This window comes from Pongo abelii, chromosome X (assembly GCF_028885655.2).
Source record: "Pongo abelii isolate AG06213 chromosome X, NHGRI_mPonAbe1-v2.0_pri, whole genome shotgun sequence".
Taxonomy (NCBI): domain Eukaryota; kingdom Metazoa; phylum Chordata; class Mammalia; order Primates; family Hominidae; genus Pongo; species Pongo abelii.
In genome coordinates, this window is record NC_072008.2 from 31,019,126 (window position 1) to 31,163,304 (window position 144,179).

General features: G+C 40.0%; 1 protein-coding gene across 9 annotated transcripts; it reads right to left on the reverse strand.

The window, feature by feature from the left end:
* Positions 1-38,094: 38,094 nt before the first annotated feature.
* On the reverse strand, positions 38,095-99,513 carry TAB3 (TGF-beta activated kinase 1 (MAP3K7) binding protein 3). Of its 9 annotated transcripts, none has more exons than XM_063721037.1 (11): positions 99,103-99,512; positions 81,979-82,081; positions 78,039-78,123; positions 77,695-77,798; positions 70,063-70,254; positions 64,664-66,107; positions 63,332-63,492; positions 57,105-57,198; positions 53,541-53,624; positions 44,601-44,702; positions 38,095-42,423 (listed from the first exon to the last, which is right to left on the reverse strand). In XM_063721037.1, exons 5-11 carry the CDS (start codon positions 70,162-70,164, stop codon positions 42,275-42,277), a joined length of 2,136 nt encoding a protein of 711 aa, XP_063577107.1. In that variant the 5' UTR covers positions 70,165-70,254; positions 77,695-77,798; positions 78,039-78,123; positions 81,979-82,081; positions 99,103-99,512; the 3' UTR covers positions 38,095-42,274. The 9 variants fall into 9 exon arrangements, 4 of the variants coding, with proteins under 4 accessions (XP_063577107.1, XP_063577108.1, XP_054400413.1 ...); XR_008518042.2 differs by lacking the exons at positions 38,095-42,423; positions 99,103-99,512 and adding exons at positions 56,489-56,627; positions 92,956-99,094 and having other exon boundaries at positions 44,669-44,702; XR_008518043.2 differs by lacking the exons at positions 38,095-42,423; positions 99,103-99,512 and adding exons at positions 56,489-56,647; positions 92,956-99,094 and having other exon boundaries at positions 44,669-44,702.
* Positions 99,514-144,179: the final 44,666 nt, after the last annotated feature.

Here is a 144,179-nt window from a genome sequence, read left to right on the forward strand (position 1 = left end):
TTGCCATGCTTTGTCCTGCCTTCCCTTGCCTTGCCTTGCCTTGCTTTGCCTTGCACTTTGCATTGCCTTGCCTTGCCTTGCTTCCTGCCTTGCTTTGTCTTATGCCTTACCTTGCTTTGTGCCTTGCCTTTCCTTCTGCCTTGCCTTGTGCCTTGCCTTGCTGTGCCTCGCTTTCTGCGTTGCCTTGACTTGCCTTGCCTTGCCTTGCTTTTTGCTTTGCCTTGCCATTCCCTTGTGCTTTGCCTTGACTTGCACCTTGCCTTGCCTTTTGCCTTCACTTGCCTTGCTTTGTGCCTTGCCTTACCTTGTGTTGCCTGGTGCCTTAACTTGCTCTGTGCTTTGTCTTCCTTTCATTTGTCTTTTGCTTGCCTTGCCTTTCCTTTTGCCTAGCCTTGCCTTTTGCCTAGCCTTGCCTTGCCTGGCTTTGCCTAGCCTTTTGCCTTGCCTTGACTTGACTTGTGTCTTGCCTTGTCTTGCCTTGCGCCTTGCATTGCCTTGCCTTGTGCCTTGCATTGACTTGCCTTGCCTTGCGCCTTGCATTGCCTTGCCTTATGCCTTGCCTTGCTTCCTGCCTTGCTTTGCCTTGTGCTTTACCTTACTTTGTGCCTTGCCTTGCTTCCTGCCTTGCTTTGCCTTGTGCCTTACCTTGCTTTGTGCCTCGCCTTTCCTTCTGCCTTGCCTTGTGCCTTGCCTTGCCTTGCTGTGCCTCACTTTCTGCTCTGCCTTGACTTGTGCCTTGCCTTGCCATTCCCTTGTGCCTTGACTTGACTAGACTTGCACCTTGCCTTGCCTTGACTTGCGCCTTGCCTTGCCTTTTGCCTTCGCTTGCCTTGCCTTGCCTTGCCTTGCATTGCCTGGTGCCTTCACTTGCCTTGTGCCTTGCCTTCCCTTCACTTGTCTTTTGCTTGCCTTGCCTTTCCTTGTGCCTAGCCTTGCCTTGGCCTTGCCTTGCTTGGCTTTGCCTTGCCTTGACTTGTGCCTTGCCTTGTCTTGCCTTGCCTTATGTCTTGCATTGCCTTGCCTTGTGCCTTGCCTTCTGCTTTTCCTTGCCTTGCCCTGTGCCTTCATTTGCCTTGTCTTGTTCCCTGCCTTGGCTTGTGCCTTGCCTTGCCTTATGCCTTGCCTTGTTTTCTGTCTTGGTTTGCCTTGTGCCTTGCCTTGCCTTGCTTTGCCTTGTGTCTTGCCTTGTTTTGCCTTGTGCTTTGCCTTGCCTTGTCTTACCTTGTCTTGCCTTGCCTTGGCTTGCCTTGCTTATGCATTGCCTTGCCTTGCTTATGCGTTGCCTTGCCTTGTGCCTTGCCTTGCCTTTCTTGTGCCTTGCCTTCCCTTGTGCCTTGCCTTGCCTTGTTCCTTGCTTTGTTCTGTGCCTTACCTTGCCGTGCCTTGTGCCTTGCTTTGGCTTGCCTTGATTTGGGCCTTGCCTTGGTATGCCTTGCTTTCTGCCTTGTCTTGACTTACCTTGCCTTGTGCCTTGCCTTGCCTTAATTTTTGCTTTGCCTTGCCATTTCCTTGTGCCTTGCCTTGACTTGCCTTGTGCCTTGCCTTAACTTGCCTTTTGCCTTCACTTGCCTTGCTTTGTGCCTTGCCTTGCCTTGCCTGGTGCCTTGACTTGCCTTGTGCCTTGCCTGGTGCCTTGACTTGCCTTGTGCCTTGCCTTGCCTTCGCTTGCCTTGCCTTGCCTGTGCCTTGCTTTGCCATGGTCTTGCCTTGCCTTGTGGCTTGACTTGCTTTGCCTTGACTTGTGCCTTGCCCTGTCTTGCCTTGCCTTGTGCCTTGCATTGTCTTGCCTTGTGCCTTTCCTTGCCTTGCCTTGTGCCTTGATTGCCTTGCCTCGTGCCTTGCGCTATCTTGGCTTGTGCCTTGCCTTGCCATGCCTTGTCTTGCCTTCCTTAGTCTTGCCTTGTGCCATACCTTGCCTTGCGCCATGCCTTGCTTTGTGGCCTCCCTTGTGCCTTGGCTTGCCTTGCACTTTGCATTGCCTTGTGCCTTGCCTTGCCTTGCCTTTTGCCTTGCCTTGCCTTGTGCCTAGACTTGTATTGCCTGTGGTTTGCCTTGCCTTGCCTTGTCTTGCTTTGAGCTTTGCCTTGCCTTGTGCCTTGCCTTGCCTTGACTTGTGCCTTGCCTTGCCTTGACTTGTGCCTTGCCTTGCCTTGCCTTGTGCCTTGCCTTGCTTTGCCTTGTCATGCCTTGTGCCTTGCTTTGCTTTGTGCCTTGCCTTACCTTGTGCGTTGCTTTGCCTTGCCTTGTGCTTTGTCTTGTGCCTTGCCTTGACTTGACTTGTGTGTTGATTTTCCTTACCCTACTTGCCTTCCCTTGCCTTGTGCCTTGCCTTGGCTTCTGCTTTGCCTTGCCTTGTGCCTTGCTTGTGCCTTGGTTTGCTTTGCCTTGTGCCTTGCCTTGGCTTTGACCTTATCATGTCTGGCTTTAACTTGCTTTGTGCCTTGCCTTGCTTGTGCCTTGCTTTGTTCCTTGCCTTGTCTTGCCTTCTGTTGTGCCTTGCCTTGTGTCTTCTCTTGCCTTGTTTTGTGCCTTGATTTGCCTTGCCTTGTGTCTTGCCTTGCTTGTGCCTTGCTTTGTTCCTTGCCTTGTCTTGCCTTCTGTTGTGCCTTGCATTGCCTTGCCTTGTGCCTTCTCTTGACTTGTTTTGTTCCTTGATTTGCCTTGCCTTGCCTTGTGCCTTGCCTCATTATGCCTTGTCTCTCCTTGCCTTTCCTGGCCTTGTTTTGCCTTGTGCCTTGTCTTGACTTGCCTTTTGCCTTGTCTTGCCCTGCCTTGTTGCTTGCATTGCATTGTTCCTTGCCTTGTTCTGTGCCTTACCTTGCCTTGTCTCTTGCCTTGCTTTGGCTTGCCTTGACTTGGGCCTTGCCTGGCTGTGCCTTGCTTTCTGCCTTGCCTTGACTTGGCTTGCCTTGTGCCTTGTGTTGCCTTGCCTTGCTTTTTGCTTTGCCTTGCCTTTCCCTTGTGCCTTGCCTTGACTTGCCTTGCACCTTGCCTTACCATTTGCCTTCACTTGTTTTGCTTTTTCCTTGCCTTGCTTTGCTGGTGCCTTGACTTGCCTTGTGCCTTGCTTTCCCATCGTTCCCCTTTTACTTGCCTTGCCTTGCCTTGGGCCTTCCCTTGCCTTGCCTTGGCCTTGCCTTGTGCCTTGCCTTGTGCCTTGGTTTGTTCCTTCCTGTTCCTTGCCTTGTGCCGTGATTTGCCTTGTCTTGCTTTGTGACTTGCCTTGCCTTGGCTTGTCCCTTGCCTTGCCGTGTAACTTGCCTTGTTATGCCTTGTCTTGCCTTCCTTTGCCTTGTGCCTTGCCTTGTGCCTTGCCTTGTGCTTTGCCTTGCCTTGCCTTGCGCCTTGTGTTGACTTGCCTTGCTTCCTGCCTTGCTTTGCCTTGTGCCTTGCCTTGCTTTGTGCCTTGCCTTTCCTTCCTTGTGCATTGCCTTGCCTTGTGCCTTGCCTTGGTTTGTGCCTTGCCTTGCCTTACCTTGGTTTGTGCCTTGGCTTGCCTTGCCTTGCCTTGCCTTGTGCTTTGCATTGCCTTGCCTTGCCTTGCTTTTTGCCTCATCTTGTGCCTTGCCTTGCTTTCTGCCTTGCTTTGCCTTGTGCCTTGTCTTGTGTTGTTCCTTGCCTTGTTCTGTGCCTTACCATGCCTTGCTTTGTCTTGCCTTGACTTGGGCCTTGCTTTGCTGTGCCTCGCTTTCTGCCTTGCCTTGCCTTGCCTTGCCTTGCCTTGTGCCTTGCCTTGCCTTGTGCCTTGCCTTGCTTTTTGCTTTGCCTTGCCATTGCCTTGTGCCTTGCCTTGACTTGCACCTTGCCTTGCCTTTTGCCTTCACTTGCCTTGCCTTATGCCTTTTCTTGCCTTGCCTTGTACCTTGCCTTGTCTTGCTTTGTGTCTTGCCTTGCCTTGTCTTGCCTTGCCTTTTCCCTTGCCTATCCTTGCTTTGCCTTGCCTTGTGTCTTGCTTTTCCTTGCCTCATGCCTTGCCTTCTTTTGCCTTGCCTTGCCTTGTACCTTGGCTTGCTGTGCCTTTCTTTCCCGTGTGGCTTGCCTTGCCTGCCTTACCTGACCTTCCTTTGTGCCTTGCCTTGCCTTGCTTTGTGCCTTGACTTTCCTTGGATTGTGCCTTGCCTTGACTTGGCTTGTGCCTTTTCATACATTGCCTTATGCCTTGTCTTGCCCTGAGCCTTGCTTTGTCTTGCCTTGTGCCTTGTCTTGCCTTGCCATGTTTTACACATTGCCTTGCCTTGTCCCTTGCCTTCCCTTGCCTTGTGCCTAGCCTTGCCTTGCCTTGCCTTGTGACTTGCCTTGCCATGGCCTTGCCTTGCCATGGCCTTGCCTTGCCTGGCCTTTCCTTGCCTTATGCCTTGCCTTGCTTCAACTTGCTTTGTGCCTCACCTTGCCTTGTCTTGTGCCTTGTCTTTTCTTGTGACTTCCTTCTCTTGTCTTGTGCCTTGCCTTGCCTTGTGCCTTCCCTTGTTTTGCCTTGTGCTTTTCCTTCTCCTGCCTTGCCTTGCCTTGTGTATTGCCTTGTCTTGGCCTTGCCTTGCCTTACCTTGCCTTGCCTTGTGCCTTGCCTTGTTTTGTTCCTTTCCATGCCTTTCCTTGTCTTATGCCTTGGCTTGTCTTGTGCCTTGCCTTGCCATTTCTTGTGTTTTGTTTCGCTTTGTGTCTTGCCTTGCCTTGCCATGCCTTGTGCCTTGTCTTGCCTTGAGCATTGCCCTGCCTTTCCTTGCTTTGTGCCTTGCCTTGCCTAGCCTTTCTTTGTGCCTTTCCTTGTCTTGTACCTTGTTTTGCCTTGCTGTGCCTTGCCCCTTGCCATGACTTGCCTTTGCTTTGCATTACCTTGTCTTGCGCCTTGCCTTGCCATGCCTTGCCCCTTGCCATGACTTGCCTTTGCTTTGCATTACCTTGTCTTGCGCCTTGCCTTGCCTTTGCTTTACATTACCTTGTCTTGCGCCTTGCCTTGCCTTGCCTTGCCTTGTGCCCAACCTTGCTTTACCTTTCGCTTTGCCTTGCTTTGTGTTTTGCCTTGCCTTGTGACTTTCCTTGCCTTGCCTTGCTTGTGCCTTGCTTTGCCTTGGCTTGCCGTGCCTTATCTTGTGCTTTGCCTCGCCTTATCTTGTGCTTTGCCTTACCTTGCCTTGCCTTGCCTACCCTCGTGCCTTGCTTTGCCTTGCCTTGTGCTTTGCCTGGACTTGTCCTATGCCTTGCCTTGCCTTGTGCCTTGACTTTCCTTGGCTTGTTCCTTGCATTAAATTGCCTTGTGCCATGTGTCTTGTCATACCTTGCCTGTGCCTTGCCTAGTGCCTTGCCTTGCCTTGTGCCTTGCCTTCATTTGCCTCGTGCCTTGCCTTGACTTCCCTTGCCTTGGTTTGTGCTTTCCTTTGCCTTGCCTTGCACCTTGCCTTGCCTTGCCTTGTGCCTTATCTTGCCTTGTGCCCTGCCTTGCTTTGCCTTGGCTTGTGCCTTGCCTTGCCTTGTGCCTTGCCTTGTCCTGTGCCTTCCCTTGTCCTGTGCCTTCCCTTCCCTTCCCTTGCCTTGCCTTTTGCCTTGCCCTGCCTTGCCTTGTGCCTGGCCTTGCCTTGTGCGTTTGTGTTGCCTTGTGCCTTGCTTTGCTTTGTTTTGCCTCTTGCCTTGCCTTGCCTTGCCTTGTACCTTGACTTGTCTTGCCTTGGTTTTTGCTTTTCCATGCCTTCCTTTGCCTTGTGGCTTGCCTTGCACCTTGCCTTGCCTTGTGCCTTGCCACGGCTTGACTTGTTTTCCTCCTTGCCTTACCTTGCCTTGTGCCTTACCTTGCCTTGTGCCTTGCCTTGCCTTGTGCCTTGCCTTGCCTTACCTTGCCTTGTGCCTTGCCTTGCCTTGTTTTGTGTTTTCCTTACCTTGCCTTTTTTATGCCTTTGCTACATTTGCCTTGTGCCTTGGCTTGACTTGCCTTCACTTCCCTTGTGCCTTACCTTGACTTGCCTTCACTTCCCTTGTGCCTTACCTTACTTTGCCCTGCTTGTGCCTTGTCATAGCTGGCCTTGTGCTTTGCCTTGCCTTGCCTGTGCTTTGCCTTGCCTTGCCTTCCTTTGTGCCTAGCCTTGCCTTGCCTTGTGCCTTGCCTTGCCTTGCCTAGCCTTGCCTTGCTCCTTGTGTTGCCTTGCATGGAGCCTCACCTTGCCTTGCCTTGTGCCTTACCTTGTGCCTTGCCTTGTTCCTTGCCTTGTCTCGCCTCGGCTTGTCCTTGCCTTGCCTTGCCTTGTGGCTTGCCTTGCCTTGGCTTGTTCCTTGTCTTGACTTGCCTTCTGAATTGTAATGCCTTGTGCCTTGCCTTGCCTTGTGCTTTGCCTTACCTTGCTTTGTGCCTTACCTTACCTTGCCTTGCCTTGTTCCTTGCCTTGCCTTGTCTTGAGCCTTGCCTTGCCTTGTCCTTTCCCTTGCCTTGTGCTATGCATTGCCTTGCCTGGCCTTGGCTTGTGCTTTGCCTTGTCTTATAGTGCTTTGCCTTGTCTTGCCTTGCCTTGTGCCTTGCCTCGTCTGCGCTTGTTTCTTGCCTTGCCTTGCCTTCTGAATTGTGATGCCTTCCTTTGTGCCTTGCCTTGCCTTGTCTTGTACCTTGTCTTGCCTTGCATTGCCTCCTGCCTTGCCTTGTCTTGTTTGTTGCCTTGCCTTGCTTTCTCTCTTGCCTTGACTTGCCTTGTCTTGTGCCTTGCCTTGTTTTTCCTTGTGTTGTATATTACTTTGCATTGGCTTTGCCTTGCCTTTTGCATTGCCTTGCCTTGCCTTGCCTTCCCTTTTGCCTTGCCTCCCCTTGCCTTGCCCTGCCTCGCCTTGCCTTGCATTTCCTTGCCTTGTGTCTGGTGCCTTGTTTGCCTGGCTTTGTGCCTTGCCTTCCCTTGTGTCTTGCCTTCCCTTGTGTCTTGCCTTGACTTGCCTTGTTTTGCTTTGCCTGGCTTTGTCTTGCCTTGCCTTGTGCCTTGTTTTGCCTTGCTTTGTGCCTTGTTTTGCCTTGTGCCTTGCCTTGGCCTGACTTTCCTTGTGCCCTGCCTTGACTTGCCTTGCTTTGTTGCTTTGCCTTGCCGTGTTCTGTGCCTGGCCTTGCCCTTTGGCTTGCTTTCCCTTGCCTTGCCGTGCCTTGTACCTTGCCTTTCCTTGCAATGCCTTGTCTTACCTTGACCTGCCTTATGCCTTGTCTTGCCGTGCCTTTTTTTTTTCTTTTTTTTTTTTTTTTTTTTTTTTGAGGCAGAGTCTCACTCTGTCGCCCAGGCTGGAGTGCAGTGGCATGATCTTGGCTCACTGCAAACTCTGCCTCCCGGGTTCATACCATTCTCCTGCCTCAGCCTCCCAAGTAGCTGGGACTACAGGTGCCTGCCACCACGCCCGGCTAATTTTTTTTTGCATTTTTTAGTAGAGATGGGGTTTCACCGTGTTAGCCAGGATGGCCATGCCTTTTTAGTGTCTTGCCTTTCTTGCCTTGCTTTCTCTTGCCTTATGCCTTGAATTGACTTGCCTTGCCTTGCCTTATGCCTAGCCTTTTCTTACCCTGTGACTTGCCTTGCCTTGTCTTGCATTGTGCCTTGCTGTGCCTTGCCATGCCTTGTGCCTAGACCTGCCTTGCCTTGTGCCTTTCCTTGCCTTGTGTCTTCCCTTGCCTTGCCTTGTGTCTTCCCTGGCCTTGCACCTTGCCTTGCCATGCCTTGTGCCTTGTTTTGCCTTGTGCCTTGTCTTCTGCCTTGCCTTACCTTGCCTTTTGCCTTCCTTGCAATGCCTTCTGCCTTGTCTTGCCTTGAGTGTTGCCTTGCCTTTCCTTGCCTTGTGCCTTCCCTAGAAGGCCTTGCCTTGTACCTTGTTTCTTTGTGCCTTGACTTGTACCTTGTTTTTCATTGCAATGCCTTGCCGTGCCTTGCCTTGTGCCTTGCCATGACTTGCCTTGTGCCTTGCCATGACTTGTCTTGCCTTTGCTTTGCATTGCCTTGCCTTTGCTTTGCATTGTCTTGCCTTTGCTTTGCATTGCCTTGCCTTGTGCCTTGCGTTGCTCCTTGCCTTGCTTTTCTTTGTGCCCATTCTTGCCTTGCCTTCCGCCTTACCTTGTGTTTTGCCTTGCCTTGTGCCTTGCCTTGCTTGTGCCTTACCTTGCTTTGTGCCTAACCTTGTCTTCCCTTTCCTAGTGTCTTGCCTTGTCCCTTGCCTTGCCTCATCTTGCCTTGCCGTGCCTCATCTTGCCTTGCCTTCTTCCTTGCCTTGCCTTGCATTACCTTGCTTGGGCGTTGCCTTGCTTTGCCTTTTGCCTTGCCTTTCATTGCCTTATTTTGTGCTTTGCCTTGCCTTGCCTTTTGTCTTGTCTCACCTTGCCTGGTGCCTTGCCTGGACTTGCCTTTTGCCTTGCCTTGCCTTGTGCCTTGCCTTGCCTTGGTCTTGCCTTGGCCTTGCCTTGCCTTGCCTTGTGCCTTACCTTTCCTTTCCTTGCCTTGTTTGTGCCTTGCCTTGCCTTGTGTGTTTTCCTTGCCTTGTCTTGTGCCTTGCCTTGCTTTGTTTTGCCTTTTGCCTTGCCTTGACTTGCCTTGCACCTTGACTTGCCCTGCCTTGGTTTGTGCTTTTCCTTGCCTTGCCTTGTGCCTTGCCTTGCCTTGCAGCTTGCCTCGCCTTGCCTTGTGCCTTGCCTCGCCTTGCCTTGTGCCTTTCCATGCCTTGCCTTGTTTCCCTCCTTGCTTTGCCTTGCCTTATACCTTGCCTAGCCTTCTGCCTTGCCTTGCCTTATTTTCTGCCTTCCTTGCCTTGCCTTATGCCTTTCCTACATTTGCCTTGTGTCTTGGCTTGACTTGCCTTCCCTTCCCTAGTGCCTTGCCTTACCTTGCCTCGCCTTGTGCCTTTTCATACCTTGCCTTGTGCCTTGCCTTTCCTTGTGCCTTGCCTTGCCTTGTGCCTAGCCTTGCCTTACCTTGCATTGTATTGTTCCTTGCATTGCCTTGCCTTGAGCCTTGCCTTGCTCTGCCTTGCCTGACCTTGGCTTGTGCCTTGCCTGACCTTGGCTTGTGCCTTGCCTGGCCTTAGCTTGTGCCTTGCCTTGCCTTGGCTTGTGCCATGCCTTGCTTTGTCTTGTTCCTTGCCTTGCTTTGTCTTGTTCCTTGATTTGACTTGCCTTCTGAATTATAATGCTTTGCCTCGTGCCTTGCCTTGCCTTGTGCCTTGCCTTGCCTTGTGCCTTGCTTTGCCTTGTGCCTTGCCTTGCCGTGTTTCTTGCCTTTCCTTGTCTTGAGCCTTGCATTGCCTTGTCTTGGCTTGTGCCTTGCCTTTACTTGCCTTCTGAATTATCATGCCTTGCCTTGTGCCTTGTCTTGCATTGCATTGCTTCCTGCCTTGCCTTGCCTTGCATTGCCTTAAGTTTTGCCTTGCCTTGCCTTGCCTTCTGTATTGCCTTGAATTGGCTTTGCCTTGTCTTGTGCCTTTTCTTGTCTTTTGCCTTGCCTCAGCACGCCTTACCTTGCCTCACCTTGTGTTTTGCCCTACATTGCCTTGTGCCTTGCTTTGTGCCCAGCCTTGCCTTGCCTTTTGCCTTGCCTTGCCTTATGTTTTGCTTTGCCTTGCCTTGCGTTTTGCCTTGCCTTGCCTTGTGCTTTGCCTTGCGTTGCCTTGCTTGGGCATTGCCTTGCTTTGCCTTTTGCCTTGCTTTTCATTCCCTTATTTTGTGCTTTGCCTTGCCTTGCCTTTTATCTTGTCTTGCCTTACCTTGTGCCTTGCCTTGACTTGCATTGTGCCTTGCTTTGCGTTGCCTTGCATTGTGCCTTGCCTTGATTTGCCTTGTGCCTTTTCTGACCTTGCCTTGTGCCTTTCCTTGCCTTGTGCCTTGCCTCACCTTGACTTATGCCTTGGTTTGCCTTGCCTTGCCTTTCGTTCGCTTGTGATTTGCGTTTCCTTCACTTATGCTTTCCTGGTCTTACCTTGTGCCTTGCCTTGCTTTGCCATGCCTTACTCCTTGCCTTGGCTTGTGCCTTGCCATACCTTATGCCTTGCCTTGCCTTGTGATTTGCCTTGTGCCTTCCTTGCCTTGCCTTCTGCCTGGCCTTGCCTTGCCTTCTGCCTTCCCTTGTTTTGCCTTGTGCCTTTCCTCACTTTGCCTTGTACCTTTCGTTTCCCAGCCTTCTGCCTTGCCAGGCCTTACCTTGAATTATGCTTTGCCTTGCCTTGCCTTGTGCCTTTCCTTGCCATGACCTTGCCTTGCATGGCCTTGCCTCGTGCCTTGCCTTGTCTTGGCTTGCCTTGTGCCTTGCCTTGCCTTGCCTACCCTTGTGACTTCCTTGCCTTGCCTTGTGTTTCCTTGTCTGTGTCTTGCCTTGTGTTGGCCTTGCTTTGCCTGACTTTGCCTTGCCTTGTGCCTTCCCTTGCATTGCCTTGTTTTGTGCCTTTCCTTGCCTTGCCTTATGCCTTGGCTTGCCTTGTTTGGCCTTGCCTCTTAACTTGGTTTGTCTTGCCTAGTGCCTTGCCTTGTGCTTTGCCTTGCCTTGTTTTGCCTTGTGACTAGCCTGACCTTGCCTTGTACTTTACCTTGCCTTGCCTTGCCTTGTGACTTGCCTGGCCTTGCGTGTGCCTTGCTGTGTGTTGTCTTGCCTTGTGCCTGACCTTGCCTTGTGCCTTGCCTTGCCTTTTCTTGCCTTGTGTCTTGCCTTGTGCCTTGCCTTGCCTTTTCTTGCCTTGTGTTTTGCCTTGTGCCTTGCCTTGCCTTTTCTTGCCTTGTGTTTTGCCTTGCCTTTTCATGTCTTGTGCCTTGTCTTGCCTTCCCTCGTGACTTTCTTGCCTTGCCTTGCCTTCCCTCGTGACTTTTTTGCCTTGCCTTGTGCCTTCCCTGCGATACCTTGCTTTGTGTCATCCTTGTGTTCACTTTGCCTCGCTTTGCCTTGCTTTGTGTTTTGCCTTTCCTCGACTTTCCTTTTGCCTTTCCTGGCCTTGACTTGTGCCTTGCCTTTCCATGTCTTGTGCCTTGCCTTGCTTTCGCTTGTGCCTTGCCTTGCTTTTGCTTGTGCCTTGCCTTGACTTGCTTTGTGCCTTCTTATGACTTGCCTTGTGCCTTGCCTTGCCTTGCCTTGCCTTGCGCCTTGCCTTGTGCCTTACCTAGCTTTGTCTTGTGCCTTACCTAGCTTTGTCTTGTGCCTTACCTAGCCTTGCCTTGTGCCTTACCTAGCCTTGCCTTGTGCCTTGCCTTGCCTTGCTTTGTTGTTTGCCTTGTCTTGCCATGTGTCCTGCCTTGGCTTGATTTTTGCCCTGCCTTGCCTCGCCTTTCCTTGTGCCTAGCCTTGCCTTGCCTTCTGTTTTGCCGTGCCTTTTTTGCCTTGCCTTGTGCCTTGACATGCCTTGCCTTGTGTCTTACTTGTCTTGCTTTGAGCCTTGCCTTGCCTTGTGTGTTTCCTTCCCTTGGCTTGCCTTTCATTTTGCCTTGCCTTGCCTTGTGCCTTGCCTTGCCTTGCCTTACCTTGTGCCTTGACATGCCTTGTCTTTTCTTGCCTTTCATTTTGCCTTGCTTTGCATTGCCTTGTGCCCTGCCTTGCCTTCCATTGCCTTGTGCCTCTCCTTGCCTTGGCCTTGTGTTGCCTGGCTTTGCCTTGCCTTGTGCCTTGCCTTGCCTATTTCCTTTTTTTGCTTTGCCTTGCCTTGCCTTGCCTTGTGCATTGCCTTACCTTGACTTGTGCCTTGTCTGGCCTTGTCTTGCCCTGTGCCTTGCCTTTGTGTTGCCTTTTGCCTTGCCTTACATTGTGCCTTTCCTTGCCTTGTGCCTTCTCTTGCCTTGGTTGTTGTCCCTTGTGCCTTGACTTGCTTTGCCTTGCCTCTTGCCTTGCCTCAACTTGCCTTGTGCCTTGCCTTGTGCATGGCCCCGCCTTGCCTTGTGACTTTCCTTTATTTACCTTGCTTTGTTCTTTGCCTTGCCTTTTCTTGCCTTGTGCCATTTTTTTTTTTTTTTTTTTTTTTTTTGCCTTGTGCCTTTCCTTGCATTGCATTGCATTGCTTCGTGCCTTGCCTTGCCTTGCCTTGCCTTGCCTTGTGATTTGCCTTGCCTTTCTGTGCCTTGTGCCTTGCCTTTCCTGACCTTGTTCCTTGCTTTGCCTCACCTTTTGCCTTGGTTTGCATTGCCTTGCCTTGCACCTTGTCTAGCCTTGCCTTGTGCCATGCCTTGTTTTGCCTTGTGCCTTGCCTTGCTTTTCCTTGCCTTATGCCTTACCTTGCTTTGTGCCTTGTTTTGCCTTGCTTTGTGCCTTGTTTTGTCTTGCTTTGTACCTTGTTTTTTCTTGTGCCTTGCCTTGCCTTGACTTGGCTTGCCTTTCCTTGCCTCTCCTTGTGCCTTGCCATGCCTTGCTTTGCCTTGCCTTGTGCCATGCCTGGCTTTGCCTTTTCCCTTGCCTTTCCTTGCCTTGCTTTATGCTTTGCATTGCCTTGCACCTTGCCTTTCCTTGCGATGCCTTGCCTTACCTTGACCTGCCTTGTACCTTGCCATGTGCCTTGCTTTGCCGTGCCTTTCCTTGTGTCTTGCCTTTCTTGCCTTGCCTTCCCTTGTCTTATGCCTTGACTAGCCTTACCTTATGCCTTGCCTTTCTTTGCCCTGTGACTTGCCTTTTGCCTTGCCTTGCCTTGTGCCTTGCCATGCCCTGTGCTTAGACTTGCCTTGCCTTGCCTTGTGACTTGCCTTGCCTTGCCTTGCGCCTTGGCTTGCCTTGCCTTTCCTTGCCTTGTGCCTTGCCTTGCCATGCCTTGTGCCTTGCCTTCTGCCTTGCCTTTTTCCTTGCCTTGCCTTGTGGCTTGTCTTGCCTTGAGTGTTGCCTTGCCTTTCCTTGCCTTGTGCCTTGCCTCACATAGCATTTCTTTGTGCCTTGCCTTGCCTTGCCTTGTGCCTTGTTGTGCTTTGCCGTGCCTTGCCTTGAGCCTTGCCTTGCCATGCTGTGTGCCTTGCCTTTTATTGCCTTGCCTTGTGCCTTGCCTTGCCTCGTGCCTTGGCTTGCCTTGCCATACCTTGCCTTGCCTCGTGCCTTGGCTTGCCTTCCCATACCTTGCCTTGTGCCTTGTCTTGCATTGCCTTGCCTTCTCTTGCTTTGTGTCTTGCCTTGCCTTGCTTTGTGCCTTGCCTTGCTTTGTACCTTGTCTTTTGCCTTGCCTTTTTTTTTTTTTTTTTTTTTTTTGCCTTGCTTTGCCTTGCCTTTTTTCTTGCTTTGTGCCTTATCTTGCCTTTTGAAGCCTTACCTTGCTTTGCCTTGTCTTGTGCTTTGCCCTGACTTGCCTTGCCTTGTGCCTTGCCTTGCCTTCTGCCTTGCTTTGGGCCCTGCCTTGTCTCTCCTTGTGCCTTGCCTTGCCTTGCCCTGTGTCCTGGTTTTCCTTCGCTTCCATTCCTTTGTGCCTTGCTTTGCCTTGCACCTTGACTGGCCTTGCCTTGTGCCTTGACTTGTCTTGCGCCCAGTCTCGTGCCTTGCCTTGCGCCTAGTCTCGTGCCTTGCCTTGCCTTGCCTTGCCTTTGCTTGTGCCTTGCCTAGACTTGCCTTGTGCCTTGTCATACCTTGCCCTGTGCCTTGCCTTGCCTTGTTTTTGCCTTGCCTTGTGCCTAGCCTTGCTTTGCCTTGCCTTGTGTCTTGCCTTGCCTTTTTTTTTTTTCCTATTTGTGCCTTGCCTTGCTTTGCACCTTCCCTTCACTTGCCTTGCCTTGTGCCTTGTTTTGACATTTTTTTGCCTTGTACTTTGCCTTGCCATGCCTTTCCTTGCTTTGTGCTTTGCTTTACCTTGCCTTGTGCCTTGCCATACCTTGACATTCTTTGCGGCTTGCCTTGTGCCTTGCCTTGCTTTGTTTCCTGCCTTGCCTTGCGCCTTGCCTTGCGCCTTGCCATACCTTGACATTCTTTGTGCTTTGCCTTGCACCTTGCCTTGCTTTGTCTCCTGCCTTGCCTTCCCTTGCCTTGTGCCTTGCCTTGCTATGCCTTGTGCCTTGCCTTGCCTTGGGCCTTGTCTTGCTTTGCCTTCTGCCTTGCCTTACCTTCTGCCTTGCCTTGCCTTCTGCCTTGCCTTACATTGCCTTGTACCTTGCCCTGCCTTGCCTTTTGCATTGCCTTGCCTTGCCTTGCCTTGCTTTGCCCTGTGTTTTGCCTTGTGCCTTGGCTTGCCTTTCCTTGTTTCTTGCCTTGCCTTGCCTTGCATTTTGCTTTCCATTGCCTTGCCCTGTGTTTAGCCTTTCTTAGCCTTGTGACTTGCCTTGCCTTGCCTCCTACCTTGCCTTGCCTCGCCTCCTGCCTTGCCTTGCCTCGCCTCCTGCCTTGCCTTGCCTCCTGCCTTGCCTTGCCTCCTGCCTTGCCTCCTGCCTTGCCTTGCCTTGCCTCCTGCCTTGTGCCTTGCCTTGCCTTGCCTTTCCTTGCCTTATGCCTTGCGTTGTGCCTTGCCTTGCCTTGCCTTCTGCCTTGCCTTGCTTTCTGCCTTGCCTTGCCTTGCCTTGTGCCTTGGCTTGTCTTGCCTTGACTTGTGTTTTGCCTTTCCTTGCCATGCTTTGTTCATTGCCTGTACTTGCTTTGCCTTTTGCCTTGCTTTGCCTTCTGCCTTGCCTTGCCTTCTGTGTTGCCTTGCCTTTTGCTCTGGCTTGTTTTGCCTTGTGACTTGCCTTGCCTTACATTGCCTTGTGTCTCGCCTTGTCTTGCCTTTTGCATTGCCTTACCGTGCCTTGTGCCTTACCTTTACTTGCCTTGTGCCTTGACATGCCTAGCCTTGTGCCTTGCCTTACCCTGCCTCGCCTTGTGTTTTGCCTTGCCTTGTGCCTTGCCTTGCCTTGTGCCTTGTGTTGTCTCTACTTGTGCCTTCCTTTGCCTTGCCATTTTCCTTGCCTTCTGCCTTACTTTGCCTTGCCTTGTGCCTTGCGTTGCCTTGCCTGGCCTTGCTTTGTGCCTTGTCTTGCCTTGTGCCTTTCATTGCCTTGCCTTGCCTTGTGTTTTGCCTTCCCTTGACTTGCCTTGTGCCTTGAATGTGTTTTGCCTTGCCTTGCCTTGCCTTGTGCCTTGCCTTCTGCCTTGCCTTGCGTCACGCCTTGTTCTTTGCCTTGCCCTGCCTTCTGCCTTTCCTTGCATTGATCCTTGCCTTGCCTTGTCTTGTACTTTGCCTGCAGGTACATTGCCCTGTGCCTTATATTGCCTTGCCTTGTGCCTTTATTTGTCTTGCCTTGCCTGGTGCCTTGCCTTGCCTTGCCGTGTCCCTTGCCTTGCCGTGTGCCTTGCCTTGCCTTGCCTTGCCTTGTGCCTTGCCTTGCCTTGTGCTTTGACTTGCCCGTCTTGCCTTTTCTTGCCTTTTGCCTTGCCTTGCCTTGCCTTGCCTTGTGTCTTGCCTTGCCTTGCCTTGCGTCATGCCTTGCCTTGCCTTGCATCATGCCTTGCTTTTTGCTTTTCCCTGCCTTGTGCCTGGCCTTGCCTTGCCTTGCCTTGTGCTTTGACTTGCCTTACCTTGTGTATTGCGTTGCATTGCTTTGCCTTGTGGCTTGCCTTGACTTCTGCCTTGCCTTGCCTTGCCTTGCCTTGCGCCTTGCCTTGCCTTGTCTTGCACGTTTCCTGGAGTTACCCTGCCTTGTGCCTTACATTGTCTTGCCTTGTGCCTTGCCTTTCCTTGCCTTACCTTGTGTCTTGCCTTTGTCTTGTGCCTTGACTTGCTTTTTCTTGCCTTGTGCCTTGCCTTGCTTGTGCCTTTTCTTAGGTCACATTGCCTTGTGCCTTGGCTTGCCTTACCTTGTCACTTTCCTTGCCTTTTTTTGCTTGTGCTTTGCATTGCCTTGCCTTGCGCCTTGCCTTGTGTTGCCTTGCATTGTGCCTTGCCTTGCCTTGTGCCTTGCTTTGCCTTGCTTTGTGCCTTGCCTCGTCTTGTACTTTACTTTGCCTTGCCTTCCCTTGAGTTTTGCCTTGGCTTGCCTTTGCTTGTGCCTTGCCTTGACTTCCCTTGCTTCATTTTGTCGTGTGCCTTGCCTTGTTTTTTCCCTTGCCTCACCCTGCCTGGACTTGCCTTTATTGCCTTGCCTTGTTCCTTGTTTTGCCTTGTTCCTTGCCTTGCTTTTTGCCTTGCCTTCCTTTGTACCTTGCCTTGCCTTGCACCTTGCCTTGCGATGCCTTGCCTTGTGATGCCTTGCCATGTGTTTTGCCTTGCCTTGTTTTGTTCCTTGATTTGCCTGGCCTGCCTTCTGCCTTGACTTGCGTTGCCTTGGCCTTGCCTTGCGTTGACTTTCCTTCTGCCTTGCCTTTCTTTGCCTTGCCTACCTTGTCCCATTCCTTGCCTTGCCTTGCGCCTTGCCGTCTCTCGCCTTGCTTCGTGCCTTGCCTTGCCTTGCCTTGCCTGGCCTTGGTGCTTGCCTTGCCTTGCCTTGGTGCTTGCCTTGCCTTGCCTCGCTCTGTGTCTTGCCTCACCTTGCCTGGTGTCTTGCCTTGCATTGCCTTGCCTTGTGCTTTGCCTTGCCTTGCCTTGTGTCATGGTTTGCCTGGCCTCGCCTTGTTTTTTGCTTTTCCTTGCGTTGCCTTTGGACTTGCCTTGCCTTGCCTTTTCTTGTGCTTTGCCTTCTGCCTTGCCTTGCCTTGCCTTTCCTTGTGCCTTGCATTGCCTTGCCTAGTTTTTCTTTATGCCTTGCCTTGCATTGTACCTTGCCTTGGCTTGCCTAACCTTGCACTGTGCCTCGCGTTGAGACATGCCTTGCGTTGCCTTCCCTTGCCTAACCTTGCGTTGTGCCTCGCGTTGGGACGTGCCTTGCATTGCCTTCCCTTGTGCCTTGCCTTGCCTTGCCTGGTCTTGCCTTGCCTTGTGCCTTGCCTTGCCTTGCCTGGTCTGGTCTTGCCTTGCCTTGTGCCTTGCCTTGGCTTGCTGTGCCTTGTGCCTTGCATTGCCTTACCTAGCCTTCCTTTGTGCCTTGCCTTGCCTTGCCTTGTACCTTGCCTTGACTTGCCTTGCCATGTACCTTGCCTTGCCTAGGCTTCCATTGTGCCTTGCCTTGCCTTGCATTGTGCATTGCCTTGCCTTCTGCCTTGTCTTGTCATAGCCTTGCCTTGCCTTGCATTGCCTTGCCTTGTACCTTGCCTTGCCTTGTGCCTTGCCTTGCCTTGTCCCTTGGCTTGCCTTGACATCCCTTGTCCCTTGTCTCGCCTTGACTTGTGCCTTGCATTGCATTGCCTTGCTTTGTGCCTTGCCTTGACTTGTGCCTTGCCTTGCCTCGTGCCTTGCCTTATGCCTTGCCTCGCCTCGTGTCTTGCCCTGCCTTGCCTTGCCTCGTGCCTTGCCCTGCCTTGCCTTGCCTTGTGCCTTGCATTGCCTGGTTCTGCCTTTGCCCTTGCCCTTGCCTTTGCCCTTGCCCTTGCCTTTGCCCTTACCCTTGCCTTTGCCTTGCCCTTGCCTTGCATCTCATTCTGTCACCCAGGCTGGAGTGCCTGGGTGGTGTCATCATGGCTCACTGCGGCTGAGCCTCCGGAACCCAAGCAATTCCCCCACCTCAGCCTCTTAAGTAGCCGGGGCTACAGTTGCATGCCACCACACCCAGCGAATTTTAAAATTTTTTGTAGAGACAGGGTCCCACTATGTTTCCAAGGCTGGTCTCAAACTCCTAGACTCAAGTGATTCTTGTGCCTTGGCCACCCAAAGTTCTGAGAGTACATGTGTAAGCCACCGCATTTGGCTTCCCTGTTGTTAATTAATTCATGCCTGATAAGAATTTATCTGGTGCTGCTCAGAGAACAAAAAATTGTAGAACAATTCTATTTTTTATCTAAGATACTTGCATGTTGAGATGCCGTCCACATTTAGCCATTTAATACATAATATTGGTTTAACATGTTATCGAGGAAAGCCTGCCCTAGCACCAATAGAAAAAAATGAAACAACAAATGGATGGGCTGTTAGATCTTTCAAAACTGTTTATGGGCCAGGTGCGGTGGTTCAGGCCTGTAATCCCAGCACTTTGGGAGGCTGAGGCAGGAGGATTGCTTGAGCCGGGAGTTCCAGACCAGCCTGGGCAACATAGCGAGATCTGTCTCTGCAAAAATAAAAAATTAAAAACAGAAAACACTAGCTGGTCATGGTGGTGTGCACCTATAATTCTACCTGCTTGGGAGGCTGAGGTGGGAGGATTGTTTGAGTCTAGGAGTTTGAGGCTGCAGTGAGCTATGATCGCACAGCTGCATTCCAGCCTGGGCAACAGAGCCAGACCCAGACCCTGTCTCAAAAAAAAAAAAAAAAAAAAAAAAATGCTTGGGGAATAGTGCTCATATTGTTTTATCATTATTTGCTTGAGAGAGAATTAAAACTGGGATATTTTTGAAGAGAAATATTGAAGGTTCACAAAAACAAGTACTATTATTCTTCAATTTATTACTACTTTCTGGGTGGTAGAAAAATAATCTGATAAATATTTCAGAAATTTTCCTTCAAACTTATTCATTATTCATTTAATTCAACATTCTTTCAGTAGATGTTTATTGAATGCTTAGAATATGCCAAGCACTGTTTTAAACTCTTGGGACTCATCAGTGCAGGGTGGACATCCTGATTGTAAAAGGCTCTCAGCCTCCCCTCACACACCGCAGCAACTGTCTTTTAATTACTCTAGATTTTATTGTTCCTTTTGCCTCTGCATAAAGATCCATGTGACACTGAAATGGTAAACATCTACTGTCCCTAATGAGACTCCAATATCCAAGACTAAATCCTTCTTTTTAAAAAAGCAGAGTGTTTTCCTTTAGCTGCTGTGAGAAGGATTTTATAGCTCACCCTGGCGTTTTTGGTAGGAAGAGAGCACTTCTAGAATGATTATGACTTGGAATGCATCTTCCTTATACTCTATGATTTTTTTTTTTTCCTGAATCCCACCATCAAATATTCTCTGAGCTACGGCAATCTTAGTTAAAATTTTTCCTCTTCACCAAAAAACACAAACTGTATATCAAGTTCAAAGTGAGCAAAACTGATTGGTGATAAAGCAGTGGTTACCCTTTCTGGAGAACTAACTCAGATGGGTAACAAAAGAGCCTTCTGAGATGCCTGAAATATTCCGTATCTTGATCTGGTTGAGTGTATGGGTGTCTATATATGTAAAAATTTTCAGGCTGTACATTGAAGATGTGTGTACTTTTATATATCAGTAACTTAAATAAGAAAATAGATTCTTATCCTCTCTCATTAAAATAACTCATCTGTTGCTCTCTCCCCAGTTTTTGCATTTAATTTTTTCATTTTAATTTCCATGTTTATTTTCAAATATTTCTTGAATATTAAACTTGTTTTGCGCATAAATTATTAGTAATGAAAGTCCTCGGCATGAGAAAATGGTAGGGATTTTGGTCTAAGTTGTAATTATGTGGAGAATAAAATAACAGAAACTCACATATAGATCACAAACAGAAGCCATACTCTTATGTTCCATAAACTAGAACTCAGAGGTTTCTAGTACTAAAAGGAAGATATGGAAAATGAATCCTGAAGGACAATTAAGGGCTATACTAGACCAAGTATTTCTGGGAATTCTCAAGATCCTTTACCTGTGTCCACAGTTCTGGTGGATAAAGGGCTACCATGGCCAGATAAGCTGGGATCCCACTGCTGAACCTCTCTGTCCCCCAAGCTGAAGTTCGCAGCTGTGCCTTTATGTCCATCTGCGATGATTTCAAAGTTTCTTCACCATTTACACACACCCCTTTAAAAATAAGAGAGTACTAGGCACTCCCTCTGTCTTTCTCAGTAGCATTAATAGAATGATCCTAGAATGGGGTACTTGGGCCTGGGAACACTGCAGAATGGGGTTCCTGCATGCAGGCTTCACCCTGAGGGCATAGCACACTTCCTTAGTGGCCCGGGCCAGGGCTGCTCTGGCACTGTTGGACAACCTGTGTTGTCCCCATACTGGGGTCAGAACCATCACTGCCTCTCAATCTTCCACTGAGACTGGCTGGCTGTATTAAGCTTCTCTTTCCTTTGTGACAAAATATCTCAGTGGCACTACCATTCATTCATGAAATATGACTATTGTCAGTTCCCCATCCCCACCCCCAACAATCTTCTTGACTTATTGACCCAAGTATACCAGACATTCATTCAATCGAGTCTTTTTTTTTTTTTTTTTTTTTTTTCGAGACAAGGTCTGGCCCTGTCACCCAGGCTGGAATGCAGTGGCACAATCTCGGTTAACTGCAACATCTGCCTCCTGGGCTCAAGCCATCCTCTCACCTCAGCCTCCCACGTAGCTGAGACCACAGGTGTATACCACCATGCCCTGGCTAAATTTTGTAGACATAGGGTTTCGCTATGTTGCCCAGGCTGGTCTCAAATTCGTGAGCTCAAGTTATCTACCTGCCTCGTCCTCCCAAACTGCTGGGATTACAGGTGTGAGCCACTGCACCCAGCCTCAATCAAGTTTTTATGAAGCTCCCATTATTTGCCAGGCAGTATGTATGACTGTATATGTGTATAGAAAAAACCTCATTTGGAGACATGAGTTTTTCTTTTGTCTTAAATTGCTCCTCAGCAGTGTGTAAAACAAGGGCTAGCATTAGGTAGAAAGATGTGGCTTAAATCTACTTACCAGAATATTCAAGTCCCAGCTCCATGTCAGCAAAATAAACGCTCAACCACTTTTTTTTTTTTTTTTTGAGATGGAGTCTCGCTCTTGTCGCCCAGGCTGGAGTGCAATGGCGCAATCTCAGCTCACTGCAACCTCAGCCTCCTGCGTTCAAGCTCAGCCACTTAATTTTTATGAGAAATAAACCTAGAATGTGCCAAGTGGAAAGCCTATCCGTTGACCAAAAGTAATGTGTTTATACTAGTCCAAATAACTGGTTATGAAAAAGCCAGAGTTCTAAAGTTAAGATGGAAAAGTGAGCCTGTGTATGTGAATTTTTTTTTTTTTTTTTTTTTTTTTTGAGACGGAGTCTCGCTGTCGCCCAGGCTGGAGTGCAGTGGCGCGATCTCGGCTCACTGCAGGCTCCACCTCCTGGGTTCACGCCATTCTCCTGCCTCAGCCTCCCGAGTAGCTGGGACTACAGGCGCCCGCCACCTCGCCCGGCTAATTTTTTGCATTTTTAGTAGAGATGGGGTTTCACTGTGTTAGCCAGGATGGTCTCGATCTCCTGACCTCGTGATCCGCCCGCCTCAGCCTCCCAAAGTGCTGGGATTACAGGCGTGAGCCACCGCGCCCGGCTGTGAATTTTTTTCATTTGATCTCTTGTGTCAAAAGCACAAACAGCACAAAAGCTATCAAAATTTAAAGGGTTAATGATGTAAGAGTACTTTAAGCCAAATATATTTTGATGACCATGTGACTCAACCAAATCTACGACTCACTTTCAATGCAGATACACTTGAGAATCTCAAAAAGAGCCCCACTTTAGTGAAATCAAATTTTCATGACAATTGCTTCACATCCATAGGATCTCAGGTATTTCACCAAAGTAGATGGTGTATGGCTGGTCATGGTGGCTCATGCCTGTAATCCCAGCACTTTGGAAGGCCGAGGCAGAGGGATCTTTTGAGCCCAGGAGTTTGAGACCAGCCTGGGCAACATGGCGAAACCCTGTCTCTACCAAAAATACAAAAAATTAGTTAGGTCTCGTGGTGCGTGCCTGTGGTCCCAGCTACTCGGGAGGCTGAGATGGGAGGATCCCTTGAGCCCGGGAGGCGGAGGTTTCAGTGAGCCGAGATTGCACCACTGCACTCCAGCCTGGGTGACAGAGTGAGACCCCCCCATCATAAATAAATAAATAAATAAATAAATAATAAAGTAGGTGGTGTTATCAGGAGGTCAAAATCCTAGTCCTCAGACATTTTAAAGTAAAAACTTTTGCTACTCTAGTCCAGTGGTTCTAATTCCTGGCTGAAGATCAGAATTATTAGGGAGTTTTTAAAACATTGATTCCTGGGTCCCAACAGCTATTAACTTCTGAGTTAGGTGACCTAGGGTGAGGTCTGAACAAGATCTAGTCATGTAAAGCGTGACTGTACCTTAGATTGGGGAATAAAAATCTGCAGCTCACATTGGTTTAAAGATAATACAGGACATGAAACAAAAATCCATCCATCAACTGAAATTGTATAACTCTAGCAATCTTAGGGGACCCAATCATCAGGCAAACATCCTTCAAGATCAAACTAAAGATAAAGGGCATCTGCTCAAAATGGGTATAAAATCTCAAGTTTCTGTGGCAGAGATAGGCATCTTCCATTCCATTGCTGGAGATATGTGGGGCTCCCTCAGAGAAGACTTAGAGACCAGAAATGAAATCAGTAGGTCCTTTTGTCAAAATACCCATTTGTAAGAGTTGCGTAGAGCTCAGGAGCATAAAAAAGCACTACAGGGTGGGCCCAGTGGCTCACACCTGTAATCCCAGCCCCTTGGGAGGCCGAGGCAGGCGGATCACTTGAGCTCAGGAGTTCAAAACCAGCCTGGGCAACATAGTGAGACCTTGTCCTTACAAAAAATTTAAAAATTAGCTGAATGTGATAGCATGCGCCTATAGTCCCAGCTACTCAGGAGGCTGAGGTGCCTGACTTCATAGAGTTATGAAACTCACCTGCTGCCAAAACCTGCCTGATCCTTCTTTTGTAAACAATCATAATCGTTTTTAGTGTGGTTTTAAAACCATGGATTTCTCCCATAGTTTAAAATTCTAAACCTATGTTTTTGGTGAAACAGCTCAAAAGACCCTAAAAATCTGACACATTTTAATTAGTATTTCATTACTTCCTTCTGAATCATAAGAGTTTTTCAAAACTATGGCATTAAAACCGGGGTGTGGTGGCTTCTGCTTATAATCCCAGCTACTCAGGAGGCTGGGGTAGGAAGATTGCTTGAACCCAGGAAGTTGAAGTTGCAGTGAGCTGAGATGGCACCACTGCACTCCAGCCTGAAGGATAGAGACCCCATCTCTTAAAAGAAAAAACTAAAAACAAAATGATGGAGTTCAAGTTTATGGTTAAACTTCACCAGCATGGCCAACATGGTGAAACCCCGTCTCTACTAAAAATACAAGAATTAGCTGGGCATGGTAGCAGGCAGGCGCCTGTAATCCCAGCTACTTGTGAGGCTGAGGCACAAGAATCTCTTGAACCTGGGAGGCAGAGGTTGTAATGAGCCGAGACCACACCGCTGTACTACAGCCTGCACAACAGAGTAAGATTCCATCTCAAAAAAAAAAAAAAAAATCTGCCCTGTTAACAAATGTTAAGTATATAATACAGCATTGTTAGCACTATGCTCTATAGACCTCCAAAACTTAGTTTGCATAACTGAAACTTTGTACCCTTTAACCATCACTTCCCCATTTCCTTGTTCCCCTAGCCCCTGGCAACTGCTATTCTACTCTGTGCTCTATGAGTTGACTCTTAGATTCCGCATGTAAATGAAATCATATAGTATTTGTCTTTCTGTGCCTGACTTATTGCTCTTAACCTAATATCCTCCAGGTTCATCTATATTGTTGCAAAGGGCAGGATTTCCTTTGTTTTTAAAGTAGAATAATATTCTGTTGCATGTACTTGCCATAATTTCTTTGTAACATTAGAAAGCTATATTTCTTAATAGCATTTGCTATATGTGTGTCTATACACACAGTTTTACATCTTCAGTATACATTGCTTCATTCATTTGAGCTCCCTGGGAGAGGGTATGTAGAAGAATTAATTTCCAACTGGGGAAGTGAGGCATTGTCTATAAGAATTTTTATCAGGGCACACATAATTCTGGGAAAAGTGGAAATCTTAGCAGACAGGGTCCATCTGCCTTGTGCTCTGTTTCTCTAAGAATGAGTAAAGATTCATATTCCTAACAGCACAAATACATGCAAACTTGAACTCCATCGTTTTATTTTTAGTTTTTTTTTTTTTTTAGAGATGGGGTCTCACTCTGTCGCTCAGGCTGGAGTGCAGTGGTGCAATCTCAGCTCACTGCAGGTTCAACTTCCTGGGCTCAAGCAATCCTCCCACCTCAGCCTCCCACGTAGCTGGGATTCTAGGCAGAAGCCACCACACCCAGGTTTTAATGCCATAGTTTTTAAAAACTCCTATGATTCAGAAAGGAGTAAGGAAGGAGTTACTTTTGGTATGATGTTGAGGAAATCTCTATAATTGGGTTTAGAAATCAAAGTGGAAATTAGATTATGATTCCATTGTATTAACATAAGTTTCACTTAGGTCTAATTTAGATTGTTGAGAGTCAGCATTACAGAGCGTACATATATATATATATATATATATATATATATATATATATATATATATATATATATATATATATATAAAGGTTTGTAGCAGCAACATTGTGAAAACTAGAAGGCCTAGTCTGGATGCAACATTCAACATATCACTTCTGAGAACGGGGTTAATGGTTTGGGTTGCCTGAGATAACTTGATGTCCTTACAAACTTTGGATATTTAAACTTTTATCCTTTAAAATAATCGTAGATTCACAGAATTAGCAAACATAGTACATAGAGTCCCATGAACCCTTCTCCCAGTGGTAACATCTTTTATGACTTTAGCATAACACCATGATACTTGATATTAAAAATGATTTCAGTTCATTCAACGTTTGTAGCAAAGGAAACAAATGGGCCAAGTCATTTCATCTGAGATGTAATTTTATCTAGCCTCCACTGTGGAAGATTGCATAGAAAAAGCATAGTGGTATATGCTCTTTTGAGATAAATAACCCTTAGTCATGTAAAAGATGGTAATTCGTGTATGCAAGAGAACTGTTCATTAGTTAGAATATGGTTTAAGGCTCATCTGCCTGACATTTAACAAAGTGCATAATGGTTAGCTGATCAATCTGGAGTCCCCACAACTTCATATATCCTCAATTTTAATTGAAAGTCTTCTATATTCAGTTGCCTATAATTAATGTGACAATCCTTAAGTCACATAATATATTCAATTCTCTAGAATAAATTGCACTATTCTAAGAGATTTTGTGGCAGTTTAAAATCTAATGAGATTCTCACACATTAATATTTCAATATAAATAATCATTAGATTCACTATTTGATATCTGCTTAATTGAAATGTATATGAATATTTTGACAAAGCAGCTTATCCATATGGATGGATTTAAAAGAGCTAAGATTTCCAGTATCTTTTTTTTTTTGACCACTTTATAAAGGTATGATTGACATCTAAAAAGCTACACATATTTAATTTTGATGAGTTTGGGGATAAATATATACCCGTGAAAGCATCACTGTCAAGGTCATCAATATATCCAAAAGTTTCTTCGTGTGTGTGTGTGTGTGTGTGTGTGTGTGTGTGTGTATGTGTATGTATGTTTTATGAGATGCTACGTAGGCTGGAGTGCAGTAGCGCAAACCATAGTCCACTGCAACCTCAAACTCCCTGGGCCCAAGCAATTCTCCTCCCTCACCCTTCTGAGTCCCTGGGACTACAGGCACACACTACCACACCTAGCTAGTTTAAATTTTTTTTTGTAGAGACAGGATCTTATGTTGCCCAGGCTGGTCTTGAACTTCTAGCCTCAAGCTATTCTCCTGCCTCAGCCTCCCAAAGTGCTGGGATTACAGGTGTGAGCCACCATTTCTGGTTGTTTGTTTTGTGGTAAGAACAAAACATAAGATCTGCCTTACAGATCACTTGAAGTCAGGAGTTTGAGACCAGCCTGGCCAAGATGGTGAAACCCCGTCTCTACTAAAAATACAAAAATTAGCTGGGCATGGTGGCAGGCGCCTGTAATCCCAGCTACTTGGGAGGCTGAGGCATGAGAATCTCTTGAACCTGGGAGGCAGAAGTTGTAATGAGCTGAGATCGTGCCACTGTACTCCAGCCTGCGGGACACAGTGAGACTCCATCTCAAAAAGAAAAAAAATTTTAAACTGCTGTTAACAAATGTTAAATATGCAATACAGTAGCACTATGCTCTATAGATTTCCAAAACTTGGTTTTGTATAAGTGAAACTTTGTACCCTTTAACCATCACTTCCCTATTTCCTTTTTCCCCTAGCCCCTGGCAACTACTAATCTACTCTCTGTTTCTATGAGCTTGACTCTTTTAGATGCCACATATAAATGAAATCATATAGTATTTGTCTTTCTGTATCTGGCTTATTTCTCTTAACGTAATACCCTCCACGTCCATCTACATTGTTGCAAAGAGCAGGGTTTTTGTTTTTGTTTATTTTTATTTTTTGTTTTTTGAGACAGAGTTTCACTCTTGTCACCCAGGCTAGAGCAATATGGCAGGATCTCGGCTCACTGCAACCTCCGCCTCCCAGGTTCAAGTTATCCTCATGCCTCAGCCTCCTGAGTAGCTGGGATTACAGGCACCCACCACCATGCCTAATTTTTGTATTTTTAGTAGAGACAGGGTTTCACCATGTTGGCCAGGCGGGTCTCAAAGTCCTGACCTCAAGTGATCCTCCCACCTTGGCCTCCCAAAGTGCTGGGATTACAGGCATGAGCCACTGCGCCTGGCCCCAGATGTGGATATGCTAGTTTCCAATAGTAAACATGAATTGCTTTCAGGATTCACATTTAGATACAAAGAAAAAATATTTACCTTCTGAATGGGCACAATGAATGAAACACCATATTAACTCCTCCATTTGTGTTAAGCTTATTTTTTAAAAATACCCATATCTCTGCAAGGATAAGCATACACATATGCTACATCTTTTTATGCCATATGAATTCCTATGATGGTGTTTTATTTTTGTTTTAGGGTATAGCCTGGACTATTAATGGTTAAGGATTCTATCTATGAAATCCTTGTTCCACCTACCACCTACTTGCTTTGTCATCTTCTACAAATTGCTTTATTTCTCTCAAATTCAGGCACCTCATTTTAAAAATATAAATGATAATAGCACTCTGCCTCATTGAGCTGTTGTGAAAATTAAATGAGTTATTACAGTCAAGGCACAAAGAATAGTGCCTAGCATATTCTAACTGCTAAAAAGCTGTTAGCTATTATTATCATTATGCTATAATTACTGTTTTAAAACTATCATTATTACAAACATATGATGCAAACTGACAGAATTGATGGGCGAAATAGACAGTTATGCAATAATAGTTGGAAGCTTCAGTACAACACTTTAAATCTTGGATAAAACATCTAGACAAAAGACCAATAAAGAAATAGAGGCCTGAAACATTAAACCATCTAAGCCTAACAGACATATATAGAACATTCCATTCAACAACAGCAGAAGGCACATTCTTATCCACTGCACGTGGAACATTCTTCAGGATAGACCATATATTAGGCTTTACAAGTCTCAGTAGATTTAAAAAGAGTGAAATCATACAAAGTATCTTCTCTGACCATAATAGAATAAAATTAGAAATCAATAAAAGAAGGAAAACTGGAAAATTCCCAAATATGTGGAAATCAAACAACAAGAACAACCAATGGGTCAAAAAAGAAATCAAAAGAAAAATTAGAAAATACTTAGAGATGAATGAAAAGTAAATCACAACATATCAAAACTTATGGGATGCAGTGAAGGCACCCTCAGAGGGAAATTTATAGCTGTAAATGACACTACTTGGCCCGGTGTAGTTGCTCATGCCTGTAATCTCAGCACTTTGGGAGGCCAAGGTGGGTGGATCACTTGAGGTCGGGAGTTCAAGACCAGCCTGGCCAACATGATGAAACCCCATCTCTACTAAAAATACAAAACTTAGCCAGATGTGGTGGTGCATGCCTGTAATCCCAGCTGCTCAAGAGGCGGAGGCATGAGAATCGCTTGAACCCAGGAGGCAGAGGTTGCAGTGAGAGCCAACATGGTGCCACTGCACTCCAGCCCAGGAGACAGTGAGATTCTGTCTCAAGAAACAATAGCAAAAACAAAAACAACAACAACAAAAAACACATAACTAAAATCTTAATAGCCTAACTTTACACCTTGAGGAACTAGAAAAAATAGTGAATTAAACCAAAAGCTGGCAGAAGGAAGGAAATAATAATGGTTAGAGCAGAGATAACTAAAATAGAGTATAGAAAAACAAGAGAGAGACAATGAAAACAAAAGTTGGTTCTTTGAAAAGGAAAAGAAAATGGACAAACCTTAAGCTAGACTGACAACAAAAAGAGATAATATCTAAAATCAGAAATGAAGTTGGAGACATTATTACTAATATTACAGAAATAAAAAGGATTGTGAGAGAATACTATGGACAATTGCACACCAAGAAATTAGATAACCTAAATGAAATGGACAAATTCCTAGAAACACACAGGTTACCTAAGGGACTCAAGAAGAAATGTAATTTCTTAGACTTACAACAGATTGAATGAGTAATCAAAAACCTTCCAAAAAGGAAACATCCAGGACTACATGGCTTTAGTGGTCAATTCTACCAAACATTTAAAGACGAATTAACACCAACTCTTCTCAAATTCTTCCAAAAAATAGAAGTGAAGGGAACACTTCCTTTCTTATTCTGTTAGGCTAGCGTTACCTTGATACCAAGCCAGACAAAGACATCACGAGGAAATTACTGACCAGTATCCTTATGAATATAGATGCAAGAATCCTCAACAAAATACTAGCAAATTGAGTCCAAGAGTATATTTAAAATATTGTACACCATGACCAAGTGGGATTCATTGCAGGAGTGTAAGGGTGGTTCGACATAAGAAAAGTCAACAATGTAATACATCACATTGACAGAACAAAAGAAAAAAATCATCTCAATTGATGCAGAAATAACATTTGAGAAAATCTAATACCCTTTCGTGATTAAAAAAAAAAACACTCAAAACTATGCATAGAAGGAAACTTCCTCAACATGGTAAAGGGCATTTATAAAAATTTCACAGCTAACATCACATCCAAATCTCATGCTCAGTTGTAATCCCCAATGTTGTGGGTGGGTTGGGGGGATGGTGGGAGATAATTTGATCATGGGGGCAGGTTTCCCCCTTGGTACTTTGGTACTGTTGTCATTATAGTGAGTGAGTGTGTTATCGTGAGATGTGGTTGTTTACAAGTACGTAGCACCACCTCCCCCTCTCTCTAACTCCTGTTCCAGCCATGTGAAGTGCTGGCTTCCCCTTTGCCTTCCACCATGAGTGAAAGCTTCCTGAGGCATCCCCAGAAATGGATGCTGCCATGCCTGTACAGCCTACCGAACTGTGAGCCAATTAAACATCTTTTCTTTATGAATTACCCAGTCTCAGGTATTTCTTTTTTTTTTCTTTTCCTAAGTTGGGGGACTTATTCACTAGAATCTCTCTCTCTCTCTCTCTCTCTCTGTGTGTTTTAAATTTTTATTTCAATAGGTTTTGGGGGAATAGATAGTATTTAGTTACATATTAAGTTCTTTAGTGGTGATTTCTGAGATTTTGGTGCACCCATCATGCGAGCAGTGTACACTGTACCCAGTGTGTCGTCACCCCTCACAGCCTTTCCCCTGAGTCCCCAAAGTCCATTGTTTCATTCTTATGCCTTTGCATCCTCATAGCTTAGCTCCCACTTATGAGTAAGAACATACGGAGTTTGGTTTTCCATTCTTGAGTTACTTCATTTAGGATAATGGTCTCCAATTCCATCCAGGTTGCTGTGAATACCATTATTTTGTTCCTTTTTTTGGCAGAGTAGTATTCCATGGTATGTATGTATGTGTGTGTGTGTGTGTGTGTGTGTGTGTGTGTGTATCACCGTTTCTTTATCCACTCATTCATTGATGGGCATTTGGGCTGGTTCCATATTTTTGCAATTGCAAATTGTGCTCCTATAAACATGCGTGTGCAAGTATCTTTTTCATATAATGACTTCTTTTCCTCTGGGTAGATACCCACTAGTGGGATTGCTGAGTCAAATGGTAGATCTATTTTTAGTTATTTAAGGAATCTACACATTGTTTTCCATCATGGTTATACTAGTTTACACTCCCACCAGCAGTGTAAAAGTGTTCCCTTTTCACCACATCCACGCTTGCATCTATTATTTGATTTTTAAAATTATGGTCATTCTTGCAGGAGTAGAGTGGTATTGCATTGTGGTTTTGATTTGCATTTCCCTGTTAGTGATGTTGAACATTTTTTCATGTTTGTTGGCCATTTGCATATCTTCTTTTGAGAACTATTCATGTCCTTATCCTACTTTTTGATGTGATTGTTTTTTTCTTGCTGTTTTGTTTCAGTTCCTTGTAGGTTCTGGATATTCGTCCTTTGTTGGGTGCATAGTTTGCGAAGATTTTCTCCCACTATGTGAGTTGTCTGTTTACTCTGCTGATTATTTCTTCTGCTGTGCAGAAGCTTTTTAGTTTAAGTCCCATCTATTTTTCTTTGTTTTGTTGCATTTGCTTTTGGGTTTTTGGTCATGAAATCTTTACCTAGGCCAATGTATAGAAGGGTCTTTCTGATGTTATCTTCTAGAATTTTTATGGTTTCAGGTCTTAGATTTAAGTATTTGATCCATCTTGGGTTGATTTTTGTATAAGGTGAGAGATGATGATCCAGTTTCATTCCACTACATGTGACTTGCCAATTATCCCAGCACCATTTGTTGAATAGTATGTCCTTTCTCAGGTATTTCTTTATAGCAATGTGAGAACGGGCTAACACTAGGCCAGTTGAACAAAGAGCCCAGAAATAAATCCTCATATTTACAGTCAATTGCTTTTTGACAAAGGTGCCAAGGACATATGGGGAAAGGGCAGTTTCTTCAATAAATGGTGGCGGGAAAACTGAATATCCACATACAGAAGAATGAAATTAGATCATTATCTCACTCTATATAAAAATCAACTCAATGAATTAAAGATTTAAACATAAAATCTGAAAAAGTGAAACTACCAGAAGAAAATATAGGGAAAAAGCTCCATGACATTGGTCGGGGCAATGATTTGTTTTGAATATCTTCCCCCAAACACAGGCAACAAAAGTGAAAATAGACCAAGGGATTATATCTAATTAAAAACCTTCTGCATAGCCCAGGAGACAATCAGAATGAAGAGACAACCTGTGGATGGGAGAAAATATTTTCAAACCATACATCTGATCAGGGGTTAATATTCAAAATACATAAGGAATTCAGGCAACTCAATAGCAAGAAAACAACCCACTTAAAAATGGGCAAAGGAACCGAATAGACTTTTCTTTCTCTTTTTTTTTTCTTTTGAGACAGAGTCTTACTCTGTTGCCCAGGCTGGAGTTGGAGTGCAGTGGCGTGATCTCAGCTCACTGCAACCTCTACCTCCCAGGTTCAAGCGATTCTCCTGCCTCAGCCTCCCAAGTATTTGGGATTACATGCACGTGCCACCACACCCGGCTAATTTTTGTAGTTTTTAGTAGAGACAGGGTTTTGCCACGTTGTCCAGGCTGGTCTCGAGCTCCTGGGCTCAAGTGATCCACCTGCCTCGGCCTCCCAAAGTGCTGGGATTACAGGCATGAGCCACCGCACTCGTCCTCAAAAAGATGAAAGATAAATGTTGGTAAAGATGTGGAGAAAAGGGAACCCTTGTACACCATTTGTGGAAATGTAAATTGGTACAGCCACTATGGAAAACAGCATGAAGGTTCCTTAAAGAATCAAATATAGAACTACCTTGTGATCCAGCAATACTACTATTGGTTATATCTGAAAATATGAAATCAGTATGTCAAAGAGATATCTGCACTCCCATGTTAATTGCAGCACTATTTACAGTAGCCAAGATATGGAATCAGCCTAAGTCTCCATCAACGGATAAATGAATAAAGAAAATGTGCTATATATACACAATGGAAGACTATTTAGCCTTAAAAAATAAGGAAATCCTGTCATTTGTGACGTGGATGAACCTGGAGGATATTATGTTAGGTGAAATAAGCCAGGCACAGAAAGACAAATACCACATAATCTCCGTCATATGTAGCAGCTAAAAAGGCAAATTCACAGAAGCAAAGAGAAGAACGTTGGTTACCAGAGGCTGGGGAGTGAGAAGATTGGGGAGATGTTGGTCAAAGGATGCAAAATTTCAGTTAGGAGAAATAAGTTCAAGAGATGTATTGCACCACCTGGTGACCATAGTTAACAATATATTGTATTCTTGGCCAGTCCCAGTGGCTCATGGCTGTAATCCCAGCACTTTGGGAGGATCACTTGAGGCCAGGAGTTCAAGACCAGCCTGGTCAGCATAGTGAGACCCCCCCCCATCTCAAAACAAAACAAAGCAATGTATTATGTTCTTGAAAAATGCTGGGACAGTGGATGTAAAGTGTTCTCACCATAAAAATGGTAACTATGTGAGGTAATGCATATGTTAATTAGCTCAATTTAGCCATTCCACAATGTATACATATTTCCAGGCATCATGTACATAAGACAATTTTTATCAATTTAATAATAAATTAAGGGAAATAGGGTGTGGTATGAGGTGCTTTTACTTCAGTGAATGAAATTTTTACAAGAGATATTTATGTCTACTAACAGATATTTTAGTCATTTCATACTCCTCACAAAGTCAGTATAAGTTGTTGCAAAAAAGAAAAAAAAAATCATCTCTAGTTCCCAGCTAGCCACAAGAAGGATCTGTTGTAAAAGCCTGATTATTGATAACAGGTCCTTAGTCCCAAGAGGAGAAGTCAGTGTTAAAGCCATTTCAGAAACTTTCAAATCCATAGTTTCTGATTCAGGACTTTTCTGTATGGAATCTTATTCACTCCAAGCATGGTATGATCCTCTGTACTGAAGTCTAGAGTTTTGTCTGTTCCAGAATGAATTTTTGTTTTGTTCTTTACATTTTTTAATATCTTTGTAAGAATTTTTGCATCATCAATGGTCTGTCTTATTGATGGGATTCAAAGTGTTTGACTTCTGAAGAAATAGAAGTTTTCCCACAAATACTTTGTATAGTTTTTCACCTGTTTGTTTCAAGTATGCGTGATAAGAGAATTAGGGGCAGTAAATGCCATCTTCTGGGTATGACACACGTAAGGCTTCCTTTAATACGCATGCAAACCTGACAGGTCAGTTTGCTGCTGGGTTAGGCAAATCTCTGTCCACTCCTCTTTCTTAGACATATGGCTTCTCTCCACTAGGTGTCTGTATTAGTCTGTTTTCACACTGCTATAAAGAACTACCTGAGACTGGGTAATTTATGAAGGAAAGGGGTTTAATTGACTCACAGTTCCACAGGCTTAACAGGAAGCATGGCTGGGAGGCCTCAGGAAACTTACAATCATGGCGGAAGGCAAAGGGAAAGCAAGCACCTTCTTGGTGGCAGGAGAGAGAAGAGAGTAAATGGGGAAGTGCTACACACTTTTAAAACTCACATCAGATCTCTAAGAACTCACTGTCATGAGAACAGCAAGGGGGAAATCCGCCCTCATGATCTAATCACGTCCCACCAGGCCCCTCCTTCAACACATGGGGATTACAGTTTGACATGAGATTTGGGTGGGGATATAGAGGCAAACCATATCAGTGTGCTCGCGTGAGTATTGAGACTGCTAGAAGTTGCAAATTGTAAATCACATATATCACATTTACAGGTCTTTTTTCCTTACCGTGATATATGTGACTGTGGGTGATTACCCGGCGTGTTTGAGCTAAGCCTTTATCACATAATTCACATTTGTAAGACTCCTCGCCCGTATGAGTTCTTACATGAGTTTTCAGCTGGTTACAATGGGTACATACCTTTCCACAGACGTGGCCGATACAGAGTTTGACTCCTTTATCTATACTCACATGCATTCTTAAGCTGCTGGCTTCTAAGAACACTTTCTCACACATGTTACACATCAGCTTGGCCTTGGAATACTTCTGATCCAACTCTTTCCCCAGAGCTCTCCAGCTCATAAGGATTCCTGACACTGGCCATATTAGACAGAGTGTTCTCTCAGACTATAGCTGGGCTACAAATTTTGACATTTCCATTTCACTGTTAGAGTTTGCATAGAGACATCTTGTGTTGGAAACGTATTTCCCACAAGTGACATCAACTACAGTTCTGAATTATTTCTTTGTGCAACAACTTCTATTATGAGTGTGGACGATTCATTTACATCTAGAAATAATTCAACATTTGCACAGTATAAAACATTACTGGGATATGGCACTATTTTCTCCTGTTCTTTGGGAGCTGAAAATCTTTTTAGTTTGCGATAATGTCTTTGCCACAGGCTCTTGTTGAGGAGTCACCTGAACTAAATCTGACATTGTTTTTTATTCCATTTTTTAATTATTTAGAAGAGCTTTTTCTTTTAATTTTCAGGTGGCTTGATTTTAGTTATTTTTTAGATTTGATGCCTTACAGTCAGAAAAGTGTGGCCTGTTTAATTCTGTTTTAGAAATTGAGGTTTTCTCGATTTTTTGGGGGGTAAATGTTTGGACATTTGAAAGAACAGTTGGTTATTGGGAGGTATAAAGTTTTATTATAGCAGATTTAACCAAACTGATAATATTCACTATTTGTCTATTTTGCATGTGAAAATCAGACAGTTGTGTTCCTTTATTTGACCTTCATAGGTAAGATTTTTTCAGTCCTCCTGTCCCATGTTTCTTATATCTTCGTTGCTCCTCTCCTATCTGCTGTGTTTGTTTTTTCTGGTATTCCTTATTGCATCTCCTGAGTCTAGATTCACATTCATTTCTTCTATATGTCAGTTCTTCATCTCAGTATCCCTTTCCTCTGAATTCTAGAATCTCCGTTGACTCAGTTCTCTGAACTTTACTACCTGTATTTGTATTTTAGAGTTTTAGTAAAAATTAGTTTTCCTTTGAAGGAAACCTTTTTTGATCTGATTGTTCCTTTTTGAGAGATACAACATTGTTGTAAATTTTGTTTGGAATTCAATTTAGAAATTAAGGTTTTCTCTTTCCCTTCTGTAGAATGAGATTCTTTTTTCAGAATGCTACATCTTCATGTACATTTGATTTTTAAACAATTTTAAATACCATGTGGGTCACATTGTTTAAATCTTTTAATATCTTAAGAAAAAATTGTTCTACTTCTGTAGTCTTATTTTTCTTGGTTGGAAATCACTAAAAGTATTAGAAAGATCAGGAAGTTCAGTGCTTTGCTAAGCATTTCTTTTCAGCCAGTCAGTAACAGGCATCAATGGGTGCTGTTTTAAATATTTATTGTGGGGTTGAAAACTGCTCCCTGGAATCCTCAGCTGGGCCAAACAAGCTTTTCCTCTATGTTCATTGTGGCAGCTTGAAGTTACTTGGTGCCTTATGCCGCTTAACTAGGTGGCCAAACCACTCCCATTAAATGCTTTCTGTAGTGAACTCTGGTGCCAAGTGAGCCAGAAAGCAAATGCTGTAATCTACATGCTTCCTGTCCGGCACATATATCCCTTCCCATTTGCCCACAGCTCACTGTTTGGGGGTCTTCATGGGTTCTTTTGAGGAGTCCCATAGACTTGGTTTGCAGGTTGACTTTCACTGATGGCTGGAATTGTGTGCTGGCTGATACTGGTTGCTACTGCCCTCCATACATCCCCATCTGCTTCCTGTAATTTCTGACCCTGAGAGCCTATTCTCCAGTCCTTAAAAATGCTTTTGTTAGTTACACCCAGTGGAATTTGGGAAGAGAAACTCAGATCGTAATCTTAAAATCAGAGTCTTCCTGCCACATGTGACCATTTGATTCACTGTCAAAGTGTATAGAGAACGCAAGCTATTTCCATATGCTAACCCAATTTCTCCTCCCCTAACCCCAAATACCTTCCATATATCTTTTTTTGAATCTTGCACACCCAAATCAGACCAAATGATTTAAAACAGAATTGGGGGACAGCATTTAGAAATGGCTGTAAATGTTAGCAGTTCTTGATCAAGGGAATGGAATTGCCTGAAAACTACCTCAGTCCCCAGGAATAAATGCACAAATAAGTCAAAAGAAAACTAATTAATATAGAATGTAGTAACTGGCATTTTGTTCCCACCACAGTGCAAAACTCTAGAAAGCTAGGTGGCACCACTTTTCTTGCACGATATATTATCACTGTGATGTCATGAAAGGGTGCTCAAAAGCACACCCACCAATGTTCAAGAGGCAGGACAAGTGAGATGGTTTGACTGCTCTGAGAATAAGGAACTTGCAAAACAAAATCTCACTCACATATTCTATTAATATCTTTGAACTCTCCATCATAAAACATTACCTGGTCAACAGTCTAGAAAAAAGGCCAAGAGGACAAAGTCAAGTCAGGAAGTCTTTGGAGGAATGCAGGTGGGAGACACACTGTGCATCTCCTACACAACAGTCCTCCAGTCTTCTGTGTGGAAAACTGAGCTGGGTAATACCTGAAATCATTATACTGATAGTGGGATTAAAGACTAATTATGGGCCAGGTGCAGTGACCTATAATCCCAGCACTTTGGGAGGCTGAGGCGAGCAGATGGCTTGAGCTCATGAGTTCGAGACCAGCCTGGACAATATGGCAAACCCCTCTGTCTACTAAAAATACAAAAGTTAACCGGGCATGGTGCCACACGTGTGTAATCCCACCTACTTGGGAGGCTGAGGTGGGAGGATCATTTGAGCTTTGGAGTTTGAGGCTGCAGTGAGCCAAGATCATGCCACTCACTGCACTCTAGCCTAGGTGACAGAGTAAAACCCTGTCTCAAAAAAAAAAAAAAAAAGAAAAAGAAAAAAAATTCAGATATGTCTCTGAAAATGAGCACTAAAGTGAACCATTATTGTGGTAACCAGATTTTAAAAGGGACAACCCAGGATGTGGGAAACAAGGGGAAGGGAAAAAAATACTGCACATACTATTTAAAAAGTTATCTTAAAAATTATCTTTGACATTCTATGCATAATTGAACTATAAGATATGGTGGAGGATAACTCAATAGTAGATGAGGGAATTCGCCTATAAAAATATTCAGAGACTGGGCAACATAGCAAGGCCCCATCTCTACAAAAAAAAAAAATAAGCTGGGCATGGTGGTATGTGCCTGTGGTCCCAGCTACTGAGGAGGCTGAGGCAGGAGGATCACGTGAGCCCAGGAGTTGAGGCTGCAGTGAGCTGTGATCGTGCCACTGCACTCCAGCCTGGGTGACACAGTGAGATCTTGTCTCAAAAAATCCAGTTAACACATGACTGGGTTTCTGACAGAGACTATGAGAATGCATATGAAGACTTAAGAGACATAATCAATTTCACGTACTCTATTTAGACCCTAATTTGGATAAGCTTGTTAAAAAAATCCATGAAACTATTAGAGAAACTTACCACTGGATATTCAATGTTTAAATTATTAATTTTGATAAGTGTACTTTGCTTATAATGAATTGATATGATGTCTGGGATTTGTTTCAACATAATCTAGGGGGAGGTGGGATGAAAATATAGATGAAGTTAAGAATGCTTATACATAGATAATTTTGGAAGCTGGGTAATAAATGGGGGATCATTATATCTCTACTTGCATATGCTTGCAATTTTTCATGTATTAAAACAATGTAGTGGAAATGACTTTTTTTTTTTTTTTTTTTTTTTTGAGACAGTTTCACTCTGTTGCCCAGGCTGAAGTGCAGTGGCACAACCATGGCTTACTGTGACCTTGACCTCCTGGGCTCAAGGAATCCTCCCACCTCAGCCTCCCGAGTAGCTGGGACTATAGGCCTACGCCACCATGACCAGCTAATTTGTGTATTTTTGAATAGACAAGTCTCACTATGTTGCCCAGACTGGTCTTGAACTCTGGGCTTCAGCCTTCCTCCCACCTCGACCTCCCAAAGTGTTGGGATTACAAGCATAAGCCACCATGCCCAGCCTGGAAATGATTTTGAATTTAAATGTGCTTAATCACTGAAAATGTTACCTACTATAATTCATTTGTGGTAATTTCTGTGTAAAAGCTGTAAAGGTTTACTACAAAGTATCAGAACATTATTTGCCTCTGAAATGACAAAGATTTTTTAAAAAAGAAAACTATGTATTCTTTTGTAAATAACATTCTAAAGTGGAATGAAAAGTTCCTAACATATTCCAACTTTTATGTAAAACCTGCTTATGTATAATTTTACCAAATTTTCCAATTGGAGTAATGTGCACTTAATACCCCAAATCTAACATTACATGTTCTAATAAAGGAAGACAAATGTGATTACGTTTGAGACAGCATATTTCAGTCCAGAAATATGAGTGCTGACACTAGAACTAATTTGATACTGTAAATTTCTACGCAGAAAAGATGCAGAATGTAGTGTTTGCTTTTAGTTTATTTATTTTGCAGGAATCTTTGACTTTCCGAATATGTACTGTTTGGAGGTACGATGCATGCAGAGCCTTTTAAAATGCCTTTGTACAATTTCATCTCAAAATGATTTCATTCACAGCATACACAGAAATCTAAAAGAGACATGGTATTTACAAGATTTAATAAGTTTTTGCTCCTTTAATGAAGAAACTGATCAATTCTTTTACAGTAGGGAAAGAAACATGGACATTGGGTATCATAAATAATTCAGAATTGTTCAGTCTCAAAGTAACTTTTCATGGCTTTAGAATTAAAATTGAGTCATCATTCTATTAATCTCTGAATGCCCAAGCCATGCAGAATCTACTTGTATTAAATATTTGGGGATGCAAATAATACAGGAAAAAAAAGTCTGGTGAATGTGAAAACGTCATCAGAATTAACTTTTACAATAGGCAAATACTGTTAATTCTTTCGAAAAGATACAGTAGTGGTGCAACACAGACAGTGCCCAATTTATTCTGATTTTTAAAAGTAACATTTCAGTTGTCATTTTTCTTTCTCTACAGATAGATATACAGACACACACGGTAACATGGACTCATTCAAGGTCTAACAATGGTACAATATTAAAATAATTCAATTTTTAACTATAAAGGGACATCTTCACATTCCAGGATACATCATTGATATTTTTAGAGGACAATTCTTCTATGCCTTAATATTCTTTTTGTTTATGCTGTCTGTCAGAAATACATTACAATTACCTCTTAAAAGACTATATAAAATTGAATTGCCACAGAAGGTTGGATATGAACCCTAGACAACTGTGACAAAGCAATGACAAAATTTAAGGAAACATTGATTTATTTGCATAATTAAAAAGTACTAAAATTGAGACCAGCTCCTTAAAAATTAAACTGCTTATCACACTTCCCATTTCTTCCAGGGAAATAAACAAATTAGCAACACTTTCCCCACCATCATTATTAATTTGCTCTAAAACTACATTTTTACAATGCATTTCTTTGTTTCTTTAAAGCCCCCTGCCTCTACTCTCTTCCAAACAAAGTCAATATCAATTCAAAACAAACACTTTACAATGCTTAAAAAGTTTCTGGCTCCTCTATTACCATTTTAAACTTTTAAAAACTACTCCAAAATTTAAGGGGCAATGTACTTTAACAAAATGGCAAACGTGCTTTCTAAAATCCCAGTTTACAAAATAGCGAAATAATGTAAAATGTATAGTCAGGCCTATATGTTACCAGATACATCAAACTAGTCATTTGAAAGATACCTCTTACAAGAAACAAGAAGGGCAACAGCTGATCCAGCTGGCACCTCAGCAGCCAGGCATCATCCGATTTATACCCTACCACTTCCATGCCAGTTGTCTGTGCATACCAACTGACTACGAGATCCTTTTGAAAAGGCACCTTGAAAGTTGGGTGAATTCTTGTTCAAGCTGGTCATAGGCAAAAAGCAGTCTACATATGAGACACAGTTAAACATACCAGATTTATCAGTGTCAAGTCATTTTGCCTATTTTAAAACTGAATACAGCCTATGTTGGCATATGAAACTTGTGCACAATTAAAAATTAACATGTACGAAACTTCCTTAAAATCAATCTGATACCGCATACCCCACCCTTTACACCTATCCACTAGACTGTTTTCTCTCTTTTCCTGGCAGGTGAAAACAATGATTGACTAGATATATCACCAAAGGATTGAAACCATGCATCTACTGTGTAACAGCTTATTAACCTTGATGTATTTTCATGCAATAGTTTTAAAGTCATCTACATGGTTTTATAAAGCATCAGACTGTTTTCAGACATGCTACTTTCATTCTCAACTGACAACTGCCAAGTTAATTGCCTCCACTTCAGCATATCACTATGAATACTGGTAAACCTTTTAGCTAGGACACCAAGCAGTATATATATATATTTTCCCCTAAATTGTAACTTAAAACCAAGTGGGGTTGACCATCACTAAAGAGATATGAAACCATACAAAGGCAAAGGCATATTACAGAACAGTAGTACGGCTAGACTGTTATTGGAGACAGAGACCAGTGTTACAAAAACCTTTAAAGAACGTTGTTTTGGGGACCATGCTTTTAAGCCCATCTGCTTTCTCACCGTTATTTTCACAGTTTTGCCACAGTTGTTGTATGAGAGATGTTTTTATCAGTGTTAATTACCACGCTTCCTTTGGGAGACTAGTGGATATATTTTGGGGAATTTTTCACATATGAAAAAATGTTTTCAAAGCTGTAGGCAGAGTGTGAAATGATTCTGATGGAAAACTATGATGAGTTATTACGCCTTTGGTTTCATTATGCTATTAAGAGCAGCTTGTTTTTCCAGGTCTGCCAGAGATTACTGCTAAATTAGAAGCGGGGCGGGTGTGTGTGTGTGTGTGTGTGTGTGTGGCGGGTGTGTGTGTGTGTGTGTGTGTGTGTGTGTGTGTGTGTGTGTGTGTGTGTGTGTGTGTGTGTGTGTGTGTGTGTGGCGGGTGTGTGTGTGTGTGTGTGTGTGTGTGTGTGTGTGTGTGTGTGTGTGTGTGTGTGTGTGTGTGTGTGTGTGTGTGTGTGGTCTGGGGGAGAAACCTGATGGGAGCGTCTATGGATATGCCTAAGACGATATCCTCAGGTAACATCCTTTAGGATGGGAGAACCTACTAACTTTATTGCTGTTTATACTCACCAAAATGAGGGGAAGATTCCAAAACTCCAATTCTGAGCTAAGAAGGAACTCCAACAATGGCAGAGACCTTAATGAAATGTGCTATTAAGTTTCCAGTGATGTACCCTAGTGAGTCACATGACTTTATATCTCTTCACTTATCCACACCCTGAAGTTCTATTTCATAAATAAGGAGTGCTTTAAAATGACCTGAACTGCCTGTAGAAACTCAATTGACCTCTAGATACAGTTATGTTAAATTTTAAAAGTTCTGTTTCAAAATTCTCTATATTCACCTTTCTCTTAATAATTTTTGACAATCCCTCTTATTTCCTAAATAATGCAGTGTGCAACTTTGTCACTGGCCAACTGTAATTCCCCTCACACTGGTTTATTAACATATGCAAGTAAGTTTTTATTGAACAGTTAATATTGATTTCAGCTAAATTAGGATTATGGCACAAAGTTTTATCTGTGCTGTAAACATCATGAATTTATCACAATTGGAAGGAGGAAAAAAAAAAAGGCCCTGTGGACTGCAAAAGTTTAAGAACCACAGCTGAGCTCAAGATTTCCAAATGGATTTTGGAATGGACTTGCATTTGGCATACATTCACTGTGCTACTGGCAAAGCGCAGTTTTACGAGAATATCATTTATAAAATCATACTTTGTAAGGACTTGTTATTTTGAAAACCAATGGCCTTAATAAAAACATGCAGTAACTTAAAAAATGCATCTCTTATGTGGCATAAGTAGGTCTTAGTTACCAGTGTTGATAGAGCTTGATGAATCACTGTACAAGCCAAAGGCATCTTACCACCTCTGATTGTACTTTCAAACAAAGGCATGATATGCCTAGTTCCTGACTGCTACAAATCACATTTTAAAACATTTTGTTTGTGTGCATGTATGTGTGTTGGAAATTACCCCTGAAAAAAGCAGCAATTACAAATACCCTTAATTAATTTGCCCCCCCCCTCCCCCAAAATATTCTAGGTGCTTTTTCCTGTTGTCCTCTTTAGTAGGAAGCAACGGGAAGGAGCACGGGGAGCCTTGGTTTTCCAGAGAGCGGTGACCAGGTAAGTCTGCTCTGGGAATTCACAGTTTGCATAAACTGTTAACATTTCATACTAAGATTCAAAGTACTAGTTTAAAAAATAAGGGCCACTCAGCAGTAACTTTAACAATTGGGATTCTACCACAGAAGAGCTCTTGACTTCTGTGTGTACATTCTTTCACAGAGTGAATCCTTTCCCAGTTTCAAGTATCCCTTTCTATCTCTCACTCTGTAGTGAGTTAAGAAAGGAGAAAAAAAGACCTCCCCATTTTTCCTTTCGTGAGCACAACGACCACAGAGGCATTCCTCCTCCCCGCTGTGCAATCGAAAATGAAAAGGCTGGGTGGATGAATAGAGTCCCGAGGTTTCCTTTTCTTCTGGTGGTACTCAAAGTTTCACTTTCAACCTGGCGCAGACTTTTCTGAATTCAGGTGTACCGTGGCATCTCGCACTGCTCACAGCGATTTAGTGCTGGGTGGTTAAGAAAGGTGCAGCTATCACAATTCCATGGAGCCCCTTCGTAGTCTTCATCTCGAGGTTGTGTCCGAGGACTTTGTGTGGAGCCAGTTCGATGCTCTGAGGGAGGTTAGGATTAAGGGGGAGGGGGAAGGTAAATAGATTAACCTTTTTCCAAGTATAATCCAAACTGAAGAGAAAAATACCACAAAAATCAAGGGAGGTAATTGCCTACTTTAATATGTAAGCCGATTAGTAAATATATCTACTGGAAATGCATAGTTGAACAGAAAGTTGATCTTTTACTTTGTTCTAATTACTTTTTTTTTGCTATAAGAAGATGAATATATGTCCAGAATAGATTGCCTTCCTAGGTCATTACCTGTAAATAGCAGAGAGTTATGCTTTATTCCAGCCAAATGAAAAAAAAGAGAAATGTTTTATAGCATGTTAAATTCTGTCGCCTCTGTAAGTTTTCCCTGACTTCAGCCCACCTTGACTTTTCCTCTCTATAGTATAATACTACCCACACTATATTAAACATCTGACTAAATGTGTGCTTCTTCCATGACAACTTAAGCTCTACAATATGCATATATTTATTTTATATTAATGGTTCATAAATAGCAGTGGCAGTTCATACCAAAGTTTTCCTCAGAACAGTGAAAAGAGAAAGATTCTACAGTTCCTTTTTCATAAAGCTAAATTCATTCAGTATAAAAGACTTTTATTCTCATATTCTTTCCTACATTTTTGGCATTAAAAATCCTTCATATATCAGTTTTTAAAAATGCCCATACCTGGCAACCTTATGTTGGTCCCCAGGATTTGAAAAAGATATCCAAACTTACATTCCTCTTAGGTCCTCATTCCCTCTGGCTTTGTGCTCAAAAAAGCTCTTTGCAGCTAGAGTTAACCTGTAATTTCTGTCTTTTAGGTCCCTATTGAGACTGAGGTCAATGAATAGGAGGCTAAAGATCTCCAGATGGAATTCACCCTGGAATCTGGGGTAACTGGAAATGAGATTAAGATCTAAGGTAAGCAACACCTTTTTAAATAGGTAACAAAATAAACAGATCTAGGGAAGCTTTGTCAGTTACTATTTTGGGCTAGGCATATCTTCCACTGGAAATTAACAAGCTGACTTCTAGTTTATCAATTTGCCTTATATGACAAATGTTATAACATTCCCCAAGAGGTAAAGAGAACTGAATTTTAGACCCTGAACCTTACCCCAAGGTATGACAATGCTCAGCCTCAAACAGGAAGGTGATCTTAGCCTTAGGATATAACAGAAAATTACTGGGTTCTTCAGCTGCTTCCTATGACTATAAATAGGAGATGGGCTTGTTTCTCTTGCTTCAACTATTGCTTTTTAACTGCCATTATCACCCACCTTGTGTCTTTTGGCTCATGACTCCAAAACATGTAGATTTAATACAGTTTTCTTTTTTGTCTCATATGGAGGAATAAAGCCTTCGGTTGGAGGAAAAATGTTTACTATATGTTTACTATGCCATTTTTTGTTTTGTTTTTGTTTTTGAGACGGAGTCTCGCTCTGTCGCCCAGGCTGGAGTGCAGTGGCGCGATCTCGGCTCACTGCAAGCTCTGCCTCCTGGGTTCAAGCAATTCTCCTGCCTCAGCCTCCCGGGTAACTGGGACTACAGGCGCCTGCCACCACGCCTGGCTAATTTTTTGTATTTTTAGTAGAGACAGGGTTTTGCCATGTTAGCCAGGATGGTCTCGATCTCCTGACCTCATGATCCGCCCGCCTCGGCCTCCCAAAGTGCTGGGATTACAGGTGTGCGCCACTGCGCCCAGCCTACTATGCCATTTTCAGAAAAGGACCTCTTTTGTCTTTACCTTTTAAAAGAACAATATGCCCCAAAACGTAACACTTAAAAAAAAATTCGTATCTTACTGTTGCTGGTTTTTAATAGACATGCTCTAAAAACTCAGTGTTGCTATAAGTGTAAAATATACACCAGATTTCAAAGACTTAGTATAAAAAGGATGTAAAACATCTCACTGATAATTTTATATTGATTTCATATTGAAATAATATTTTGTATGTACTGAATTATATAAAATATATTAAAATTAATTTCATCTTTGCTACTAGAAAATTTTAAATTATATATGTGGCTTGCATTATATTTCTATTGGACAGCACAGCCTTAGAAACTCGGTAATGTTTTTAAAGCAAAAAACAAAGGTATGGTTTTACTTATAATTCTACATGGATTAACATGTGTCTTTGGACATTCTGCACAAACTCTGGACACACAAGTACAAACCATCTGCAGCTGCTGCCTGGGTGTCATGGATGTCTGCCTGTACTTTGGAGGTCACGCTAATTCTTCGGGCTTTTCTCTCAATTGTGCAGGGGTCTGAGGAGTCTGCATAAGAATAAACAACGCCAGAAAGAAGTGATCCAGTCTTTCAACTGCAAGAGTGAACAGGCTCACAAGATCTTTCAAGCAACCCACACAGCTGAGTGCATTTACCCTACCTATTACTTCATGTTACCTTTAGCAAGGGCAGGCACCATATTTAATACTGCTTTTACAACCTATACAGAGCAGTGGTTCTTACAACTTTTTCCATCTTCTCCAATTACATCTTCTCCCATTACTTAGAACAAATGCCCTATTTCACTGTTTTCTACTTTTTAATGGATTAGGGGTACAAACTCAGTGATAGCAAATAAATGTCAATGTGAAAGCAAAATTTGGGAAATTATACTTCAGCAATTATCTGATTAAGCAATAATTATTTATAAATTATTTTAAAATTATGGGCACTATCCAGTAAGGCTATTATAATGATGAAATGTGATGAAAATGACAGGTGTTTTTTTTTTTTTTTTTTTTTTTTGAGACAGGGTCTTGTTCTGCTGTCCAGGCTGGAGTACAGTGGCACAATAATGGCTCACTGCAGCCTTGATCTCCTGGGCTCAAGTGATCCTCCTGCCTCAGCCTCCCAAGTATCCAAGACTACAGGTGCATGCCACTACCACGCCCAGCTAATTTGTTAAATTTTATTTTTTGTAGAGACAGGGTCTCACTATGTTGCCCAGGCTGGTTTCAAACTCCTGGCCTCAAGTGATCCTCCCACCTCAGCCTCCCAAAGTGTTGGTATTACAGGCAGGAGCCACTGTGTCTGGTAGATTTTTTAAAAATAGCAGTACTTGAAAAATCAGAACCAACTCGATATAATATTATATACTGACAACCACGTGCTCCCAAATCATTTCCTGAATTCCAATTACCTATGTGTGCAGAAGCCCAGCAGACACTTTGCAACACAGACAAGAACTGTAGGCATCCTAATACCTTGCTAGAAAATTGTTTCTATAAATTTATAGTTTATTAGTAAGCAACCCTTTGGATTAAAAATGAAAAATGGCAGCCTTTATATTATTTGCTCTTCGGAACCAAAGAAAGATCTTGCATTTTCTAATCAATTCTGAGCCCACAGTACAACTCATCTTTGGAAATCACTGCTCCAGAATCCAAAGCATGGTGCTCAGGTACTTAAACACCCCATTGTCTGAGTAAACAAAAGCAGAGTGAATGTCTCCTTAGGCTCCAAAGAATAAGGTAAAGTTCTGTTTCTTAGATTTGCGAAGTACTTCTATCGAGTCACATACCTTATCTCACTAACTCTTACAACCTTTGGAGTATTTGGCTGGATTGTCCCTCTATGGTGCTCAGATTGAGTCTGAACAAGGTCAGGTGGCCAAGATGACCAGGACCAGTGCTCAGATCGTGGGACACCAAGGTCAGTGTGCTTGCTTGCTTACTGATGAAGGTTGGGGAAACTTTCTAAGCCCACTGAAGAGCACACATACACACTGTATTGTTTAACTACAAAGTCCAATCTACCACTGTTATGAGTTACTAGTAAGGGTTGGCAGACATTCTAAGCCCGCTGAAGAGCACGTACACACTATTGCTTAACTACAAAGTCCAATCCAAAGAGGCTTGTTCCTCTGTCTCCCTCACATTCTTTAATTATCACACTTACAATTCAGATAAACTATATTACACTTGGATTTCTGGTATATATCTGTAATAACTCCAAGACATTTATTCGAACCAATAAACCTATTCTACCAGTAATTTGTGTTTTACTGGTTTATCTTTTTTCTTTTTGTATTTGAGTGGTATTGCAGGCCAATCTGTGCTAAACTGTATGTACTTTTAGAAAAGGCTGATTTAGTTTCAAATACAAAATGAGAATCTGCAAGTGCTTAATGGAAAACAAACTTGATTTTATGGAGAAAACTGAATAGCTTTTATAAATCTGTGATGAAAGGCTTACCAAAAAATTATAGAATTTAATCACGTTCTACTGTTTCTAAGTAAGTTTTAACAGAAGAAGATAAAAAGACAATTTGGCATATAATAGAACCATTTATACTTTCACCAATAATATATATTATTATAGAATTACAACTACTAAATTTCTAAAATAGAAATTCATTTATAGTGAAGATGACTGTTTGAGATGGCTTCCTAGTCTATTTTTTATTAGAAGTGTACATATGTAGAGTATTAAACTGCTTGGGGTAGGAGTCATGTTTTCCCTTTGTAACATCAAGCATCTATCTACATAATTGAGCTACGCATTGAGCATTCAATACATATTTAAGAAATTGTAGCCGAAATCCCATTATAACTAACTCTAAGGGACTATCAGTTTTTGCAAATTGTATTTGAGTTAAATGAGCCATAGAAAAGAGTCTTTCAGACCAGGAACAGTGACTTATGCCTGTAATCGCAGCACTTTGGGAGGCCGAGGCAGCAGGATCGCTTCAGCCCAGGAGTTTGAGACCAGCCTGGGCAACATGGCGAAACCCTGTCTCCACAAAAAAATACAAAAATTAGCCGGGCGTGGTGGTGTGCGTCTGTAGTCCCAGCTACTCGGGTGGCTGAGGCAGGAGGATGGCTTGAGCCTGGGAGGTCGAGGCTGCAATGAGCTATGATCATGCCACTGCACTCCAGCCTGGGCGACAGAGCAGGACCCTGTCTCAAAACAAAAACAAACAAACAAAGTCTTTTTAGTGTAAAGGTACTTGTAGAGAGCTAGATGAAGCTTCATATTAATGGGAACACATCATGGAATATTAATGCAAGCCTTATTCAATGCCCAGCCAAGGAGGATACCAAACAGGAACCTCCCACCTCGAATACATGGTGTTGGTCCCAAAGACAGAAGGCAAAATGACATTTTTTTTTTTGGAGACAGCATCTCGCTCTGTCACCTACGTTGGAGTGCAGTGGTGCGATCTCGGCTCACTGCAACCTCCACCTCCCAGGTTCAAGTGATTCTTCTGCCACAGCCTCCCAAGTAGCTGGGATTACAGGTGTACGCCACCATGCCCAGCTAATTTTGGTATCTTTAGTAGACACGGGGTTTCACCCTGTTGGACAGGCTGGTCTCAAACTCCTGACCTCAAGTGATCCTCCCTCCCTCCCGGGCCTCCCAAAGTGCTGAGATTATAAGCATGAGCCACAACGCTGGCCTCAGAATGACATATTAACACGAACATCACCATTGCTAGAAAACCACAATCTGACTATACAGGATCCTGGCAGCAGATCCATCTCATTACCCCAGGAAAATTTCTTGATATTTCTTTTTTCATAGTCTTTCATATATATATTCCTTTGTCAAGTGTCTGTTCAAGTGTTTTACCCTTTTTTATTGAGTTGTCTTTTTATTACTGTGTTATAGAAATTACTTTTATACCTAAATTGAAAAGATATTCTGTTCTGGAAGCTTTATAGTTTAACTTTTATACTTAGGTGTATGATCTATCTCAAATTTTTGTGTATGATGTGAGGTAGAGATCAGCCTGTGTGTTTCTTCCACATGGATATCCAGTTCTTCCAGCTCTGCCTGTTGAAAAAAATGTTCCTTTCTCTATTGGTTGCTTTGGTGCTTTTGTCAAATTATCAAATGACAGTGTGACTGGGGGGTATAAACCTGGGCTCCCTATTCTGTTCCAATGATCTATTTCTTTATTCCTATACCAATATCACACTGTGGTTATTGTAGCTTTACAGTAAGTCCTGAAGTTGGTTAGTCTAAGACTTTTTTTTTTTTTTTGGAGACAGCCTGTCGCCCAGGCTGGAGTATAGTGCTACAATCACAGCTCACTGCAGCCTCAACCTCCTGGGCTCAAGCAATCCTACTGCCTCGGCCACCAGAATAGCTGGGACTATCAGTGAGGCTGCATTGAGCTATTTTTAAATTAGCTCTACACTAATACACTTTTAATACACTTTTAATTACACCATGTCTGGCTAATTTTTAAATTTTTTTTTTGTAGATGAGGTCTATGTTGCCCAGGCTAGTCTCGAACTCCTGAGCTCAAGTGATCCTCCTGCCTTGGTCTCCCAAAATGCTAGGTTTACAGGTGTGAGCCATTGCACCGAGCCAGTCTAAGACTTCTGGATGCTCTTTTTCAAGATTGTTTTGGATGTTCTAGGACTTTCTGTATTTCCGTATGAATTTTATAATCAGTTTGTTAATTAAAAATGCACTACCACCTAATGGGGTTATAATTGGTATTACACTGTATCTATATATCAACCTTGTAAGAACAGGTATCTCAAAAATATTGATTCAGTCAGTTATGAACATGGTATATCACTCCATTTACTTAGGTCTTCTTAAATATCTTTTGACAATGTTTTATAGTTTTCAATGTATACATCTCTGGATAAATTTATTCCTAAGTGTTACATGGTTTTTGATGGTATTGTAAATGAAATTCTCTTAAATTTTATTTTCCAAGTGTTTACTGATATTGTAAAAATATGTTTATATATTGACTTTGCATCCTGAGGCCTTGTTAAATTCACTTATTAGTTCTAATAGTTGTTTTCCAGTATCCTTAGGATTTTAAAAATAATTATGTCATCTGTAGTATATATAGTTTTATTTCTTCTTTTCCAATATTTACGCTTTTTTTTTTTTTCTCTTACTGCATGGGCTAGGAACTCCAGGTACAACGTTGAATAAAGGTGGTGAGAATAGACATCCTTGCCTTGTTCCCAATGTTAGTAAGTTCAGAATTGCATTATTCAAGTAATAATGGTAGCTAAAGGTTTTTGAAAGATGCCCTTTATGAGACTGAAAGAGTTCTTTTCTATTCTTAATTTGTTAAAAGTTTTTGTCTGTCAGGAATGGCTGTTGAATTTTGTCAAATGTTTTTCCTGTATCTGGTGAAAACGATCACATGCTTTTCCTCCCTTTGTTTAATATGGTAAATTACACTGGTTGGTTTTTTAATGCTTATACCAAGATTACATTCCTAAGCTAAACTCAACTTGGTCATAATGTATTATCTTTTCTTATATATTGTGACTATAAGTCAATGAGATAGAAAACAGAATTATGGATTTTTTGTTTCTATGTTCATGAGGGATATTGATCTGAAATTTTTTCTTTTTGTGAGGGGAAGATACATAATGTCTTTACCAGGTTTTAGAATCAGAGTTCTGCTAGCGCCATAAAAAAAGATGGGGTACAACACCAACAGTGAACCCTAATGTAAACTATGGACTCTGAGTGATTATGAGGTCTCAATATAAGTTCATCAATGGTAACAAACGTACCACTCTGGTGTAGGATGCTGATAATGGGGCAGGCTTTGAATTTGTAGAGGCAGGAGGTATATGGAAAATCCTCTGCAACTTCCTCTCGGTAACATGAAAAGGAAATGAAAAAACAAAAAAGAAATACGGGAAGCATTCCCTCCTGTATTTTCTCAAAGAGTTTAAGATTGGCATTTTTACTTTCTTAAATATTTGGTAGAATTTACCCACCAGTGAATCTATCTGGATCTGGAGTTTTCTTTGTGGGGGAAAATTTTGATAGCGGATTCAGTTTCTTTATATATATATTATAAAATTATATATAATATATATTATTATATATTATATAATATATATAATTACATATTACATATTATATATTATATCATATGTAATTATATGTAATTACATGTAATATATGTAATGTGTAAATTATATGTATAAATTATATGTAATTACATGTAATATATTGTATATAATATATATTATATACATTACATACAATATAATATATGTAATATATTACATATATGTAATATATTGTATATAATATATATATATAAAAACACACACCTATTAATATTTACTGTTTTGTCTTGTTTTCAGTTTGGGTAGATTATATTGTTCAGGAAATTTGTCCACTTTATCTAAGGTGTCAAGCTTACTGCATAAAGATGTCCATCACTTTCCCTTATTATCATTATCATTGTAATAGATAACTCATCTTTCTTTCACTTTTGATTGTGGTAATTTGTGTTCTCTTTTTTTTTTTTTACAGATCAGTCTACCTTGAAGTTTATTGATTTTGTTTATCTTTTCAAAGATCAAACTTGCTTTGTTAACTTTTTCTGTTTTCTATCTCATTGACTTATCTTTCCTTTGTTTTTACTTTGTTCTTGTCTCGTTTCTTAAGGTAGAATTTTAGATATTCCTGTCTTACATGAGCATTTAAAGCTATAAATTTCCTTCTAAGCACTGCTTTAACTATTGCATAGGAAAGAATGCCTTGCCCAAAGAGAGGTCTGGTTTTGTCCCTGGCTCAAAACCTTGAAATTTCCTGAGTAACGGCAGTGTCTTTCTTTGTTATTTATGGTGGGTCCCTCAGACCACATGATATGGTTTGGCTGTGTCCCCACCCAAACCTCATCTTGAATTCCCACATGTTGTGGGAGGGGCCTGGTGGGAGGTAATTGAATCATGGGGCCAGGTCTTGTGACAGTAAGTCTCACGAGATCTGATGGTTATTATAAGGGAGAGTTTTCCTGCACAAGCTCTCTTTAAGGTGTGACCTGCTCCTCCTCGCCTTCTGCGATGATTGTGAGGCCCGCCCAGTCTTGGGTACGTCTTTATCCACAGCGTGAAAACGGACTAATACACCACACCTATAGGGAGTTTATGCTGAGGGATGGCTCATGATGCACGTGTTTTCCACCATTTCTAATCAACTTGGTCCTGTTTCCAGGGTAAAAACTTTCCAATGCCCTCCCTTAGACAGGGCAATTCCTCTAAGACAGCTCCTTGAATCAATGAACTAAAAACTAAAGTTTGTCTGGCGATACTTCTTTAGTAGACATTCAGGCAAAATCGAGTTTAAAGACTCTGATTTTATGAACCCAAAAGACTAAATTGATCAATGATAACTATACACCTCAATGACTTTCGGCAAGAAACTGCATATAATGCTGCCAAAGTGCCAAATCTGGCACTCGGCAGTTATCCACTAAGATGATTCTTTGTGCCATTTTTAGAAATCAATAGACTATTTTTTGGCCAGGTGCGGTAGCTCATGCCTGTAATCCCAGCACTTTGGGAGGCTGAGTCACTTGAGGTCAAGAGTTCAAGACCAGCCTCGCCACCGTGGTGAAACGCCGTCTCTACTAAAAATACAAAAATTAGCTGGGCATGGTGGTGGGTAATCCCAGCTACTTGGGAGGCTGAGACAGGAGAATCGCTTGAACCCGGGAGGTGGAGGTTGCAGTGAACTGAGATAGTGCCACTGCATTCCAGCCTGGGTGACAGAGAGAGTCTCCATCTCAAAAAAAAAGAGAAAGAAATCAATAGGCTGTTTTTAAATGTAGATCAGATGAAACATCGATGGTAATATTAAACAATAAAAAGAACAGACACTATGTTGCAACTTATAAATGAAAAAAAAAAACACTCTGTAATGAGCTTAATATACGTAGAAAACTATTCAACCAAAATTTAAGTAATTAGGTCAGGTAGTATTATTTAGATAGAATTTATACATTCTTTTAACTAAGTCTGATGAGATGTTAAATGTTATACTCTCTGGTAATTTTTTTCAAAACTAAGGCATTCTCCACTATTCTGTGTGTCTTCATGATCAATCTACCTCGAGTGGCTTAAGGCAAAAAGGATTAAAATATTAAGAATGAGGCAGAAAGTTAATCTACATTCAATGACTACTTATTTATGAATGAATGAATAAATGACAGGGTCTCTGTCGCCTAGGCTGGAGTACAGCGGCACGATCTCGGCTCACTGCAACCCCCACCTCCTGGGTTCAAGTGATTCTCATGCCTTAGCCACCTGAGTAGCTGGGATTACAGGCGCGCGCCATCAGGCCTAGCTAATTTTTGTATTTTTAGTAGAGACGGGGTTTTGCCATGTTGGCCAGGCTAGTCTCGAACTCCTGGCCTCATGTGATCCGTCCGTCTCGGCCTCCCAAAGTGCTGGGATTGCAGGCATGAGCCACTGCGTCTGGCTTAAATGACTGAATGTGTAAATTCAATTAAAATTAATTTTTTAAGATACGGAAATGCCAGTTAAACATTTGGTACATAAAAATAAGAACACGTTTGATATCTTTAATTTTAAATCATTTTTATGTAACAACTATCCAAAAATGATTCCTTCAAACCTTGGTTATATAGGATTTCTTTTGTTCTTGATGGGAAAATACCTAGTGACTACTAATTGCTATGCTCCCCTTTTGAGTACACAAGTATTCTTTTGTTGTCTGAAAAATAATCTTAAGTCTATTGCAAATCTAACTTTTTATTCTCACATTAGACCTTTAAAGTCCTCATTATTTTATGAGAATTATCTTTTAGGGTTATAGTTTTTACAATGCTAAGTAAATTTATAATGTTAACTATGTAACATAGTGTTTCAACTTCTGTTTGTAAAAATTATATATTCCATCAAATTACCTCTGACAGTAATTCTAAGAGTTACTAATTTCAGTACTTTTTAAAAACTAAAGTTTGGGGACATTTCATTATTGCCACATTATAACACCAATATGGTAAATTTGTTGAGACCAGTGAGCAACATGGTGAGATCCCATCTCTACAAAAAATTAAAAAAAAAAATTAGCCAGGCACGGTGGTGTGTGCCTACAGTCCCAGCTACTTGGGAGGCCAAGGCAGAAAGATCGCTGGAGCCCAGAAGGTCGAGGCTGCAATGAGCCATGATCGCACCACTGCACTCTAGCTGGGGCAGCAGAATGAGACCCTGTCTCAAAAAAATAAAAATCATAAAAATATGGTAACTTTATGCTGAACAAGTTAACCTCTAGTGGAAATTTCTTCAGATAAATGTGAAATCCCAAATTATTTTGATATTTATTTCTATCATATTTGTGACATTTTTCATACTCACCTTTTTTAGATGGCTTGGGTGGTACAACTGGGCCAGGTTCTATGTTGTCATAAAAATTATTCATGGCTTTTGGATCAAAGTTTCCTATAAAGAAAGTAAATTCATCAGGCATTTAAGAACTCTTTTTTCTGGTTATTTGATTTTTTTTAAAGAAAATATGTAAATAAAACACATAAGAAGGGAAAAAATGTTTTCCAGGATTTCAAAACTCATTACATAATTCTGTCCTCCCAATGAAATTGTGTTTTCATCGCTATGAGAAAAGACCCAAGAAAACCACTACACAGATGTATGTCTACAATGTATTACACCTAAAGGAATATTTTTCTAATTGTAAGGCTAGCCTCCTCAGGCAGAATTAGGCATGTGGGGCATTTGGGGAGATAAATGAAGAAGAGAAATGAAAGGATGGTTGAACTGTTTTCTCTTTCTGCTTGTTTTGATTTTTAATGAACAAACTGTGAGAAAGAACACTTAAATAATGAAAGCTTACTTTCATATTTTTCATAATTTACCTTAAAAATTCATTATAAATTGAACTACGGAAGAAGCCAAATATAAACATTTACAAGGATTAATCAAGTTATATTTTGAGACTACTAAGCAACCTCAATAAATGTGAAATAACATCAGCAGTTTACGTATTCTTATTTTCAAGAAAAGGAGAATCTTATACTAAATGTTAAATGTTTCCTACAGTTTATCAATGATAAAAGGTGCCAGTTTCAGAATAGATAGAACGATACCTGAGAATTTTGTCTTGCCACAAAATTTTCACCTGTCTTCAAATGTTCATTCCCTGGTCTAGTGTCTGTATTTCAGCCACATCTCCTGCTGTGTCTCCTCCAAGGTTGGTTTTGGGTCCTGCCTTCACTTCTGTGAACCTATCACTGTGTTCTGCTTGTTCTAAACAATTATGGGTAACTGTAGCCATACTTATTTATAGAAGATGCTGTATGGTACTGATAGTTTAAATATATTAAATCTCTTCATTTCCAGATCTACTTTTTTTTTTCCCAACAAGTTTTCCTTACCAAAAATCACAAAAAAAGCTGGTTTTCATCAAATCATGCACTGATTTGCATCTATTCTAAATGCTTATTCCCCTGCCTCCCCCGTCACCACTGAAAAAGGTTTAGATTCCTCCCGTAGCTTAAAAGTTTAGATTGGAAACTCAGTATAAAAAGTCTTCTGCAGTGTGGAAGAGTAGAATTTAGTATAAAATGGATACATTTAGATTCGTTATGAAGAGATTTAGAAATGCCTAAGTATCCCAAAGAGCTCATTGCCCAATGCAGACAAAAAACACAGCTCTTTGCTTATAAAACCTTAATAGTGGTTTCCCTTGCAGGCCCTTTCACAAATGTTTTATCCACTTGAATATGCTGTTTTAAGATAATTTTCTGAAAATAATTGCTGTGATAGCTCATAAAAGCCACAGTGCTATTTGATGTATTAATTGGATCTTTTGATGCTTTAAGAAGCTGCATACGTATTTCTTCAATTACTTGTTACAGCTCATGTTCTAATTTCTAGATCACAAAAGGCTTACTATAAGTATCCTAACCAAATGTTTTGCTGTTTGTTTTGCTTCGAAGACCACACAAGTAAAAAAAAAATTGATGCAATCTTCTAAAATATAGTAGCAATAGTTTATGTAACCCCTACATCATGCATAGTAATTCTTTGATTGCTTCAAGTTAGTGGGCTATAGAGTGACTAGGCTTCTGAAAATAACTTCAAGGGTACCTGACTAGATTGCTCAATTCTCACATTCAAATTTGCTTCTGTCTGTTGTTCAGATAATGCCGTGTCTTTTGGGTTCACCTGCCACTAATCTTTTTTTTTTCTCTCTCTCTTTCTGTTGCCTATGCTAGAGTGCAGTGGTGTGATCACGGCTCACTGCAGCCTTGACCTCCCGGGCTCGGGTGATCCCCTCCCGCCTTAGCCTCCCACGTGGCTGGGATCACAGGCACACACCACCACACCTAGCTAATTTTTAAAAAATTATTTGTAGGGATGGGGTCTCCCTACGTTGCCCAGACTGGTTTCTAACTCTTAGGCTCAAGTGATCCTCTCGCCTTGGCCTCCAAAACTGCTAGGAATAGGGCACATGAGCCATTGTGCCCAGCCTACTGTTTGTTTAATCTTGCCTAAAAATGGCAGTGAGATATTTTATTATACACTCTTAAAACACTGAAGAAACTCTTAGCTGCCATAACCAAGAAAAGTTCAGTGTGGGGGATGGGGGGGGCAGGAAAGCTGATTAATACACAGAATTGTTAAGAAAAATTACACGTCAACTTTAACATAACAAAACACTTGTATATAGCTATATTTTAAAGTTAGATAAAGACCTAATTTTTACGTGTCTGTTGGCTGGGGTTCCATATTGTATTTCTTACATAAACCACACCCATGATGACCTACAGCAGAGGTTGGCAAACCTTTTCTGTCAAGGGCCAGATAATATTTTAGACTTTGTGGACCTGTGATAGAGTCTCTGTTGCAAGCAGTCAACTGTGCTGTTGAAGCACAAAGGCAACCATAGACAATATGTAAACAAATGGGCATGGCTATCGCTCCACTAAAACTTTTATTCACAGAAACAGGCAACAAAAACAGGCCCTAGTTTGCTGAACCCTCATCTATAATTTTGATTGCTTTAGAATGGAGCAAGAAAGATATTAAGAACACTTATAATGCAATTTGAGTACAGAATCCTTTTAGACTTTTTTCAGTTGTTTTCACCCATATCTAATTCACAGTCCCTATTTTCTGAGTGATTTGCCTTTGGCTTTCATAGAAAGAGCAGCTTTCTCCTTCATGTCAGTTTATGAAACATTAAATTGCAGAAATACAATAATTGGCATAAACAGGTCTGGGGACAGAATCAACTCTTGGTAAGCAGACAATTCAACCGATGGGAGCAATATTCATGGGCCTACCAGAATGCAGCCTACTAGTCAAAAGTATGCAGCAGCTGTGGACATCAGTCAGTATATTTTCCACAGAAAATGAAGACCATCTCTAATCTGGTGAGTTGGGTAAATGAAAGTGTAAGAGAGCTTCTGCTGTAGTATACTTCTGTAAAAAAATCCAAAAAACTAAAACTATGATTATAGTTGAATGTTTTCACATAACATAACATGAAAAATAACATATAGAGTTTATTTTAAAACTGAGAAATCTGATACTCTGATTTGGGATCCCTTTTTACAGATATTTTAGATGTCTATCACATAATATGAACTCTACTAAGTTTTAGAATTAAAACCCATCAATTTATAAAATATTCACAGTAAATGACAAAAAGAGGATAAATGCAAAGTAACAACATAGAACAGTCTAAATGATAAGAACTTGATGAAACTGCTGAAGTAAAACTATGCTTTCATCCCCAAATCTGATCCATGACCATGGGACAGGGGGATCTCTTTACCAGGATTGTAATCTTACGGATAAAAACTGTCTCTTAAATCTACAAAACCAAAGTTATTGCTATTTAAGCAGCTTAAAATACCACACTATTACTTATGGTTTACCAAATAATCAAGTCTATACCTCTAGATTGAAGGAGGTCAACTTCTTTCAGTGTACAGTCAACATTTATCTGGAGTTGTCTGTTCATGCTTCTCAATCTTGTCATTTCCTCAGGCTAGTAAGAAAGGACCCAAAATAGCAATTGTGGGAAAGTCATTATCAAGCCCAACATTTAAGAACTGCGTTTCATGTTAATTGTCATGATTGGGTATTACCAAGAATACGGCCTTAGTCCATAAGAGGGCATGTTTAAGAAGTCCTATGCATATGTTTTTAAAGGAATAGTCGGGTAAAAATGGGGCCATCAAAATGGCCACATAATAAACAAAATCTGCATATAAAGTGGCGAGCTGCAGTAGTGGACTGTGTTCTACCATACAAGATACTACTATTTTAATCATAGAGCACTGAAAATATTTTGTGTCTATGTTTTCATGGTAAGGGAAACTGTAAGAATCAACCTTTTAAACGAGTCATGTCCATGATCTTAGTCTTGTCCAGCCTGGTAAAAATTACAACAATACAGTGTTTACCAGAATTCTCTCATTCCTTCTTCTTAACAATCCTTTAAGGTAGGTACTAATATTGTGCCCAGTTTATAGATGAGGAAACTGAGGCACAGAGAGGTTATATAATTTTCTTAAAGTTATAAAACTAGTAATTGGTAGAGGCAGGACTTATATAAATGACTCCTATATAAATTCATATATAAATATTTTTGTCATATTTTTTCTAGATTGAAGGAGGCAGTTACTCTAGCGCATGAAAACTTCAGAAACAAATGAATTCCATTTGTTCCCCAACTTTGTTTTCTTCTGCCTCCACTTCTTCAGGCCAGCCCACTCCTCAGGCCTTTCAGGGGCACATATGAGGCACTGAAATGTGAAGAGAGTCCTAATCTTCCATTCAGTAAAGCTTTTTAGAAGCCTTTACTTCCCATGCCATTCTTAATTTCTTTATTTATGTATATACATATATATATAAAAATATATGTGTATATATATGTATAGTAAAAAAGTCAAAGTTTAGAATCTAGAGGCTGAAATACCGAAGCTTTCAGCACAGCCCAGGTATTAATTACTAGGGTGATTTTAACTATAACATATAAACTGAAAAATTATATATCTGCTACTGTAGGAAGACAGAACAAAATCCTACTCTGTTAAAAACATGTACTTTGCTAAACGCTAAATATGTTAATATGCCAGTGAAAGAAAAATGAGCAGAAAGGATATCTTAATTCATATAGTGTTAGGAGGTATTATCAGAGTAACTGAGAATGCCCATTAAATAAGCAGGTATCAAAGTTTAAAATAAGTGATAAAAGGCAGAATATAATAGCTACAATTCCACAGAATGCTAGAGGAACAAAAAAAGTCGTTTAGAAATATTTATTATGGGACTGCCTTTTCTAATTCCTATGGGGTAAAACTGTGTGACATTAATGTGTAAAATGCTTTGCGCTTTGCCTATCAAGCAATATTCAAATAGTTTAAAACGTATACTTGAACATTTAAATTAAAGATAATGTAAGGGCTCCAAACAGTGATGCTGTCTTCCTAGGAACACATGGAAGAACCTATCGGGAAAGTCAAGCACCTGAAAAGGATTATCTTTTCCATAGGTTTTAGGGAGTTGGGGGCAAGAGAGACGTTTCAGCCACAGTGGCCCAAAACAGTGAAGCAGTCACCACACAGTTGCTCATAACAAAAACATACTCTCATCAGGCCGGGTGCAGTGGCTCACTCCTGTAATCCCGGCACTTTGGGAGGCCAAGGCAGGTGGATCACTTGAGGTCAGGAGTTTGAGATCAGCCTGGCTAACATGGCAAAACTGTCTCTGCCAAAAATACAAAAATTAGCTGTGCGTGGTGGTGCACGCCTGTAGTCCCAGCTACTCGAGAGGCTGAGGCACGAGAATTGCTTGAACTGGGGAGGTGGAGGTTGCAGTGAGCCCAGATTGCACCACTGCACTTCGGCCTGAGCAGCAGAGTGAGACTCTGTCTCAGAAACAACAAACATACTCTCATCAACAGGCTCATTTCCAAAGATAGTAGAACCACTCGATCTTACTAAGGGTATATCAATAAGATTCCTATGTCCTTTTTCATATAGCTTCTGATTAAACTGAGGGGGAAAAAAAGCAGTTTCTGGGAAATTAATGCCATTTGTCAAAAGTAGTTTTCGTGGAAGAGGAATTTCAAAATTGGGTATGTATAATTCAAAGTTGTTTGTAAGATAACAGGATGTTTGTAGCCAACATTTCAAAATAAAAAATGGTAAGCTTTTTTTCCAAAGCTGGCATAGACCAGCGTCAAAGACCACGGATGTTCTTTGGTGGCTGGGACTCAGTTATGCCTCTGGGACTCAAAGCTGTGGGATAGTCCAAAAACGTAATTAGAACAGGAAGAATGGGGGGGAATAACTTGAGGGAGGGGGTAATTGGCAGCTTTCTGCATATTAAAATCTTATCCTTCAAGGTAAAACCTAAATTTCCCCCTCCTCCTTGAAACTGTTTCATCTATAAACTCTATAGGTAAAAAGCTAACATTTCTATCTCAAAACTCTGAAAGTACTTATATTGTTACCATTTAGCTGGTCAACACTTCTGATTTACTGCCTTATATTTTCTCTCACACACAAATACATATAGACTCACAGATATACCTATCTCATTTCACATACAGATCTAAGAGATGACATCTTTGTCAGCATTTAATACAATGCTTTGGAAATAACAGATTAAGGGAAATGACACCATCATGCATCTTATATCTTGCACTTCTGCTCTCCTTAGAAAAAGATTATTTCACTGCTGTTCTAAGTTTCTACAACCCCCCCTCCCCCACATAGCTGGTCACAAATGTGCACTGCAGTATCATTAGGCAAGCAGCTTTCTAATCAATTTTGTATACACTGCCTGATAAGCAGTTTGTTTGAAAACTTGAAGGTAGCAACGTGTGCTTTAGTAGCAAAAATGTCAATTCTCTACTGGGTATCCTATACACAAGTGGGACAATGATAAGGCTAGCCATCTACTGATCACCTACTTCATGCCAGGCTTATTACATACACTGTCTCTTTATCTTGACAATTATTATAATGTACTTGCTATAATTCTCTTTTACAGCTAGGGAAAATCAGATGCAGAGAAATCAGATACAGCCAGTGAGCGCCTGAGCAATTGTGACTCCCAAGCCTATGTGGGCTCTCTTTGCACTATATCATGGTTCCTCAAATGAGCCTTGATGAGCAAAATGGGAAATCTGACTAAATGATTTATTTCTTGATTAATTTCCTACATAAGTATAATCTTATATATGTTCAAGTTCAAAGGAAGTCAAAGTACAAAATGCTTCAGATTTGTGTGTCTAAACCTCAAGCAAATTTTTCTAGTATTTTGCAACCAACACATATTTTATAAGAACACTTACTATTTGTTGGGCATTGTGTAAACTGCTTCATATATATTACCTCATATAATCCTAAGAAAAATCCCATAAGATGGGTACTATACCACACATTTTATAGATAAGAAAACAAGCATAGAGAAAGTTACTTATCCAAGGATATATGAGTGACACAAATACAAGTAGGATTCAAACTGGCACCTGACTTGAAAGCCTACTGACGGTCTCAACCACCACGTATTGTCCCTCTGCTGTGTAAATGTCCTCCATTTTACACTAGGCTTGGCAATGAAAACACATGGGAAACACACTTAAATGTCTTATCTCTCAGATGTTAGCGCCCACATGAACTACCAATTTCTCAATCTGGGGGATGGCTACATGGGGGTTCATTATACTATTTTATGTATCTCTGAAATTATAATAAAAGTTAAAACTAAATTACAGCCCAGGGCAGCAGTTTCACCAACTTCTCTTTTTCCTTTCTCAAGAAGATAGATCGGGGGCCAGGTGCGGGGGCTCATGCCTGGAATCCCAGCACTTTGGGAGGCCGAGGCGGGCAGATCACAAGGTCAGGAGTTCGAGACTAGCCTGGCCAACATGGTGAAACCCCGTCTCTACTAAAGATACAAAAAATTAGCCAGGCGTGGTGGCGCACTCCTGTAATCGCAGCTACTCGGGAGGCTGAGGCAGGAGAATCGCTTGAACCTGGGAGGCGGAGGTTGCCGTGAGCCGAGATCGTGCCATTGCACTCCAGCCTGGGTGACAGGGTGACACTCTCCGTCTCAAAAAAAAAAAAAAAAGAAAAAAGGTACATCAATAAGAGCTCTGATATAAAATCTGGGGCTTTTTTTTTTTTTTTTTTTTTAGTACTAACCTATGCTACATTAGACAGTTCTCCACTTTCAATGAAAAACAAAAAAAAACCAATGTTTTATTTAGCAGGGATTATCACACAGCAAGTAGTTGCTAAATAAAATGTATATGATTAAAGAAAATTACTATGCTAAGTTTGTTTATGCTCTACAGGTACCTAAAGGTTTCCAAAGTACCCAGCTACCACAGGTGGATTCCCATATGGGTTATGTCCTCCAATATCTTCCGCAATCAGAGGATTCAATTAAGATTTCAAATGGAGAAAATGAGGCAGAAATTTGATTTATATTAACATCACCTTTCTATTAAAGATAGCTTTGTTATTTTCCAGTGCTTTAAGTAGTTAAAATCTTCCTCCTCACTTCTAATATTGACTATACACGATATTACAAAAAGTCATTAAATTAGTGAATATGCCTATTTCTCAAGACTCTCTTTCTCAAAAACTCCCACTTGTTCCCTGCTACCAGCAGAATAAAGTTCAAGCACCTCGACCTAGCATTCAAGGTCAAAGCTCCAGTTATCCTCTGTTAACTCTTCAGAAATCTCATGCTTATGCCAGGGAATTGTAGTTACTGTCTCCTAAAAGTCACTCTCCATCTTGACTTCAAGCCTTCATTACCTTATTGTTCTTTTCTCTTCTAAAATGCCTTCCCTTTTCTCTCTGCCTATTGTTTAGGGCAGTGGTTCCTCATTCTTTTTTTCCTTCAATGTAATAATCTTATGAAAATCTGATGAAAGCTATACACCCACTTCCCATATTAAACACACTTACGAAACTCTGCATATAATTTCAGAGAATTCACAGATCCCCTTTGAAGCCAAGAACCTCAAGTAGAAACTTCTCTACGAGGGAGTGGCTGCAGACATGCTGACTGCAAGAGGCCTGACATATGCCCACTTCTCTAAACCTGTACACTCAGAGATTGCCCTAAGTTTAGAGAGGGTAGGAAAATGAGGAAAGGCTTCATGGAAAAAGTAGAGGTTAAGTTGAGCCTTGAAGAACAGAACAGACAAGATTTACACGTGCAGAGCTTTTTAGAAGGGCATTCCAGCAGGAGGATAATGTAAGAGCAGAGAAGTGCAATGAATCTGCACAGAAACGAGTTGATGTATAAATTCTCTCATTACCCGTGAACATATACAGCACTTACCACATTGTATTATAATTATCTGTTGATGTATCTGTTTTTCCCACTGGTAGGTATGTACTAAGCATCTAGCGTAGTACCACATTGCATAAACTATATGCACAAAACTGCTAAATGTTGAAAGGTGAAATGATAGGTTGGATCATCGCTTGTGAAGTCACAAGATTTTAAACATGCTTCAAAATTCTCAGTTGTTTGGGATCGTTAGAACTCATATACATTAACCAACATGTTAAAACTATATTATCCGAATCTTTTCATTAGAGCAGTTCCCTTTAAGACTGCTAACAATCAATACTGTTATCTCAGTTTCTACAATTATTTATACTTAACAAAACTGCTCTACCTTAAAATATTCTACAGTCAACACTTCCCCAAAATTCATACTGATCTATTCTAACTCATCTGAATTAATGTACTTAACAAAAATAATTTTAAATGTTTAAAAATATATGTATCATATGCTTAGAAGAATAAATGAATACACAAAGAATAATTCATCAAATTTTTGGTCAGGGTGCACTTTTCATTTCTATTTTCACAGCAATTTACAAATAAATGAGATGCTATACCTTGATTATAATCATCAGTGTTTGAAAATACTGATGAGCCTATGGAATCTGCATACATGAATTATTTTGATGAGAACTACTAAAGGCAAAAGTCCTTCATCTGTTGTTTTTAAAAAAAGCAACAATAACAACAAGAAAAAAAACCCAGAACTCTGCCAGGAATAAAACCTAAAGAAAAATAAATGACCTGACAGCCAATATCCCGACCCTCCTATTAACGCACCCTAACAGATCACTTACCGTAGGGATCGCAGTGGTGCAGCTGACTCTTCTGAGCCGTCTCTGCATCAGGTCATGCTCCATACCGTTAACTTCAGACTTCAACCGCTCTAGCTCCTCTTTCTCAAGTTTCAATTGCTTTGCTAACCTCTCCATCCTTGCTCGTTGATGTAACAGCAAGGCTACAGCATTATAGATAATGTCATTGCAGAGAACAACACTGAACAAGCGACTGGAAAATTTCGATATGCACTGCTAATGTATAAAAGACTCATTCAACTTGGGGGTTGGCATTTACTCTCATGTCTTTCTAATGCTATGCTGCCTCCATATCTGCTTCAATTTAGCCCTCTGAATGCAACCAAAGTGACATCACCTGAACATCCCTCTTGTTCTATTGTCCTAAGATTCTCTTTATACTTGTGTGTGTTTTGAACAGGCTGACTACCAGGCATACTGAATAATTACTTCCCTTCTTATATACTGAAAGAAAACTAAATTCTCAGGTATCTTGAAACAATCTGAGTAGACTTTTTAAAAACTCTGTATCTAATTTAGGTCTACTATTACCTAGTCCAATAATCTACTATTAGCTAATCCAGTAATTCCACTTTTATATATTATTACTTTTTAGCTAATCCAATAATTCTACTTCTTATATATTATTTATATGTAAATATCATTATGCCCTCTGGGCCATCCTCTTTAGAAAAGATTCAAATTATTTCATTTGATGAACTTTAGTCCATTCTCCATGAATCTCTTTTTCCTACTCTGTAGTTTGTACTTTTGACAATTTCCATGTCACTTGTATTTTTCGCTCTACGAATATTCTTTCTAAACTAAGCCTTATTAGGCCTACACTTTCATGTTTTAAAACAAAGTCTATAGATAACTTTGAAGCACTAACTTTATTCTTTTTGTTTGTTTCGGACACAGTCTCCCTCTGTTGTCCAGGCTGGAGTGCAGTGGCGTGATCTCGGCTCACTGCAACCTCTGCCTCCTGGATTCAAGCGATTCTCCTGCCTTAGCCTCCCGGGTAGCTGGGATTACAGGCATGCACCACCACACCCAGCTAATTTTTGTATTTTTAGCAGAGGTGGGGTTTCTCCATGTTGGCCAGGCTGGTCTCAAACTCCTGACCTCAGGTGATCCACCCGCCTCAGCCTCCCAAAGTGCTGGGATTACAGGCGTGAGCCACCGCACCTGGCCACTAACTTTATTCTTAATAGCAATGCTACTGCCCAACATCTAATACTAAACATTTAATTAAAACTAAACAGCTAATATATTTGAATGGGAGATTGCTGCCTCACGACAGAAATTAAATTTCATAAAAGGGTTAAAATTTACCTTGTGTGTAGGCATAGTCATCTGATCCAGAACTAGAACTTCTCTGATATTTATGGCTTCCCTTTTCTCCCCCAGAGCCTGGTATCACTGAAATGGGCTGAATAGGTTCTGGTGCTGCAGAGCGCTCTTCTTGGTCCACTAAATTTAAAAGATTTTCAGTCGTTGCTCGGCCTACGGTAATTTTAAAAACTGTAGTTGGGTTTGGTATCACTCGAGGAGATGGTGATGGAGTACAAGAAGGTCCAGTTGGCTGTGTATATGTAATATACACAGGATTAACACTAAATGGAGGTTTTGGTTGACTAGATATCCCTCTTGAAGGAGAACTTGAAGGTGGCGTGGTGGCTGTGTACAGTGAGTGTTGATTCCGTGGAGATGGTTGATTACTGATGGGTGAAGGACTCCTATTAATTGCTGTCCCAGGTCTTTGAGAAGGTTCAACTGTAATTTCTATCTTCTTCATGGAACCTTTGGATAAACTAGATGCTGTGTATGGAAGATAGGCTACTGAATGGCTTCCCTGTTTCTGATAGCTAGGAGGTCCTTGTTGATATGGATGGGGTGGAGTAGTTGAAGGACTAGGTGGCATAAAGATGTGGCCCAACTGGGAAGGTTGCACTTGATGCTGTGGAGAGCTGAAGGGTGAAGGACATTGAGAAGGAGGTGGTGAATGGTAAGCAGACTGAGGGATCTGCTGCTGTTTGGGAGAATACTGAGAAGGTTGATAGTTCTGTTGGTGTGGATAAACAGGTAAAGGACGCTGGCTATAGTGAGGCACTGGGCCCTGTGGTGAGGACTGCCATGGCGTACTCTGAGGAGTTTGTCTTCCTGATGAACTCTGAGATGTCTGTCTAATATAAATAGAACCAGGAGACCCATAGAGATTGCTTGGAATTTGTGGAAGAATTTGTAAAGCTCTTGGTACAGTCTGTCCAGAAGGGAGGTTCTGGGATACTGTAACAGTAATTGGATTTGTACTATACCGAGGTATGTGCATGTATGAAGGTGGCGGTGGTGGTGAAGGCCCTTGCATAGCAGACGGATTCATTCCTGTTTGCATGGAAGATGGCTGTTGAGGTGGCTGTGAAGGAGGAGTAGCTGCACTTCTGTTCTGTTCATTCATAAAAAATGGATTGTAGTTGGGAGTAGCAGCAACAACAGCTGGAGCTGAGTGTGGTTCTTGAACTAAACATATCAGCTGTTTACCTGCTGCATGCTGAGGATCAATATGTCCATCACTTGAGCTATGTACCAGTGTTCGACCACCATTAAGTTGGGCTCCATCTCCTGGGTGATAGCTACTAGGAGAATGGATACCCAGGTTAATATGTAAAAGGCGATTTCTATTCATCCTATTGTCATCTGGACTATGGTATTCCATATATAAGTATTTGCTACTCTCCTGGGAAAGGGCTCGGCAACAGGCTTCAAGATTGTTGTTATTCTAGGGGAGAAAAATGGTAAAAGTAACATTGGCAACATTAACAAATTCTAATAGTGGAAGTCAGGCTTTGCCAGAGAGTTATGCAAATACTACTGTCAAAGAATAAATAGAGAGCAGTATTTTAACCACAAAAAAACTTCATGGTCATCTATCCTGAAAAGGAGATCCCAAACGATTCATATTATTTTACAAACATTTAGCTCACATTACTAGTACTACCACTACTGCTACTGCTACAGAAATGTAAAGTACCTACTAATGAACACTGTGACTCAACCCCAAGTTTTCTGACTCCAAATCCAGGACTCATTTTATACTTGTTGCATCTCAACAAATTAAAATGTTGGGCTTATCTCGGATTCACCACAATTGCTGCAATATAAGTATAAGTAATATCCATTATTAATATTTAAATTGATAAAAAACATAAAAATAACCATGCTTTAGTTTTTAAAAGGCACTAAAACCACAAAAGGAGAAAAAGAATTACAATAAAATTCCTCAAGAGTTAAAACAATAAAAATTCTAAAGCAGCCCTCATTTTTCTTTTACCTAAATTTATCCTTGAATAACTTCAACCGTCTGAAGCACTAACTTTTAAGATTTAAGCAAAACGAATCAGTATAAAAAAAGTCCATAACTTGAACTATGCCTCCATGACTTTGCCCGAGTTAGGGTAATTTAATTAAAAACCTGGTGTTGATTGCCTTAGTTAAATTCATTCATACTCTCACAGTCTCAAAAGTTTTTACCCACTGAAAGGTATCTTGGTATACTTTCAAAATCACTGAAAGATTTGAATTGTTTAATTCTACACACTCACAAAGAAGGTAATAGCAAACTGACACTTTTGAAGTTCCAACTGACAGTAATCAGACTAATAAAAGGTTCCCTCTTTGTAAAATGTTAATTTATCATAAAGCAGTTTTCTGTGGAAATACAGAATTCCAAACTATTTTACTAGTGTAAAACACATATTATCCACCACTTTTGAAGTAATCCATAAAAGTTTCCCAATTATTGTGACTTTCTCTGTAGTTCATAAATATACACACAGATACGTACATGCATAGATATTACTAAATATTTATTTTAGGAAAAGTACACTTTATATAAAAATGAAAGGAAATAATTCATTTCTGCTGAGAACCAAATGAAGTTAAACCTAAAACAGGACCCATAATGTTGTAATTTTAGAGTTGGGAGAACTCCTATTAGAGTTCATCTGCTCCAATTCAACGCACATTTACAGATGAGGAAAAAGATGCCTGGGAAGTTACATGGCTTGACAATAGGCACTTAACTAGTTAACAGAAAAGCCAATTCTAGATTCTTATTCTCCTGAGTCCCAATGCTCTTTCCACATGGTAATTTCAAGGGAAAGGATGTCTGGCCAAAAGGACATTATTAAACTGGAGCTTTAGGAAGTTTAAAAAAAAGTCAAGCAAATCTTTGCAAAATGAATTTTTAGAAATTTAATGAATTGGCTTTATTGAAACTCTATAGATCATTTTTACCCTTTTCTTTATATAAAGTTTTTGATACTAAAATTCAAATACTTTAAAAAATGAGATCATGTATGTAAAACATTAACATGCTACCCAGATGATAGTAACAAATGGTAATTATAATCAATATAGAAAATTTAAAATTCAAATACTTTTAAAAATACTTTGAGTCACAGAAAGATGTATTAATTGAAGAAAATCATTACAACTCAAAGATCTGAATTATTTTTACCTTGCTTGGAAATCGTATTGAGCAAGGAAGGGAAGATATTAAAAGCAAATTTGGAGCCAAAGGATTCAAACTGATTGCCAACTAGAATGTGTCACTGACAGACATCTGAAGGAAAAAAATATGGAAGGTGAAATAAAGTATTCTTTCTTTTTTTTTTTTTTATAGACCTATGGATTAGGGGAAAACAAAAACTAGAGAGTTTCGTTTGAAACATAAGGTAGTCATGGATACTTTACCATCTGATATTTTTATTATTAATAACCCTGAAATTCCATGTTCTCTACACTGAGTTAGCCTACTTAGTATTGTCACAAAAAGGATCCAAATTCAAAATGATATAAAGTTGGAAGTGTCAGCATGTCTATAGTGACAAGTTGAGTAAATTTTCCTATGAAGAAAAATTAAAAACCACAAAACCAAGATATTAAAGTATTATTTTTACAGAAGTACTGTACAAAGAAAACTACCAGAATAGATTCTAATGTCACATTTGACTGTTAAATGTCTTTAAAGAAAAATAAGGATAAAAAATGTATCGAACAGTAACCATGAAGAAATCAAAATCATTTCAGAGGTAAGAATTTTTAAGACATATAATGAACACTTTTGAAAGGAATGAGGCAAAAAAGCATCATATTCCTAAAAAGTGATCCTAAATTGAGGATGATACCCCAGAGTGAGGCTCTAAGGCTTGCACATTAAATGCAAACTACTGAGCCTCATACATTTTAATGTGAATAAAGCAGTTTTCCAGAGCCAGTAGGTGGTAAATCTCCATACCAATATATTTTATTAATCCCAAAGGAAGAAAAAAGTGAAAGACTTAGGACAGTGTAATTATCAACAAATGTTCACTGAGCTGAATTTAAAGTTCTATTCCTTCAGTTTAGTTAAATGGTCATGAAAAATGCAGGTAATAAAGGGCTAAGTGAAATAAAACAAGGTCAGGGCTAGGTTGGGCCCTAAGAGAGGTGAGGAAGGTGATTGCTAGGAAGTGGTTTAAACTAAAAGCTTCATCCTTACTTGGTTTCACTCTGGTGGGAAGTGTCTCTGCTCTACCAGAAACCAAAATGGGGCTAAAGTAAAGAGCTGAGATTCAGGCTGGGAATGTGTGTGAGAAAAAGCAAAGGCAAGCCGTAACACAAAAACCATAAGCCCAAAGCTCTAGACTAGTAAAGGGCTTGCAAACAAAGGAAGCACCTCTGTTACCATCATTGTTCTGTGAGTCTCTATTTATAATTAACCACACCTGTATATAGGTTTCAGTTATATCCTGAGCTGCTCACACTGCCATAAGGTAAAGTTTGAACATGAGTACTGACTGTGTGTGAGGAAGACCAGTGAGCATGGTAGAAGTACTGCTGCCCAAAGTTAAGCAAATAGGTAAGTGCGATAACCCAAAACACTAAGATCCTGTGAAGGATGATATAAAACACAACAAGGGGACAGTGGGACAGGGAGATGGGGTACAGGGAAAGTGGTAGGCCTACTTCTCTGTTTGTTGTCCCCTGAGTGGGAAAGACACATTCTATCTTAGAGATGAGATTTAATTCAATGTAAGACACACAGCAAGACAAAGGTAATGTGAGTGAAAGTGGGCTTACATTTAAAATTAGGTATCAGTAAGGATTTAGCATTAGAAAAACAGGGAGTGAATTATCTACAGACTTTTAAAAAACGACTCAAAAGTGTATAGTCTAAGAAGTTAAAATGATAAATTTGAGATTCAAAATTCAACTCTAAGGACTTAGGGACTGACAGTATAGCCCAAAAACTTCAAAAAGTGAAACATAAGGAGAATCTGTTTTTCTTGTTGTTACATGCTTTTATTCTCTTCTCCAATCTGTGGTTCTCAATGGTGGGAGATTTTGCCTCCCATGAGACATCTGACAATGTCTAAAGACATTTTCAGTTGTCACAAATGTGGGGATGCTATTGGTATTTAGTGGGTAGAGGCCTCGGATGCCCAGAACATTTAGTAATTCTACAACGCACAAGGCCGACTCCCACAACAGAGAATTATCCAGGCTAGACTGTCAACAGTGCCAAGGTTGAGGCGAAATCCTGCTCTAAATGTTCCCCCCGACCACACACACACACACACACACACACACACACACACGAAAACATACCTGGGTTCTAATTACATCACACATCACTAGCTCTAATAGGAAAAACTAGAACTTAATATCACTATCACTGGTAGGTAACTTACCTGTAACATGCACTGAGACACCACGCCCTCTGGAATTTCAGGGAAACGTTGTCGAAGATCATGGAGAACCTGAATATCAAGCTGTGGGCTGCTTTGCGCCATGCCAGAGCAAATGGTGGCCAAGTTTCTCTTAGGAAATGGATGTTAACCGGCTTTCCAAAAGTAATGATCTTCTAGCACCACAGTCATTTTCTATTAAAAAAAAAAGTAAGGTTAAGTCTAGTTACACATTTTACTTTATTCCTATTGATCCTATACATCTCAGTAGTGGTGGCATCTCCTCTAAGGAGGCTTCCACTGACACTCCTTAGTCCTGCTGCCTTGCCTCTCCCCTCCGCGATGCTGCCAAAGCAGGCTGTGCTTACCCTCACAGAAACACTAAACACGCTATACTGAAACCATCTATGTACCTAAAGGTCTCACCTATTTAAAAAAAAACAAAAAACAAAAACCTGAAGCCCCACCTGGAATATAGCTCATTATTAAAGACAGTGAGGAAGTACTCAAGAAGTGATGGGAACATATAAGGACCTGGAAGTCAACTTGAAGAGGCGCACTCACTGGCCACATTTGCAACAATTTGAATACCAGAATAATAAAAGACAGTAATGAGTTATAAACCTGTAGAAAAAAGGGAGCCGTGTGTCCATATCGATGAAGATAGCTAAATACCTACCTATAAAAATAGGGGAGAAGGGAAGTCCCTGCTTACAGTAAAATCCAATTGGTAAACATGCAGGAGTGCTGGAGCTGGAAAAATCATCATTTTGCAGCCATCACAGTATAGACTGCTTCAAGCAAGTATCATCAATGGATGCTAAATCTAGGGGAAAATCTGGATGAAGAGTAGGAAATACACACAGTTTTAAAAGTGTGTACCCAAAGCTTATTAGTTGCAAAGGGGAAAAATTTAATTATACAGTGGACAAATTGAACAACATCTTGACTGGGTGATCAAAATGATGAACATCACCAATGAGGGCCAGATGGACTGCACAGGCCTCCAGATGTGACACCATGAGAAAAACACATCATTTTATAGTATTACAGTCAGGAATGCATGACCTGAAACTAATAATGAGGAAATAGAACATTTCTCATTTTGGGTTCTTCTATTAAAAAGCGAAGGGGAAAGGAAATGTCATTTTAAGACAAAGGTTTGAAAAATGTCCCAGGTTAAAAAAGAGAGAGCCATGACAACTAAATCTTTTACCTGATCCTGATCCTATACTAAAAGGGAAAACTGTTATAAAATAAATGAGTGGATCCATTGACCAAAGTGAAATGTTGATGGTAGATTAGAAGTATTCTATCAATGTTAAATGTTAAATTTCCTGTTTTCTGAATTGATAACTGTGCTGTGGTTACATAAGAGAATATTCCTATTTTTAGGTATTAGACAACGAAGCATTCAGTGGTAAAGGGCATGCAACTTACTCTCAAATAATTCAGAAAAAGAAAATATATGTACGTGTGTGTACATACAAACGTGTGTACATGCACACATGCATGTGTGCACAGACAACTATAAAGCAAACAGGAAAATGTTAACAATAGGTAAATTTAGGTAAAGGGTATGCGGTGTTCTTTCTCCTATTTTTAGTCAGTTTAAAATTATTTCCAAATAAAAAGTAAAAATGAAAACAAAAACCAGCTAACCAAACAAAAGCCTGTAGCTCTACTCAAGGTCTGTGCCTTGTTCACCACTGTATTTACAGAGCCCAACCTCATGTCTACTGAAGTATCTGTTAAATGATGAATCAATTTCACTGTACTAAACCGTCTACCTAATAAGATAGATTTGGATAAAACACTATTCATATTCAAAGAAAAATATATAGACAAGCCTTTTAGATGACTCTTGTCCCCCCATCTCCTGCCATCTCCCACCCAGCAAATGTCAGGGGAGTGGAGTCACCTATATAGGGCAATTTGTGAACGCTTAGGGAAAAAAATTGGTTTAGGCTACTAAATCAATGGGTATATTTTTCCAGTTTGTCCCTTTTGAAAATTCCAAATCTGAAATACTAAGAGATGCTACCAGATTAACAATCCAGGATTTAATTTAAAATGTAAATTATTTCAAAGTCCTTAGTGTTAATTTAACTTTTTTCTGAATGGGGTTTGAATTATCTATCTTCCATTTTCACAGTAAAGCAATTTATAATTTCCACTGGCCAAAGGAGTCCTAGCTAGATGTATAATCTTACCAAGTCACTGAAGCTCTAAGGCAGCATTGTCCAGTAAAAATATGTGACGCATATGTATAATTTTAAATGTTCTAGTGGTCAACTTAAAAAGAAACAGGTGAAATTAATTGTAACATTTAACCCATGTCAAAAGTATTGTTTTAAATGTAATCTACATAAAATCAATTATTTTATATATATTTTTCAAGTGATATCTTTGAAATCCAGTGCATATTTTATACTTAAAGCACACCTTAATTCACACTGGTCCAATTTCCAGTGCTCAGTAGCCATCTGTAGTTAGTGGCTACTTTACTGCACAGTGCAGCTCTAAGGCTTTAGGATCTTCATTTAAATAATAGGCGACAACCTACAACTCTTAGATTCCTTAATTCAACATCTCCTTTGAGGGTATACAATCGAGTAGGCACATGGCCTAGCACAGGCTAGGTGTTCAATAAATATTTATTAGGAGAAATGGGGAGAAAAAAGGAATTCACTGAATTTAATGGTAGGGATGATCTTAACTAATCAAATCGGCTTGTATTTACAGAAATAACAGTTTTCCTAACAGGAAGTGATCCCAATATTTTAGGTGCTAAACCACATTCAGAACACTTCATGGCTATTTAATCAAACCTTCAATAAAGAGCTTCTGAAGCAGCCAAAGGCCTAACTCCAGCTTTCCCAGTGGCTCCCAAAAACGGTTTTATTCATTTTCCAATCTTAATTACAAGCCTTTAAAATACAAGGGCAATACCATTGTCTTTTTTATGAGACAGAAGAAAAGGCGAGAAGAATCAAAACGAGGACAGACAGGTTTCAGGTGTCAAAAGCATAGGCTCCATATACTTCAGAGATCGAGAACGGCCAGCTCTCACCTAGCTTTGTCAGAGCCTTCAGAAACCTCAGATGCTACTGAATCCAAGGTTACCATTATTTTTATCACTATAATTAGCTACCATTTACTGGTAGCTAATAATATACCCTCAAAGGTAGTTATGATTATCTCCATTTTACAAATAAGAAAATGAACTCAAAGAATGAACATATGGCAGAATCATGACTCAAATCCATGCCTGCCTGCTCCAAAGTCTGTGTTCTTTCCACTGTGTCACTAGTAGGTATCAGAGACATTTCTAATGATGAGTGCCTTTCTTTGACTGGCTAAGGAGCAAACCCTCAATAAGTTTATCATTCAAATAGGGAGCTAAAGGTGTGTGGTGAGGTGGAAGACTGAGAGGGAAGGAAAAAATAATTCTTGTACAAATAAGTTAGCTGTTTAAACACACAAGAAGAAAATGCCTTTTTAAAAAATGGTTATAAATACTTGCCTTTGAAGAAACATGTTAAAGCATCTTTCAAATGGAAGCCAACAGCTTACAAAAATGGCTACCATCTGAAAAGATGATTCATAGTAGACTGACTTTTCACAACAAATAGGAATCTAAACTGGTAAACACACATCCTTCTTAAGGGATTATGTATGTAATCTTAATAGTGGTTAGCACTCTGCCCTGTACAAACATTCACTCACATCAGCACTAACTGACATGAATAATCATTTAGTATTTCACAGTAATATATAACACTCTCAAACTTAATTTTTTGATAACTATATCATGTTAAAATACTTTAAAAAAGCAATTTCCATTTTGCTCACTGGGAGGCTTTCTGTTTACAAACAGAAAATATTCCAGCCAATAAATTAAGTCAATGATACAGTTTGGATGTTTGTCCCCTCCAAATCTCATGTTGAAATGTGATTCCCAATGTTGGAGGTGGGGCCTGATGGGAGGTGACTGGATGATAGGGGCAGATCTCTTGTGAATGGTTTAGCACCAGCCTAGGTGAGTCCTTGTTCCGTTCACTCAAGATCTGATTGTTTAAAACTCTAGGACCTCTCCCTCACCCGCCTTGCTCCCGCTCTCGCCATATTACATGCCTGCTCTTGCTTCACCATCTGCCATGATTGTAAGCTTCCTGAGGCTCTCACCAGAAGCTGGGCAGATATTGGTGCCATGCTTATGCAGCCTGTAGAATCCTGAGCCAATTAAACCTCTTTTCTTTATAAATTACCCCGCCTCAGGTGTTTCTTTACAGTGACATAAGAATGGCCAAATATAGTCAGTTTCCTTTAAAAACACAAAGTTTTACAGTAAAGTATTATGCTGTACTTTTGTATTTAATCCAATAGAAACAAAATAAAAACACTGTCATATAGTGTCATATTATAGATGTGGCTACCATGCAGATCAAAGCATATAATCTATTCTTTTCCATATAGATCAATGTAGGCAACAACTACTAAGCAAAATACACATTGAGTTTGTTTCTTAACATTATAATGGGCTATTTTTTATACAATAAGTGCTGAATGATGATTTGTCACTTTAAAACCAGACAGACGACTCAAGCAATATCTAAGCTGTACAGGCTAGGCTCAGGCATGACCAAACTCCTGGGACACCCTTGAAACACCCCCACTAAAGTCCAGATGGCCACAGCTGTGGACTGTGGAGCCGTGTAGGCGGTAACCCTAGATCAAGAAAGAAGAAATACTAAAGACATAAACCCTATGATCATCACACAGTTCAGGGGCCACATGAACCAAGAGATTCTGCAGAGTTTTAAGCCTTTACTGCATGTCAGCTTTGTGAGGATTCTTTTCTTAAAGGCAAGACAGACTATGGGGCCCAGATGCTATGCTTAGCAGTGGAATCAGAGGCTTCCTTCAGTGGTGCAGCTACCTCCCTAATTCAAGACTGCTGGTAACACAAGGCACAGTGGTTTCTGTTCCTGAAAAAGCAGTTGCTAGGATGTCTCCCAACAGAATTGCTCCTCCCAATCAGAGAGGAAGCTCCCCCAGAGCTCTGCTCTAATGCCACAATTCCCCACACTCTAGAAAATGATGTCGACATCTAGTGCTTTGTTTCCACAGTTTTTCCTGAGCTCAGCAAATAAACAGGGTGGTGCCATTATGGCCCAGAGTGTTTTACCTCTGTCAGAATTTTAGGTCACTTCCTAAAACAGTTATATCAGAGGTTGCAAACCAATGGTCTGTGGAATGAATTCAGCCCACAGATCTGCCTGGTTTGGCTGCCACAGTGTGGTTTTTTGTTTTTGTTTTTGTTTTTTTTAAAGTTGAGCTACATTTAAAACTGGGAGACTTCACATAAAAATGTACATATCTGGCTTTTCTCTGAAAAATCACATGATCTAGCAACTGCAGGCAACAACTGGCTGAAGCTAAGGTACCACTCCCCTTTTAGAAAGGACAGTTTGCCTAGTTCCTATACTCCGTAGCTGATTCCAAACACTGCAGCCTGGCCTTGCTTCACTCATCTAGATAACCTGCTGGCTTTGTGACACCTGAAATGTGTTCTGCAGAAAGGTTTAAAGATACAATGGTAAGTATCAGTGTACTCTAGTGTGTCTCAACAGCATACTATTGATGCAATAATTTGGGGCACAAGAATTCCTTGTCATGCAAGACTATCCCAGGCAATGAAAGGTATTCAGCATCCTGGCCCCTCCCATAAAATCTCAGTAGCACCCCCAAGTGGCCTCTAGAGAGGCAATACTTTCTTGGGCTGACAGCCACTGCTAGCATTTTAAGGTAATGAGGTGAGTGAGCATTTCCCAGATTTGAAGAAAAGTTAGCCTTGTCTTGAGAGAACTTTTAGGATTGCAAAATAAAAGAATCATTAATTTTTCTGGTTGGTCTGGCCCAGTAATAATTGTTGAACAAAACACAGTATGTATATGAGTACAAAGCTTTCAAACTTTCATATATTTTTTTGCTGCTTTGGAGGTTTTGATTTTAGATCATATTTACTGAGCCATATCTGTGTATCAAGTACTGTGCTAAGTGCTTTACCTCATTTAATCTCTAAAATACTTCCATGAGAGAGGTAATATTATCATCCACATTTCACAAATAAGGAAACTTGAAGTTCAGAGAGGGCAAATAAATTGCCTGTGGTTACACAGTCAACCAGTAGCAAAGCTAGGATACAAATTTAAGGTTATGGTCTTAACCATTATTCTTCTGTACTACTGGCTACCTGGTAAGACTCTGATGATGTCATAACTCTTAACAACAGTTTAAAGCAAACCTTGCTTTTAAAACAGAAGAGTTTTTGTACTAGAGTGTGAATTCTTCAAGTTAAACAGTAACAAAAAGTGGCTGATATTGAGGCATAACAAATGGTCTTTTACTGGCAGAGATAAGAGTTCCATTTTCAGGATTTTTCATGCATATATGTAAAGGTGCTACCAAATAACAAGGGAGAGAGGAATATGATAGTTATTATTTCCCCTAAATAAGCCTTCTAAATAATTTATGAAACAGTCATCCTATAGGATTTTTATTACAGTAGAGACCATTTTGAAATAGTCACATATTCACTGCATCTATCTCATATTCTGTAAGTCTCAAGAGATATACGATGAGACTGAAATAATAATATTAAAATAATCCTCAAAAACATTTTCAATTTAAATATGGCCTCCAGAAACAATATATTCATATTTAATTTAAACTTAACACCCCCCACAAAGAATATGTTTGTTAGCTGCCACATTAAAATTATACATAAAAATATTTATAAATATGCATAAATATATAGACTATATACACAGAAATTTCAGCTGAGAGGACACAGAGGCAACAATACCCCAGTAGCAATGAGCACACCCAGCACCCAGTTCTTGATTTCTAATTGCATTCTCTCTTTAATAAAGGGAACCAAGGCCCTGTGGAGAAATGGATGATTCTAAAACTGGGGCAGGGAATATATAGGATGAGCCTGGAGCATCTTGTAGTACCAGAAAGTAAGGAAGTACTAAAAAATCAAAATCACATGATGATGAGGGCATGTCGAAATGACACAGGAGCCAACTGAAGGAACTCCCAATGGTCAAAGCTGGAAAAATTTGAACACCAAAATAAATAAAGTAGTAGTATATTATGATCCAACGTATAAAATAAATAGCCATGAGCCCATACTGCTATAAAGAAATGACTGAATAAATGAATGAATGATAAATGAGGGGTGGGGGGAGCCTCCCACGCAGAAAATCCCAAACAATTTACATAGATAATTCACCTCAAGGAGGTAGAGCATAACCTCCCACCTCTTAAGTGTGGACTGCACACAGTGACTACTTTCCAAAGAGCACAATACAGGAAAGAGGTGTTTAAAAAAAAAAAAAAAAGATTACAGTGAAGAAACCTGACAAACACGTTCTCAGCCAGGTGATCAAGGTCAACATCAACAGTGACAAGTCACATTGATAGTATGGACTGTTTGTATGATGTGATGAGAATGTGAGAATGGCACTTTATCTTTGTGGTCTTCCTCCTCAAAACCCATAACCCCATTCTACCCATGAGAAAACCATCTGACACATCCCAATTGAGTGATAGTCTACAAAATACCTGATCAGTACTCCTCAAAAACAAAAGTCTGAGAAACTGTCACAGCCAAGAGGAGTCTAAGGAGACATAACAACCAACTGTGATGGGGTTTCCTGGATGGAATCCTGAAAGAGGAAAAAAAACATGTTCAGTAAAAGTTAAGGAAATCTGAATATAGACTTCAGTTAATGTTTCAATATTGGTTCACTAATTGTAACAAATGTACCATGCTAATGTAAGCTGTTAATAACAGGGGAAACTGAGTGCAGGGTATATGGGGACTCCCTGTACCATCTTCTCAATTTTCCTGTAAAACTAAAACTGTTCTAAAAAATAGAGTTATTTAAAATTAGAAAAAAAAATACCTCAAGACGGTTTATCAACCCTGGCACAGAAATTTTATTCACATCTCCAGCTCTGAAAGCAACTTCTTTTCAGTAGTCTAGAAATCTGAGAAAACGAAAAGATGGTTATCTTTTTGCTAACTTCCCAACTCAATATGGAAAATAACAAAAAACTAGTAGACTTCTGGTGCCTCAAAGTAACAGCAGACAGGATGCTAGACCACACTTTCAGGGCAGGTTGGCTCTTTCCCAAGTATCCTTACAAGCTGAATCTTCTTTTCTTTTAGGTCAAAAATATCTTCTACAGCAACTAAATTCTACGTTATCCCACAGAAGAGAGCAGAAGTTCAAAAAGAAAAACAAGTCCACTGCTTATTTTCTTAAGTCAACACCTGGTTCTGACTTAGCATCCTGAGCCTCCATTCTATTTAGAAAAGAGAGGATTAAGCCCAGGCCTATGAAGCATGCATATAATTTTTTTTTTTTTTTTTTTTTGAGACAGGCTAGAGTATAGTGGCAAACTCACGGATCACTGCAGCCTCGACCTCCCAGGCTCAAGTGATCCTCCCATCTCAGCTGCCCAAGTAGCTGGGACTATAGGTGTGCACCACCATACCTGGCTAATTTTTTTATTTTTCATAGAGACGGGGTTTCACCATATTGCCCAAGCTGGTCTCAAACTCCTGGGCTCAAGTGATCTACCCACCTGGGCCTCCCAAAGTGTTGGGATTACAGGTGTGAGCCACCACGCCTGGCCTATATGATTTTTAATTGCATAGCACAAAGTGTGTATAACTTTTTGAAAAATGCTACCTCTATTATAAACCCTGTTTTCTGTTTAGTTCTGTTTAGTGAAAAGCTATATATATATATATATATATATAGAGAGAGAGAGAGAGAGAGAGAGAGAGAGAGAATAGTAACCTTATTCACTTATTTTGACAGATGAGCACTCTCTCTCCCCATTTAGAGATTATCCGCATTCTCAGTAAACCTAGTAATTCAATGTTAATATTATCATTTTAGGGCATATATTGGCTTTTATCAGAGCTATCATACATACAAGTTTCTAACTGATCTCCTGAGTCAACTTCATTTTACAACCACGGTAGAGCTAAAATAACATACCCTGTTTATATCATACATTTAATTTTGCAGTTTACCAAACTTTCTTATTTTTTAATTTCTCAGTTACTTTGATTATTCAAAAAAAAAAACTAACTTCAAGTATGAGCAAGAAGCACTGGGCACTGACATAAATTCTGTTTCCACCATGTGTAATATTTTTTTCTACTTTCTGATACAACAATGCGAAATCCACCCCACTTTTTTTTTTTTTTTTTTTTTTTTTTTTTTGAGACGGAGTTTTGCTCTGTCACCCAGGCTGGAGTGCAATGGCACGATCTCAGCTTACTGCAACCTCCGCCTCCTGGGTTCAAGTGATTCTCCTGCCTCAACCTCCCGAGTGGCTGGGATTACAGGCACCCTCCATCATGCCTGGCTAATTTTTGTATTTTTGTAGAGATGGGGTTTCACCATTTTGGCCAGGCTGGTCTTAAACTCCTGACCTCAGGAGATCTGCCCACCTTGGCCTCCCAAAGTGCTGGGATTACAGGTGTGAGCCACTGTGCCCAGCCTTTTGTTTGTTTTTTGCCATCCCACATTTACGTTAACCCCCTCCTAAATGCCTACAAAGTTTTCTCCCTTTCGTAAATGCCTATAAAAGTCACTGTGTGTTGATTATCACTTTCAGCACTTAGTATATTAACTTTTTATTCTCCTCTAGGATTTTTCACTATAAATCTTGAGAACAAGAACCAAACATGCTCTTTTGGCTACAGTGCCTTGTACACACTAAATATTCAATATAAATGACAAAATATAGGCCTTGAAAATAACTGGAAATCTAATTTGCTCTGGTCAAGGTGTTTTGAGGTCTTGGTTGCATCAATTCCTAAATGATGTTATTTTAAAAGAAAGATACAACAACCTATTGGTGACATATGCCAGAGGCAGATCATCTGTACATTTTATTACTTAAAGAGATTACTTAGAACAGTGTTTTTCAAATGGTGGGTTTTGACCTATTAATGTATTGTATAACAAATGTACTAGGTGATGACTATAAGGGGAAAAGAAAAAGAAATAACAGAAAATATTGAAGTGTTTCACACACAGTAATGGCAAATACTAATTCAAAAAACTTGTTTCAGGTATGTGCATATGTACTAGATCACGATTAAAATGTATTTCTTACTGTGAGTTTGAGAAATAGCGACTTCAAATATGGTGATATATTTTAAGTTATACAAGGAAAAATATTACTACTTTCTTCTAAATAGATGGAAGCTTTCTGATTAAGAAGCAAAATGGAAGTACTGGAGAAACCCTCTGGATATGAAAGTTGAAATGACTTAACTCTTCACGTTATGAATTTCTGTGTGATTTCTCTCAAGTGCAGCCTAGATGTGTTCATGTAGCATCCTCACATACCTATAGGAGGCTCCTGCCTTCTAATATATTTAAAAGATTTTTTAAAAAATGAATAATCAGTCTCATTAACCCTGAAATCCAAGATCACAACTATGGGAATTTCCTAGTGGAATAGTTTCAAAGATTAACAGAAATGCTATTTATAATCATTAACTAAACAATTTCTAATCCATTGCCCATTCATTTAATAAAATCTGTGGCGACACAGAAGACCCACGTCCTCGTAGTGAGAGAAACACACTGGCAGTTATAATAGAGTGGGGTTGAGTTCTATAATAAGTAGTCAGAAAAAGAAACAATGAAGGTAGAACAAAGAGAAGGAGAGCTGAGGAAAGCTTCAGGGAAGAGATGACATTTAAGCTGGATTACAAAAAATAGGTTTTTTGTTTAAAATAAAAACAACAGAATTAGAAAGCTGGAAGAAACTCCACATCATCTAACCCAGTAGTTCCCAACCAGAGGTGACTTTTCCCTGCAAGGGACATTTGGCAACGTCTGAAGATACTTTTGGTTGTCATACTGAGGAAAGGTGCTACTGACATCTGACAGGTAGAGTCCAGAGATGCTGCTAAACATCCTACACTGCACAGGACAGCCCCTGACAACAGAAAATTATCCAGCCCAAGATGCCAATAGTGCCAAATCTGAGAAACCCTGAACTCAACCCAAATACAAACACTTCACACAAGAAGATAACTAAAGGCTGGAGGGATTTTAAAACCTGTTAAAAGCCAAGATTATTAAACGGGTGTCACAACATCCTGCCTAAGTATTTAATTCACAGCACATACCCATGCTGGATACTAGGAAACAGATGTTATAAAAAGTGGGAACATTTTCGTAAGGTAGAAAGATAAACTATGTCGAAATCACGGCTGATATTGTTATGCAGTCTTTCCTGATACAGATCTACCAATGGTTCAAAGCAAGAATTATGGTTACAATACCACTAACAAAATTATACCCTTATTTGTTCATAATACTGTATTTACCATCTGCTTAATTCAGTTATTCAACATGGATTTGAGAATAAGAAAAATTACAAAAACTAGGAAGTTGGAAGATTTGTATATCCCACACACATCTAGTTATTTTTGGGGGGCAGATCTTTCAATCTCCACCAGCTCCAATGCTGGGGATCTGGCACCTGAGTAGGATTAGCCCCTTTTATTCAAAATAAACTGCTAAATTACCCTTCTATTTTCTGGTGAGGTTTCTAATAGCAAATGAATTGTCCAAAGAACTTGTAACTCCCACTAGCAGTAGTAGTAGTACTAGTACTAGTAGTAGCAGTAGCAGCTGCTGCTCTTAGGGCCTAAATCTAAACACATGAAATCACTTGGACATCTTTTATTTTGTCATCCTTGCTCTTAAATGCACAAAGCACACGGACTATAAATGGAGGGGAGGGTGTAAACATGTTAACAGTAATATAGATTCATTTTCAAAAAAGAAATATACTCCTTACCTCCAATTTTTCAACTGGTGAAAATTCAACTAAGATAATTCGTCCAGTTTGACACAACACAATCTACGGTCAAAAACTTGAAGAAAAGGCTGAAGACAGTGTCCTGAAAAATAAAAGGCTAATGAGGTAAGATTCAAACTGTGAAAGCTTTAAATACAACAGTGTGAGCAAGTGATATAGTGTATGAATAAAAGGTCATGAAAAAGCAGGCAGCCATTTTACTACATGAAATTTCAGTGAATGAAATTTAGGTTTAATTGATACTAAGAGAAAGTTTTCCTGACTGCCTGAGCCAGCCTGCTCCTCTCTCATCACCTCAAGTGCCTAAGGTAGAGCTTTACAACAGCAGAGGGGACGAACAAAGCTTTCCTGAGATTTTAGCTTCAGAGAAAGCTAGCAAGAGGAGCTTTAGCTGCATCCCTGGAAAACCATCAGGAGTCCCTGCAGCTTCCCAAGATGTACTAGTCATTAAAATTTAATGAATTTGATTGCAAAACTGTGCTGAGGCCCTTTTAAGGCCATAGGTCTTTAAAATTTAAAGGACTCCGTGGTGAGCCTGATTTAGTCTCTGGTAAAGTAGAGGAACTTCTTAAAATTCCCATACCCCAAGTAAGCACCACACCCACACTGCAAGCCCACAATAATGAAGAGAGTATACAATCTTTTCTTCTGGTTTTTTGTTTGTTTTTCCCTGCTACCCTACCTTTTCTCAATAGGATTAGAACTGTTCACTCAGGATTGGAAGACCTTCCCCATGACCCAACCTACAAAAATTACTAATCTAACATTCAGGAACAGCTTTAACTTCTTCAAGAATTACTTTATCATAAGCCTTAGTAAAATAATAGAGTTATACATTTAACAATTCAATAAATGACTACATATTTCAGGTTAACCAAATAGCTCCTGTGAATGAGAAAGCAGTTTGTCCATATATAAATATTTCAGCTAATAATAGCAGAAGTGACCAAATTGAACAACCACAATTTTGCAACCTTTAATTACATAACTAATTCATGCACCAGTAATCAATGAATGGTAAAAGCATTAGGTAAAAGGTTGGGCTTCACAAAGGGATCAAGCTGTCACCACTTGAACCCTCTGATGAATCTTCACAACACTTAAGGTGAAATGACCAGATGGTATGTGCCTCCAGATGTGATGTAATATGAAGTGACCACAAGCACTCTTGCCCACCCCTCCAAGAAAATATATTCTGAACCTAATTAAGCATATAGATCTAATTTCCGGTCCATATGAAATAAGAGGATAAAGAAACAAGTTAAACAATACCTCACCAGAATGGCATAGTCTGAGGATGAAAAAAAGCAGACAGGATTGTTATAAATTATAAGAGAATTAAGAGACTTAAGGGGTATAACCAAATACAATGAGTAGATCCTGTTGCAAACAAACCAACTATCAAAAAAAGAATTTCTTTTAGACAATTAGGGAAATTTAAGGATGGACTAAGTACAGGTGACCCTTGAACAACACAGGTTTGAATTATGTGGGTCTACTTATATGTGGATTTTCTTCAATAAAAAAATAGTTACATTAAGTGTGCCTGCCTCTCCTTCCAACCCCTCCCCTTTTTCTGCCTCTGCCATGCCTGAGACAGCAGGACCAACCCCACCTCTTCCTCCACCTCCTCGGCCTCTTCAACATGAAGATGACAATGATGAAGACCTTTATGATGATCTACTTCCACTTAATGAGTAGTAAATATATTTTTCTATGATTTTAACATTTTCTTTTCTCTAGCTTACTTTATTGTAAGAATACAGTAATATATGTAACATACAAAATATGTGTTAATTGTTTATATTACTGATAAGGCTTCTGTTCAACAGCAGGCTATTAGTAGTTAAGTTTTGGGGGAGTCAAAAGTGGCACATTGGCTGGGCACAGTAGCTCACGCCTGTAATCCTAGTACTTTGGGAAGGCAAGGCAGGAGGATCCCTTGATCCCAGGAGTTCAAGACTGGCCTGGGCAACATGAGGAGACCCTATCTCCACAAAACAATATAAAAAAGTAGTCAGGTGTGATGGTGCATGCTTATGGTCCAGCTGCTCAGGAAGCTGAGGTGGAAGGATCACTTGAGCCCAGGGGATTGAGGCTGCAGTGAACCATGATCATGCCACTGCACTCCAGCCTGGGGGACAGAGTGAGACCCTGTCTCAAAACAACAACAACAACAACAACAACAAAAGTTCAGGTGGATTTTTGACTCTGCAGGCAGTCAGCACTCCTAACTTCGGCTTTGTTCATGGGTCAACTGTATTGTACGTGCTATTAAGAACTGTATTGTATGTGCTGTATAAGATAATAACATTGTAGCTATGTAAGAAAATGTGTTGTTTTAGAGATGTTAAATTATTGGGGAGTGAAATTATGTCTTGGCTATGCCTTAAATTCTTGGAAAAAAGAGGAGTAAGGAGATGAAACCAGTATGGTAAAATGTACATAACTGTAGCATCAGAGGTTCATTGGACCTTTCATTTGTGTACATTTAGAAATGTTCAAATAAAATATTCAAATGTCAAGTACCTACAAATAAACAAGGGTATTTGACATTCACAGGCCTAACGTAAGATAACTGTTCAAGGCTATCATTACAAGTGAGTAGCAAGGATGTTGCTGGATGCTGAAAACAATGATTTGAAAATGAGATATGAGGGCGGTTCAGAAGCAGAATCACCACTAGAAGTATAGGAGCATTGACTCTATTGCTGGGAAAGAAGTACAAGGCAGATAAGCTTTTTGCCCTTCTTAAGATTCAGAAGGATAAGGCAAAGAAGACTGGCTAGGATTTCATCAAAATTGGAGAAGCAACAAAGGAAGCCTTGAGTGCCAAGAAAGACGGCAAATGAACTGGGAAGCAAAGACACATCTCTTTTAGAACTGGAAAAATGGAGACATGTCTAAAAAGAGAGAAAGGGACTGTATGTGTAGGGATGAGAAAGGACTAGTGACACAGCAAGCTTTCTAACAGGGCAGAGAGGTTGGCAAATTCCAGAGCTGGTGGTACCATGTTCTAGAAATGGGGTGGGAGGCGGTGAGGATGAGATATGAAGGAGTAATCTCCCAGTTGTCTCAATCTTCAGGACATGAGTCATAGGGTCAGGATATTATATGACTTACAGAAAGAAGAAAGCACAACATGATAAAACTGGGAAGTCAGTGAGCATCTTCAGGCAAGAGTTACCTGGCCATTACAGCTGAAACACAATGTTGTAACAGTAACAGACAAAGAACATACGCCATTCACCAGGTGTGGGACTACAGACGAGTTACTTAACCTCTTAGGCCCGGTTTCCTAATCCTTTGCTTAATATCACACCTATCATATACTTACCTCACAAGGCTGCTGTGGGTTATTAATTTACATAGAAGGAAAAAAGTTTGTAAAGCACAATGTTCATTGATTAGGTTGTTTGAGGGTTCTCACATGGCAGAAATCTAGGAATCTCAGCAGAAGTGCCTTTTTTTTCCTATTTCACAAGGGCAGATATATATTATACCTACATATAGGTATGCTAAGACAGAAGTTGTGATTGCAAAAGTGTAACTAGGAAAGTATTCTCTTCCATGAGAGGAAAAAATTTTAGTTGATATTATGCATCCTAATTTCAATAGCAATTAAGAGGGATTTCATATTTTGAGTCATTCCAGACGTAGCTGAAATTTAAATAAACCTGTCCATTGTCAAGGTCTAGCAATTGACCAAGGTTGAAGAGACTTAAAATATTGCTGAGTGTTTAGGAAAAAATTTACTTATATTTACGCACATACAATGTAACCTTTCAATTAAAAATGTATATAATTATACAAGTGAGTACAGCTATATAAAACAAAGCTTAAAAAGAACTAGGGCTGAGTCTGAAGTCTTAGAGAAAATGACAGTCTTTGCCACTTCTAAGAAAATCCTGCCCATAAAGAGCCAACAAAGCACGTCCCTATCTGAAGGCAAGGAATAGGGTTGGTCAAAATATAAGAAATGCCTTTCTTAAAAGTGTCAAAGAGCCAAAACAGAAGGACAAAAGGGAAAATCCTCTTCACCCACTTTCGGGTTGGGACCCTGAAGGGCTGCACCTTAGAAATAAGGGTGAACCGCAATGAATCAGTTCACACACTGAATGCAATGTGGCCTTGAGTCATCTGGTTGGCCCAGGAAGGTCTCTAAAGCTGAGATTTGATTAAGCAACTCTGGATTTTCTGGATTCCCTTAAGCAGATGTACACACATACACATACACTCCTTTCTGAAAAACTATCATCCTTGGTCTCAAATGATTTTTCAAATACAATGCCCAGCATTCAATTAAAGACAATCAGGCACATGAGGAAACATGATAAGATGACCAGAACAGACTCAGAAGGACTCCAAGTATTGGAATTATCAGACATGGATTTTAAATTATGCTTGCTATGTTCAAGGAGACGAAAGCCAAACTTAAAAATCTCAGCAATGACCTAGAAATCATAAAATGTGACACAGCAGAATTTGGGTGTTTTTGAGACCAGGTCTCGCTCTGTCACCCAGGCTGGAATGCGGTGGCGTGATCACGGCTCACTGCAGCCTTGACCTCTGGGGCTCAGGTGATCTTCCCACCTCAGTCTCCTGAGTAGCTGAGACTATAGGCATGCACCAGCATGCCCAGCTAATTTTTGTATTTTTTTTTTTGTAGAGATGGGGTTTTGTCATGTTGCCCGGGCTACACAGCAGATTTTTAAAAGAAGCAAAGAATAATTTTATTACTGAGAAATGCAAAAACCAAAATTAAGAATTCAATAAACAGGTCTAACAGCCAATAGACACCGTTGAGACAGTGAACCAAAAGATAGGTCGGGGGAAAATAAAACGCTCAGAATGAAGAGAGGGTAAGAAATATGGAAGATACAGTGAGAAAGGTCTAATATCCAAGAGTTAATCAGAATCCCAGAAGGAAAAGAGACAGAATGGGGCAGAGGCAATATTTGAATAAATGTTCCAAAAATGATGAAACCTGTCAAACCACATGTGTAACAATCTCAATGAATTCCCACCAGACAAAGGAAAGTTTTAAAGCATCCTGATGGAGGGGCAGCGGGGGCAGAGGTGGGGAGATTACTTTCAAAGAAGCAACAGTTAGATTGATAGCTTAATTTTCAACAACAAAAATGGCAGCTAAAAGACTGTGTATCTCCAAGGAGCATGAAGAAAACAACTGCCAACCTAGTATTCCACTGAGGAGAAAATATCCTTCAAGAAAAAAATTAAAATACAGGCTCAGACAAATAAAAACAGAGTTCATCTCCAGCAAACCCTCACTAAGAATGAAGCAAAAGAAAACTGTCTCAAGATGGAAGGTCACAGATAGAGAAAGGAATGAAGACCCATGAAGTTCAAATAAGCATGTGAAATCTAAAGGAATATTGACTGTATAAAATAATGTCTTGTAAGGTTTAAAATACATATAGAAAATTAAATTACAGGACAACAATATGTATGTCACAAGGTAGGTAAATGGAACTAAGGCGCTTTAACATTCTTGCTTCAACTAGAAGGAAGGTAGAAGTATCAGTTAACACTAGATTTTGATAAGTGAAGAATACATGCTATAAATGCTAGGGTGATCACAAAAAGACTAAAAATGAATAAGTGATGTCTGAAGTAATAAAGGAAAAATGATATAAAAATAGTCAAATAAAAGAAAAAGACAAGGGGAAAAAGAAATACAGAGCTAGTAGAATAAAAATGCGATGCTGTACTTAACCCCAAAATGTCAATAATTATATTAAGTATAAATGAATCAAGTGTTTCAAAAAAGAACGATTATCAGATTGGGTTAAAAAAAAAATCTACAAATATATGTTGCTTTCAAGAGCCCCATCTAAAACATAAGAATACAGAAAGGTTAAAAGTAAAAGGATAAACATATATCATGCAAACATTAGCTAAAATAAAGATGGTATTGCTATATTAAAGATGGTGTTGCTGTATTAGTTTCAGACAAAATAGAATCAAAGAAAAAGGATCACTAGAGTTAAAAAGAGTCCCTTCATAGTCATAAAATGCTTAATTCACCAGAACAATATAACGAACTAAATCTGTATGCAGTTGATAACATGGACTCAAATTATATATAAAGCAAAGGTTGACAAAACCTCTCGGAGAATTAGACATGCATTAGTATCTCAGGGGCAAATTTTAAGACATCTCTTGGCTGGGTGTGGTGGCTCATGCCTGTAATCCCAGCACTTTGGGAGGCCGAGGCAGGTGAATCACTTGAGGTCAGGAATTCGAGACCAGTCTGGTCAACATGGTGAAACCTCGTCTCTACTAAAAATACAAAAATTAGCCAGGTATGGTGGCACGTGCCTGTAGTCCCAGCTACATGGGAGGCTGAGGCAGGAGAATTGCTTGAATCCGGGAGGCAGGGGTTGCAGTGAGCTGAGATTGCACCACTGCACACTCCAGCCTGGGCAACAGGGCAAGATTCCATCTCAAAAAAAAAAAAAAAAAAGAAAGAAAGAAAGATATCTCTCTCAGTAGTTAAAAGAATAAGCAGACCAAAAAAGTTAGCAGGGACAGAGATACAATACAATTACCAAACTTGATCAATGGACATATATAGAATGCTGTATCTAGTAACTGCAGAATATATGCTTTTCAAGTGCTTACATATTTGCAAAAACTGACCACATGCTAAGCCATAAAGTAAGTCTCAGGGCATTTTAAAAGATTGAAATCACTCAAAGTACTCTAAGGAAAATGTGTTAAAGCCAGAAACAAAATACAAAAAATACACAGTTAGAAAATTCTCATATTACTGGAAATTAAGAAATATACTTTTAAAAAACCCATGGATCAAAAAAGAAATTACAGTGGGAATTTTAAAATATTGTGAAATAATGAAAATATTACACCTCAAAAATGATGGGATGCAGGTAAAGCAATACTTGAAAATGAAATGTATAGCTTTAAATATGTATGTCAGGAAGGAAACAAGGGTATAAACACCTACCTACCCATCTCAAGAAGTTAGAAAGAAAAAGAGCAAAATAATTCCTAAAAAGGTATATAAAATATACTGAATATAAAAGCAGATATTAACAAAATAGAAACACTTGAAGAATACTATTAGTATTTTTAAAACTGCATCTGTAATTAAAAGCTTTCCCACAAAGAAAATTCTAGGCCTAAATGGCTTCACTGCTAAAATCTATCATGCATTTAAAGAAAAAATAAAACCAAACTTAACCTAAACTCTTCCAGAGAATCAAAAAGCAGGTATCTTCCTTAGCTCATTTTACAAGGCTACTAAAGCCTGACAAGGACAGTACAAGAAAAACAAAATTTCAGGCCAATCCCACTCACGAACAAAGATCTAAAATTGCAAAGTAAAATTAGAGGAAAATGTGATGTTGACCATGCTAGGTTTATTTCTGGCATGCAGTTTATTTAGCATTAGGAAATCAATCAATATAATTTGACTTGAGGAATATCCTATGGTTATATTAACAATAGGAAAAACATTTGATAAAATCCAGCATCTATTCATGATGTAAGCGCCTAACAAACTAAGGACAGAATGAAACTTCCTTAATCTGATGATAGCTAGAAAAAAATTAAAGTAAACATCATATTTAATGGAGAAATGTTCAAAGTTTTCCTTTCAAGAAAGGAAACAAGACAATAGCGCCACTATTACTACTTCTATTCCACATTATAATCGAAATACTAGCCAGTACAGTAAGATAAGAAACAAAAGTATAACATTTCGAAAGGAAGAAACAAGACTTTATTTGCAGATAAGAAGACTGAATACATAATAAAAGATCAAATACATACTCTAAAGATATATGACTAAAAGTTTAGCAAAACTGTTAGATACAAGATCAATATAAAGATATAAACAAACAAAATAATGGCTATAAACATTTACAATATGAAAAATATCAAATATCTACAAATAAAACTCTCAAAAGTTGTGAACAATCTTCTGGAGAAAATCACAACCATTACTGAAAGAAATTAAAGGCCTAAATAAATGGAGTAGTGTATCATGTTCATGAATTAGAAAATGATAAAGATGTCAATTCTTCCCAAATTGCTCTCTAGATTCCATGCAGTTCCAATCAGAGTAGCAACAGGTTTTGTGGGTGTGTGTGGAAAATGACAAGATGATATTAAAATCAAAGAAATGTGCAAAGGGCCAAGAATAGCGAAGATGCTTTCGAAGGACAATGTGGAAGAACTTGTTCTACTAGATATCAGGTTTTATGATAAAACTATAATAAACAAGACAATGTGGCATCAGTACAAGTAGAGACAAACAGACCAAAGGAACAGAACAGAAAGCACAGAAACAGAACCACAGATATATGGACATTTGATTCCTGACAATAGCAGGGAAATGGTGTGCTGGGAAAATTAGCTATCCGTATAGGAAAAGACAGTATTATCCCCTACCTCACACAAAATACAAAAATCAATTTCAGGTATATGCTAGATCTATATGTGAAAGCCAAAACAATAAAGCTTCTAGAAAGTGAGAGAATGAATACCTTGGAGGTAATCTTATGAGAATACCATGAAATAGAAAAAGCATGCCACACAGTGGGAGAAGATATTTACAACCAGCAAGGGCTCATTTCCAGCATATAGTAAAAAACTCCTACAAATCGGCAAGTCAAAAAGACAAGGAAGTACATGACACATTTTTGAACGAATTCCTCCCAAAATAGTCATGAAAGCACAAACCTGTTACCTGGAAGATTTAGTTAAAAATACTAACATTCTCCCTGAGATTTAGAGAATATTAAGTTTTAACTACATATTAACATTAAAAAAATTTAACTGCTCATATTTCAATAAACCAGTTCTCCCATTCCTTATCCAATCTAAACTGTAAAAGAAATAATTACTCTTGAAAAGACCTGTTGAAGAAATCTTTGCCTACTCCAAGGTCACAAAGACATTCTCCACAAACTGACATCTACCTACATATCCCTCAACAATAATATATAATGATCTATTCATACAGTGGAATAGTATACAGTAATGAGAATAAACAGTCTACAACTACATACGATATAAATACATCTCAAATTCACAATGTTGCATAAAAGAAGTCAGAGACAAAACAGTCCATTTAGATAAAGTACAAAAGTAGGCAAAACTAATCTGTGGTGTTAAAAGTTAGGAAAATATGCAGGGATGGGGGTGGAGGGGGGTAAGGTAGTAAGAATTTCTTGATCTGGGTGCTAGTACACAAGTGTGCTCAGTTGGTGAAAATTCACTGAGTTGTTCACTACCGTACTTTCTGCATATTAAACTTCAGTAAGAGGTTTTTTGTTTTTTGTTTTTTTTTAAGTGTAAAGGAGTATATTTTTCAAAATTGTTTAGGGAATATGAGAAAAAAGTTTGAAGTTCATTGCTTCAGGGTAAAGCACAAAAATCAGATAACAAAATTTTAAAAAGCAATATACTAATTACCAAAAATATACAAGAGGTGTCAAACCAACTAATGACTCTCAAACTTACAGTAATATTGGTTTGAAACTATTTGAACCCAATTGATAAACTGACTTATATCTAGACTTAGTGACTAGTGTTGATTCATAAAGATTTCAGATAAGCAACTTGATCTTGTAGGTTTTTGTTAAACAGGAGGGTTTTTACATCTTAGAAGTTAACTAACAAGTAGATTTACGCATCTAGTCAAACTCCCTAATTTTACAAATGAAGAAACCGAGGTCTTTTGAAGTTGGGTGATTTCTTCAAGGTCATAAGAAGCTCTGAATATGTCTAAACAATTCAAGTTATTTAATTAAGTTCACCTCCTCTCAATTTTCTGTAACTTCTAGGGGATTTCCACCTACCAAGAGAGTTTGTTTACTGGCAGTGTCTCTCAATACACACTATAGTCAACTGAAACATTTTTATCCAAACAACTCAAAATTAATTTCTTTGCCATCCATGACTAATAGCCAAATGCTATTTCTGTGGCATAAAAGATAAGCCTTTCTAAAAGTTCATGATGTGCGGCCTAACAGATAACTTGCTGTTTACACTAAATGATGACTTTGACATCAAACTGAAGGCATGTGTGAAAAGTTAAGAGTAACAATGGCACCTGTTACATATGGTATCCCTGAAAAAAACAAAAAGACTCGATTGTTGCCACAAATCGAAACCAAGGATTTTCTAAAAGCGCATATAAACAAATGTGCTAAATTACTGAAATTATACTAATATTAATGTATTAAATCAATCATAACTATGATGAGTACTAAAAAATTAAATTCTCCAATTCATTTCAATTAGCTTCCATATCCAAGAAGTATGCTTAACACTTTTTTAATAGGAAGAATGACTTGTCATTTTGAAATCAAATCCATCAAAAGTGAATAGAGTGCATAAAATAACTCATTTAGTCCCATGAAAACACAGTTTTAAATTATAAAAATGCTTTAGCCTACACTCCATCACCATAGTGTTCTTTCCACAGTAATAGAACTCTCTCCTTTTATTTCAACCTATAAAGTTCAGTGCCAAGATAAATCCCTGGACTTCCCATCCCTAGAGGAAACACCTAGCCTTCGAGTATATGCAGAGAACTTAAAACTAAAACAGAAAATGGTTTTACAGCCACAGAAATCTATTCACTAAAGAACTGTAGGTCTCCATGATATAAAAACAAATAATTAAAAATGACTTAACAACTAAGTGCAACATGGTATCCTGGAACAGCAAAAGGACATTAGTGAGATTCTGGTAAAATCTACAGTCTCACTAACAATAATGTACCAATGTTAATGTCTTAGTTTAGACAAATGTACCAGGGTTATATATACTTGGGTGAAGAGTATATGGGAATTCTGTACAATCTTTGCAACTTCATTGTAAGTCTAAAATTATTCCAAAATAAAAAGCTTATTTAAAAAGAAATGACTTAGCAAAAACTACTAAAAGTTGAGAAATTTGTACCTCAATTCTGACTCAATTAAATGCCCACAGTCAATATCTTTCTTCAAATGATGATCTCCATCAACACAAGGCCTAAATGGGGAAATGGAGTGGGTTCACAGAAGAATGCTATTTCTCCAACATTAAAAAATAAAATAAACCCCCCAAAACCCCTTAAAAAATACTTCAGGCAGGAATGAAAAGTCTGAAACCATTCCTCAGTAGAAAGGAAAGAGAAGAATCCTATTTAGTGCAAAAGATGTGGGCAGTGGACAGCCAAGCAGACAAAGGTATTCTAGAGATCCTAGACCAGTCAAGCTGAATAATTAAAAAATACATAACACTTCTTATGCACTCACTTATGGGTCAGGTGCTATTTTAAACGCTACACACGTATTAACACATTTAATCCTCTCAAGAACCCCATAAGGGAGGCACTACTTTTACCTACATTTTACAGATGGGAAGTTCTGTAAGTAATGGAACAGAGATTTGAAGATAAGCACTCTGAGTGGACAGTCCATGCACTTAACCACTATACTATACAGCCTTTTGAGGAGCCAAGCCAGAAAAAAGCTACTGCCTTCTAGAGACCAGTCTCCACTACTTACCCTCGGCCTCTACCAGAGGAGAGAGTTCTCTTCCCAAGGCTTGACGGTCCTTGCTAGGACTGCAAAGGAAGATAGCCCTACTGCCGTATCTGCAAGATTGTGTTCATAATCTTTCAGTACTTGATGTACTCAGTGCATGTTCCTGCTGAGACACTGTTACACATAAAAGTTAGTTTTTATAATACTATCAGTATTCAAATTCAGATATGTTGGGCTAGCTTGGGAATCTGAACACTATTATGTGACATTTTTCTGTGGGAAAATGGTGCTGCTTAAAAAAAAGTCTTACCAATGGATCATTTAGAAATTGAGGCTCCCCCTGCACAGACTCTAGCCTTTAGATACCAAGATAACCGTATTTTAATAAAGACATTGCAATTACTCAAATAATCTAGTTTTGCTCAAACATCAAAAAGGCATAGTTCTTTATACCTAACAAAAGGAATGGTGTTACTGAAAAAAATAAGCTTAATATTCTATGAATTTCCTGCACTATGGCCAATTGTGGATGTATCCAGCAGTTAACATACTGCTCTCTCCCTGAACCTCTCAAATAAACTCTGCATTAAAAAATTGCTACCAGGTAAACAAATCTATCTTTCATGCCCACACCCCAGAACAGAAGGCGTATCATCTTCGAAAGCAGCTGAAGTAATAACAGTAATAGTAGTAATGATGACGACAACGTAATAATAAGAACTAACTCTTTTTGAGTATTCACCATTGCTAGGCATGTTTTAAATATGATACATCCTCTGGCTCATTTAATCCTTATATGAGGTAGGTACCACATTATCCCTTCAAAAATGAGAGAACAGGTCAGAGATTAAGTAATTTGCCCACGAACACAGAGCTAGTTAGTGTCAGATCTGAACATCTGAGCATTTTACCCCTAGAGATCATATTTTTAACCTCTGCACTCTGTGTGTAATTAAATAACTTGGTAAACTCTTAAAATGAACACAGCGTGCTTACTGAAAGTCATTTTTCAAATGAAAGAGTGGTTTGGAAACCAAAAAAATAAAAAACCCATCTTGCCTTTTATTAGGAGTATTTCCTTCAACCAAGATAAGACTGAACACATTTATGGAAAACAAATTTAAAATGTACTTAGCTTTGTTTTTATCACCTTCATATCCCTCACTTAATTGACTGAACATCACAAACAGTGGTAACAGTATGTAACCTCAACATGCTAACACTTTATTTTAAAATCTTGAAGTAAAACAAACACACTGTCCCATGTTTACACTAAATAAACGAGGGTAAAATAACTGCAAGAGGTCCAGTACCTTTGAAAAGTTTCAAATCAGCAGTAATTCATGGTGGGAACAAGATATTCCTTTTATGAAAAACCAAAACTATGCTCTTTCAACAAAACTGCAAGATCTGTCTGCTTTAATGACAATATTAGGCTGAGATGGACTAACTTAAATTTTATTTCAAAACATGTGCCTAAATTTAGAAATCCTTCATTGACAATCTAAAAAGCCTATCAGTTTATCTCCCACAAGAGCCATCTGATCCACATAAATCTAATTCCGGACAGCTAAAGGTGTACTATTAATACCTGCCATTTCAGTGAATAATTAACAAAAAGCAGGCAACCCTCAACAATTTCTGGAGCACAAGCTGATTTTTAAAATCATGTATTTAAAACTCAGACTTTGCCTTTCCAGGAGACAATGATCAATATGCTAGGTTTCCAAGCCGGCTCACAAAAGCCTAAATGTCCAAAAGGTTACAGAAGTATAACAAAACACAGAACCTGTGTGGGCAATGTTTCTACAGGAAAATCAATTTAGCATTCCAACTCAGGATAACAGCAACTACTCCTGACCCATTTAGCCCTGGAGGTAGAAAAAGGAAATCTTCCCTCCCATAACTGGAAGTCTGAGCTTCCCTAGGACCACAGACCTCGGCTTCCACTATGAAGGAAGGCAAAAAGGCAGAGCTGGGGTGGGAGGAGATCCAGGGATGAGGAAGGCAAGACCAACTGGGAAAGAAGGATGGAGCAGGGGATGGCAGCTGAAAGGAGTGAGGAAACTGCGAAGATGGCGGGCTGCTGAAGAGGATGAGTGTACAGTGCCTGTTCCTGCAGCACGTGGGCTTTTACCAACTTTCCTCCTTGGTGCTTAAGGAGAGTGAAGAAGAGGAGAAACCATTGGAGGGTCTTGACAGTGCCTCCCTCACTCTGGCTATTCTCATCCTCCTTTTCAAGAAAGAACAGGGTGGGTTAAGAGGTCTTATCCGCATCCCTCTTGACCTCCTAGAGCACAGGAAGGTGGAGAAGGGACTTGGAGGAGTTTTGGTGCCTTCCTTGTTAGCATCCACCCTATCAAAGACTTCAGTGTCAATGGAAAACTAAGGGTGCCAGGTAAATGGCAGGAACAGCATCAGAAGGAGGGGATGGAAAGTAGAGAAATTTGAAGCAGGGAGGGAAGTAGGATGTTAGAGTTGGACAAATAGAACTGTCCATGAATTAAATTATAATAAATGTTCTTATTTAGGATTAATTCAGTTTGATAGTTCCAAATATTTCATCAGGTCCATTTCACTTTTAGAGAAATAAATATTTGTGGCCATGGTAATAATTTGAGGTTTACTATATAGAAGGTATGAAAATAAACTTATAAGTAGATATAAGGCAATTTCCTGGTGTTTTATCTTTATACAGTGGCAATATAAATCATTTCAGAAAGGCTTTATTTACTTGGTAAGCATTCAGTTACATTATCATTTGTTGATTTTTTTCGCCCTAATAAATAGCCCAAATACCATGAGTAATTACTTTCACAAGTAAGGAAGTATATTTTATTTAACTCTTTCTTGGGAGTATAACTATATTTAAAAACTTATTCAGACCACAGATTGCCCATCAAGATGCCAAGGGATTATTTAAAACAGTCTCTAAAGCTACATAATACACACACATGCTGATGTGTACTGAGGAACACAAGACTTCTTTTTCTGTTTCCATGAAGACAGGACTACTTAACTGAAGGCCCCCAAACAATGTACTTCTTAAAAGATGAAGCAGCAAACCCCGAATTTCAAAACTTTTCTAGAACTTTCAGCCAGAGATAATTAACTAGGCAGCTAAACCGGACCAAATGACTTGGTGGAGGATGACTACCAGACATTTAGTATCTTTTTCTCTTTTTTTCTGATTTCTGTGGCTGTTCTTCCACTTCAACTCTACTCAGATGTGGAGCCCTTCTCTTGAGCAGGCTCTGCAGCACATAAGAAATGCAACAGCAGAGACCAGTGGGAGATAAAAGTGACCACTGGCAAGATGTTCCCGCTGTTTCATCAACACCTCAGATACTGCCTGGGAACCTGTTAAGGTCTTTGATTCCCTTGCCCCATAGCAGATTATGGTGGATCCCAGAAGAGCTGCCGTCTTTTCTGCAAATCATGAATAGGGTCCAAAACCTTTGTATCAAATTATTAAAGAGAAGAAAAACAGGGTCAGCTGTCAAGTACTCCACTTGCTGGAGAAGGCAGGGATGTGTATGTGTACCTCCAAGCTCTGATAAAGCAAATTCAAACCCCTATAGGTAGTTGCCATTTAATAATGTAATTTGAAATACTATTCAGGACCAGAATAAACAAAATATTTGTTCTTTGAAGTATCTTGGGCATGCTGACACATGAGGCAAAGTTACTGAAAATATCTGAATTTCAGATAGGTCACTACCAGCTATTTAGGAATCTCTTTACAGATCAGCAGACTTCTAGCTCAAATGTTACCTCTGGCTAGAAAATGGACGCATCTGAAAAGAAAAAAAACCTTGAGATTATCTGGAGCCGAGGACACTGAAAGCTTTCAAGATTACCAACAGAACTGAAAGGTTTCTTTGTAACACAAATTTCCATTTTCATAAAATTTGTATCAGTCAGCACAAAAACTTACACAGAGTATGGTGAAAGAACACACGCTCTAGAATCAGACCTACATGAGTTTGAGTTCTAGCTCTGCAATTTACCAGCTATATAATCTCCTCAGGGAAGTCGCCAAAGAATATTGGAGGTTAGTATTGTTCTGTGCAATCGGGATAACATTATCTTTAGCATAGGGTAGCTGTGAGGATCTCCAGTGCCTGAATATAATCGACATTAGCTCTGTTTGCTCCAACAAACTGTACACAATGTGGTATCTATAACTGAGGAGAAGACTCCATCAAATAAACATATGGAAGAAAATTCAGGGTGATTGAATGCAGATTATGTTCTTTCAGATGTGAAGATGAAAATCACATATTTAATATTTACCTTCACTGAAGTCTAGCTTTCCCTTGATTAAGCCAGTTGTAAGCAAGTGGGGGCGGGGGCTGTCCCTACGGTTGTAAAGATTCATATCACACACTGACTAAAAAGCATGTATATGTATGTGCCTGGATTCTTCCGGTGTTCATAAAAACACACCATCACAAAACTTACCATGGGTGATGAGGCCCTTTATAATTTAACACTGTGCAAAATTAAACTCTCATCTCAAAAAACCCTTTCTTCTTCCACGTGTTCTTGTATACTACTGCAAGTCATTGCTAAAGCAAAGAAAAAAGTAAATTCTCTTATCCTTTCAAAATGAAAAAGTGCGCAAAGAAAGCTCAGTTTGCCAAACTGTTCCCTTTTCTCATTCATTCTTGTTCTTTTAGAAACCAGAAGTAAATATACTGTATGCCAAAATGACTGCCTGATTGACAAACGTCACTGAAGAAACACATCGAACTGACAAGCCCGGTCTGGACCAAAGGTGGCAAGTTTTCTTAAATAATTTAAATAAGTTACATTTCAGTAGAAACAGAAGGCTTTACACTTTAACACATTAACAGTGTTAATTTTAACACATTAACAAACTTCGGATTTTTTTTATGCAGCTTACTTTATACCTCACCTGTCCCTCACCCTTCAAATCCTGCTTTTACGCACTTTATGAGCTGGCACACGGTAGTAAACTACAGAACTCCAACTGGGAATAACTCTAATCTGTTGTTGGACCTCAGAGGACTGCTTGTGTGATCTTTAAAGGAAAGCAATGTTTTCTCCTTACTCAACACCTACCAACAGTCATCTGTAAACCTCCTCTCCAACAATTCTTACTATACTGCTACTAACCTTCACATCTCTCAACAACCTCAACGGCCCCCACGCTGGTGCTGCTAGTCCTCATCCTCAAACACCTTCCTGGGGGCTTAAAGCCGGTCCACAGAGGCTCACCCTCCGCAATGCCTAGGGTCCGGCGAGGAAGGGCATCGTCCCCTCCGTTTGGGGGACCAAGGCCAATCAAGTCGACACACCACCCCAGCCACTCCCTCTCCCCTCGGCCTCTCGGGGCGTCTGGGGCGGGCGCGGACGCGCCAGGCCCTGCGCAAACCTCCGGCAGCCCCGCAGTTCCCGCTGTCAGCCGCAGTCCCGGGCCGGGCTGAGTCCCCGGGACACCCGCAGTTGCGCACACGCCCACCGTCGCAGGCACAGGGTCACTGGGACGATCCCGGGGGCGCCCCCGACGTCCCTGCTCGGGCAGGTGCCGGGCCTCCCCGCGGACACTCACCAGGCGGCTGCTGCTCTCTGGCCGCCGCCGCCGCCGCCTAGCCCTCACGCCCGTCGCCTGCTCCCGCGGGGGGTCCGGGCCGGCGCCGCTTCCCCGCCCGAACCCCCAGGGTACGCGCCGTGCGGGGCCGGGATCCGGTGTGAGCCGCCGCCGCCGCCGCCCCCTTTCCTCCCTCCTCCCTCAGTGCGTCCCTCCCACCGAGGCCCGCCTGGTATTTCCTAGATCCGGTCTGAGCGAGAGCTTAGCGAGCAAGCTCTGGCTTCAGGGCTTCCGTCGGGCGCCGTCGCTCGCCAGGCACAAAGATGGCGCCGCCGGGTACTGCCAAGGGCGATCTCGCGAGGCTTCCCCCACAGGAACAGGAGGGCGGGGGCCCAAAGGAAAGGTGATAAGTTAGGGAAGCCTGAGCAAATGCTTCCCATATCGGAAATGGGCAGTACCAGTTACCGAGGAAGTTACTGCGCCTGCGTGCGCGGGTAATGACGCATGCCCGGAACGGCCCCTAAAGTAGGACCTAGTTCTCCAGGTTTTACCTGTTTCCACTAGTGGCGCGGGGCGGGGTAATGAAACCCAGTCAGGAAACCCAGTAAAGGGCTTGGCAGGACCAGGCACCAAGTGAGAGGCGTCCCTTAAGGCTTGGTCATCCCTCAGGAGCCCGAATGGCCAACACACTTTTTGCGTCCCCGGGAGTCTTCCAACCCTTTGCTTGTCCTTATGGGTTTTGTCACCGAGTATTCTGTGCAAAGCCTCAGCTGCACCTTCTTCATCCTGTTATGAGTTCACATTATCAAGAGCTTCTTGCTGTGTGCTTGCAGATGGCCTCACAGCTGGCAGCCACAGTCCTCCTGTTTCCCACATCACCATCTAACTTTCTCCTTCATTTTTGGTGCTACATGAGCCATCTGATACTAATAATTCTTTTTCCTATTTTATTTTTTCTTGCTCATTCATTCAAACGTGTGTTGTTCAGTTTCCTATGTGCCAGCTACTGAGGAAATGCTGTGATCTCAGGGAGCTATTGGTCTGGGATGGAGATGAATGAGAAAAAACAATGATGACACTTTAGCACAGTAAGTTCTATGATAGAAATGAGTAGAGAGGAGTGACGGATATGGGGGTAGGATATCATAAAATACATCAAAGAGGAAATTCCTTTTTTTTTTTTTTTTTTGAGACCGAGTCTCACTCTGTTGCCTAGGCTGGAGTGCAGTGGTGTGATCTCGGCTCACTCCTAACCTCAGCCTCCCAGGTTCAAGTGATTCTCGTGCCTCAGCCTCCCGAGTAGCTGGGACTACAGGTGTGTGCCACCGTGCCCAGCTGATTAGTTTTGGTAGAGACAGGGTTTCTCCTGTTGACCAGGCTGGTCTCGAACTCCTGACCTCAGGTGATCTGCCCGCCTCGGCCTCCCAAAGTGCTGGGATTACAGGTGGTGAGCCACCGTGCCCAGCCAAAGAGAAAATTCTTGAGCGGTGTCTGACAGGCATAGGATTTAGTCCAGTGAATCACTCAGGGCAATAGCAGGAAACAAACCACCCCAATTATTTCAACCAAGAGAATTTAATATCAAGAATTGATTATTAGGCAACTGATAAGGTCAGAGAGAACTCTTAATGTATCACAGAGGTAGCAACTGCAGGAAGCAGCTACTATGCCTAGAGCTAATAGGAGAAAGGGAAGAGGTTGGGATTATTACAGTTTAGACGTTTAGAGGAATTGCCTTGTGGAGGTAAAACTCAGACCTCTGAGAAAGGAGCAGCATCTGCTGGTGCTTGTGTCTCTGAGTGGGGCTCAAGACGTCTCTGCAAGTGTGGGGAAACTGCAAAGGATCCAACTGCTGCTATGGGAAGGAAGTTCTCCTGTCCCTCTGGGAGCTTCCAATCTCCCTCTAGCCTGGGGATGAGAATGTGACACCTGGACTGGAGCTGAACTTGACCCACATCCTGAAGTAGAGCAGCTCCAGTGTCAAGAGCCACTCATTTTGGAAGCTGGATGTGGTCAGAAAGGGGTCATTCACTCCTATCACACACCCCACATAGTGGGGCCCATCGTGCTGAAACATTTGTAGAAAACCTGCTTCAAGTTCAGGTTTCGGACCAAGCAGAGCAGCCCCAGCCAACTCACAAACCCATGAGTGAGAAATAAATGCTTATTGTAGCATGGCACTGAGACTTTTGCTTATTACGTGGCAGAAGTGGACTAATACGGCAGCTGTGTTCCACAAAGTGAGCCACGGTTTAGTCTCCCTATGTCTTCTTGCTCCACCATTCCTAGACTGTTGTCCTATTATTCTACATGGTCCGGAATGGCTCAGCACAACATCACATTTCGGTCATCAAGGGTGTGAAAGCCTACCCATTTCCTTTAAGGGCATGACCCAGAAGTTGTTACCATCAACTTATGTTCACAACCCATTGGCCAGAACTTAATCACGTTACTGCATCTACCTGCAAGGGAGGCTGTGAAATGCGGTCTTATTCTGAGCAGTCCTGTAACTAGCTAAACATTCCATGACTTTGGAAAAAACATTGAGGGGACAACCAGAAGCCCCATAAAATTATCAAAACCCAGACCTTATTTGAAGTTATATCTTGTCGTCTCTCCCAGTTGGATCCTACCACCGATGAGGAGCTTGGAGTCAAGGAAGCAGGTGTAACCCTTCCCTTTCCGTCCCTTAGGCTTCTACTTCTCCTACCCTATCTTGCTAACCATAGCTGTATCTCCTCCAGAGATGAAGAGGATAGAAATGGAGGTGGCAAGGTGTTGCTTCACTGATCCTTTCATAAGATGGCTTTGTCCTCTCTGGACATGGCAAATGCCGAAAATTGGCTCTTTGTTGATTTCTTCTGTGAGTTCTTCTTAGGGTCCCACTGGGAAGATTCAGGAGTACCTCTCAGGACACAAATGAAGCTCTTTCTTCCATCTGGCCTCTCTCTCCTCAGCCCTTTGTCTCTCTTACTTTTCAATGCTGCTGTAAGTCAATGCTGCTATTGGTTGTCAATGCCTTCTATGTGACTGGCATCCGAATGCTGGCTCTCATAGGGTGAGTATGATTGTTCAGGACCCCCTTCACTGTACATTTCTTAAATATGGACTCAATCCTTTTAAACTTCTCCTCAGCCCCTGTCTCTTGTGGAATACCCATAGTTTCTTACTGCCATGCTGAACAACAGGCATGCTGCCTTGTCATTGCTGCTCCAGCAAGTTTTCTGCCTTCAGAATTCTGACAAGAGGCAGTCTCAGTGTCTATACTGACATGGGCCTCCAAACTCCAGGGATACATAGCAGGCTCTCTCTAAAACTTTCTCTCCAGGTTGGACCTACAGTTAGCTTCAGTTCAGTAACCAAGTATCTGGAGGGTGATATATCTTGAAGACATTCTTAATCAGCTCTCATAGGCCACCTCACTCTCATTTTTCTCATTGGCTTCCCCTTTTTCAATGGGAGAGAAAATGTACAACACTCCCTTGAAGGTAATAACTAATAAACGTCTCCCTTGTAGTCTTCTCTTATTTAGGCTGGAGGAAGTGTTTGAGTGCGGTCATAGAACCGGTTTTGTCACCTCTTGGAGAGTCCTGTAGAGAAGTGCCTAGGAGCTCTCTTTGGAATGTGATAGTACTTAGTATGCATTCTTTTCACCTGTATCATCAGATACATCTTATGTACCATTTCAGATAATTTTAGCCTCACCTGTTGTATCAATATTCCATTGTCCTGTAACAAACCACTTCAAAACATAGTCTAAAATAATAATCATGTTATTTGCTCATTATGCTGTGGGTCAGCAAATTGGGGTGGGCTCAGCCAGGCAGTTTTTCTTCTGGTCTCACATGGGGTCACTCATGGTAGAAAGAATAGAGGCTATTCATGGGACCAACGACATTCGGTGTCACCCCCAACTCCACAAGGTATGGTCTAAAAGCTAAAAAGTGAGCTGGGCCTTTCATGGACCATTTCATGAGGCTGTCTGCTTCTACAGGATGAGGTATATGATACCAACAGTTCTTATCGTCATGTGCAACTCCTTTGCAGTAAAATGGGTCCATTGGTTTAAGGCAATACTTTGTGGGATACCATGTTACTAGATGACCATTTGTAAACTCCTGAATGGTGCTGCTCGTGGGGAAACTGCGGATAGGTAAGCCAAACTCATATTCGGAGTATGAATCGGTTCTGGCAAGAATGAACTGCATGCCCCACACCCCGTGTGGAAGGGATCCAAAGTAATCAATCTGCCAAAGTGGCTGGTCTCCTTGAGAAATGGTACTGTACTGTGGGCTCGGTGTTGATCTCTGCTGCTGGTAGGTCGGGCCGGTAGTAGCTAATTGAGCCTTGGTAAGAGGAAGCCCTTGCTGGGCCTGAAGGGTAACACTGGGTTCTGTTGAGAGGATCCCTTGCCCCTTTGCTTTCCCTTCTTATAGTGCAAGTCTAAGAGAAGCCTTGTCAGTGATGGATTACTCAGGCTGCTTGATGCCAGGCAATCTGAAGTTGTGGTGCCAACTGTTTATAGGCATTGTCTGGGACCTTGGGGTTAATTAGATATTACAATTCTTCTATGAGGGGGAGAAGTCCTATGGGAAGCTGAAATTGGGTGCAGCTTTTCTCTTTGGTAAAAGGGCAGATCCCTGGTTCCAGTTAGCTTTTTGCCTGTAACCCAACATGAGTTCTCAGGATCACATTTAGACAAATCTGCTCTTTGTACTAAAATACCCTATTTAAATTATGTTAATGTTCTGTGTAGACCCCTTGATTGATTTTTACTTTGTGATTTAGTGATTCTCAATGAAAAAGGGGTTTCTCATAATCTATTTTTTTTCTGTATATTCTACCCCCTACTCTGCTTCCCACCTAACCTTCGTTTAGTACTTGCCCCTGTACTGGCCAGTACCTTAAATAACAAGTGTCAGAATGCCTTCTGAGCTTGCTAGAAGAATTAAGAGCAACCTACTCTAATTTTCCCTATTGTAAGAACAAGAAACAACTGAATTGAGCCCTCTTATACCAAGACACTGAAAGAGGGAATATAAAATTATTAATTAGTTCTATATCATGACTATAGTGGGGACTCTGAAGAAAAGCACCAACCCAAAGGTAGTGAACTGAGGGATAAAGGGAGAGACAGAAGAACTAGGTTTGGGGATATCATTTGTACTCCTGCATCATGCAGTGCTTAAAACCAGCCCTATCTTCCATACTATTTAGTTACATGATCTCTTTTCCTTTTGCATAAGCCTATTTGAGATACGTTTTCTGTCACTTGCAAAGAAAAGATTCTAAATGAATATATCATGAATGAATGAGCATAAGAAATGAATGGTTTGAATATTCAAGATCATGACTGAGTATAGGGAAGGTGACATGGTTTGGCTCTGTGTCCCCACCCAAATCTCATCTTGAATTGTACTCCTATAATTCCCACGTGTTGTGGGAGGGATCTGGTAGGAGATCATTGAATCATGGGGGCAGTTTCCCCCATACTGTATTCCTGATAGTGAAAAGTCTTACAAGATCTGATGGTTTGATAAGGGGAAACCGTTTCGCTTGGCTCTCATTGTCTCTCTTGCCGCCACCATGTGAGATGTGCCTTTTACCTTCCACCATGATTGTGAGGCACCCCCAGCCACATGGACCGGTAAGTCCAATAAACCTCTTTATTTTGTAAATTGCTCAGTCTTGGGTATCTCTTTATTAGCAGCATGGAAATTGACTAATACAGAAGGCAAAGTGACCAAAAATATTTATATTGTTTCACTAAAATGAATCCAATTTTTGCCTAGTGCTTAGGGCTCAACATGTAATAAATACTCAAGACATAAGTGCTCAATAAGCATGTGTTAAATTAATTGTAATTCTACAAAACGAAACACACCTGGAGAATCTAAGGTGACACAGTGAGTGGACAGGGGCAGGATTTAAACCCCTCCCCACCAAAAGTAAGTGATTTATGAATCAATACTGCTTACAAAATATTGTAGCTGAGAGTGTTCTTTGCTTTTGGGAAGACTATAGACTACCCTTCAATAAACATAAAAAATGGCTTGTTTTAGTAGCTTTTTTTCCTGATGGTCTTGAGGTTTTCCTGAACCACAGAGTTTCCTTTCCATAGTAAACATGTAATAGTACAAAGAGACATTTGACAGATGAAAATTGAGGTTAAGAGAATTGCCCAAGGTAATAGGTAACTGCTCCAGCCAAGATGGGAATTCAGCCCTTCCCTTCCCAAATGCAATGAGCTCGCTGCCAGGAACACCAGAAACAGTAAGTGTCATTTATTCATAGCCTTAGGGATTAATTCATTGTTCAACATACATTTATTGAGCCACATTCTGAGGATACCATGGCTTCAAGGTATTTGCAGCCTATTAGAAAGAATGTCACATAAACAAATAAGCATAATGGAATGTAGCAAATGAAGCCATAGCTCATGGCTTTGGTGTTCTAGAAGCTATGAGTCTGGAGGAAGTGTTTGGGAGAGTGGGGGTTGGGAAAAGTTATGGGTGGGAGAGAGTTAGTTGTCTGCAGTTGTCTGAAGGAGGTCATGTGTAAACTCACAATAAAAATGAGTAAATATATGTCCAGTTATTATAAATAAAATAATTAAATTCAAAATTAAGGTTTATTATTATTTCCATCTTGCCTAGGATAAATTATGTAAAGAATTTTTTAACGTCTTTTTTTTTTTTTTTTTTTTTTTTTGCGACTCCAGTCTTGCTCTGTCGCCCAGGCTGGAGTGTAATGGCTTGATCTTAGCTCATTGCAACCTCTGCCTCCCGGGTTCAAGCGATTCTCATGCTTCTGCCTCCTGACTAGCTGGGATTGCAGGCGTTAGCCACCACACCTGGCTAATTTTTGTGTTTTTAGTTGAGACGGGGTTTCGCCATATTGGTCAGGCTGGTCTCGAACTCCTGACCTCAGGTGATCCACCCTCCTCGGCCTCCCAAAGTGCTGAGATTACAGGCGTGAGCCACCACGCCTGGCTAACGTCTCCTTTTGCTACTTAAAAAGATGGTTTGCTTACTCCCACATCTCATGCTCTCAATCAGAGAGTGATGACACCATAAGAACTCTTACTAACTTCTCTTTCTACAATCTTCTGACTCACTGTTGTGAGCTCAGAGATGTGAGAGGGAACAGTTGGGAGATGCTAAATCATGGCGCATGAGAGTGAGTCCTCTTGATATTCCTTAGACAAGGAATAGTCTTGGAGTAGCCAATAAAGTGCATTATAGTCATGCTAAAATTGACATCTTTATGCAAATATTATATTTCTTTTATATTATCTTCCAAAGACACCTTTTTCAGATTAAAAAATTGAGTCAACATATATGACTATCATTATTGCTCTTGTTTCTAAGAGGGTTATATTGTCTGTGTATTAAGACAGGGTACAGCAATAAACACAGAAACTACTCTAATACTTTCAAAAAAGGAAAAATTAAACAGGAAATTGATTTCACAAATAATGAAGAAGCTGAGAAGTCAGTGATGAAACTACCCTGAGATTGGCAACAGCAGAAAGATGCTGCCATCCCTAGGGATAGGAAACATTTATTTGGACGAGGTGGTTTTACCAGATCCCAGAATCCAGGGCAATTTAAAGGGAACCTGAACCATGGCTATGACTGCCTGGTCAGAATTGTCCAGTAGTAGCTGGGACCATCAAGGGAGGTTTGGTTTGGCAAAAGCTAAATCCATGGAAGAGATGCTTTAAGAATCAGAAAAAGAGGGAGAAAAATACTGCAAACTCTTCCCTCTTGCTCTCCAATCTCTCCAATCTTGTGCCTGTACCATTGCTATAGTTTGAATATTTGTGTCCCCTTCAAAATTCATGTTGGGACTTAAACCCCAATGCGGTAGTATTAAGAAGTGGGGTTTTTAGGAGGTGATTAAGTCATGAAGACAGACCCCTCGTGAATGGGATTATCAACTTTATGAAAGGGCTGTAGTGAACTAGCTAGCTTTTGCTTATCTATTTCTTCTGCCGTGTGAGTGGTGAACATTTGTCCTTTTTGCCCTTCTGCTCTTCTGCCGTGTGAGGATGTAGCAAAAAGGCCCTCACCAGGCACCAAATAGTAGCTCTTTGATCTTGCACTTTCCAGTCACACATAGAACAAACTCATCAGTCACCAACGAAGAAAACTCCAAAATACAAGCCTGTTACTACATACATCTCAAAGTCCAGGATCTCTGAATGATGTGCTGATGTGCAGTCCTCTATATCAGGCTGATGTGTCTCCTTGTGATCCTGTGATTTATGAAAAGACAAGTTATGTGCCCCATGCACAACATAATGGTGGACTAGGAACAAGGTAACAAGAACAGAAACACTGATGTTGGAAAGGGAAAAGGGGAACCACTCAGCAGTCATTATTAGTTCATGGTAATTATTAAGTCCTACTGGCTTGGACATGCAAAAGCTCCTTGTCCTAACATTGGATTGAATTTCTTAGTTAGCTCATCTGACAGCTCTTAGCTCTGCTCTCTTAAGAAAACTCCTTGTCCGTTGTCCTTTATGGACCTTGTCTCTGCTCTCTGGAAGGTTCATTTTTATTGATTATTATGGCCACATTTGCAGTGGGCGGTTCTTGGGGATTGCTCAGCTTTCACAGCCTGTTTCCTACTGAGAAGTTTGGGGGGTCCTAACACTACATGAGGGCTCTACTCATGATAGGCATTTGCAAACCAGCCTTTTGGTTTCTGTGGCTTTTGGATTCCCTCTACTACTTAATAGGATTCTGGTCTATTTGCTTCTTGCCAATTACATATAGAAGTAACCATAGTCTAAGATCTCTTCCAGGTAAATTCTTTTGCTGTCACTGTACTCTGTGCTGATTCATCTTCCTCTCATTGAACTTAATAGTTGCTTCCTTAGGTTCTTCTTAATAGGTTTGTATGAGAAGTTGACATACTTAACATGATCCCTACCTCTGCTCTGGTTCTCATTTACTGGTCAAAAGGAAGATGTGTGAGGAGTCACAATATTATTTCCTGCCAAGTCTTCCTTTTCTGCAGCCTCTTTAAGCTGCTTTACTGTGAAGTTGCAGAAAGCAGATGGCTTTTTCAATTGCGTAGGACTCTGAAATTGCAGGCCACGGGCGAAGAACGTACTCTTGACAGAGCTATGTTCCCTCCACTTTTTGTTGCTTTCTGTCTGACTCTCACCAGGGTCCATCACTCTATAGGATGTTGTTAAAAGTACTAAGATGCAGCATACATTCCCCTAACACTTGGAATCTTTCTTATCATTTACCCCAATGCCATCGCTTGCTATGCTCATGAGTTGTCTTCTAAGATCTTGCCGACCTTTGTTAATACTGTGCCTAGCTAAAATTTCTATTTCCATGGAAGAAAGAGAAAATGGATATTGGGGAAGAACTAGCATGCTCACACAAATGCCTATTGATTTGGACAGGTTCTTAATTCCATCCCATAAAGTGAGTCAGCAACTTGCAGAAGGCACGGGGCCAATGAAATAGAAAGCTGGCACCCTCAGATTGCCATACAGTACAGTATGAAAGGACTCACTGTAAAAAGGAAACCCAGACAGCCTCCTCCTCACCAAAACAAAGAATTGTGGCTAAATTTTTGCTAGTTTTGATATGACTGGTATAGATGCCTAAAGATTATCTCATAACTAGCAAAAACCTGACTTTCTGGTTCATGTCAAAAACTAAATAAAAAAGAAATTAATTTTGAAAGTCTAACAAAACAGCTACCTGCTGATTTTAAAAGCTATAAAGGTGAGAAAAGCCATGCACTATTATAATTTTTTCAATATGGTTGTCGGATTGCTGAAGTTACTTCTGAAATTCTTTTGTTTCCTTTTAGAAATATTCAATGTTGATTTGGAGCTTGTAACATATTCTAAATACCTCATGATATTTCTTTCCTTCTTACATTATAAAATAAGCCTTTAAAGAGAATAAAAAATTATCAATTGTCACAGAGATTTTTCCTTCTCTTCTCAGCATGTTCATATTATTTATTATGTCATTTTCCTGATGTTCATTTCATCTGATAAATGCACTCCGGATTCCTTCATTTCTAGCACTAAAAATACCTTCATTAGTTTGCACTGTCAAAATACAAATTAAATATCAATTTTACTTAAAAATGGGAATAATGGCTATTCTAAGAAGTTCTGGGACAAAGCCAATAGACTTTGAGAAATGCATATTGCTATAGTTTTTTATACCAATAGAAATATAAGAAATTTTGCCTATTTGTTCACTGCTACATACCTGGTGCCCAGAATAGTACTTGGTGCACACTCAATAAATATTTATTGAATTAATAAATTGAAATCAATGAATTTCCTTTTAATAATTCTAAAATACACTGGAAATATTTAACTAAAATAGTCAAAAGAGAATTAGGTCTTTTCAAGTCTAAAGAGGAGACAGCATGATGTGATTATATCGTGATGGCCCTCCAAAACTCCAAGTGGACATCTCGGCCCAGGTAACATAGACTGGATCGCTAATGGCATTGAGCACTGTTTTTGCCTAGACAGGAAACTAGCCTAAGGGGCTTTCCTGTGTGTCCTTTCTCCTGAGCCCAAACTTAATTTCTGCTCAAGTGTCTAAGGGGTACGAGTAGGAGTAGAGGTCTTTTACTTAGATGAATAAGGAGTGAGCAAAAGAAGAAATATGGCCCATTTGTCATCGCCAGTCACAGAAAGAGGTCATGAGTAAGATTCTGAGCAGGCTGGGCATGGTGGCTCACACCTGTAATCCCAGCACTTTGGGAGGCCAAGACAGGTGGATTGCTTGAGATCAGGAGTTCGAGACCAGCCTGGCCAACATGGTAAAACCCCGTCTCTACTAAATACAAAAATTAGCCGGGTGAGGCTGAGGCACGAGGATTGCTTGAACCTGTGAGGCAGAGGTATCAGTGAGCCGAGATCATGCCACTGCACTCCAGCCTGGTTGAGAGAGCAAGACCCCGTCTCTAAATAAATAAATAAATACAGATTCTAAGCAAAAAAACCTCCAAAAAGGGAATTCAGAGGGAGAGGAATCCCAATGGCTTATATACAGAACCATTTAACTTCCTAGTTTATCATGCAAGCTGAGATAATTGATTTGAGATCTTTGCTTTTTTCTCAAAGAGGTGTTCAGTGCTGTAACTTTTCTTCCAGGCACTGCTTTAGGTGCATCACACAAATTTTAATTTGTCATATTTTTGTTTTTATATAATTAAAAATCTTTCTAATTTCTCCTTTGATCCATAAGTTATTTAAAGTTGTGTTATTTGAGGATTTTCCAGAGATCTTTCTGTTACTGTTTTCTAATTTAATTTCACTGTGGTTATAGAACACATCACAAAATTTGGATCTTTTTAAATTCATTGGGACTTGCTTTGCGGCCCAGAATATGGTCTATCTTGCTAAATATTCCATGTGTATTTGAAAATAATGTGTATTCTGCTCTTGGTACACAGAATGTTTTATAAATGTTAATTAGGTCACTTTAGTTCATAGTATTATTCAAGTTTCCTACATACTTGCTGATTTTCTGCTTACTTGTTTTTTCTGTTTACTCTGGATTGATTATTGAGAGGGTTGTTTCAATCTCCAATTGTAAATGTGGAATTATCTATTCCACCTTTCAGTTCTATCAGTTTTTGTTTCATGTATTTTGAAGCTCTGTTATTAAGTTTATAAATACTTAGTATTACTATGTACTCCTCATGAATTGACCCCTTTATCATTATGGAATGACCATCTTTATCCCTTATATTCTTTGCTCTGAAATCTACTTTCATGTTAATATAGCCACTCCAGCTTTATTTTTACTAGTGTTAGTGTGGTATATATTTTCCCATGCTTTTATTTTTAACCTTATTTACATCTTTAAATTCAAAGTGGATTTCTTGTAAGCAGCATATTTGGGTCTTGCTTTTTCATCCAATCTGATGATCTCAAAAATTATTAGAAGTTCTTTTCGTATTTGTATTACAAACTTTTAAAAGTTTGTAATACAAACTTTTATTTTGTTTGTATTACAAACTTTTGTATTACAAACTTTTTGTATTGTATTACAAACTTTTAAAAGTTTTTGTATTACAAACTTTTAAAAGTTTTTTAATATGTGTGTATGTATATATTGTATCTGTGTATGTATATGCAGATGTATATATTTTATAAATAAAGGTATGTATATATGTTGGAAAGTGTCATCAAAAATCTTTTTATTCACAGGGTAAACAGTAAACAAAGCGTGGAGACCACAGCTTTAGGGGGAATGTGAACAAGTGACCAGTACTTATTTCAGGTGAAGAAAAATAAGGACTGAGGGGTGAGACAGAGTCTGGACATCACACAACTCTAGTTGAGTAGCATCCCTCTATCATATATTTGAATGGTATTCACTGGAATTGTGTTAAGCTATGGCTTTTGCTAGAGGATCCATTTGGAGGAAAGACTAACAGAGCCATGTGTGAAAGAGGCTTTGAAGGGTCTGTTCCCAAGTGGACCCAAGGCCAAGCAAGCTGTCCCAACATACATCATTGGTCATGAGTCCAGAAGGATTGTCCAGTGGAGGGAGATATGTATATTGTGGAAAGGACTGGAGGGAAGAAGGCAAGACAGAAAAGATGCAGAAAGCTGCATAGGGGGTCCTTCTAGTCTATGGCTAAATCTAAGTTATGTACGTTCATTGTTTAAATACATAGTGTGACCAAAAGTTGGAAAGGCAAAAGGTTAAATTACCATCTCTGAAAAGGAGATATTTTATAAAAGCTAATGCTTACAAAACATGCTGTTAAAATAGTTCACTTGGATAACAAGTATATTCTGCTGAAGAATATTGGTAATAATAGTTCTAAGGACTAAATGTGTATGTGAACTGTCTAAAGATTACCTCACTCAACATCAGATTTCTTGAATTTATTTTTTGAACTTCCAAAAGCAATCTAAAGCCTGCTATTTTCCAAGTTGTGGACTGAGGGTGTGAATTTCCCTCAGCCCTTGTAGGGAAGCACTTTGGAATTCATTTCCCTGACATGAGATTGCTTTCCCCAAAGCAATTTTGGAGGGAACATTAAGTGCTATAGAACTAGAATTGGAGAAATGGGCCCCACAAAATGTTTTTAATCAGAGTAGGAGCACATTTAATCACTGTGTAATAGAAGACTTTAAAGGAACAACACTTTGTTAAAGAGACTTATTGACTGGGAAGTTAAACTGGTCTTCTTCTTCTCCTCTTTGGCTTTCCATTTTGGAACTGTTTGGCCAAGGTTGAGCTCAATATTTTATTTCTATTTGGTAGTTATTCTACAGCCCCCCATTGCCGCTCCCTTTAGCATCTTCATCCTTTGAACTATAAATGGAAATTCTCATGTTTTGGTTTTTGTTTTTGCAAGTTATACTTGTCTCTGACAATTCCCTTTTCATTTGAGAAAAGCCAGAGTGGCACTGTGTATTTTCAGTCATATTCCCCCTGGTATCAAATGTCACAGCTGGGTTGCAAGAAGGTTTATTTGTATTATCATAGCATTTCCTTTAGATCTCAAGAGGCCTCTGTCTCTAAAATCACTTGTCTACAGGAACTTCAGGGAGAATAATTTGACCTTTTAGAAAGTAAACTTTCCAACTGAATATCTCCCTCTGGATCTAGGTTCAGATGGTTGTGCATGCGCATGCATGCCTGTGTGGCTTGAGCTTTTAGGTTAATATAGATTCTGACTTTTCAAAGTGATATAGTGTGTCTTTGATTTCCCAAACAGAAAGAGCTTTTGTTGATTGTGATAATGAGTAAACTATAAATATTGTGGCAGGATAATATATTGAGATCATAATGTATGTTCTTTCTTCTTGTTTTTTCCTCCTTCATTCCAGAAAGTTAGTAATTCTTTTTGTGCATCTTCCCAGAGGAGGGTTTGTATTTTATTTGTAGGCATAAATAGGGTAACTAAGTATCCCAGTTTGCTCAGGACTTGTAGGGAGGTTTGAGAGGGGAACAGTTCCTAGCACATGAGACTTTCAGTACTGAAGCCAGGAAAATCCCAGGCAAGCCAGGACAAGTTGGTCGCCCTAAGCAGAAGTCATGTACGAGATCCTTCCCATCTGGATTTTTTTCTAAACCCTGAGCTCATTGAAGAGAGGTGCCCTTAAAGGTAAATGAGGAGAGGAATACCATGTTTATGTAAATTTCTTATTAAAATATAACATACAAATTAAAAATGCACACATCATAAGTGTGCAATTCTACAAATTTTCACCAAGTAAACACACATGTAAGTAATATCCAGATCAAGAAAGAGAATATTTTCAGGATCCCTGAAGCCCCCTTGTGTATTCTTTTTGTCACCACCCCCTTGAATAACCATTATCCTTATTTAAAACATTTTAGATTAGTTTTGCCTGGTTTTAAAATTTATTTCAATGGAAACATACAGTTTACAATCTCATTTCCAGTTTCTTTCATTCAACATTATGTTTGTAAGATTCATCCATGTTGTTGTATGTTATCTAGTTTGGTCAATTCTTATTGATATATATATCCCATTATATGACCATATCACTCTCTTAATCCTTTTCTACTATAATAGAATACCACAGACTGGATAATTTATAAAGAAAACAAGTCTATTTGGCTCACAGTTCTGGAGGCTGGAAGTCCAAGATTAAGGGGCTGTTTCTGGTGAGGGCCTTCTTGCTGTGTCATATCATGGCAGAAGGGCAAGCAAGCATGTGAGACAGAGAAAGGAAATCAGACCAAACTTGCTTTTGTAACAAATTCAGTCTCATGATAACTAGCCCACTCCCATGATAACAGCAGTAATCCATTCATGAAAGTATAAACCCAAAATAAAATTCTAAGCTCTACAATTGACCACCCCCCACCTCCTTGGCCAAGAGCATTCCAAAGTAAACCTGAAAATCTAATTCAGGCCATGATGGGAAGTGAGGGTCAGGCATATTATACCCTCCTCCCTTTGGAATTGAGGCACAACTGACCAGCACTAATATTAAAACAGAGATCTTAAGACTGACCAAACAGACTAGCAATAAGATACATCACATGACAGATAGCAGGATCTGAAAGAAATCAAAGTATTTTACCCTGAAATATATTTCTTTGACGTATTTAAAAATGGTTCTGCAAAGCTGTCTGTTGTGGGGGAAATCTACATTCTGTAGAGAGTCCCCTTCCCTTTCCAGGTCTTTTCCTGACCCGGGAGAGATTAAGTAAGAGTCTGGCACCTCTTTAAGTCCAATAAGAAACATTTACCATCTGCTCTCTCTGAAGCCTGCTACCTGGAGGCTTCATCTGCATAATAAGAACCTTGGTCTCCACAACTCCTTACCACAACCCCGACATTCCTTTTTATTGATTCCAGGCCTTTAGGTGAACTCAACCAATTGCCAATCAGAAAATCTTGGAATCTGCTTATGACCTAGAACCTCCTCACCCCCACCCACCCCACCTCCCCTTCAAGTTATCTCACCTTTCCAGATAAAACCAATGTACGCTATACATGCATTGATTAAATCCTATCTCCCTAAAATGTATAAAATCAAGCTGTAACCCCACCATCTTGGGCACATGTTCTCAGACCTCCTGACGCTGTGTCATGGGCGTGCCCTTAATCTTCTAAATTGAAACTTGTCTCAGATACTTTATGGTTTACAAAGGCAGAGCCCTCATGGCCTAATCACCTCTTAAAAGTCCCACCTGTGTTATGATAGCAATTACATTTCAATCTGTGTTTTGGAGGGGACATTCAAACCATAGCAACCATAATTTACTTATCTATTCTATTTTTGATGAACACTGTTTCCACTTTGGGACTATTATGAATAATACTACTGTGGATATATTAAAATCAGGAAAAGATGCACAGGGCAGAGTGTGGAAGGATTCCCAAGGATTCCAAACGTGAAGCTCCCATTGTTCTCAGGATGCATTACTCTCATGACAGCAATGTGTAACGATACCCACAAAGGATTGCCAACAATATTCTGTGCAAACTGTCAACCCGGGAAGCTCACTTCAGCTTTTATATCCAGAGTTTTCACTGGGGCTTCATTGTGTAGGCTGATTGAGTTGTGGTTGAATTCAATCTCCAGCTCCCACCCCCATCAAATAATTAACCTTTCTGGTATGTCTAGCCTCCACCAAAAGACTATCCAGTGTGGCTTGCTCCACCCTGAGTCATCTCCTTAGCATGAACTATTGGGTGTGGTCCAAGTGGCTGACCATGGATAACAAAGACAGTCCCATTACTCTCAAAAATTCCAAGGCTTTAGAGGTTACCTTCAAGAGCCAGGACAAAGGCCAGACCACTCTTTGAGCAAGGCCAAATTCCTTACTACACAGGACCCTTTCCCCTTTTTCTATAAGACTCTTGGATTCTGATATAACAATGAGAGAGGAGCTAGTCCAATAATGATTGGGATCATCTGCCCAGTGGGAATGGAGACCCAAAACAGAATTTAAGGTGATTTATAGAAAACAAAGCAATACCATATTTCCTATATATGCGATATAGCAGAATAGTATCTTGCAATATAAACCAATGTGTTTTTCATTACTGGTAATTACTTTTTACCCCCACAGCCCTCCCCTTATTAAAATGAACAGAAAGAAAAGAGAATCATTTACTTTTGCACTACAAAACAGGCTTTTGAAGCTCTTTGTGGAACTTATATTTATGAAAGAAAAGATTTTGGGGCTGCAGGAGCCTGAGTAGTTTGAGTATCAAAACCCAAGGTCCTGAAGGCTTCAGGGTAGACACAGAAAGATCTGGAAAAAGACCAGATCAATAATAGCTGCTTAAAGCTATATAAAATTTTCCCAGGACTAGCAGAGAGGAGACTCAGAGGGAAAAAAGAACCCTACAAATGTGTTCCTAAGAAGGGGATCAATTACCTGCATGCACTCTCTCTACCCCCACCTAGGTTCTCTAAATAAACGTGGGCACTAGGAAGGGGTTTTTCTGTCCTTTGTCAAAGAGTAGAAGTAGAATACACACAAGTAGTGTACCCACCCTGGGCCATTGGCAAAAATAGAGCTACCTGCAAGAAACTGGAACCCTGAATATGATCTCTGCCTGGGAGTGGGTACAAATTTGTAATACCTTGGACATGTATATATATACATGTCCATATACACATATGTATATATGTGTGTATATATATGCATGTGTATATATATGTGTGTATATATAGTGTGCGTGTGTGTGTGTGTGTGTTTGTGTGTAGAGAGAGAGAGAGAGACAGAGTTTTATCATGTTGCCCAGGCTGTTCTCAAATTCCTGGGCTCAAGCAGTCCTCCCACCTCAGCCTTATCTAGCCTTTCAATGAGGTAGGAGTAAAAGGGACTTTAACATCTTGCCAGGCAACAATAATTACTGTGAGTTAAAGCAGTGTAAACTCTCAGCATGTCACCCTGCCCACAATGAAAACAATTTTTCACATTATGCAGAGTCCATTCAGGCCTCCCAAAGCAAAAGAGCCCTCAAAGAAGAATTTTAGCCTCTGTTTCAAGCACTTAGGCTTTGTTTCAAGATTTCAACAATCTCTGGAATAATTTTTTAGGCAGATTTCATGGTCAATCTACCTGAGCTGTTCCTTTCACCAGAAGTCTTTGCAAGAGGAAAACTCTTCCCCAAAACATGGTCCAAGATGGAGGCATAGCCTTAACATAAGGAGAGATACAGCATAAGATTTCTTTCTCAATTCCAGAGAAAATTAATCTCAGGGAGCACGGCTCTTTTCCTATTCCTATATATATTGGCATGCTCATCTTGAAAGGTAATCTACTATAGGAAAAGACCAAGGACTTTGAAGTCAAACATTATAGCACCAAAGAGTGATTTTCAAAAGTTAAAAACATGACTCTCATACAAATATAAAATGGAAATATGTCAGAGATTTTATTCAATTCATGAATGAGGGAATCCATAAGATGGTAAGTTAACCAAAATGCTCTTCTGTGGAAATTAACTTCCATGAGAGTGCTCTGTGTGTCCCGGGTTGAGGAGGTGTTATAATTGGATGGCTTAACATTTGTCTTTGCTCTGGCCTTGCAAATTTCATAAATTCAAGATCAGTTTTAAGTAAATTTCTCAGCAAAGGATATTCACAGTCCAGGGTATTAGAAATTTGTACCCACTCCCAGGGGTGGTTCAAAGAGCATTGTGACTGCTGGCATATTTATAGTCACGGGGAAAGCCACTTTGAAATAAATGTACTAAGTTAGAGACAAAACTTGTTAATATCCAAACAGCAATGAAACCGTTCCTTTGGGGTTATATTTTCTACTGGACATAAAAATTAACATGTAACTACAGAGTCTGAGCCCTTAATTAATAGTAAATGGCAAAGTTGCCCACAGATACATCTCCCTTGATAATTAAATAATGCTTGAGTAATCCTGTCAATACCCCAGGGTGACATTAAAACATCATATAATCCAATTTCCTCCCTTATTTCACAAGTTTTAAATATGTATCTTAACAATAGCTAGGATATCTAACTACGAAATATACTAGCTTTTGAACAATTACCTAATTTCTCTGAGACTCAATTTCTTCATCTGTAAAATCGAGATAATAATATCTGCCTTGCCTGATTATCTTTTCTTACTCTGCAACTAATGGGAGACTAAGTAGAGATAACCCCTAGGTAGACATAAGATGGAGTTGGGTAACTTTTACACTCATGACTAGGAGTAGAAACCTTTGGGTCCTAGGGTCAGGCACCAGAGCCTAGGTCACCATATCTGGGGGTGGGAAACCTTGAAAGGAAACAAAGTAAAAAGGAGCAGCAAATCTAAAGAGGAGTCAAAAGAAGAAGAAACCCAGAGATAAAGCCAAGAACATGTGTCAGCCAAAGTCACACACAAGTTTGGAGTTCAAAATATAAAATGCTAAGAGAAAGGAGACAAAAATGAAATGTGAACCTGAGTCACAGAAAGTGGCAGCTTTTGTACTATTCAGTGTTGCCTATGATGTGGGATGGCCTGTCCCTGAAGATTAAGGTTATCCTTGGACAAAGAATAGTGGAAAGGTTAAAGATAATTTATGCCAGCCTCCTTGTTTCATCTCTAAAAATAGCAGGTGTTTAATAAATGGTAGTGATTATACTTTTTATCTGCTTTTCTGTCAGTGGAGTTTGTAAGCGAAGCAGTTATCTTTAAAAAGAAACTATGAGAATAAAAGTCTCTGTGACTTGTTTAGTATAGAAGAGATTCATATTACTGATGAAAATGAGGTGGACATCTGTTGTTTTTGCCTGCTGTGGCAAACAAGGTGTGCCATTTGCATCTTCTTTAAAGAAAAAAACTTGTTAATCAGCTGCGGAGTGCAGTTAGCTGATAGCCCCCAACTGCAGTGTCTTCAGGATCTGCCTCAGCACATAATTGTGAGGCCCTGCTTTTCCTGGGCAAGCATAATGTGGCCACAATGACGTGGCCATTTCTGCCGAACACAGGTCTTCATTAACAGGCAATCTTTTTTCAGAGCTCCCCACTGGGTTGGCTGAGGCTTTGTCAGATCTGCATTGCCGTCTGAGGCTTTCTCTGCCTATTTCTACTTCCTCTCTCATTTTTTTTTTTTTTGATAGATGTCAGATTTGCATCACCATCTTAAGGCTTTGTATGTTTATCCTGCTTTCTACTTCTTTGTTTTTTTCTGCTAAACCCCTCAATAAACTTTTTGCACTCCTCATTCCATCTTACCATTTACTTCCCAGAGGACCTGAACGGATGCAGTTGGTACTGGAAGTGTTCTGAGAAATCAGGAGAAAAGATGGGGAATGGTGACTGAGTCACTCGCCACCTGATTGGCAATGAGGAACCCATGCTGGGAGGTATGATGGACCCTGGCCTAATCTTGCAGTCTAATTGCTATAACTTCCACTGGTAGTGATTTGAGAAAAAAATTCTGATGGAGGGAAATGCTCTGACTGGTGCAAGGATTTGAAAATTCCATGGTAGGAGGAGGTAGGGGTGGAGGTGTGTGGTCATAATACATATAAGAATAGTGGAATTGCCTGGTTGCTATTAAGATTCAATGACACCCTACAGAGAGATAATGAAATACTGAGGGAACTTAGTAAACAATTGAAAAACAGGTGTGAAGGCCAGAAGTCCTCTTTGGTAGTTTACAAAGAGGCCCTTACCTCCAGAAGTGGGATAGCAGAAAAAGCTAAGGACAAAACTCAATAATTAATAGTTATATTCATTGACCTTCAGAAACGATTGAGTGTTCAGCTGAGGGAGTTTATTATATAAAAGTTGGAGCCCTGTTTGGGGCAAACTTGGACTCTGGTACATGGGATGAGGACATGTGGGTGGATGCTCTTGATGATTTTGACTCTCCAGTCTCTTTAAACCCTGAGAACCTTCACAGGGGCCCACCTCTCCCTATTACAAGCTAGCATGCTCCCTCTTACCCTCCAGCGTAGAAAGATACACCAGCACTATCTTCTTCCTGGCAAGGCTATAGAAGCTGCTCTCAGGATCTGTCTCCACTGTATCTCCTGATTGCCATGGCAATAACTAGGATTATGTTATGTCTCCATTGGAAAAGTGCTGGGTCTAATAAGGGAGGAAAGGGAATTTACCCCAAAGGAGCTGCAAGACCTGTCAAGCATGCACTGACAAGAGCTGGGGAAGTACTTACCAATCAGCTGGATTTCGAGGGTAATTGATCAATGGGGCTGAAAACTATGACTGGATAAGGGAGGGTTTATTGACTTGATGGTACTTTCTTGGGACACGCAGGCAAGGACCTCAGGCGTGGGGTAAAGTCACTGCTGGGTGGCTCCAGAGAAAGTGGCAGCCTACATTGAGCAAAATTGAAGTGTCTAAATTGCTATAACAAACTGTAGAGCAAGGAATAAAGAGTCTGAGATAAGTGGGCAGACAGAAATGCATATATTATGCAAGGCCAAAAAGTCCACCAGTGGATTATGCCCAGAGGACACAGTACTTGCCAAGGCCATGAGAAATGTGCTGGTGAGATGGTCATCCATCAGCACCATTAAGACATTTAGTGGTGGCTTCTGCTGCATGCAGGCCTGGGTTAAATCAGGGAGTCTGTCACAAAACTTGGTTTGTTGATAGCAATAGGGATGATGGGACTCAAAAAGCAATAGAGGCCAGGTGGTGGTGGCGTTAATCACCAGAAGCCACGGGGGGTGCAATTATCATTATGACCAGAAAGATTGAAATGACTGCCAAAGGGCCCTAACTAGCAGAGAATTGTGAAGAGGGTTAAAAACTACAGCTCCCTAAGGGCAAAACCAATGGGCATACAACCAGGATGCTGGTTAATCAAAAGGATGCAAAAATGTACGCATAGAAGGCTTAGAGTGTCCATTCAATAGAAAGTCCTGACACATTGCCCATTTCCTGGGTCTGAGCCAGATTTTAGGACCAAAACCCATTGACTAAAGAGATGATCAGGGAACCAGGTCTCCAGGTCCCCAGGAGGAAGGACACTGAAACACTATGACAGTGTAGAGTGTGACAATTCCACCAGTCCTTTCCCAAAGGGACTGTTATTAACTTAGATGACTGTTACATTGGGGAAAGGGAAATATGCAGACAATTTGAGGACTACTGGACAGAGGATCTTAGTTGACATTGAGGTCTAGACACACTAAGCATCACCATGGCCCCCTGTTAGAGTGGAAGCATATGGGAGCCAAAGTCTAGCTTACTGATTTTGTGGACTCACCTGGTGGTTATTTTCCCAGTCTCTGTATAATTGGGACGGATATACTTGGCAATTGATTTAACCCCCACATTGGGTACTTGGCCTGTGTGGGGCCAACAGCTATCATAGTAGGGAAGGCCAAGTGGATGAAACATACCTCTTTCTCTATCACTTACCCCAACCCCCAAGCAGCCAAGGTAGTAACTCAAAAATAATATCACATCCTGGGGGGTTGCAACAATTAGTGCTGCCCTTAAGAATCTAAAGAGATCTCATGAATTATTTTATTTGCTAGTGTGGCCTCTGCAGAAACTGAATGGATCCCGGGGCATGATCACAGATTGTTCCAAGCAATAAGCCCATCCACAGCTGCCAGACTGAACATGGTATCCATGTTAGAACAGATTAACGTGGCTTCAGGTAAATGATAGGCAGCCATTGATTTGGCATGTGTTTTCTTTTCTATCCCAGCCAGGAAAGAGGATCAGAAACAGTTCTCATTTATCTGGAATGGACAAACTATGCAGTCACAGTTTTGCCACAAGGCTTTCTTAACTTGTCTGTACTCTGTCATAACATAGACCAAAGAGATCTGGGCAGTCCCACAGAATATCACATTGACCCATTATATTGATGACATTACGCTGGTTGAGAAAAGTGAGGAAGAGGTGTCCAGCTGGAATCCTATACTTCAGTAAAATTTTTAAGGGTCCAGTGCTCGGGCACACTGAGACATCCTCTGTAAAGTAAACTAATTGTTGCATCTTATATCCCTCCCACAAAGAAGGAATCATAACACCTGGTGATCTCTTTGGGTTCTGGAGACAATACCTTCCATCCCTAGGAATAGCATTCTAGGCATGTACTGGGTGACACAAAACACTACCAACTTTGAGTGAATCTAGAGCCTGAAAGGGCTATGTAGCAAGTCCAGGCTATAGTGCAATCAGCCCTACAGATCCAGTAGACCCGATGGCATTGGAGGTGGTGGTGGTGGAAAAAGATATAGTGTGGAATTTATGCCAAGACAGATATGATCCCCAAGACTATGAGGTGGATGCAATAACCGGATAGGACTTTAGATTTATCTTTCTTAGAGAGGGTGTGTGTGTGTGTGTGTGTGTGTGTGTGTGTGTGTGTGTGTATTTGAAGATTATACAGTAATGTGTCACTTAACAATGTGGACATATTCTGATAAATGTGTTGTAAGGTAATTAGTGTACTTACACAAACCCAGATGGTACAGCCTACTACACACCTAGGTTATATGGTATAGCCTATTGCTCACAGGCTACACACCTCCATGGCATGTGACTGTACTGAATACTGTAGTCAGTTATAACACAATGGTAAGTGTTTGTGTATCTAAACATATCTAAACACAGAAAAGGTATAGTAGAAATACAGTATAAAAGATAAAAAATAGTACACCTGTATAGGACACTTACCATGAATGGAGCTAGCAGGACTGGAGTTGCTCTGAGTGAGACAGTGAGTGAGTGGTGAGGAAATGTGAAGGTTTAGGACATCACTGTACATGACTACAGACTTTATAAACACTGCACACTTATGCTACACTAAATTTATAAAACATTTTTTACTTTATAAACTTAATTTTTAAGAACTTTTTGACTCTTTTGTAAAACACTTAGCTTAAAATACAAACACATTGTATAGTTCTGCAAAAATATTTTCTTTCTTTATACCCTTATTCTACAAGCTATTTCTATTTTAAATTTTTTTATTTTTTACTTCTTAAACTTTTTTGTTAAAGACCAAGACAGAGCACCCACGTTAGCCCAGGCCTACACAGGGTCAGGATAATTAATATCACTCTCTTCCACCTTCACATCTTGTCCCACCGGAAATTCTTCAGAGGCAATTAACATGCAGGGAGCTGTCATCCCGTATATTTACAATGCCTTCTTCTGTACTACCTCCTGAAGGACTTGCCTGAGGCTGTTTTACAGTTAACTATTTTTTTTCACAAGTAGAAAGAGTACACTGTAAAATAACAATAAAATGTATAGTATAGTAAACACATAACCCAGTTACATAGTCATTTATTATCATTATCAAGTGGTACGTATTGTACATCATTGTATGTGCTATGCTTTTATAAGACTGGTACGCAGTAGGTTTGCTTACAGCAGCGTCACCACAAACACGTGAGCAATGTGTTATGAAAGCTAAGAAGTCACCAGGTGATAGGAATTTTTCAGCTCCATTATAATCTGATGGGACTACTGTAGTATATATGGCTCATCATTGATGAAAATGTCACATGACTGCACATTGATATCTACTCTCTACTTCCTGTTTACTAATAGAACCTACAACAAATTTTAGGGAGGCACATGGACGTCTGAAATACAGACTAAATTTCTCAGCCTCATTTGCAGTTAGGTGAACTTTTGACTAAGTTCTGGTCAACAGACTACAAGTTTAAGTGCCATTGTAAAGGGGAGAGTAAATGCCTTCAATTCTTCTGCTGCCTGGAAAGTGGATGTGAAGACTGAAGCCGAAGCAACTGTCTTGAACCATAAATGTGGTAGCGTATTTTAAGGATGGTCAAACAGCAAATTACACAGAGCACAGGTCCCTGATAATAGTCTCCCTGCCAGCTCAAGATTGCTTAGGACTCCACTTACGTGAAAGAGAAATAAACCTCAATTGGTTTTAAGCTAATGTTACTTTGGGGTTTTGTCACTCACAGCCAATCCTAATCATGATATAGGATTATTTGCCCAAAATAATTGTGGTGTTTTAGAGTAATTGATATTAAGAAGTATTTACTGTATTTCTGATAATTAGATAACAGAACTGCCTATTGATATTGCTGCCAGTTCATGTCAATAAAAAAACATACTGATCTTTCTATTCTACAATGGGAATTAAAGTGAGAGGGTATGATTCTAAGTTATCTAAAAGGTTTGCAAATAGTCAAGACACAAAGCAAGGGAAGGGAAGTAGAATGCAGTCTTACATTACATCACTTTAAACCATTGATTGTCTGACCTCCAGACCTTTAAGAGAATACATTTGTGTTGTTTTAAGCCAAAAAAAAAAAAATCCCATCATTGATTGGCCGGGGGCAGTGGCTCATGCCTGTAGTCTCACCTACTTGGGAGGCTGAGATACGAGGATCCTTTGAACTCAGGAGTTCAGGGCCAGGCTGGACAACAAAGCCGGAGCCTGTATCTAAAATTAAAAAAAATTTTTTTGATTAATCTGTTAGGGGGCCATTAGGACAGACCCCAAGTCTCACAATAGTGCTGAGGCTATGGGTCTAGTAAGTGTGAATAATCAGTGGTCCATATTGAGATCACAGAGTTGTTATTCTTATCTGTCAGTGAATGGTTAAGGAGCAGTCAATTCAATTAGACCTGCAATTGACTCATATTTCTTAATAGATTATTGGCAAAAATTATAAATGAGTATATCAGTGGCTGCTCATGCCCATGTGAAATATTGTCTGCACAATCTGACACATACAGTTTTTCAAGCAGGAGCAGACACTGAATTTAAATTCAGTGATCAGCAGACCATTAGGTCTGTAGTTTGGGCTGAATTAGAGAAATGTCCATAAAAATAATGATACTACTTAAAAGCCTGATCAGGAATGCAATTTAAGAGGCTTAATAAAATTATAAGCAGTTGCTTTGGATTATGAAAGATGAGTAAAGGAAACTTTCTGGGTGTCAGCTGAAATCTGAGCACGCTGCTTCAATCTCATTCACCAGATTCAAAATATGGATTCACAGTGTCCTCTAAACTATGTTCATTAGTGCCTACAGAGGCCTAACTTGGGTCAATTGTGCAATGTAACAAGGACATGTTTCACATATGCATTTTTTTAACTTAAAGTATTTTAAAACTTATTACTTTAGTTAGGCATTTCTTATGCAATAAGTTTGTAATAAGAGAGTTACCTTTAATAACCTCCTCCAAGGTGACCTCTTCTGTATGTCTTTTCACATGACACCACATTATACTAATTAAGGTTATGTTTTGTTTTGTTTTGTTGCATCCCAACGGTGCTTGTCAAACCAGAAACTGGAAGGGCAAGGCCCACATTTACCAACACCTGAAACACGATTTTAATTGTCAATGGTCTGTTGTTAGAAATGAAAGGGGAAGCTCCTCTCTTTGGGTATTCAGAGCAATTTCAGGAAAGAGTAGGAAATTGCCAATGAAATTTGAAAAAGAAAACCCTTGCTATCGATTATTTTTCTCAGCCTTTTAATATCCCCATCCAATTAGGGTAAATAGACTTTACGACAAGTCAACAGTTGAAGTGAAGTAAAACCGTACACTTTTTACAGAGTACAAAATACCTATACTATAACATATAGCACTGACCTCAAGGGTATAAATAGTATTCTCCCAACATTTGTCACATTTCCTAACACTCGTCAATATGCAAATTATAATTGTATATTGTTTGTTGAGAAATTTTACATTTAAGCAAATAGAGCTCTCTTAGTACAACTGCTTATGGAGAACCAGCTTTGGCTGCCCTCTGTCAATTGTGATGTTTAGGTTTTCAAAGATCCACATATAAAGATGATTAAAACTGGTAAAGACTAAAATATAAAAAAAACCCCACAATCTTGGACACACTTAAAACTGTAAAATTGAATACATTTTTTAAAAGGCCAACTTGTCAATATGTATCAAAACTTTAAAAAGCCTATGGTTTTTATCCAAGCATCCTCACTTTAAGGAATTTTTTTAGAAGAATATAATCATATAATTGAAAGGCATCTGTAAAATAATATTTATTGTAGTTTTGATTATGACAATATGCTACTTGAAACAATGAAATATATGACAATACATAAGTGGTTAAAAATTATAGCATGAATGTATAATGAAATATTATGTCATTAAAATATTTTATAGTTATTAATAAAGAAGATATACTATTGAGTGAAAATATCATGTAACAAAGTACTATGAATTCTATGAGCTCAACATTGTTTAAAGCATGAACTTATACATTTGCATATATATGCATAGAACATGTCTGGAAATTTATAGTAGGAAATATTAACTGATTGCTAGGTGCTAGAAATATTTTATAAAATATTGCAAACACACAAAGATATGAAAAATAAAGTGAGAAATACTTGTGTACCTAATACTTGTCTTTATCAAATGTTAACATTTTGCCATATTTGCTAGTTATGTTTTAAGTAATAAAAGATTTCAGAGATAGACAAAGCCCTCTGTATTGACCCCTCTCCTACCGATTCCTCTCTCTCCCTCCTAAAGTTCACCGCTTTCCTGAACTTGCCAAAATGTTAAATTTGCCAAAATCATATATTTAATATGTATATAATAATACCACTCCCCACATGTATGTACATAAATGTATTATGCATATTATATGTATATAATATTTGATAGTTTTTGCATTTTAAAAGCTTCATCGAAATATCATTATAAAGTACATGTCCTGCAACTTCCTTTTTTCTATTAATATTGTGTTTTTAAGATTTATATGTGCACACATACATAAGAATAGCTTTAGGTAATTTAAATATTTAAACCATATTCTACTTTTTTGACGTACCATAAATCATTTATTTATTCAACTATTGATGCCAGTGTAACGTAAATGGCAGTAATGTGTTACTTCTGATATAAAGCAGTTGAGAGCTGTTGTGTTTTTGTTTTTCCATTTTATTTGTACAAGTTTATGGGGTACATATGCAATTTTGTTACATGCATAGATTGTGTAGTGGTCAAGTCAGGGTTTTTAGCATATCCATCATCCAGATAATGTACATTGTACCCATTAACCAATCTCTCATCATCCTACCGCCTCCCACTCTTCTGAGTCTCTTTCGTCTATCATTCCACTCTCTACATCTATGTGAACACATTTTTAGCATCCACTAAACAATCTTATGAGTGAGAACATATAATATTTGTGTTTCTATGCCTGGCTTGTTTTACTTAAGATAGTGACTTCTAGTTCTATCTATGTTGCTGCAAAAGACATAATTTCATTCTTTTTATAGCTGACTAGTATTCCATTGTGTGCATATTCCTGGTGTGTGTGTCTTACCCACACACTCTCTTCCTTTGTTTTCTGGCTGGATGTAGTGATTCCAGTGGAAGACCACAAGGATCACAAGGACTGAAAAATAGAAAGAGGCTGAGTCTTTGAAAGGTCATATGGAAGTCTTCTCTTAAGTACTCAACAGCTCTGTGAAATGAACAAGAAATATACCTTTTATTTTGTGAAGCCATTGAGATGTGAGTGTTGTCTGCTACAGCATCTAGCTTTACTTGAGTAGGAGAGTAAGAACCGAGATTTTCTTTTAGTTTTTGATGTTTTGCAGTTTTAAGCACAACATATCTGTGGATTTATATTTATTGAGCTTGGTGCTTAAGATGTACTTTAAAAAATGAAGAGAATTCTTTAATACAGGACAATTATTAATTCTTTAATACAGGAAAAACATTATTTCTTCAAATATTACTTTCTGTTATTTCCCCTTTTTCTTCTTCTGTAACCCTATCAGACGTATTGTATAATTTCTCAATGTATTTCCCATGTCTCTCGTTTTCCCTCTGATACTTTTTTTTTATTGTGGCAAAATATACATAACATAAAATTTACCCTTTTAGCTACTTTTAAGTCTACTATTCAGTGGCATTGAGTACATTCACAATGTTGTGCAACCATCACCACTATCCATTTCCAGAACTTTTTTATTGTCTCAATCAAAAACTCTGTACCCATCACACAATAACTTCCCATTCTCCTAGCTTTTTAAGGGTGGGTTTAGATTAGCCTTTACTCTAGGGCTAGTTTAGCTTCTCTCGTAAAGAGTGATCCTCTGAGCTCTTCACTGAAGGCCTGGGTGTTCAGCATGAAATTTCTTCTCTGATTAGTCAGAACTCAACCAATGCACAGTCCTGTGTGGTCTCTGGGAATTGTTCAGATTACAGCTCCAATTTATCTTTTGCCCAACATCAAGCATGTTCACTCTATGCACGTGCAGCTTAGTATTCAGCAACAGACTCGAGGGAATCTCTATGTTTCTTTTTGGATTGATTTCTCTGCACATCTCCCTCCTCCCTGGTACTGTATCCTATAAATTCCAGCCATCTAAGTCTTCCTGAGCACTGATAGCCATCTCTTCAATTCATCAACATCTCCTTGCTCTGCTTGGGATTCAAGGGTTGGAAAATTGCCTCTAAGCAGAAAACTGGGGTGATTGTATAACTCACCTCATTTGTTTGTTTTCCTTACGTCCTTATGCTCCTGTACTGCCTGTTTTCCAATGTCTAAAAATTGTCTCATATACTTTGAGCAGTTTTGTAATTATTTATGGTGGGAGAATATTTTAAGCCCCACTTACTCCACCATGGCTGGAAATAGAAATTTAAGTTTTCAAGGCATAAACTCAAATTTCCTCCAGAAGACCTTAAATGTAAAGAAATATACTTTTCTACTAATTCAGGCGTGGTTTCTACCTGGAGAAAATCGTGGGGGTGGGGGTTAACTGTGGCCTTCCTGAGTTATTGAGAAAGATAAGTAAATGTGGAGAAATTAAATTTGGAACTGACGAAAGAGCTTTCCTTGGTGACACTGAAACAGTTCCAGGAGCCATTAGGGAAGAGAGGGTATCTAAAATAATAGATACCATTCATATTCTGTTCCAGATCTTTTTGGCTTGCCTGGATCACTTGAAGCTATGGACACTCCCAGCAAGCTAGCAACTTCCCACCGCAAAGTATCTGGGTATCTCTACTCTTGTGCCAAGGGCTTTCTCTGGCACAGCAAAAGCTTGCTCAGCTTCCTGTAGGTGCAACTTCTGCAGAGTAGTTTATGGCTCTGGAGACAAATCTCAAGCAAGGGAAGAGAAGAGTTGCTGGATAAATTCCTCAGCATCCTCAACCTCCACTGGGGCAATTTTGAGGGGCATTCCATACATACCTCAGATAATTCTCAGCAGGACTGAGCCCTAATTGCCTACAATGACAACCTTATTATGAACACATATTTTGTAGGCTTTTTGCTCTTTCTTTTCTCACTTTTCCCAATTCCTCACATGTGCTTCCTGGGACCACCTTCCACATAATCAAAATCCTTGTCATAGGGTCTGCTTTTAGGAAAATCCAAGTTCAGACATCTATTTTGCCCAGTTTTGGTTTATGCAAATAGGTTTTTACAATGATGTATCCTCTACAAAGACTATGTTTCTTGCCTATAATTACCAAGTTAATACCAAAAGTAAACTTAGGGATTTAAAGACATATTTGTTTCTCACCCATTTAATGAGTTTCTTCTATTTAAATCCTAAACGAGTGACCCATTTTTTTTTCTTTTTCTGAGATGGAGTCTCACTCTGTTGCCCAGGCTGGAGTACAGTGGCGCAATCTCGGCTTACTGCAACCTCTGCCTCCCAGGTTCAAGTGATTCCCCTGTCTCAGCTTCCTGAGTAGCTAGGATTACAGGCGTGCGCCACCACACCCGGCTAGTTTTTGTATTTTTAGTAGAGACAGGGTTTCACCATGTTGGCCAGGCTGGTCTCAAATTCCTGACCTCAAGTGATCTGCCTGCCTCGGCCTCCCAAAGTGCTGGGATTACAGGCATGAGCCACGGCTTCGGGCCTGAGTGAACCATTTCTATGGTCTTTTGAATTGAGCTTACACTCAGGTAGGAAAGCAGGAAGGGGAAGGCACAGTTTGGATTTGGTGGCGAACTTCAGACACCTACTCAAAGTATAGCTCAATCAGAAAGGAGCATTTATTGGCTCACATAGTTCCAGGATGTACCTGGGTCTCAGGAATATTTGGAACCAGAGGTGTGATTGCCAATATTTCTTTTTCTCTCCCTGAATTTTATCTTCACTTTTCTCTGTGAATTGACTGGACTTTCTCTCATTGCAGATCAGCTCTCTTCTCTTTTTCTTTCTCATCCTGATGGCTAACATTTATTAAGCTTCTACAATATTCTAATATTTTATTTCATGGCCCACCAACCTTATGAGTTATGTGCTTTCATTATCCCAATATTCCATCTGTGTGATGATCATGAGCAAGTCACTTAAATTCTCTGCGTCTTAGTTTTCTCATTTATAAAATGGAGCTAACGAGAGTGTCTACCTCATGGAGTTGTTGTGATGATTAAATCAGATAGTGTAAGTGCAAGGTCTAGCACAGTGCCTAGCCTACAATAAGTTATCAATAATATTACTATTATCACAGGGTGCCATCATCAAAGTAAAATAGGTAGATGCAACAAGCCCCTCTCCCTTCCATATACTCTCTTCAAGGTAACATATTTTTTTTCCTTTAAGGCTGCATCTAATTTTTAAAAATCAGATTATATCAGGCTAAAATTGTTTAAAGTACAAGAAGGAAGCACAAAATATCAAGCACTGTGGTTCAACTGCCCTAAGAATGGCCTGACTCATGATCAAGAATGAGAAAAGATTATGAAAATGTCCCCTGATGTGTAGAATTCTCTGATACTTCTTGGACACCATATTTCTGATTTCAAGTTAAATGTCACACATTTTCTTCACCATTTTAATTCTATACCACTGACTGGGCTAACCTGAATACATTAATAGTGTGGTCAATGTGTTTTGAGGGAGTCATCTTAAAATTAATTGCATATGACACAATGAGCAAGAAAAATAAAGCCTAAAACTAGTTTTGACGCCTAAAAGAAAAATCAGCTGCTATTATGGCTAATGCAAATTTCTGCAAAAGGGAATCATGCCCTAGAGAGATAGCGTATTTTGTTAAAGAATGCCATGTCCAAACAACTTTGTAAATTCAGATTTTAGGATAATCAATTGTGGACTGCTTATTTTTTCCCTACCCCCTCTCCCAAGTTTAAAGAAATATTAAGTTCAAACTAAGGAGGCATTATCCATTATGAGGACATTAGTTGAAATGCCACCTTATATTTTTAAAGAAGTTTAGAATTTTCAAAGAGCATTTTTTTACATTTCACACCCTTTACAAATTTTTAAGTGAAGTAGAACATGAGATTTAGCCGTAAACAACAAAGTGAGTATGAATGCACAGTGATGTAAAAGTAATTCCTGCCCCATACCAGGTGATGACTCCATTAAGCAGAGGAAGAGTTCAGATTTGGAGAGGAAAATGAGAACATCTGAGATCAGTGAGTGTTCCTCAGAGTACGGGGACTCAGCCCCCATTCTCTGGAATGGGTCTGGAGTGAGAGGCGGTGATGCGAGACTCAGATGGGTTTTAGGGGATCTGAGAGTGGAAGGAATTGCACCATACATCTCCACTGTAGCCCGGAGACTGAAAGCCTCTAAGAGAAGCCTCTCATTTAGCAAGGCACCAGAACAGAGGACACTGAGACCGAGAGGTCCCCAAGCAGATCTACCTGATGTCAGCCTCACAGGGCCTCATGCACATTAGCCTGGTGTGGGGAAAGTAGCCGAGTGATCCTAAACCTCTGGGAGTCTAAGATAGCACCAGTGGACCTGACGGTGCCTGGGGTCAGGATGAAGAAGAATCAGAGTTGTGTCCTGGTGGCCACAGGCCATGATGGGATTATGGACTTCAGAAACAAAGTGGACTTTGTTTCTATCAAAACATCACACTCTACCCCATGAAAATCTACAATTAGTATTAAAAATAAAATAAAACAACAACAAAAGAACTACCATATGATCCAGCAATCCCACTACTGGGTATATAACCAAAGGAAATAAATTCCAGAACTCAGTGACAAAGACCAGATAAGCGAGTTAAATTTCAATAAACTCTGGTAAAAGACAAGACTTGCATGTAAGCTTTTCCATACTGAAGTCTGATCTGTAGTAAGCCACCCAGAAGGAAACTAGCTCATTCCTGGGGAGAAGAAGAGGTTAGGAATATTAAGTTACTCAAAAGACTCTAAGTTTCAAGCTAGAAATGGCTGAGTTACCTTGAATTGGCAAAATTAAGTTTTATACTGCTGACTACCTTGTGAGCTTAATAGCTAAATTAAGTACAGTTAAAGAGAAAGGAGGAAAGTTACACTTTTTAAGGTTCTTTGAAAGTTTAATGATTTTAAGTAACATATATATAAAGCACGTTAATTTAAGGATTTCTATGGTGATTAAATGATAAAAGTTGTCTCATAATTAATTTATGAGTTTTCTGACTTCCAGTGAAATATTTAAACATCAGATTTGAAAGTTAAATGTTTATGCATTCAGGTTTTTGGGTTGTGAATTTAATACCTACTGTCTTTGCACAGATAAGTCACACATTTCCCTATCTCACAAACAAAGGTCTTTTGCTATTGGAGGGATTGCAGGTAAAAGATAAACTATGAGGCCGGGCGTGGTGGCTCACACCTGTAATCTCAGCACTTTGGGAGGCTGAGGCAGGTGCATCACTTTGAGGCCAGGAGTTTGAGACCAGCCTGGCCAACATGGCGAAACCTCATCTCTACTAAAAATACAAAAATTAGCCAGGTGTGGTGGCACGTGCCTGTAATCCCAGCTACTTGGGTGGCTGAGGCAGGAGAATCGCTTGAACCCGGGAGGCAGAGGTTGCAGTAAGCTGAGATAGTGCCACTGCACTCCAGCCTGGAGGACAGAATAAGACTCTGTCTCAAAAAATAAAATAAAATAAAATAAAAATAAACTATGAGATCATAAGTAAGGGCAGAGTGGGGAGGTGGGAGAGAGAGAGAGGGGGGAAAGGATTTTTTTGGGGTTTCAAAATTAGCTGCATCTCTAGTATTCTCAATATCTGAGCGAATATATCTTATTTTTTTCTTCTAGCTCATTTGTTATGGTTCGTGTCACCTGCAATTGAGATTCTTGACTAATAATAGAAACCTAACAAAAACATGCAAGTCTTGTATGGAAAAAACCACGACACTTTACATCACGTTCTGGAAGAAGACCTGAATAAATGGAGAGATATAACAAGTGAACATCCAATAAAACATTCTATTTGGGAGGGATCTATTTTGTGTAATATTGGTGCAACCACTATGAAAAAGAAAGGAGGGTGACTATAGTTAACAATATTACATTGTATATTTCAACATAGCTAGAAAAGAGGATTTTGAATGTCCTCACCACAGAAAAAATGATAAGTGTCTGAGGTGATGGATATGCTAAATACTCTGATTTGATCATTACACAATGTATACATGTATCAAAACATCACGCTATACCCCATGAAAATCTACAATTAGTATTAAAAATAAAATAAAACAACAAGCAAAGAACTACCATATGATCCAGCAATCCCACTCCTGGGTATATAACCAAAGGAAATGAAATCACTATGTCCAAGAGATGTCTGCACACCCATGTCCGTTGCAGCACTAGTCACACTAGCCAAGATATGGAATCAACCTAAGTGTCCATTAACAGGTGAATGGATAAAGAAAATGCGGTACAAATACACAACTATTTAGTCTTAAAAAGGAATGAAACCCTGTCATTTGTGGCAACATGGATGAACCTGGAAGACGTTATGTTAAGTGAAATAAGCCTGGCACAGAAAGACAAATACCACATGATCTCACTCTTATGTGGATTCTAAAAAGTTGTTCTCATAGAAGTAGAGAGTTGAACAGTTGTTATCAGAGGATGGGGAGTGTAGGGGGAAGAGGAAAATGGTGAGAGGTTTGTCAATAGGTACAAAGCTACAGTTGTTGGAATAAGTTCCAACGGTCTCTTGCATAGGAGGATAACAAGAGTAAACAATATTGTATTGTATATGTCAAAAATAGCTAGAAGACAGGTTTTTGAATGTTCTCATCACAAAGAAATAATAAATGTTTAAGGTGATAAATATGCTAATTACCCTGATTTGATCATTACACAGTGCATACATGTATCAAAGCATCATGTTGTGCTCTATAAATATGTACAACAATTGTATGTCAATTATAAATAAAAAATAAATTTATAAAAAAGAAAATAAAGGAGGGAAATTCTCCCTTTCTTTGCTATCTAGGAAGGGAATGAGCGAGCACATGACAAGAGTTCAGCCAATGAATGCTACACTCCTTGAATCTTGAAGGAGTGAGGGGTCAAGATACAGGGAAATTTAGAAATTATTCATACCTATGGCAGTCATAAGAGTCCAGAATCAGTGTTATGTGGTGCTGATATCAGCATCTATCTGCTAACTATGGTGGACACACCCTTAAGGAATCCCTTCCTTTTGAGTGTGGGTGGAAGCTGTGACTTGCTCCTAGCCGATAGAATATGGTGAATGTGATGGGATAGTCATTCCCTTGATTATGTGACATTATATAAAACTCTGTCTCAGTGGACTGGAGAAAGAGATCCTCCTGCTGCCTTGAAGAAGTGAGCTGCTGTATCTTGAGAGGGCCACATGGCAAGAAACTGTGGGCGACTTCTAGGAGGTAACAATAGCCCCTGGCCAACAGCCAGAAGGAAAGTATGGCTCTCAGTCCTACAATCACAAGGCACTGAATTCTGCCAGTAAGGATGTGAGTTTGGTCAAGGATCTGGAGACCCAATGAGACAGCAGCCCTGGCTGGCATCTTGATCAGAGTCCTGATCAAGACTTTGAGCAGAAAACCCAGTTGTGCTCTACCTCTACCCTGAGCAGAGGACCCAGTTATGCCATGCCCAATCTCCTGAGTCACGGAAACTGTGAGATAATAAATGTAGGTTGTTGTAAGCTGCTGCATTTGTGATAATTTGTTACACAGCAGTAGAAAACTAACATGCCAAACATACTCTTTCTGTGCCAAATGATGCCTGGTGTCTCTCACCTCTGTACTCAAATCTTGGTCTCACTTATGAATTGCTGGTGCTAAAACCCTGCAAACTACATCCCCCAAACTCCCTTAGTAGCTGGCTTTCTGCTAGATTCTGCCAATAGAAATTAATGAAGAAAGACTTTAAGGCAAAGGATAAATCTTTCCCCCACTTTTGGAGGAAGTCTCTGGCAACAGCACCATCAGAGAAATTAACTGAAGGTAACTAGAAAGCTCTGGGCTCTAGCATCATTTGTGAGATATGGGATCCTGGTTTCCTGCTCAGCAGAAATGGTTCAGTTTCAACAGTAGTGGTAGCGATAGTGGTGTCTTCAGAAGCTCAATGGTGAGTGCAGTCTCATGGTCTCCAGTTCAGGAGCGGTAGCATCATACTCATCCCTGAGTAACTCCTATCCATAGTTGATCCTTCTGCTCACTTTTTCTTTGGCCCCCCTTTGCATTTTGCCCTTTCAGCACTTCCAACATCCATTTAATCAATTCCTTATGTTAAATTCCCTTCGCTTGAATATCTAAAGTGGTTTCTGAGTTTTCAATTGAACACTGACTGATGTCAAAACTCTGGTTATGCATCTTGCTGTCTGGCCTCCCTTGGTTCTTGCTTCACTTCCAGATCCTAATTTCCAAAGATTTTGATATTTATACAATCTCTAATATTATCACAATAAAATTTCTCTTGTATTTAAGCTAGCCATAGTCTATTTCTGCTGCTTGCAACTAAATATCCCAACTGTTACAGAAATTTCAATATTGTAGAGTGTATTAGTTTTCTATTGCTGCCGTAAAAAATGTAAATTAGTTCAACCACTGTGGAAGACAGTGTGGTGATTCCTCGAAGACATAGAACCAGAAATACCATTTGACCCAGCAATCCCATTACTGGGTATATACTCAAAGGAATAGAAATCATTATATCACAAAGATACATGCCCATGTATGTTCATTGCAGCACTATTCACAATAGCAAAGGCATGAAATTAACCCAAATGCCCCTCAATGATAGACTGGATAAAGCAAATGTGATACATATAAGCCAGGGAATACTATACAGCCATAAAGAGGAGTGAGATCATGTCCTTTGCAGAAACATGGATGGAGCTGGAAGTCATTACCTTCAGCAAACTAATGCAGGAACAGGAAACTAAATACCACATGTTCTCACTTAGAAGTGGAAGCTGAACAATGAGAACGCATGTACACAGTGAGGGGAACAACACACATTGGGGCCTGTCAGGGTGCAGGGGAGGGAAAGCATCAGGATGAATAGCTAATGCATGCTGGGCTGAATACCTAGGTGATGGGTTGATAGGTGCAGCAAACCACCATGGCACATGCTTACCTATGTAATAAACCTGCACGTGTACCCCAGCACTTAAGTAAAATAAAATAATAAAATAAAATCACAAATTTATTATCTTACATCTCTGCCAGCTAGTAGTTCTCTGGGCTGAAATCAAAGTGTCAACAGGGCTGCATTCCCTCCTGGAGGCTCTAGGAGAGAATTGATTTCCTTGCTTTCTCCAGCTTTTATAAGCCACCTCACTCCTTGGTTCATGGTCTTCTTCCTCCAACTTCAAGGTCAGCAACATTACATCTCTTGACCCTTTTTTCATAGTTGTTATCTCCCTCTGACTCTATTCTTCCACTTCCCTCTTCCATTTTTAAGGACCCTTATGATTACATTGGGCCCACCCAGATAATTCAGAATAATCTATTTTAAAGTCAGCTGATTAGCAACCTTAATTTCATATGCAACTTTAATTTCCCTTTGCCATGCAACATAAAATATTCACAGGTTTCAGGACATGGATTCTTTAGGGAGGGGAGCATTAGTCTGCCTGTCACATAAACCTGTCATTTCCCTCCAGAGTTAATCTGTAAATTTAATGCAATGCCAATTAGAATCTTGATGAAGTGATTCCAAATTTAATAAAATTTAGATATAGATAATATACAAGAATAACAAGGACATTTTTGAAAAATAGAAATAGTGATGGGGACTTGCTCTACCAGACAAAAAACATGCTATAAAGCTGATATGGTTTGACTGTGTCCCCACCCAAATCTCATCTTGAATTGTAACCCCCATAATCCTCACATGTGGTGGGAGGGACCATGGAGGAGGTAATTTAATCATGGGGGTAGTTTCCACCATGCTGTTCTTGTGGTAGTGAATGAGTTCTCACGAGATCTGATGGTTTTATAAGCATCTGGCATTTCCCCTGCTGGCATTCATTATCTTTTCTGTCACCCTGTGAACAGATGCCTTCCACCATGATTGTAAGTTTCCTGAGGCCTCCCCAGCCATGCGGAACTGTGAGTCAATTAAATCTCTTTTCTTTATAAATTACCCAGTCTTTGGTATTTCTTTATAGCAATGTGAGAATGGACTAATACAAAAGCTAACATAATAAAAATACTTTGGCATTCAGGTAGGGTGTGTGGTTGAGGGGGAGGATGAAGAGAGGTTGGTCAATAGGTACAAACGTACAGTTAGATAGAAGATATAAGTTCTAGTGTTCTGTAGTAGAGTAGGGTGCCTATAGTTAGCAACAGTGTGTTGTATATTTCAAGGTGGCTAGAAAAGAGGACTCAAAATGTTCCCAACACATAGATATAATAAATACTCAAGGTAATGAATACCTCAGATATCCTGACTTGGTCATTACACATTCTATGCATATAACAAGTACTTACATGTACCCTCCCCCCAATATGTAAAATATTATGTATCAATTAAAAAATACATTGGCATAGAACATGGTGGGTGATAGAAGATGGTGTTGTGGAAACTGGCGATCCATTGGGTTAAAAGTCAGCCCCATTCTGTACATCAAATACAAAAATAAATTCCAGTTGAATTAGATACCTAAATGTTAAAAAAAAAACTTAGGAAGTACTAGAAGTACACACACACACACACACACACACACACACACACACACTATCTCAGAGTGAGGGAAGTCATTTTTAAAAGCATAGAAGCCATAAAAAATAGACATCTGAATACATGCAAATTTAACATTTTTGCACATACCATAAAGATAAGTGACAAACTGGGAGAATATTTTATATATATATCAAAGTATCAATATCTATATTATATATAATTATATGTCCATTTTATATATATATATATAAAATATCTGGTTTCCAAAGCAAAAGAAAAACAAAGTTGAACACAGGAAATACATTAATAATTATTGAAGAAGAAACTCAAATGTCCAATAAACATACAAACTAACACTTGTTTGAAAATCAGGAAAATGTAAATTATGCAATAACGGTCTGCTTTTCTCTAATCAAATTAGGACAAATTTATTAAATATATAATATCTGGCATTCACTAGTGTGGTGGAAATGGGCATTTATATCCTGTTTGGAACTGGTCTCCTAGAGGGTAAATGTGGCAGTATTTTTGCAAATTAAAACTATGTTTTCATCTATAAATAGAAATTCTTTCATGTTTACAATGCTGTATGTATAATTACATTTGTTACAGTATTTTTAAAAGAAAGGATATTCATAATTGTGTTGTTGTAGCAACATATTGGAAACAACCTAAATGCACATGGATAAGAGAAGGGTTAAATAAAATATGGTACATGTACCTTTTGCATATTTAAAAAAATGTGGCAGATCTACATGTCCTAATGTAGAAAGATCTCCAAGGCATATTGCTAAGTGAAAGAAATTTGCAACAAATATAGCTAGACTTATCCCATTTACGTAAAACAAAAAAGTCTGCATGTAAGTAAGATACAATATAATACAGTATAATTTTTTTTGTAATATGTTTGCAAGGGTACACCCCAAACTGATACTTTAAAAAAAAAGTCTTACAAATTTTTTTGCTTGCTTAAATTTTTTTTTTTTTTTTTTTGTCTGAGATAGGATCTTGCTCTGTCACTCAGGCTGAAGGGCAGCCTTGAACTCTTCAGCTCAAACTATCCTCCTGCCTCAGCCTTCCAAGTTGCTGGGACTACAGGTGCCTGCCACCATACCCTGCTAATTTGTTTTTACTTTTTGTAGAGACAGGATCTATGTTGACTGGGCTGGTCTTGAACTAGATTGCTTAATTTTTTATAATAAACACTTGTTTATATATTATTGGCATGATTTAAGAAATAATAATTAAAATGCTTTTTTACTTAAGAAAACCCAGTATAGAGAAAGTACATGGGAAAATATGTCCCAATATTTAACAGTAGTAGTTTTGAGACAATAGGATCTTGCATGCATGGATAATACTTTAATGCCAATGTTTCCCATAGGCGTATCTTTCTGTCGTAAGACAAAAATATGAGAAATAAAAAGAAAAATGTTTAATGATAACTAATTTCAGTTGACTCTGCTGGGTGGCATGTCAACAACTAAGGTAGTGATAGGAAAGAAATACCTTAGGCTTCAAAGTCCAAAGGCCTGTGTGCATACCCTGGTTATTATATCTTATTTTGTTTGAACTTAGGCAAATTATTTACCATCTGCAAGCCTTATTTATCTTACTTGTAAGAGGGATTGATAATAACTACTTTTCAGGATCGTTTTGAGGGTGAAATAAGCTAATGCATAGTACATAAATAACTGGGAACTTTGCCTGTGCTCAGTAACTATTAGTTCTTTCTTCACCATTTCTCAGCCTGCCTAGGAGATGGAGCATCCCTCCATAGTCTTGCCCTGGTCTTCATTTATTTTCCTTAGACTAACTTTGTATTCCCAATTTGTGTGTAATTACAATTACAGCTTAACTTTGTATAATCCTTTAATGTTTACAAACATTTTTATGTATTACACTATACACCTTGAATCCTTGCATATAATCATATGGATCCCATTTTAGCTTCCTACAACATGAGTGCTCAGGAGTAAACAGGGTGGTACATTGTATTAGTCTATTTTCACACTGCTATAAAGAACTGCCTGAGACTAGGTAATTTATAAAGGAAAGAAGTTTAATTGACTCACAGTTTTACATGTCTGGGGAGGCCTCAGGAAACTTACAATCATGGCAGAAGGCAAAGGGGAAGCAAGCACCTTCTTCACAAGGTGGCAGGAGAGAGAAGAGCAAAGGAGGAATGTCCAAACACTTATAAAAGCCATCAGATCTCATAAGAACTCACTATCATGAGAACAGAATGGGGAAAACCACCTCCATTATCCAATCACCTCCCTCCCTTGACATGTAGGGATTACAGTCTCCTTCCTCAACATGTGGGGATTACAATTCAAAATGAGATTTGGGTGGAGACACAAAGCCAAACCATATCACACATATATTATTGAGAATGTTTTTACAATGAGAGAATTGTAGTGCTACTTCAATCCCCTCATTTTACAGAACCCAGAGAGCTTATGTGCTACCATATCATTACCTTTTGCTGTGTAACACCCCAAAACTTAGTGTCTTAAAATAGCAACTATTGATTTAGCTCATAATTCTGATGGCCATCCTCATAGTCTGAACCAGGTTCAGCTGATCCCGACTGGGCTCACTTCTATGTTTGGGGCCTTGGCTGGGATGGTTGGGACAGCTAGATCATCTTGGCACATGGCTTCATAACCTCCAGGAGGCAGGCTCAGGTCTATTCACATAGTGGTGTTGGGTCCCAAGAGCAACGAGTGTGGAAGCTGCAAGGCCTAGACTTAGAACTCACACAACATCACAGCAGCATTGTAGTGGTCAAAGCAAATCACAAGAATGGCTACTATTCTAAGAATGGGGAAATCAACTCCATCTTTTGATGAAGGAAGCTACAACAAAGAAAGGGGAAGGACTGGGGACATTTTTTGCAATCTATCCCAGAGGCATAGCTAATTAGTGGGTATGCTGTGATTAGAAGTCTGCCCTGGTGACTTAAGAGTCCAGGTCAACTGTAATATAGTTTCGTAATAAAACAAAATACACTGAAATCTGAATACATTCTTAATTTGCTCTTGTTCTCTTAATGTCCTTAGAAATGTATCATATTCAGTCAAAAGACTAAACTGGAGAATTTTTCATAAGATCTACCCAGCATGGAGTTAGCTATCTCAGAAAAGTAGAGTGACTTCTTAGTGACATTCTTAAAGAGTGACAGTAAAACCTGTCTTCCATAGGTTGAATCTAGGACAAAATTGTTGAAAAAGATGAGGAGGTGATGACAATACACATAAGGACTTTAATGTGCCTGAATCAGTCACGAATGGAAAGTTAAAAAAAATACCCATAACACTTTAAAAAGTCTGCCTCAGGCAATCTCAAAGCGTTTGACATTTCATTTATTGGAAAAATGTAGCTTTTTGTAATTAAAAAAGTTTTGACAAGTGAAAGTGACTTTAGGACCTGTTAAAATCAGGTCAGAGAAGCTGCTTATCATCTCAAAGTTTTTAATCTGAACACAGCGAGATTGGAGGCTGTGGCTTTTTAGCTATACATGTAATAGATAACTGCAGAGGGACAATTTATCTCAATGTAACATTTTTAGATTGCAACAATGCATAGGCTCGCAGAAGCTTAGGAAATCCAAAATAAGTTTCATTCATGTCTTACTTTTATATGTACCTGTAAGATAAATAAGCCCCATTAAGGTCATATTCTGTTGGAAGTAATCTTTATTTGTCAGTTCTGTCAACAGCATCTTGGCTACGATGGTCAATAACAGTATCCAATGGATTGAGATAGCTACCTACAGCAGTGCATGAAGACAATAAAAGCATTCATTATGCCAGCGAAATCCTCAATTCACTGCTTGCATTATCTAGGTTCAATGCATCCCTTACTGTTTGTGCTCATATTAGTGGATGCTGGGATGGTTGAATCATTGCTCATAGTTTACTCTGGATACATAGTCTATGCAACAGTAATTACTAAGGAAAAATCGTCTACTATCCAAACTGCTCCTGACTGATTATTGAACTGCAGCTTCATTTTATTTGCATGGCCCTGCAGTCTTCAGCCTCCTTCACTATGAGCTCTGTCTATTATCTAATCAGTTTCCTGTGTTCTGCCTCTTCTAGTCCTATAAAATGAATGTTCCAGCCTCTTTTCATGTGGTGGGAAAGGCAACATCCAGTTTGGGTTCTCAGCAAATAAGACTCTTGAATGCCAATTTTATGTTTTGTTTTGTGTGTGTGTGTGAAGAAAGTAACATACTTTTATACATTTATATGAAAAAGGGCTTTATTGGAAGGGTATGAAATTGCCCATGAAGTCAGAGAAAAAGCTGAACGAGTAGGCGTTAGAAAATACAGGAACCGGGGACCCTCCAGGGATTGGGTAGCAGGAATTAAGGAGAATCCAAGATTCAATTTCTAGATGTGGCGGGTGGGGATTGCCTTGGTCTGGTTTGTATTGCATTGGCCAGGTGAAGGGTGGGACATCTTGATTGACAGTCCCATGGAGACTGTATGCAATGTGGAAAAGGGTTGCCCAAGGGAAACTTAAGATGCTACTGTCAACGTGAGGTGGCAAGCATGTTGGGTGGCAAAAACAGCAGATATCCTTGCACTTGGAAACACAGATGCCACAGTACTTATGGTCAAGTATCTTCTTTGGGTGTAGAAGTCCAGGGCTTTGCTTTTTAAACATTCCACATGTGAACTTCATAGATCTCCTCTGGGTGGCATTTATTTGGATTGTGGAGCCAGATTGCCTGGATTTGAAGCGTAGTGCTGCCATTTCTTAGCCATGTGTGAGCTCGAAATTATTTCCTTGTCGGCAACATGAGGATAATGAAGGTATTTTAATCATATCGTTGTGATAATTAAATGAATTATCGCATTTAAAACCCTTAGTTTAGTGTCTGACACCTAAAAGCTATATACATTTAAGCTATTATTAGGGTGAAATGGTGCATCACTGTATTGTGTGAGGTCTCTATGGTTTAAAATACCAATTATGGTTATAAAAATTAAGAAATGGCTTCCCTTTCCTGGCTTCACAAAACACAATAATCCTGTTGGATTTTCCCCATGATGGTGCTGTGCTCATAGACAGCCATTGTACTAGTTTTCTATTGCTGCTATAACAAAGTACCATGTATTTAATGGCTTAAATATACAAATTTAGTATCTTACAGTTCTGGTGGTCAGAGTCTCATTGGGCTAAACTTAAGGTTTCATCAGGGCTGAATTCTATTCCTGGAGGCTCCAGGAGAGACTCTGTTCCTTGTCTTTTCCAGTTTCTCAAGGCCACCTGCATTCCTTGGCTCATGGCCCATTCCTCCAGCTTCAAAGCCAGCAATCGCATCACTCTAGCTTCTGTGTCTGTCATCACATCTTCTCTGACTGTCCTGCCTCCCTCTTTCCCTTATGAGGGCTCTTGTGCTTACATTGAGCCCACCTAGATAATCCAGGCTAATCTCACCATCTCCTTAATTTAATTATATCTGTAAAGTCCTTTTTGCCTTACAGGTTCTGGAGATTAGGATACAAACATCTTAGCCGGCGGGGAGGGGCAGTATTCTGCCTAACACAGACACTTTATAATGAATTACCGCATTTAAAATTTCTAATGATTTCTTTTCAAGAATGGCTAAGCTTGTTCACTGAGGTCAACATATCTCTTTTGTCATCTTGGATCGTATTTGTTAGAAGCCAAAATCGAAGGGTCAGTTTTTTGTTTTTTGTTTTTTTGGTGAAAGACTATATTAATTATTGAAAGATAGACTTCCTCTGTTAGGTGTCTCTCGGCTAGATTTTGAACTGTTATTATATAATAAAAAGGATTTGCTCCCAAATACAGTTTTTAACAAACTTGACACTTTCAAATTAGAAAGTCAAATCCTTGGGGTTTACGTTAGGGGAAAGGTTTGTACATTCTGTCTCACGTTCTAATTTACAGACTCCATCTTATCTGTGAATGGCTTTGTGTCTCATTCTAGTGCAGTGGTTCTCAACTCCCTCATCCAGGGGATATTTACATTGTTGATGACTGGAGGTGGGTGGGCGCTGCTGGCATCTAGTGGGTAGAGGTCAGAGATTCTGCTAAACATCCCACAATGCATGAAAAAGCCCTCTCTCCCTATCTCTACAAGATTGAATAATCCTACCCAAAATATCAATAGTGTTGAAGCTAGGAAATCCTGTTCTAGCGATTATCCCATTCTTTTCTCCTGATTATTATTTGACTCATTTTGAAAGAGTACTTTACAGGTTATAGGAAAGGTTTTTCTAGCCAATTGAACTTAGATGTTACCAAACTGTGTTTTTCTATTGTTAGGCAAGAATAACTTGCTGTGTTAAAAAAAATAATCAAAACTTTATGATGATTCTTTTAGAAACATGATGATATAAAACCGAAGAAAATTCAGGAAATAGGCAAATTCATTTTAGATTGTTTCAGGTGTCTTTTTATTCTAAGATTGCTCTAAATGAAACCTTTATTTTCCTTTCTGTAGGAGGGAAACATAACTATAACTGCAAATGTTTTCTTAAGGGAAGGTCTGTGAATCTTTTAAGACATGGACTTTCCAATTCTCTACATTAATCTCAAAAAAACTCCCTGGTTTTGCAATGGCAATTTATATTTTAGGAGTTTTCTTATGAGGCTATACATTCAGAAATTATTTGCTGTACATGAGTACACAGTAGAAAATGGTCTTCTAGTCTCTACCTGACAGGAAGACGTGGGGTTTGCAATACCTCTCTCAGAGACCTGGAAGAG

Bases quoted from the DNA above. Each gene is read 5' to 3' on its own strand.
- TAB3 (XM_063721037.1), bottom strand. From the start codon at position 70,164: ATGGCGCAAAGCAGCCCACAGCTTGATATTCAGGTTCTCCATGATCTT. The intron at 57,199-63,331 runs GTAAGTGATCTG...CTTTCTTACTAG, and splicing joins GCACCACTGCGATCCCTACG to CCTGAGGAAATGACAAGATT. The intron at 42,424-44,600 runs GTTTGTACTTGT...AACCTCCCTCAG, and splicing joins CCAGGCAGCAGCTGCAGATG to AGCATCGAACTGGCTCCACA.